General features: G+C 52.1%; 7 protein-coding genes across 70 annotated transcripts; 3 read left to right on the top strand and 4 right to left on the bottom strand.

Moving 5' to 3' along the window:
• Positions 1-10293: 10293 nt before the first annotated feature.
• On the bottom strand, positions 10294-30773 carry ZNF70 (zinc finger protein 70). 6 transcript variants are annotated; one of them, XR_008517643.2, is made up of 3 exons: positions 30605-30773; positions 22844-24833; positions 10294-10976 (listed from the first exon to the last, which is right to left on the bottom strand). XR_008517643.2 is itself a non-coding variant. In XM_024239808.3 (2 exons), exon 2 carries the CDS (start codon positions 24752-24754, stop codon positions 23414-23416), a length of 1341 nt encoding a protein of 446 aa, XP_024095576.3. In that variant the 5' UTR covers positions 24755-24833; positions 30605-30773; the 3' UTR covers positions 18612-23413. The 6 variants fall into 6 exon arrangements, 3 of the variants coding, with proteins under 3 accessions (XP_024095576.3, XP_024095574.3, XP_024095575.3); XR_008517640.2 differs by lacking the exons at positions 10294-10976; positions 30605-30773 and adding exons at positions 14525-14811; positions 30335-30598; XR_008517642.2 differs by lacking the exons at positions 10294-10976; positions 30605-30773 and adding exons at positions 14586-14811; positions 30335-30598 and having other exon boundaries at positions 23226-24833.
• A 1585-nt stretch (positions 30774-32358) lies between these two features.
• Positions 32359-34041, bottom strand: VPREB3 (V-set pre-B cell surrogate light chain 3). Its single transcript, XM_024240214.3, has 2 exons — positions 33934-34041; positions 32359-32812 (listed from the first exon to the last, which is right to left on the bottom strand). Exons 1-2 carry the CDS (start codon positions 33980-33982, stop codon positions 32490-32492), a joined length of 372 nt encoding a protein of 123 aa, XP_024095982.2. The 5' UTR covers positions 33983-34041; the 3' UTR covers positions 32359-32489.
• Positions 34042-42380: 8339 nt separating this feature from the next.
• On the top strand, positions 42381-45418 carry C23H22orf15 (chromosome 23 C22orf15 homolog). Of its 50 annotated transcripts, none has more exons than XM_063722990.1 (8): positions 42530-42890; positions 43126-43500; positions 43651-43737; positions 43803-43966; positions 44199-44273; positions 44353-44462; positions 44849-45014; positions 45278-45418. In XM_063722990.1, the coding sequence occupies exons 2-8, from the start codon at positions 43389-43391 to the stop codon at positions 45287-45289; spliced, it is 726 nt and encodes a 241-aa protein (XP_063579060.1). In that variant the 5' UTR covers positions 42530-42890; positions 43126-43388; the 3' UTR covers positions 45290-45418. The 50 variants fall into 50 exon arrangements, 49 of the variants coding, with proteins under 49 accessions (XP_054399183.2, XP_054399175.2, XP_054399177.2 ...); XM_054543180.2 differs by having other exon boundaries at positions 42533-42890; positions 43824-43966; XM_054543200.2 differs by lacking the exon at positions 44849-45014 and having other exon boundaries at positions 42518-42695; positions 43400-43500; positions 43824-43966.
• Positions 45391-48176, bottom strand: CHCHD10 (coiled-coil-helix-coiled-coil-helix domain containing 10). Its single transcript, XM_002830908.5, has 4 exons — positions 47395-48176; positions 46935-47154; positions 45683-45830; positions 45391-45581 (listed from the first exon to the last, which is right to left on the bottom strand). Exons 1-4 carry the CDS (start codon positions 47433-47435, stop codon positions 45562-45564), a joined length of 429 nt encoding a protein of 142 aa, XP_002830954.1. The 5' UTR covers positions 47436-48176; the 3' UTR covers positions 45391-45561.
• Positions 48177-52383: 4207 nt separating this feature from the next.
• On the top strand, positions 52384-63578 carry MMP11 (matrix metallopeptidase 11). The gene is made up of 8 exons (XM_024240215.3): positions 52384-52528; positions 58461-58690; positions 59639-59782; positions 59862-59995; positions 60139-60380; positions 60473-60689; positions 61498-61755; positions 62674-63578. Exons 1-8 carry the CDS (start codon positions 52421-52423, stop codon positions 62805-62807), a joined length of 1467 nt encoding a protein of 488 aa, XP_024095983.1. The 5' UTR covers positions 52384-52420; the 3' UTR covers positions 62808-63578.
• Positions 63579-66212: 2634 nt separating this feature from the next.
• Positions 66213-109088, top strand: SMARCB1 (SWI/SNF related, matrix associated, actin dependent regulator of chromatin, subfamily b, member 1). Of its 2 annotated transcripts, none has more exons than XM_024239816.2 (9): positions 66213-66538; positions 71037-71148; positions 72841-72970; positions 76493-76630; positions 78901-79028; positions 91206-91372; positions 99803-99993; positions 108160-108291; positions 108729-109088. In XM_024239816.2, the coding sequence occupies exons 1-9, from the start codon at positions 66446-66448 to the stop codon at positions 108766-108768; spliced, it is 1131 nt and encodes a 376-aa protein (XP_024095584.1). In that variant the 5' UTR covers positions 66213-66445; the 3' UTR covers positions 108769-109088. The 2 variants fall into 2 exon arrangements, with proteins under 2 accessions (XP_024095584.1, XP_024095583.1); XM_024239815.3 differs by having other exon boundaries at positions 71037-71175.
• Positions 109087-115523, bottom strand: DERL3 (derlin 3). 9 transcript variants are annotated; one of them, XM_024239829.2, is made up of 7 exons: positions 113443-115523; positions 113259-113324; positions 113112-113185; positions 112902-112995; positions 112206-112401; positions 111603-111693; positions 109087-109489 (listed from the first exon to the last, which is right to left on the bottom strand). In XM_024239829.2, the coding sequence occupies exons 1-7, from the start codon at positions 113533-113535 to the stop codon at positions 109384-109386; spliced, it is 720 nt and encodes a 239-aa protein (XP_024095597.1). In that variant the 5' UTR covers positions 113536-115523; the 3' UTR covers positions 109087-109383. The 9 variants fall into 9 exon arrangements, with proteins under 9 accessions (XP_024095597.1, XP_054399143.1, XP_054399146.1 ...); XM_054543168.1 differs by having other exon boundaries at positions 109340-109489; positions 113259-113321; XM_024239830.2 differs by lacking the exon at positions 109087-109489 and adding an exon at positions 111272-111501.
• Positions 115524-116067: the final 544 nt, after the last annotated feature.

The following is a 116067-nucleotide window of genomic DNA, read 5'->3' as shown; positions in this document are numbered from 1 at the left end:
TGGGGTCAGCAGAAGGGATGTTAAGTTTTCACCTGTGAGTCTGATTCCCTCCAAGCCCCTCAGGAAGAAATTTAGAACAAAGAACTCCAGTCAGAGTTCAGTCCTCAGTTCACCCTTATCTGAGGTCGACGTGAAAGCTGTCACCATTTTTCATCTGGTTGAGCTCTGCGCTTCTGAAAAACAACTTAGGGACATTTGTCAAGATGTTATCTTTACTTTCTATAGGGGATCAAATATCTTGTGGCTCTAACCGACTTGGGTGGCTGTTGTTCTGAGCTATTATTACCTTTTTCTTGTTTTTTTTTTTTTTTTTTGAGACGGAGTCTTGCTCTGTTGCCCAGGCTGCAGAGCAATGGCCCAATCTAAGCCCACTGCACCCTCTGCCTCCCGAGTTCAAGCAATCCTCCTGCCTCAGCCTCCCGAGTAGCTGGGATTACAGGCATCCATCACCACACCCAGCTAATTTTTGTATTTTTAGTAGATATGGGGTTTCATCATGTTAGCCAGGCTGATCTCGAACTCCTGACCTCAGTTGATCTATCTGTCTCGACCTCCCAAAGTGCTGGGATTACAGGTGTGAGCCACTGAACCCAGCCAATTATTACCTTCTTCTTATCAAGTTGCTAATTTACTTCTCAAGATAGCTAGGTGCCCGGAATTTCCCTCGAAGGGTAATGTAGTTTGGGTATGTGCCCTCCAAATCTCATGTTGAGATGTGATTTCCAGCCAGGCACAGTGGCTCACACCTGTAATCTCAGCACTTTGGGAGGCTGAGGTGGGCAGATCACTTGAGGTCAGGAGTTCAAGACTAGCCTGGCAAATATAGTAAAACCTTCATTCTACTAAAAAAAAAAAAAAAAAAAAAAAAAAACAGGCCAGCTGTGGTGGCTCATGCCTGTAATCCCAGCACTTTGGGAGGCCAAGGCGGGCGGATCACGAGGTCAGGAGATCGAGACCATCCTGGCTAACACGGTGAAATTCTGTCTCTACTAAAAATACAAAAACTTAGCCAGGCGTGGTGGCAGGTGCCTGCAGTCCCAGCTACTTGGGAGGCTGACGCAGGAGAATGGCATGAACCTGGGAGGTGGAGCTTGCAGTGAGCTGAGATTGCGCCACTGCACCCCAGCCTGGGTGACAGAGCAAGACTCTGTCTCAAAAAAAAAAAAAAAAAAAAAAAATTAGCCGGGCGTGGTGGTATGCATCTGTAGTCCCAGCTACTCGGGAGGCTGAGGCAGGAAAATTGCTTGAACCTGGGAGGCAGAGGCTGCAGTGAGATGAGATCGCACCACTGCACTGCAGCCTAGGTGACAGAACAAGACTCTGTCTCAAAAAAAAAAAAAAGAGATGTCATTCCCGGTATTGGAGGTGAGGCCTGGTGGCAAGTGATGGGATCATGGGGGCAGATCCCTCACGGACAGTTTAGCAACGTCCCCTTGGTGATGAGTGAGCTCCCACTCGGGTAGTTCCCATGAGATCTGGTTGTTCATAAGAGTGCAGCACCTCCCTGTTCTCTCTCTCACTCCCTCTTTTGCCATGTGACATGCTGGATCCCTTTTTGCCTTTGTGAAAGGAAAATAAATCTTGGGACCCTCCTACCCTGACAAATCACTAAGCCAAAGGGAAAAGTCAAGCTGAGAGCTGCATCAGGAACAGGTAGGATAGGCTTGAGGGGGGCAGAGAGGGCTCTCCCCCCGCCCACTAGAAATGTCAGCAGATGGTTTGGCAATCATCACATTGCCTCTCTAAAAGGGATAAATTGGCCGGGCACAGCACCTTGTGAGGCCGAGGCGGGCGGATCACTTGACATTAGGAGATCGAGACCGGCCTGGCCGACATGATGAAACTCTGTCTCCACTAAAAATACAAAAATATTAGCTGGGCATGGTGGTGTGTGCCTGTAGTCCTAGTTGCTCAGGAGGCTGAGGCAGGAGAATTGCTTGAACCCAGTAGGTGAAGGTTACAGTGATATTGCACCACTGCACTCAAGCCTGGGTGACAGAGCCAGATTCCGTCTCAAAAAAAAAAAAAAAGTGACAAATTGGCAGCTGGCACCAGGAAAAGTCCATTGCCTGCTGGTCCACACCTGTTGCATTAAAGTATGAATTGAATGCAGGCACCAGGGAGAGGCAAAAAGGGGCTTCCGATAAAATGTCAGGTATTAGATGAGTGAGTCCAGGCATGTGCATCAGAGACAGAATGGGGGAGTATGACCTTCCGGGGGCACTCCACCAGAAAAGGGAAGAAAGCCTCAGATGGGTGTGCACACAAGTTTCTAAACACATTGCGGGGGCTCACCTGCCCGCTGTGGCAGCCCACCCTAAAGGAAAGAACATGGGAAAGAGGCCAGCCTATAAAGTCCTAGGGTCAAGGTTAAACACCGCACTTGAACTTGGTGCCCTCCTGGGTCTCTTCCAAGCGTACTTTCCTTTCCTTTCTTCCCTATTCTAAAGCCTTTTAAATAAACTTCCACTCCAGGGCTGAGCACGGTGGCTCATGCCTGTAATCCCAGCATTTTGAGAGGCCAAGGCAGGTGGATCACTTGAGGTCAGGAATTCAAGACCAGCCTGGGCAACATGGTGAAGCATCGTCTCTGCTAAAAATACAAAAATTAGCCAGGTCTGGTGGCACATGTCTATAGTCCCAACTACTAGGGAGACTGAGGTAGTAGAATCACTTGAACCCAGTGGTTGGAGGTTGCAGTGAGCTGAGACGGTGCCACTGCACTCCAGCCTAGGCAACAAAATTTTTTTATTTTTTTTTTTGAGACGGAGTTTCACTCTGTCCCCAGGCTGGAGTGCAGTGGCACAATCTCGGCTCACTGCAAGCTCCGCCTCCCGGGTTCACGCCATTCTCCTGCTTCAGCCTCCTGAGTAGCTAGGACTACAGGCGCCTGCCACCATGCCCGGCTAATTTTTTTTTTGCATTTTTAGTAGAGACGGGGTTTCACCGTGTTAGCCAGGATGGTCTCGATCTCCTGACCTCGTGATCCGCCCGCCTCGGCCTCCCAAAGTGTTGGGATTACAGGCGTGAGCCACCGCGCCCGGCCTAAAATTTTTTAAATATATAAGCAAACAAACTAACTTCCATTCCTGCTCTGAAACTTACTTCGGTCTCTTTTTCTGCCTTACACACCTCAGTTGAATTCTTTCTTGAGGAGGCAAAAATTGAGGTCACTGCAGACCCATACAGATTCACTGCCTGGAACACTGATACCTTCCATCAAAGCTGCCTCATATTTTATTCCTAAATAAGATAGCTACAAAGATTTTTTTTAAAAGCTACATATGCCAGGTGCGGTGGCTCACGCCTGTAATCCCAGCACTTTGAGAGGCTAAGGTGGGCGGATCACTTGAAGTCAGAAGTTCGAGACCAGGCTGGCCAACCTGGTGAGACCCCGTCTCTACTACAAAAACAAAAATTAGCCAGACATGGTGGTGTGTGCCTGTAATCCAAGCTACTAGGGAGGCTGAGAAAGGAGAATCGCTTGAACCCGGGAGGTGGAGGTTGCAGTGAGCCAAAATCATGCCTGGTTTTGTAATGTGTTTCCCGTCTTTATAACATTAGGGTCTGATGGACTTAGTCATCCCAGTTTCCAGGATCAGGGTAAGCAGAATACTTTCTTTTCTTTTTTTAATTATCTTTTTTTTGGCTGGGCGTAGTGGCTCATGCCTGAAATCTCAGCACTTTGGGAGGCTGAGGTGGGCAGACTGCTTGACCTCAGGAGTTCGAAACCAGTCTAGGCAACATAGCAAAACCCCATCTCTACAAAAAATACAAAAATTAGCCAGGCATGGTGGCACATACCTGTAGTCCCAGCTGCTCAGGGGGCTGATGCGGGAGGATCGCTCGAGCATGAGAGGTTGAGGCTGCAGTGAGCTGTCATCGCACCGCTGTACTCCAGCCTGGGGGACAGAGCGAGACCCTGTCTCAAAAAAAAAAAAAAAAAATGTGGGTAGTAGAGGAGAAATAACGTTTGAAGGCTGGGCGTGGTGGCTCATGCCTGTAATCCCAGCATTTTGGGAAGCTGAGGCGGAAGGATCACCTGAGGTCAGGAGTTCAAGACCAGCCTGGCCAACATGGCGAAACCCCAGCTCTACTAAAAATACGGAAAATTAGCCAGGCATGGCAGCATGCACCTGTAATCCCAGCTACTCGGGAGGCTGAGGCAGGGAAATCGCTTGAACCCCAGAGGCCGAGGTGACAGTGAACTGAGATTGCACCACTGCACTCCAGCCTGGATGACCGAGCAAGACTCTGTCTCAAAAAAAAAAAAAAAAGAAAGAAAGAAAGAAAGAGAAGAAAAGAAAAAGAGAAAAAAGAAATAATGTTGGATATGTATGGACCCAGAAGCTAACATGTGTAAAGTATTTCCAGTCATCAGAGAAGTACAATTGTAAGCATGCAATTCCATTCTTGTTGATACCTAGTCACAATGTCTCATCAGTCCTAACAGAATGGCCTCAATCATTTGGTATATGCAATCTCACACGTAGAGTTTTGTTTTGTTTTGTTTGCTTGTTTTAGAGACAGGGATGTGCTCTGGCACCCAGGCTGGAGTGCAGTGGCACAATCATAGCTCACCGCAGCCACTAACTCCCGGGCTCAAGCAACCCTCCTGCCACAGCCTCCTGAGAAGCTGGACACAGGCATGGGCTACCACACCCGGGTAACTTTTTTAACATAGAGTTTGCATTTTTATGATAATTTTGTGCAGTAGAAGTTATTACAATTTTTGTGTTTGTAGGGTACAAACCTGTACCAGTACTATAAACAATAATAATATCTTTTCATGAAGTCACAGCCCAATGTATCAGTTCACTTTTTTTTTTTTTTTGAGACAGAGTCCCACTTTGTCTCCCAGGCTAGAGTGCAATGGCGCAATCTCAGCTTACTGCAACCTCCGCCTCCTGGATTCAAGCGATTCTCCTGTCTCAGCCTCCCAAGTAGCTGGGATTACAGGCACATGACACCACACACAGCTAATTTTTGTATTTTTAGTAGAGACCATGTTTCACCACGTTGGCCAGGCTGGTCTCGAACTCCTGACCTCCAGTGATCTGCCTGCCTCAGCCTCCCAAAGTGCTGGGATTACAGGCATAAGCCACTGTGCCCAGTCTTCAGTTCACATCTTAGCACAAACCAGGAAGGCTATGTGGTTCTACAGCAAATAGACTAAAGAAATGCTTCAGTAATAAAACTCCCACATATATTCATCAATATATCAATGTGTGTTGAGAAAGAATAATTTGACTACATAATTATGTAGTTTAGTACCAATGTAGCAGCTTTTTGAGACAGGGTCTCACTCTGCTGCCCAGGCTGGAGTGCAATGGTACCATCATAGCTCACTGCAGCCTTGACCTCCTGGGCTCAAGTGACTCTCCTGCAGCAGCCACCAGAGCAGCTGGGACCACAAGTGCACACCATCATGCCTAGCTAATTTTTCTATTTTTAGTAGAGATGGGGTTTCACCATGTTGGCCAGGCTGGTCTCGAACTCCTGACCTCAAGTGATCCACCCGCTTCAGCCTCCCAAAGTGCTGGGATTACAGGCGTGGGCCACTGCACCCGACCTATTTTTGTTATTATTATTATTTTGTTTTTTTTGGAAACAGGGTCTCATTCTGTTTCCCAGGCTGCAGTACAGTGGCACCATCACGTCTCCCTGCAGCCTCGACCTTCCAGGCTCAAGTGATCCTCCCCTCTCAGCCTCCCAGGTAGCTGGGACCACAAGCATGTACCACCATGCTCTGCTCATTTTTAAAATTTTTGATGACATTTTGGTGTCTCACTATGTTGTTCAGGCTTGTCTCAAACTCTTTGGCTCAAATGATACTCCCACCTCGGCCCCCCAAAGTGCTGGGATTAAAGGCTTGAGCCACCATGCCCGGTCTCCTAGTGCACTTGAAATATAATTGAAACTCCTCACAATGGCCAACAAGGCTTTGTGTGACCCAGCCCCTGCTCAATTCTTACTCTCATTCACCGTTCTCCAAACATTCAAGCCACTTTCTGTTCCTCAAAAGCCCGTTCCTGCCTTTGAGACTTCGCACCTGTAGCTCCTACAATTTCTGCTTCTTTATCATTGAAGCCTCAACTCAAATGTCGCATCCTCAGTGAGCTCCCATCTGTCCACTTTTTAAATTATGATAACGAACCATGGAAGTTCAGCAAATATTTCTTTCTCCCTCTTTTTAGACACGAAGTGGAATTGCATGTCTTTGACCTTGTCATGTGAGGGGTGACCATGTGACTTTTTTGGTCCATAAAATGTAAAGAGCAATTTTTTCTTTTTTTGAGAGAGAGAGAGAGGGTCTCACTCTGTCACCCAGGCTGGAATGCAGTGGCACGGTCTCGGCTCACTGCAACCTCTGCCTCCCAGGCTCAAGTAATCCTCCCAACTCAGCCTCCCAAATAGCTAAGATTACAGGTGAACGACACTGCACTGGGGTAATTTTTTGTCCTTTTTGTAGATATGGGTTTTTGCCATGTTGACCAGGCTGCTCTCGAACTCCTGAGCTCAAGTGATCTGCCCACCTTGGCCTCCCAAAGTGCCTGGATTACAGGTGTGAGCCACCACACCCAGCCTTAAACAGCAAAAAAAAAAAAAATTTGAGGTGGAATCTCACTCTGTCACCCAGGCTGGAATGCAATAGCATGATCTTGGCTCACTGCAACCTCTGCCTCCCAGGTTCAAGCTATTCTCCAGCCTCAGTCTCCTGAGTAGCTGGGACTACAGGCGTATGCTGCCACATCCAGCTAATTTTTTTATTTTTAGCAGAGATGGGGTTTCACCACATTGGCCAAGCTGATCTTGAATTCCTGACCTCAGGTGATCCACTCACCTCGGCCTCTCAAAGTGCTGAGACTGCAGAAGTGAGCCACCGCGTCCAGCAGGCAGCAACATTTTTAAGAGCCAATGCCTGATTTTCTGCATCCCTTTTTCCTGTCTTGGTGATCACAGAAGCACATGTCGAAATTGAACACCTCTCAGCCAGGATCCCTGAGCAACTTATGGAAATCAAAGCCCCCTTTCCAACCAGTGATGGATGTGTAGGATGAATGAGAAATAAACCTTTATTGAGTCAAAAGACTGAGGTTTTGGAGTTGTTTGTTACTGCAGCTTAATTAGCCTGTCCTGAATGATACACTATGTGCCAGACCCTCATCTAGGGGCTCTACCCATATTATCTCATCTACTTCTCAAAACATCCGAATAAAGTAGCTTGTCCGCTTATAAAGGAATAGCTGAGGCTGAGGCTGGGTCATTTGTCTTTTTTCTCAAAAAGAGACTTGTTTGGCTCACGGTTCTGCAGGTTGTGCTAGAAGCATGGCCCCAGCATCTGCTTCTGCTGCAGGCTTGGAAGCTTCCACTCATGGCAGAGGCAAAGGAGAGCTGTGCGCAGATTACATGGCAAAGGAGGAAGCGAGAGAGCAGAGGTGCCAAGCTCTTCCAACAACCAGTTCTTACAGTGACTAAGAGTGACAATTGGCCAAGTGTGGTGGCTCACATCTGTAATCCCAGCACTTTGGGAGGCCGAGGCAGGGGGATCACTTGAGGTCAGGAGTTCGAGATCAGCCTGGCCAACATGGCAAAACTCCATCTCTACTAAAAATACAAAAATCAGCCAGGCGTGGTGGCAGGTGCCTGTAATCCCAGCTACTTGGGAGACTGAGGCAGAATTGCTTGAACCCGGGAGGTGGAGGTTGCAGTGAGCTGAGATCGCACCACTGCACTCCAGCCTGGGCCACAGAGCCAGACTCTCTCAAAAAATTCTGAAAAAGCTGGGCGCAGTGGCTCATGCCTATAATTTCAGCACTTTGGGGGGCCGAGGCGGGTGGATCACCTGAGGTCAGGAGTTCAAGACCAGGCTGATCAACATGGTGAAACCCTGTCTCTACTAAAAATACAAAAATTAGCTGGGCATGGTGGCGGGTGCCTGTAATTCCAGCTACTCGGGCGGCTGAGGCAGGAGAATCGCTTGAACCCCAGAGGTGGAGGTTGTGGTAAGCTGAGATCGCACCACTGCAGTCCAGCCTGTGCAACAAGAGTGAAACTTCGTCTCAAAAAAAGAAAAGAAAAGAAAAAGAAAGAAAGAAAGCATTTTGTAGTCAGGCTCTCACTATGTTGCCTAGGCTGGCTTTGAACTGCTGGCCTCGAACTGCTGGCCTCAAGCAGTTCAGCCTCCCAGCTCAGCCTCCCAAAGTGTTGAAATTATAGGCATGAGCCACCATGCCCAGCCTCAAAGACTTTCAAATTTATGTTTGAAGAAGGAATTGACAGAGTCACGGGTTTTATTATACACATATATTGCGAGAAAAGAGAACTGCCAATTTTCATACTCTGGGTATATATGAATGAAATGTATAGTTTTTATTTTTTTTACTTTATTTTATTTTATTTTATTTTTGAGATGGAGACTCGCTCCGTCACCAAGGCTGAAGTGCAATGGTGCCATCTCAGCTCACTGCAACCTCTGCCTCCTGGGTTGAAGCGATTCTCCTGCCTCAGCCTCCTGAGTAGCTGGGACTACAGGCGCCCGCCATCACACCTGGCTAATTTTTTGTATTTTTGGTGGAGACAGGGTTTCACTGTGTTAGCCTGGGTGGTCTCCATCTCCAGACCTCATGATCCGCCCTCCTCGGCCTCCCAAAGTGCTGGGATTACAGGTGTGAGCCACTGTGCCCAGCCAGATTTTTTTTAATAGAAATGGGGTGTTGCTACATTGACCAGGCTTGTCTCGAACTCCTGGCCTCAAGTGATCCTCCCGTCTCTGCCTCTCAAAGTGCTAGGATGACAGGTGTGAGCCACCGTGCTCGACCCATATATAAATAAATACAAGTGTTTATATCTTTATGTGTACAGAGATGTCATTTGATATTTTAATTGTTACTTTAATATTCTAATAGCAATATCGTGACAACAATTATCAAACACAACATCCAATTAGAATAACAGGCATTTCTGATCTCCCACCTCAGCCGCCTTTTGTGCGGTTTTTGAGGTTAAAGGTTTTTGGTTTTGAGTTTTTTTTTTGGCAAGACCTAAAAATAATGTCTGAATTCTGAGTGTCTTCAAAGACCCCTCCCCTTTGTACAAATACTGCCGAGGACAGTTGTTTTATTACTTAAAATAAACGTTATTGAAGTATAGTTTACATACAATACAATGCACTTATTTTAAGTGTATAGGTTTTTTTTGAGACAGGGTCTCACTTTAACTGTACAGTTTGATGAGGGCTTAGCACACGGATATATCTGAATACCCACTGCCACTATCAAGATATAGAACTTTCTGCTGGGTGCAGTGGCTCATGCCTGTAATCCCAACTTTGGGAGGCTGAATCGGGAGGATTGCTTGAGGCCAGGACTTCCAGGAGAGCCTGGGCAACATAGGAGATACCTGGCTACAATTTTTAAAAAAAATTAGCCAGGCATGGTGGCATGCACCTGTGGTCCCAGCTTCTCAGGAGGCTGAGGCAGGAGGATCACTTGAGCCAGGAGTTGGAGGCAACAGTGAGCTATGACCACAATACTGCACTTCAGCCTGGGTGACAGAGCAAGAAGCTGTCACACACACACAAAAAAATTAAAGCCAGGTGCAATGGCTCACACTTGTATTCCCAACACTTTGAGAAGTCAAGGTGGAAGCACTGTTTGATCCCAGGAGTTCCATACCAGCCTGGGCAATATAGTGCTATATCGTCTCTACAAAGAACATTTAAACATTTAGCCAAGCGTGTTGGTAAAGGCCTGTGGTCCCAGCTACTTGGGAGGCTGAGGTGGAAGGATCACCTAGGCCCAGGTCAGGAAGGCTGTTGTGAATTGAGGCAGCGCCACTGCACTCCAGCCTGAGCAACACAATGAGACCTTGTCTCAAAATAAAAACAAAAACAAATCAACAAAAAAGAACTTTCCCTAGGCCAGTGCGGCGGCTCATACCTGTAATCCCAGCACTTTGGGAGGCCAAGGCAGGCTGATCACCTGAGGTCAGGAGCTCAAGACCAGCCTGGACTACATGGTGAAACTCTGTCTCTGCTAAAAATATAAAAATCAGTTGGGTGTCGTGGTGCATGCCTGCAATCCCAGCTACTCAGAGGCTGAGGCAGGAGAATTGCTTGAACCTGGGAGGCAGAGGTTGCAGTGAGCCAAGATCGAGCCACTGCACTCCAGCCTGGGTGATAAAGTGAGATCCTGTCTCAAAAAAAAAAAAGAACTTTCTCATTACTCCAGGGAGTTCCTTCTAACCCCTCCCAGTCAATCCACCTTCCAGCCCTGACCCAGGCAACACTGATCTGCTCTGTGTCACTATGGATTAGATTTGGTGTTTCCAGAATTTCATATCAATAGAATTATATGGGGTGCTCTTTTAGATCTGGCTTCTTCCACACAGCATGTTTTTGAGATTATCCATTTTCTGCATGTTTTAGTATCTTGTTCCCAAGTATCACTTTTAGCAACAGAAAACAGAACAAATTTCGTGAGTATATCAATTACACACCTTATTCAGGCAAGATTCTTTGAATCAATTTTATGACATGAAATGATGTCTACCACTTTGCAGCTGCTGAAAAGAGACACATCCTCTTTCTTTCTTTCTTTCTTTTTATTTTTTGGAGATGGAGTTTCACTCTTGTTGCCCAGGCTAGAGTGCAATGGGACGATCTCGGCTCACCACAACCTCCACCTCCTGGATTCCCGGATTCAAGTGATTCTCCTGCCACAGCCTCCTGAGTAGCTGGGATTACAGGTGTGTGCCACCACGCCCAGATAATTTTTGCATTTTTAGTAGAGATGGGGTTTCACCATGTTGACAGGCTGGTCTCGAACTCCTGACCTCAGGTGATCCACACGCCTCAGCCTCCCAAAGTGCTGGGATTACAGGTGAGAACCACTGTGCCTAGGCTCTCTTTCTTGTCTCCCTGAAATTGCTTTTCTCTCACAACATTCTCAAGCTCAATATCAGTTTTCCATAAGCTGCAAAAAAAAAAAAAAAAAAAAAAAAAAAAATTAAGGCCAAGGAGCTCAAAACCTAACATATGAAAAGGGAAAAGGCAAGAAGGGAATTTTAAACAGGAGGAATGAAGGGCACATAATGTGTTTCTCAGTTCCACCTGATATAAATTCTTATCTGTAGCCTGGGCAGCATAGCAAGATCCCATCTCTACAAAAAAATACAAAAACTAGCCAGGAGTGCTGGTGCACACCTGTGGTCCCAGCTACTTAAGAGGTTGAGGCACAAGGATCTCGAGCCCAGATTGAGGCTGCGGTAAGCTGAGATCACACCACTGCACTCCAGCCTGGGTGACAGAGTGAGACCCTGTCTCTAAATAAATAAATTAGCATGTGTTCCACTCACCTTCTCACATCTCCCTTGATTAATCTTTGAAATTTAGCATAATCTGAAATTACCACTGAGCAGATATGGTGGCTCATGCCTGTAATCTCAGCACTTTGGGAGTCCAAGTCTGGAGGATCACTTAAGCCTAGGAGTTTGAGAGAAGCCTGGGCAACAGAGTAGGGCCCCATCTATAATAAAAATGTCGTTAAAGGTCAGGCGCAGTGGCTTATGCCTGTAATCCCAACATTTTGGGAGGCCAAGGCAGGCAGATCACGAGGTCAGGAGATCGAGACCATCCTGGGCAACATGGTGAAACCCCGTCCCTACTAAAATACAAAAAATTAACCAGGCGTTGTGGTGCGTGCCTGTAATCCCAGCTACTAGGGAGGCTGAGGCGGGGAATTTCTTGAACCCAGGAGGCAGAGGTTGCAGTAAGCTGAGATCGCACCACTGCACTCCAGCCTGGCAACAGAGTGAGACTGCGTCTCAAAAAAAAAAAAAAAAGTTGTTAAAATCAGCTGGGTGGCATGTGCACATAGTCCCAGCCACCTGGGAGGCTGAGGTAGGAGGATCGTTTGACCCCAGGTGTTTGAGGCTGCAGAGAGCTATGATCGCACCACTGCACTCTAGCCTGGGCACCAGAGTGAGACTCTCTCTCAAAATAAAAAGAAAAAAGAAACAAATTACTTTGTTTATTTCTCTGAATGCCTGTGGTCTGCAATTCTGCTGCCTTTGCCTCCTGAGTAGCTGGGACTACAGGTGTGCACCACCATGCCCAGCTGATTTTTGTATTTTCAGTAGAGACAAGGTTTCGCCATGTTGGCCAGGCTGGTCCCGAACTCCTGGGCTCAAGCAATCCTCCCATCTCAGCCTCCCAAAGTGCTGGGATTACACATGTGAGCAACTGGCGCCCAGCCGATACCTGAAGTTCCAGCTCATCCATATTAACTGCTGGAGTATGTTCCACGGTGTGGATTCACCACTATCCTTTTCCTGTTGAGCATTTAGGCTGTTTTCATTTTTCACTTGTTCAATCAATGCTGCCATGTACACTCCAGCAGTACACTGCAGTAGTGGCTCGTGTGAGATTTATCCAGGTGTGTCCTAGGGTTGGAGCTGCTGGGTTGCAGGGTCTGTTCATCTCCAAGGAGGTTGTCCACACCGGGGCTTTTACCTCCAGCTGCCTCACAAAAGAGACGCATCCAGTCACCAGGGCCTCCCTTGGCCCCATGCAGGTCCGGGTGTCCACCCCAATCAACAGTTTTGCCTATTTCTTGTCCACAAAAAGGTTTCAGTTATTTTGATCTTGGCTAGACCTTTTGGGGGTCTTTTTTTTTTTTTTTTCCCTTGAGATGTAGTTTCACTCTTGTAGCCCAGGCTGGAGTGCAATGGTGCAACCTTGGCTCACTGCAACCTCTGCATCCTGGGTTCAAGTGATTCCCTTGCCTCAGCCTCCCAAGTAGCTGGTATTACAGAGGCCCGCCACCACACTTGGCTAATTTTTTTGTATTTTTAGTAGAGATGGGGTTTCACAGCGTTGGTCAGGCTGGTCTCAAACTCCTGACCTCAGGTGATTCACCCACCTTGGCCTCCCAAAGTGCTGAGATTACAGGCATGAGTCAGCGTGCTCAGCCTATTATTACTGTAATAATATTTGTCATGCTGATCTATGACCGGTGATCCTTGATGTTACTATTGTATCGGTGCAAAAGTAATTGTGGGTTTTGCCATTAAAAGTAATGGCACTAGGCTGGGCCCTGCTCAGTAGCTTATTTGGTAAGCCGGTGGGTCCTGAAAGTTTGCTTTTTTTGTTGTTGTTGTTGGATATGAAGTCTCATTGTCACTAGGCTGGAGTGCAGTGGCGCAATCTGGGCTCACTGCAACCTCCACCTCCCGGGTTCAAGCAATTCTTCTGCCTCAGCCTCCTGAGTAGCTGGGACTACAGGTGTGTGCCACCACGCCCAGCTAATTTTTTTGTATTTTTATTAGAGACGGGGTTTCTCCATGTTGGTCAGGCTGGTCTCGAACTCCCGACCTCAGGTGATCCGCCTGCCTAGGCATCGCAAAGTGCTAGGATTACAGGTGTCAGCCACCACGACCAGCCAAAAGTTTGCATTTGTAGCAAGTTCCTGGGCGATAATTATGATGGCCAAGAATGACAGTCTGAGAATGACTGCTCTGGAAGATTTTATCTGTGACCCAGAGCTTTGACCCTTTTGGGGATTTGGTGTGTCACGTCCTCACTGCTGGAGTTTGCTTCTTTAGTTAACAAAATCTGTCATTGCTCCCAAATCACTTGGTAGGGGTTATTCATTCTTCCTTGAATTGAGCTTCTTTATCTTTGCTGTTAATAAAATGTAAGTTTCAAACATTTCTTTTTTCTTTTAGGGACAGGGTCTTGCTCTGTTACCCAGGCTGGAGTGCAGTGGTGCCATCACAGCTCACTGCAGCCTCCCACTGCTGGGTGTGGTGGTGGGCGCCTATAGTCCCAGCTACACAGGAGGCTGAGGCAGGAGAATCGCTTGAACCTGGGAGACGGAGGTTGCAGTGAGCTGAGATAGCGCCACTGCACTCCAGCCTGGGCAACAGAGTGAGACTCTGTCTCAAAAAAAAAAAAAAAAAGAGAAAGGAAGGAAGGAAGAAAGGAAGGAAGGAAGGAAACAGAAAAGAAATGAAGCCTGACTTCAAGAAGTTCCAACATAGCATGGAGGAGGAGTGCAGGGAGCACGAGGGCATGTTGTGAGGGGCGTCTCTGTTGGGAACTCAGGGAAGATGTTCTTGATCTGATTAATTATTCAACCAAAATGACAGGCTGGATTCTAGGCACTGGGAGTACCCTGAAGGGGCTTCTAGTAAACCCGTCCTCTGCATTGGGTCTTGGAAGATAGGGGGAATTTGCCCAAGGAAGAAGGGGAGAAGAACATTGCAGGCAGAGGGAGAAGTCTGGACAAAAAGAGTGACTGGCCTGTTTGAAGAACAGGAAGTCATCCAAGTGGCTATAACTATAACAAAAGGTAGGGAGGAGACGTGGAAAGAGTTTGGGGGAAGGCTGTGAAGAGCTTTGAATGTCAAGAGAGGGAGTTTGATCTTGGTCCTTTAGATCATAGGGAGCCCCAGTCGATTTTAAAATCAGAGGAGCCAAATTTATTTTATTTTATTTTTATTTATTTATTTTTTTTGAGACAGAGTTTCGCTCTTATTGCCCAGGCTGGAGTGCAATGGCTCAATCTCGGACCACTGCAACCTCCGCCTCCTGGGTTCAAGCAATTCTCCTACCTCAGTCTCCCAAGTAGCTGGGATTACAGGCATGCGCCACCACGCCCAGCTAATTTTGTATTTTTAGTAGAGATGGGGTTTCTCAATGTTTGTCAGGCTGGTCTCGAACTCCTGACCTCAGGTGATCCACTCCCCTCGGCCTCCTGAAGTGCTGGGATTACAGGTGTGAGCCACTGCTCCCGGCCAAAACCCCATCTTAAAAAAGAAAGAAAGGCAGGAAGAAAGATAAATCTAGCTATAGTATTGAGCTATATGGGATGGAACAGAGGGAGAAAAAGAGACCAATGGCTGGAATGTGTTGTAGTTTGAAGATTTTTAGCCCTGGCTCAACTTAAGAATGGAATTACTTGGAGTTCCCAGAATGCATCCGACTGTTTCAAGCCTTCCTAAATGCTCTTCCCTGTGCCTGGGATGCCCTTCCCTCAGTGTCGGTCTTGCTACCTCCCATTCATTCATCAGTATTCTAGCCAAACATCATCAATGTCAGGTAGACTCCCAGTTGATCCAGGTGTCCAACTCTGGACTCCCATGTGATCCTGAGTAGTACGGGCATTTAGCGATCTTTTCCTGATTTGGGAGCACTGTAGTAGTGCCTTCTGGGCCTTCTCCACCACCCAGGTGGTAAGCTCCTTGCAAGCAAAGCTTCGTCTGACACATTTTAGTGCCCTGACTCCCAGCCCTCTCCTGTCTTCCCCAACAGAAGCCCTAGAACTGGGCTGCAGCTGACCACTGGAAAGACAGGAAAGACTGTGAGACCAACTGTATGCCGTGTGGTCCTGAAAAATGTGAAAATGGAGTGGCAAGTCCTGAGAGCCACCAGCTAGTGTCTGAGGCCTGGCATCCCTTTCTGGGAGGCCTCGTGTGAAAGCCAGTGGCATTCTGCAGATGTGAGGTCATACTTCTGAATATGCAGCAAAATACTGGGGCCAAACGCTTTGACAAATGAATTGAGGCTAGAAAGAGAGTTGGAGAAGTGGTTTGACAGGAGGGCTGTAACCACAATACCTAACATGGGTAAGTCACCAGGTGGCAGGCTCTGAGCTAAAATTCATCTCATTGCATCTTCATGACAGTACTGTTTATAGATAAAGAAACAGAAGCTGGCCGGGCATGGTGGCTCATGCCTGTAATCCCAGCAGTTTGGGAGGCCGAGGCGGGCGGATCACCTGAAGTAGGGAGTTTGAGACCAGCCTGACCAACACGGAGAAACCCCGTCTCTAATAAAAATACAAAATAAGCCGAGCATGATGGCGCATGCCTATAACCCCAGCTACTCGGGAGGCTGAGGCAAGAGAATCACTTGAACCCGGGAGGCAGAGGTTGTGGTGAGCCGAGATCTTGCCATTGCACTCCAGCCTGGGCAACAAGAGCAAAACTCTGTCTCCAAAAAAACAAAGAAAAAAAGGAAAAAAAAAACCCAGAAGCTGCAAAGGGTTAGGGGTTAGAGGACATGCACACAGGCACCCAGGTAGAAGGGGACACTCAGTCTGGCTGCCCAGATGACAGAAGAGAGATTGTCAGTCCAGGTATCTTTGCAGCAAATAGCAAGCTTGCAAGCTTCGTATGTGTGGAGGCCACGCTGTAGGTACGGGGAAGGGAACTCAGGAAGAGGAGAAAGACAGGAAAGCAGCATAAAGGCTTGCAAAAAATTAAAAACAAATAAAAAGCAGATGAGTCAAAAGAGTCTGCAGCTGAGTCCCTGACAGTCGACACTGAAATGGACATGAGCCTTTATCTTGAGGAAGCATCCCTGGCATTAAAGACTCATAGGAGGCCCGGGTGCAGTGGCTCATGTCTGTAATCCCAGCACTTTGGGAGGCTGAGGCTGGTGGATCACCTGAGGTCAGGAGATCGAGACCGGCCTGGTGAACATGGGGAAACCATGCCTCTACTAAAAATACAAAATTAGCAGGGCATGGTGGCGCATGCCTGTTATCCCAGCTACTTGAGAGGCCGAGGCAAGAGAATTGCTTGAACCTGGGAGGTGGAAGTTGCAGTGAGCCGAGATCACGCCACTGCACCCTAGCCTGGCAACAGAGTGAGACTCCGTTCCCCCCCCAAAAAAAAAAATTAGCCACGTGCGATGGCATGTGCCTGTAATCTCAGCTACTCTGGAGGCTGAGGCAGGAGAATCGCTTGATCCCGGTTGCAGTGAGCCGAGATCGCACCACTGCACTCCAGCCTGGGCTACAGAGTGAGACTTCATCTCAAAAAAAAAAAAAAAAAAAGAAATACTTCAAAACACTAATAGTGTAATAATCAACTGCACCTCATAGTTTGCTAAGCATGTTTGCTTTCCTTATACCGCTGAGGCCCCCAAGGCTGTGAGTGTCATCATTCCCCCATGTTATAGCTGAGGACCCTGAAGTCAGAGGCTGTAACTTGAGGAATGGGCTCAGGGCAGATCCTGGCACTGAACCCAAATATGACAAGAAGAGAGACAGGTGGGCCCAATGGCAGACCTCTAGTCTATCCAGAAATGACACTCCACATATGGTTAATAACTCCTAGAGATGGGAGTGAGGGGTGAGCATGGCTTTTTGAGGTTAAATTAGTTAATATATATTAAAATATTAAAATGAAAATAAATTATGCCTTGCTCAATAGTATTAATGATAGAACTTCTTGTACAAAAATAAATTACAGAAAGAACCAGAAAACAAACTCTAACAACTTGTTATGTACAGATGTATAGCAAAATATATACACAAATTTAAAAAATAAAATGCTGAGCTAAACTCTACCATGCAAATTCAAGAAAAGCAGGGGGCTTCAATTATAGTATTTGGAAAAGACAAGTTTAAGCTAGAAATATTAAAAGAGGCAAAGAGGGTACTTAGCATAGTTTTTCTTTTCTTTTTTTTTTTTTTTTTTTTGAGATGGAGTCTTGCTCTGTCACCCAGGCTGGAGTGCAGTGGCACAATCTCTGCTCACTGCAACCTCCGCCTCCCAGGTTCAAGTGATTCTTCTGCCCCAGCCTCCCAAGTAGCTGGGATTACAGGCGCACACCACCATGCCCAGCTAATTTTTTGTATTTTTAGTAGAGATGGGGTTTCACCATTATGGCCAAGCTCCTTTCAAACTCCTGACCTCAAGTGATCCGCCCACCTTGGCCTCCCAAAGTGCTAGGATTACAGGCGTGAGCCACTGTGCCCGGCCGAGTTTTTCAATATATCACTATTAAATATATATGCCCCAAACATGATACTTATTTATTGATAATTCATACCCTGCCTATTTCTCAAAAATGACTTGAGAAAAACTGCACAACATAGCGACAATACACATACAGAAATTAAAAGTGAAACAGGAATACATAAAGATATAACACACAAAAATCAAACTATGATTAGATCAGGTAAATGAGTGTTCTGAACTGCTTTGGTGTCACAGAGGCATTTAAAAATATAGTAAATACTACAGATCCTTGTCCCAGCAAAATTCCTTCATGCACATACCCAGCTTTGTTCGATCCCTAGGGGTCTGCAACTCCTAAACCCCTACATACTAAAGACTCCTAGGCAGGCCATGGACCCCCGGATTAAGAACTCTAAAGTAAATGAAAGTCAGAGAAAATATGGATTTGAATAAAATAATGAAAAAATTGAGTTAACAAATAGAACTGGTAAAATAAAAACATATTTTGAGATTACACAAATGCTTTTATAAAAACTGATAATATATTCAGGCCCAAAGAAGTCCTATGGACACTTAGAAATGTTGACACCACAGTACAATAAGAAATAAGCAGCAATACCCTAAGCATTCATCACTTAGAAATATTTTTTTATATATATATTTTTTGAGACAGAGTCTAGCTCTTTCGCCCAGGCTGGAGTGCAGTGGCGCCACCTTGGCTCACTGCAAGCTCTGCCTCCCGGGTTCACACCATTCTCCTGCCTCAGCCTCCCAAGTAGCTGGGACTACAGGCGCCTGCCACCACGCACGGCTAATTTTTTGTATTTTTAATAGAGACAGGGTTTCACCATGTTAGCCAGGATGGTTTCGATCTCCTAACCTCATGATCTGCCCGCCTCGGCCTCCCAAAGTGCTGGGATTACAGGCGTAAGCCACCGCGCCCGGTTATTTTTTGCTTTTGTCGTTGTTGTTATTGTTTTCCCCGAGACGGAGTCTTGCTCTGTCACCCACGCTGAAGGGTAGTGGCACAATCTCGGCTCACTGCAACCTCCGCCTCCCGGGTTCAAGCAATTCTCCTACCTCAGCCTCCCGTGTAGCTGGGATTACAGGCACCCGCCACTGCGCCCAGCTAATTTTTGTATTTTTAGTAGAGACAGGTTTTCACCACGTTGGCCAGGCTGGTCTTAAACTCCTGACCTCGTGATCCACCCACCTCGGCCTTCCAAAGTGCTGGGATTACAGGTGTGAGTCACCACGCCTGGCCCACTTAGAAATATTTTTAAATAACACTTGAGCAAAAGGAAATTCTTAATACTACAACAAAAAACACCATGTCAAAACTTACAGAGTGCAGACAAAGCTGTCACTCTAAGAAGAAGAAGAAATAAAAAAAGGCCGGGCGCGGTGGCTCACGCCTATAATCCCAGCACTTTGGGAGGCCGAGGCGGGCAGATCACGAGGTCAGGAGATTGAGACTATCCTGGCTAACATAGTGAAACCCCGTCTCTACTAAAAACACAAAAAATTAGCCGGGCATGGTGGCAGGTGCCTGTAGTCCCAGCTACTCAGGAGGCTGAGGCAGGAGAATGGCGTGAACCGGAGAGGCGGGGGCTTGTAGTGAGCCGAGATCGCGCCACTGCACTCCAGCCTGGGCGACACAACGAGACTCAGTTAAAAAAAAAAATAGACCAAAGTATCTACATTTACTAGAAATATTTAAAATATGATTAATTATATCTAAGTAATCTTAGAATTACAAAGTAAAAAAACCAAACAAAAAGGAGAGAGAACACATATATGCTGACAAAACAATGAGATTAGCAAATAAAAGCAAGAGTTGGAGTTTTGTACTACTCAACAACATCTAAGTAAACCACTGCCATAAAAAGAAAAAAAAAGGCCGGGCACAGTGGCTCACGACTGTAATCCCAGCACTTTGGGAGGCCGAGGCAGACGGATCACGAGGTCAGGACATCGAGACCATCCTGGCTAACACGGTGAAACCCTGTCTCTACTTAAAATACAAAAAATTAGCCGGGCGTGGTGGCGGGCGCCTGTAGTCCCAGCTACTCGGGAGGCTGAGGCAGGAGAATGGCCTGAACCTGGGAGGTGGAGCTTGCAGTAAGCCGAGATCGCCCCACTGCACTCCAGCCTGGGTGACAAAGCAAGACTCCATCTCAAAAAAAGAAAAAAGAAAAAAGAAAAAAAAAGGTAAGACAACAAAAACAAAGAATAACTAAATTAAAAGATAACTGATTAAAATATTGCCAGGGATGATGTTTCATAACTTTACACTGTTTGAGAATCTAAATAGAATGAGAAAGTTTAAAAAAAAAATCTAATAAGCTGGCTGGGCACATGGCTCACGCCTGTAATCCCAACACTTCAGGAGGCCAAGGCAGGCAGATCAGGAGGTCAGGAGTTCGAGACCAGCCTGACGAACATGGTGAAATCCCATCTCTACTAAAAATACAAAAGTTAGCCAGGCGTGGTGGCGCATGCCTGTAATCCCAGCTACTCAGGAGGCTGAGGCAGGAGAATCACTTGAACCCAGGAGGCAGAGGTTGCAGCGAGCCAAGATTGCACCACTGCACTCCAGCCTGGGCGACAGTGAGACTCTGTCTCAAAAAAAAAAAAAAAAACCTAATACAACAAGGAAAGAATTTGAACGGAGGGAATGAGGCGGTGGTCATACTTCCAAAAAAGAACCTGGTCTTATCATGTTTATCTGTTAACCCTTGGGAGAGAGGGGGGATCTTCATTCTCCACGTTACACGAAAATTAGAAAAAGAGAGGGAGGGAGAGGAGGAGAAAGTGCACATTTCAAAATGCAAGAACAGCACAGAATTATGAGCTAGGAGTGATGCTGGAGTGAGCAGGGGCGGTCTGATCTCCATGTGGCTTGCTCAGAGTGGGTAAACCAGATTGGCTGAAACGAGGGTTTACGTGCAGAAAAGCTCCTGAAAGTTGGTTTTAAGGAGAGTGGTGACTTGTGCAAAATGATGCTTTAAAAATCAATTCGGCTGGGATGTGCAGGAAGGATGGGGAGGGAGAGACCAAAGATAGGTAACAGACATTTGCCAGATGATAACGGTGGGGAAGAGGGGCAGGTGCAAAGAGGAGGTAGATCTTTCAGGGACCCCTGCTTGATGCCACCTGCTGTCCCAACTGCATCCTAGCATTCTCTCTTCACTCTTGATAGAGACAGGCCTGAAATGACAGGCCACTTGCAGGCAATGCCCAGGGCACCACCCAGTCAGTCCAACTGGTCACACAGAGGGTTCTGGTGGACAATGGAGTGCTGGTTAAATGTTAAATGTTTCACACACGTAGCAAAGACAGGGGCTGGACAGAGGCATGGCTGGAACTCCCACAATGACCTCTCCAGTCCATCATATCTGTCATTTGGAAATCTCTGGCCTATCAAGACCCACTTAGTAACAATTATGGCTTTCCCATGTTTATTCATCAAAACTAGGCATAATGGCCATGCTGAGCTTCTGATCAGCTGAAATAGCCAGTGTTACCATGATGAGTTCATGTTAGCCCAGCCATAAATGTTTAGGAAACTTCAAAACAGCCTAGACTGCCTCCTTCCCCACTAGCTCCGAGGAGTCCAAGGGAAGCCAGGACTAAAGAGATCCCCGAAGCCCCGGACAAACACTTTCCAAGCGCCCAGCTGACCATCAGCCTGAGCCCATCCCTGAGGCTCCGGGTGCGGGGAGCGGGGCGTGAGGGCACTGACACAGGATGGCCTTCAAGCCCTGCTCAGCCAAAGCCAGCAGGCTGACATTGGAAGCTGTCGAGGGATGCACAAAAACTCAGCATGGGCCAGGTGCGGAGGCTCATGCCTGTAATCCTGGCACTTTGGGAGGCCAAGGCGGGCAGATCACGAGGTCAGGAGATCGAGACCATCCTGGCCAACATGGTGAAACCTCGTCTCTACTAAAAATACAAAAAATTAGCCGGGCATGGTGGCACGCACCTGTAGTCCCAGCTACTCAGGAGGCTGAGGCAGGGGAATCGCTTGAACCCGGGAGGCAGAGCTTGCAGTGAGCCAAGATCACGCCACTGCATTCCAGCCTGGCGACAGAGCAACACTCCATCTTAAAAAAAAAAAAAAAAAAAAAAAAATGCCCAGCACAGGGCCCACAGCCTGGCTGCACACTAGGAAGTTATAATCACCTGGGGAGCTTTAAAACATGCCACCACTGGAGCTGACTGAACTGGTCCAGGCGGGACACAAGCAATGGTACTGTTTAAACAAGCCCCACGTAAACTCCTAGTTGGCAGGCGGGGGAGACAGACAGAATGTGGAAGTGCAGAATGACACTGCTGCTACAGGAGGCTCAGGGTGGCATCCAAGAGGAAGTGTCCTTGTGTGGGACACTGCATCCGCAGGCATACACAGCCCAGGCTGCAAGGGGCGGAGGGAGGGAAAGCCCTGTTCAATGAGAGGTCCCACTGCTCAGAAACCAGATGGGAACATCTCTCCAGTCCGCGTAAATGCACAGGGGTGGGGCAGGGGTCACTCTGGGTCTCTGTCCTCAGTCACCATGACTGCTCACAGTTGCCAAAGCACTTTCACAGTGGCTGTGTTCTGAATGACAGCCTGGCACCAACCCTTAGAGGCACGTGGCCAGTTCCCATTACCCCAACTCTTGGATGGGGAAATGGAGCCTGGGGAAGTTACAGGACTTGTTCAAGCTCACGCAGGTAGGAGGCGGTGGAACTTCTGATTAGAACACGGCCTCCTCCAACAAGTCACCCAGCTTCCCAGGTCCCCTGACACTGGGGCAGGAGGGCTGCATCATTGCCAGACCAGACCAGACCCAGGCCCTGCTGATGTCCAAGGCACACTGTGGTCTTGGGGACACTATATCTCAGGGAGGGGTTATTCCTGGAGGGCAGTCATGTCCAGTGTCCAGGCTGAGTCACAGCCGGGTGTCAAACATCCTCTGGCCAACAGGATCAAATCTCTATCCTCCTGTAACAGAGCTGTCTGAGGGAAACTGCCCTAGGGCTAAGGAGAGGGTTAAGAGTCCACGCCCAGGGGCTCACCACCCTCACCCCCAATCTCAAGACCTACCCTCCAGACCTGCCTTTACTCTGCAGACCTGTTTTGGTTGTCCCCACCAATGCCCAACCCAATGAGAAAATTCCACTTTGCTGCTGACACATCTACTTTTGAATTCATTTTTCTTCTACTGCTTCGGACTGTGAGTGTGGTTTCTGTCTTCTAAAAGTGCCAGACTGCAGCCTGATTTAAAGAGTTCATCTGATATTTTCCTGGGTTTAATTCAACTTTCTCCCTCTTGGCATTTATTCTTCTAGATTCTGGGAAAAGTGAAGACAGGGCAAAATGAAATCCTGTAGGCTTGGGAGTCAAATGCAAGAAGGAGAAACTGAAGGCCAGCTATCTTTTCCGGCTGCCCTCCCTATCACCCCACCTTCCCTTCCATGCAGAAAACCTGCTGAGAGCTGGCGTGCTTGGCCAGGGGCCACGTGGGGCCTTCCTGTTAGTGGGATGTTCAAGAGCGCTTAGGTGGGAAGGTTTCCATTCAGCATCAGGGAGGTAGGTGAGGTCTTGGAGACCACGCGATGTGGAATAAGGGCTCTATCTGGCACAGGCTTTCAAGCTTTGTGCGGGCTCCTCTTTCTATAGCTTCTCCCCAGAATGAATCTTCTGATGGCGAATCAGGTGCGAGCTCCCCCGGAAGGACTTGCCGCACAGATTGCACACGTAGGGCTTCTCTCTGGTGTGGGTTTTATAGTGCTCGATGAGGGCTGACCGGTGCCGGAAGGCTTTGCCACACTCGCAGGTGTAGGGCTTCTTGCCGGTGTGGATTCTCTGGTGCTGGATCAGCGCAGAGCTGTGGCAAAAGGCCTTGCCACACTGACAGCACTCGTAGGGCTTCTCACCGGTGTGGATGCGCTGGTGCTCAATGAGGGAGGAGCTCTGGCTGAAGGCCTTCCCGCACTTCTGGCATTTGTACGGCTTCTCGCCGGTGTGGGTCTTGCGGTGCTCAATGAGGTTGGAGCTCTGGCTGAAGGCCTTCCCACACTCATCGCATTTGTATGGTTTCTTCCCAGTGTGGATCCGCTGGTGTCGGATGAGGTGTGACCTGTGACAAAAGGCTTTCCCACAGAGATCACACTCGTGAGGTTTCTTTAGGGTATGGATCTTCCGATGCTGGCTCAGGCCTGAGCTCTGGTTGAAGGATTTCCCACATTCCTTACACTGATAAGGTCTCTCTCCTGTATGAATTCTCTCATGTTTTCTGAGGCTGGAGCTCCGGCTGAAATCTTTCCCGCATTCCCTGCACTCGTAGGGCCTCTTTCCGGTGTGGATCTTTTGGTGTTGCGTGAGGGCTGAGCTCTGGCGGAAGGCCTTCCCACACTCCCGGCACTCGTAGGGCTTCTCCCCGGTGTGGATGATCTGGTGCCTGAGCAGGTGGGAGCTCTGGCTGAAGGCCTTCCCGCACTCACAGCACTCATAGGGCTTCTCCCCAGTGTGGATCACCAGGTGTCGGAGCAGGTGCGAGCTCTGGCTGAAGGCCTTCCCACACTCTCGACACGCGTAGGGCTTGGCTGGTTGTGGGGTTCTGTGAGGTGCGTTAGGTCCTGAGTCCCCTCTGTCTGTTTCTGCACAATCGCATGGACTGGGCTCTTCACTGTGGATTATCTGACACATGCTGAGGTCAGATTTCTGGAGGAAGGTTTGTCCAAAGAGCTCATCATCCTGGGGTCTGGTTCCTGGGGGGATACTTTGATGCTGAACAGGGCTTGAGCACAAACTGAAATTCCCCTCGTAATCATCATGTTCTTCGTCCTGCTCACCAAGAGGGATCTCCTTGTAGATCACAGCCATTTGCTCCAAACCTCTTTCCTGAAGAAAAGGGTCCCCCAGGTCCTCCCCTGGGAAAAGTCCTTGTTGTGACTCTAAGCTGTTCTCAAATGCAAAGGTCTCACCAAACTTGGTTGCTGGGGGAAACTCCATTGTGAATCTGCTACCATCCCCAATGGTTGTATTTCTTTAAAAATGTTCTTCTTTGGGCCACACTTACTGTTCTCACAATCTGAAAAGAAAACAGGGAACTCTGTCAAGTCAGCAAGTCAAGCCGCTCATATGTGCCTGCTTCCTGTCCTAGAATCTATGGTAGAAACAACAAAATACGCATAAGACACAATCTTGCCCTTAAGATGATCCCAAATGAGTCAGAGGCAAGTTTTGCTTACCGGAGACAATTGAAGGCAGACAGACAGACACAATCAAGTGCCACATCATGGTGTCTAGACTCTACGGGCTGAAGGTGTTCAGAAAGGTGAGCTAAAACAGGAAGTGGGGGCTGGGTGCGGTGGCTCACACCTATAATCCTAGCACTTTGGGAGGCCAAGGCAGGCAGATCACTTGAGGTCAGGAGTTCAAAACCAGCCTGGTCACATGGTAAAACCCCGTCTCCACTAAAAATACAAAACAATTAGCCAGGTGTGGTGGTGGGTGCCTGTAATCCCAGCTACTAGGGAGGCTGAGGCAGGAGACTCGCTTGAACCTGGGAGGCAGAGATTGCAGTGAGCGGAGATCACCCCACTGCACTCCAACATGGGCAACAAAGTGAGACTCTGTCTCAGACAACAACAACAACAGCAACAACAACCAGGAAGTGTGGCCATTGCAGAAAAGTAGCAAGACTCCAGCTACTGGGTGACATTGGGGGCAGGTTTTGCTGGGAAAGAGAAAGAGAGCTCTTCCCTCTACCCTAGGTCAGCCGCACTCCCTCCAGCCAGGTGCCCCAACCTGGGAGTCAGCATAGCCGCTCTTATTCTCAACCTACCGGTCTCCTCTTATCTACTTCCTGAGGCTGCATGGGCAGCGTCTCTGTCTCTCAGTCCTCACTGCCACTCTGCAGCTCAGGCTTCAGTGCTACCTCCTGGGATCTTTTCAGGGCTGGCCTCCAAACTAGCTGCTGACCTCCAGCTTCCTCCTCTCCCTCCGGTGCATGCCCTACACTAACAATAGAGTCAAATATCCAAAACATAAGCCTGATTATGGTGGTTCCTTTTTTTTTTTTTTTTTTTTTTTGAGTTGGAGTTTCACTCTTTCACCCAGGCTGGAGTGCAGTGGCACGATCTTGGCTCACTGCAACCTCTACCTTCCAACTTCAAGTGATTCTCCGGCCTCGGCCTCCCGAGTAGCTGGGATTACAGGCGCCCGCCACCATTCTTGGCTAATTTTTGTATTTTTAGTAGAGACCAGGTTTCACCATGTTGGCCAGGCTGGTCTCAAACTTCTGACCTCAAGTGATCTGCCTGCCTCGGCCTCCCAAAGTGCTGGGATTACAGGCATGAGCCACCATGCCTGGCCTGGTGGTTCCCTTCTTAGGATCTTGTGACAGCTCAACTCCTTCACACCTGGCCCTTCCAATCCACCTCCTGCCTGTCTGCCCCATACACCTCTTCTTTTTTATTTGAGATAGGCTCTTGCCCGTTGCCCAGGCTGGAGTATAGCGGTGTGATCTTGGCTCACTGCAACCTCTGCCTCCCAGGCTCTAGTGATCCTCCCACCTCAGCCTCCTGGGACTGCAAGTGTACGCCACCACACTCTGCTAATTTTTTTAATTATTTCTTTTTGTACAGATGAGGTCACACTGTATTGCCCAGGCTGGTCCCCCCAACACTTCTAATTTTCCAGCTCAATGACTAATTTGCACTGCTGTTGTCTGGTCCTAACAGGTAAGGACCATTCTCAGACTGCCACTTGCTCATCCTTCAGGACTCGTCCAAATGTCCCTTTTTCTCTGCACCCTCAGGTTCTTGACCATCTCAGGCCCCCACCGTTAGCTTGAAAATTCCCTAAGGGCAAATACTGTGCTCCTTCATTTCAGATTCCCCAGCCCCCAGCACAAAAGCACAATCCCAATGTACACAGTTGTTGAATAAATTATCAAATGGAGGAAAAGCCATTTGTTTTTGTGCTAGAACTGTCACTTTTTTTGGTCAAAGAACACTTTAGTCAAATAAGTCAACTGTCTAGGACAGGGGTCCCCAACCCCCAGGGTGGGGGACAGGCACCAGTCTGTGGCCTGTTAGGAACCAGGCCGCATAGCAGGAGGTGAGCGGAAGGTGAGCGAGCATTATAGCCTGAGCTCTGCCTCCTGTCAGATGAGCAGTGGCATTAGATTCTCATAGGAACTGGAACCCTATTGTAAACTGTGCATACGAGGGATTTGGTTGTGCACTCCTTATGAGAATCTAACACCTGATGATCTGAGGTGGAACAGTTTCATCTCAAAACCATCCCCCATGTTCCCCACCCATTCATGGAAAAATTGTCTTCCGCAAAACTGGTCCCTGATGCCAAAAAGGTTGGGGATCACTGGTCTAGGAGATATAAATAAATAAAACAGACAAGGCCGGGCGCGGTGGCTCACACCTGTAATCCCAGCACTTTGGGAGGCTGAGGCGGGTGGATCATGAGGTCACGAGATTGAGACCATCCTGGCTAACACAGTGAAACCCCGTCTCTACTAGAAATACAAAAAAATTAGCCGGGCGTGGTGGCAGGTGCCTGAAGTCCCAGCTACTCGGGAGGCTGAGGCAGGAGAATGGCGTGAACTCAGGAGGCAGAGCTTGCGAGATCACGCCACTGCACTCCTGCCTGGGCAACAGAGTGAGGCTCCGTCTCAAAAAAAAAAAAAATAAATAAAAATAAAAATAAAAATAAATAGACAAAAGCAGAGCTGCTCCAGTTGAAGGAGGGTGTGTTAGCAGGGACAAGGAAGGAAGCTAGAACAGCCCACTCAGCACTCCCCCTCCCAGATGTGGCCCCTGAGGAAGCCCCAAAGAGCCCTATTCAGAAACTTCTGTGCTAGATAAAGGCAAAGTCTTCAGGTGACACAATAATGATAGCAACAGCTCATATTCACTGAGCACCTACTCTGTGCTAGGCAGTAATAGGTCCTTCAAGCCACCTCATTTAATCTTCACAACTCTATACAAAGGCACGATTATCCTTATACTGAATCTAGAGAGTAACTGCCTCAAAAAAAAAATACTAAATTAATCAGAATAGTCATAACAGAACTCATTTCTACTTGGAAAAAAAAATTTTTTTGAGACAGGGTCTCACTCTGTTACCCAGGCTGGAGGGCAGGAGTAGAATCACAGCTCACTGCAGCCTTGACCTCTCCGGCTCAACTGATCCTCCAACCTCAGCCTCTCAAGTAGCTGGGACTACAGGGGCATATCAACACATCCAGCTAATTTTTTAATTTTTCTGTAGAGATGAGATAATATTATGTTGCCCAGGCTGGTCTTGAACTCCTGGGCTCAAGCAATCCTCCCACCTCTGCCCCCCAAAGTGCTAGATTACAGGCATGAGCCACCATGCCCAGCAGAAATGATTTTTTTTTTTTTTTTTTTTGAGGTGGAGTGTCACTCTTGTTGCCCAGCCTGGAGTGCAATGGCGCAATCTCGGCTCACTGCAACCTCCGCCTCCTGGGTTCAAGCAATTCTCCTGCCTCAGCCTCCTGAATAGCTGGGATTACAGGCACCCGCCACCAGGCCCGGATAATTTTTGTATTTTTAGTAGAGATGGGGTTTCACCATGTTGGCCAGGCTGGTCTCGAACTCCTGACCTCAGGTGTTCCGCCCACCTTGGCATCCCAAAGTGCTGGGATTACAGGCGTGAGCCACCACGCCCAGCCCAGAAATGATTTTTTAAAATGATTTTTCAGCCAATAGAAAGACTGGATATAAAAAAAAAAAAAAAAGAGCACTGAACTAAAGTATTTTCTGTTTCCAGAATGGAGTGCAGTGGTGTGATTACAGCTCACTGGAACCTCTGGCTCCTGGGCTCAAGTGATTCTCCTATCTCAGCCTCTTAAGTAGCTAGGATACCATCCTGACTAACACGGTGAAACCCTGTCTCTATTAAAAATACAAAAAAGGCCGGACGCGGTGGCTCACGCCTGTAATCCCAGCACTTTGGGAGGCCGAGGTGGGTGGATCATGAGGTCAGGAGTTCAAGACCAGCCTAGCCAAGATGGTGAAACCCCGTCTCTACTAAAAATACAAAAATTACAGCGCGCCTGTAATCCCAGCTACTCCGGGAGGCTGAGGCAGGAGAATCGCTTGAACCTGGGGGGCGGAGGTTGCAGTAAGCCGAGATCGCGCCACTGCACTCCAGCCTGGGTAACAGAGCGAGACTCCATCTCAAAAAAAAAAAAAAAAAATTAGCCGGCCGTGGTGGCGGGTACCTGTAGTCCCCCCAGCTACTTGGGAGGCTGAGCCAGGAGAATGGCGTGAACCCAGGAGGTGGAGCTTGCAGTGAGCCGAGATCGCGCCACTGCACTCCAGCCTGGGCGACATGACGAGACTCCATCTCAAAAAAAAAAAAAAAAAAAAAAAAAAAAAAAAAAGTAGCTGGGACTACAAGCACTACAGGCACGTGCCACACCTGGCTAATTTTTGTATTTTTTTGTAGAGACAGGTTTTCGCCATGTTGTGCAGGCTGGTCTCGAATTTCTGAGCTCATGCGATCCACCCATTTTGGCCTCCGAAAGTGCTGGTATTATAGGCATAAGCCCCCTCGCCCAGCCCTAAAGTGTTTTCAAAAATTCTTTGATTACTTCAACTCCTCTCACCCTTCCCCTCCTCTTCAGCAACCCATAATCTCCAACCCTTCCAACTCTCTCACTCAATTTGTGCTTTTCGACCTCATGAAATCCAAGCCATTTTTACTGTAGTTCTCCTTTTCCAGTTCCACCCCTTCTCCATCCAGCTTAGACTCTCTATACTATGCGCATCACTTCAACTCTCACGCTCTAGCACGATGCTGCTCACCTCCTCGTCCGGCTGCAACTAGCCGCTAAGTCCCAGTCTTCTCGGCCAGTTCCTCCTAAGTTGTTAAATGTTGCCAAGAAAAATCATACAACTATGTATGGCACCACGACAAATTTCGAGTTTCCGATTTCAGCTGGGACCTCAGCTCTGGCATCCTATGACCTCCTTATTGCCAATTCCTCTCTTCTCAGTCTTCACCTTCCCACCCCATCTGGCACTGCTCTCCAATACCTCCTTCTCAAAACCCTTCATTTCAGAGGTTGCAAATTGGCAGCCTGAAGATCCTGCTATGTTATGTTTGGCTCTCGAAGAGTTTGGCTTTTCCTGTTCATTTTCCTTAGTTGCCAATATTTAAAACTCAGTAGGTTTCTGGCTTTCTCTTGAAAAACGAAGATGTGACAATATTCCTTCACCCGCCCACATTGCCCACCTGGGTGCATGAAAGCTTTGAGCTACCCCCCAACCCCATCCCCACCCCTCGCTTGGTTCCCAATTTTCATGCTTTCCAAGTTCTCTTTCTTGATATCTTTACATTGCAACTCTTCCTCTGCCCACCCGTTAAGTCCTGGTGTTCTCAAACTTCCCTCCGTAGAGGTTTTCCATTCCCACTATATAGCCCCTACACGCTGAAGTCTCCACTCAGGATAAAAAGTTGGCAACCCTTTATCTGTCTCCCACAACATGATAAGTGTTTTTGGACCGAATATGCAAAGGTCTGGAACTCCATGCTTCCCACCTCTGTCGGGGCCTTCTCCGGGTCCTCCTGCATCTGTCATCCCATCCTCCAGAGAGTCCCTAGGGCCTGGGCACCCTGCAAACCCTTAGTGCAGTCAAGGTTTCCTGGCTGGGGGCCCAAGAGTGGCCGCGGACCCGCACACGCTGCCCAGGCGGCGACGTGGCGCCCCTATAGGCTTCCCCGCGACTGGGGACACACACACCCAGGACCACCGGAGGGACAGGTGGTCAGGCGGACTCGGGTCACACCGGCGGACGCGGGGCCACTCACCTGGGCCGGGGCGGGGCAGCTCACCTGGGCCGGGGCGGGGCCGCAGGCGGGCGGGGCGGGGCCGCACCTGAGCTGCTCCAACCCGCGGCCGACGCGGCCGACGCTGCCTCGCTCCGCAGCAGCTGCTGACGCGGAGCCCGCGGCCGCCCGAGCACCCAGAGCCCCGCCCCCGGCCCGCGGGCACTTCCGGGACTACTCTAGGCCGCGCGGAGGTCCCGGCGTCTCGGTGGTCCCACCGCTCCGGTTGTCGTCGCGCGTAGCCGCCCGGGCCCCGGGACACAAGGACCCGAATCAGGAGAGTCTCTCCAGTCGGCATGGTGACTCTGGCCGTCCTCGAAGCGCGTGCTGGACGTGGGGGAAACAGAGATGGGCAGGCGTTGGCAGGAGAGCAGAGGAGGAAACAGGTCCGGACGGGCGGGCCGACCTCGAGCCGCCGGCACTCGGGGCATCTGCGCTGGTGCTGGGTGCAAGCCAGAAGCCACTGAGGCAGCTGGGGTCTTCAGGGAAAGGAGAGTGGAGCCCCAGAGCTGTCGACCCTGTCACTCTACACAGGCACCGGGGTCCTGTTAGGATCCCCCTCCCCCAACCTGCTTCAAGGGTAGCCCTGTTCCTGTCTGCCCTTCCCGCCCCCACAGAAATAGAGATGAGAAGGGGCAGGCGAAGAACTAGGAGTGTCTGCGAGACCATCCCAGGACCCTGAGCCCCCCAACTCTCTGCATCCCAGGGCTGAATTCGACATGAAGCGCCTCCTCTCAGGCGCACCGGGAGGGAAGAGGAATGTGTTCTTGAAATCACCGCCCCCCTGGCCGGGCGCGGTGGCTCACGCCTTTAATCCCAGCATTTTGGGAGGCCGAGGCGGGTGGATCACGAGGTCAGGAGTTCGAGACTCAGCCTGATCAACATGGTGAAACCCTGTTTCTACTAAAAATTATCCGGGAGTGGTGACACGCGCCTGTAATTCCAGCTACTGAGGCAGGAGAATCGTTTGACCCTGAGAGGCAGAGGTTGCAGTGAGCCAAGATAGTGCCATTGCACTCCAGCCTGGGTGACAGAGCGAGACTCCATCTCAAAAAAAAAGAAAAGAAATCTCCGCCCCCTCCTTGCTGCTGATGGCAAGACTGGCCCCTCCACCCAGTGTTCTGCCCATGACCCCCCCCAACCCCCAGCTCAGGTGCAGCTGCCCAGCTTGTGGGAGAGCTTCCCTCCGCAGACCTCGGCCCAATCACAGGACATCAGGAGAACACACCGTCCCTGGGAAAAGGGATTCTGCCCCAGCCATCTGCCCACCTGCCTTCAGCACCCTCAGCCGTGGCGCTCGAGTGCCCCCCATGCTACCCACACACACCTGCCTTCCTGCCCCATTAATGCTCTGTCGGGCCTTGGGCACAGACTCCAAGGGGTAGGCAGTGGCTGCTCCTCCCCAAGCCAACAGCCTGAGCTCCATGGGGACCCTAGAGCCGTAACCCTTGGACCATGACCAGCCATGCAGAGTTGGGGGCGGCAAGGGCTGGTTCCTTTTTCTCCCTCCGGCTCCTCAGGTCACAGGAAGGTCAGGCTACCAGTTTGAGCCCCCAGGGGGCTGGGGGGGAGTCTGGGCCATGCCCCAAGAGTCTCAGGTGCTTCCTCTTTGACAACAGTCCCCAGAATCCCCATTCCCCCGCACACTGCACCCCACCCGAGGAGTGGGTCTTCGACTCCCCGACCCACCACAGTCACTTTTTTCAGCCAGGATCTCATGACCCTCACAATAGCTGTTGTTGACATGTTGAATATTATTAACCCATTTTACAGAGGGGAAGCAAGGCTCAGAGAAAGTTTAAAAGGGACCCAAGGTCAGGGGCAGAAATGGGAGGCAGAGGGGAGGCACTCATCTCACACCCCACCCCTAGGGACCAAAGCCGTAGCCAACAGAGCAGTAGTAATCTGCGTCATCTTCAGGCTGCACGGGACTAATGGTGAGGACACAGGCATTGTGGGCCTCATCCTTGGCTGCCGAGAATCGATCAGGGATGTCAGCAGGCCGGTGGTGATCCTCCTCCGAGCGGTAGTAGAGGAGATATCGAGGGGCACTGCCTGCCCGCTGCTGGTACCAGGACACACCGTAGTCCCTGATGGTGACGTGCTGGGGGCTGAGCGTGCAGGAGAGTTGAGCCACTTGGCCTGGGAAGACCAGCAGTGCATCCGGCTGGGCCAGGACTGTCTGGGAGACTGAGAGACACAAACCCACTCAGCCTGAGCCCCTTCCCTCCCACCCCTGTCCTGTGAAGGTTTGGTTGGACTCCATGGAGACCCCCAGTCCCAAAGGGCTCATAGTCCAGTGCTATGGGATTAGCAATGAACGGGGTGCAGGAGGCCTGCTTCTGTGTGACTTAGGGTGCCCTATCTGGACCTCCATCGCCCTTTGTGAGCGAGGGGTTTGGAGTTAGCCCCCAAGTCCCCATTAGTGCCATATCCTCAAGGATCTGTGTTCAGTTAAAGGCCCAGAGCTCCGAAGGTTGGACTAGCCGCCTCTAGGTCCCTCTGCTACCCACCCACATTTCTCTGCAGAACTGCACCCCCCTCCCCCACTTCCCTGCCCACTTCACTTCAGCTCTTCCAAACCCTGAATACAGACTAACCACCCCCAGGAACCTCCTGGGCTGTCCCACACATCAACTCAGCCTCAGGCAACTGGCTGCAGGGACCCTCTCAGGGAGGTTAGATTGCCTCAGGCCCTGTGGGGTAGGGACCAGCCCACAATAGCTTCCCCTGTGAAAAACTAAGAAGGAGACCCAAAGTCAGAGTCTGGGGCTCTAGTGATCTGGTCATTCATGAATGAGAAAACCAAGGCCTACACAGGGAAGTGATTTGCCCCAGGTCAAGGGCAGAGCTGCCTGAAGCCAGGTCACCTCGCTACCTGAATACCCCTCCCAGACAGGTGCAGTGGCTCACGCCTGTAATCCTAGCACTTTGGGAGGCTGAGGTGGGTAGATCACCTGAGGTCAGGAGTTTGAGACCAGCCCGACCAACGTGGAGAAACCCTGTCTCTACTAAAAATACAAAATTAGCCGGGCGTCGTGGCGCATGCCTGTAATCCCAGCTACTCAGGACGCTGAGGCAGGAGAATCGCTTGAACCCGGGAGGCAGAGGTGCAGTGAGCCGAGATTGTGCCATTGCACTCCATCGTGGGCAACAAGAGGAAAACTCCGTCTCAAAAAAAAAAAAATAATAATACCCCTCCCAGGACCTGCCCTACTGTCCCCATAGATTTGCCTCCTTGCAGGGGCCTTCTGGGGCCAGTACAGTTCCCCACCCCACACCCAGGTGACTGAGGCCCAGGGAAGATTCACCTGACAGGAAGGTCCCCATCAGAAGGAAGCTGAGGCACCAGCAGGCCATGGCCAGAGGCAGGGAGGTAGGCAAGAAGTTCTGCAAGGCTATATGCTCCAGGTGCTTTGGGGCACAGGGCTGGGAAGGCCACTGGACCACAACACAGCATGCAAATCAGCCTATTGACTGAGGAAGGAGGGGAGGTGACTGGAGCCCAATGGCCAAGCCTTTTCTTCCCAAATGTCAGGGTCCTGGCACCACAAGGCCTTCCAAGAACAGGAGCCCAGAGGTCCTCATGTGCAGTTATAGCAGGTAGAAATCTACTTTTTTATTGAGGTACAACTAGCATACAGTAAAGTGCATAAATCTTATGTATATAGCTTGATGATTTTATGTATATGTATGTATGCCCACACGGATGCGTGCACGCGCACGCGCGTGCGCGCGCGCACACACACACACACACACACACACACACACACACAGGAACACACAGACCCCTGCAACCTCCACCCAGATCAGGATTTAGAAAATCTCGGCTGAGGGCGGTGGCTTACACCTGTAATCCCAGCACTTTGGGAGGCCGAGGCGGGTGGATCACTTGAGGTCAGGAGTTCGAGACCAGCTTGGCCAACATGGTGAAACCCCATCTTTTTTGTACTAAAAATACAAAAATTAGCTTGGCATGGTGGTGCACACCTGTAGTCCGAACTACTGGAGAGGCTGAGGCAGGAAAATTGCTTGAACCCGGGAGGTGGAGGTTGCAGCAAGCCAAGATTGCTCCACTGCACTTCAGCCTGGGCGACAGAGTGAGACTCCATCTCAAAAAAAAAAAAAAAAAAAAAAAAGAACACCTCCATCTCCCCTGAGGGCCCCTCAGTTAATAATGACATGCACCCTCAAGGGAATCATCATTCTGACTTCTATCACCTTAGATTAGTTTGTGCCTGCTCTAGAACTTCAACTATAAGTGGAATGATAGTGTGCCCTCTTCTGTGTCTGCTTCTTTTGTTGAACATGATGGGAGTGATCCATGTGTGTGCAGCAATATTTCATTCATGCCCATAGCTGTGTGTAATCCATTGTGTGAATGCACCGTAATCAGGTTTTCCATTCTCCTATTGTCAGACATTTGGATGCTCTCCAGTCTTTGGCCATTACAAATAAAACTTCTGTGAATGTCTCTGTCAATGTCTTTTGGTGTATTGGTGCACTCATTTGTGCTGGAGAGACACCCAGGAATGGAGCTGCCAGGCGGCAAGGAAAGAATACATTTAGCTTTACTAGGTCTGCCAGGGTTCCCGATGTGTTTGTAACAATCTGGTCTTCCACCAGCAGAGTAAGAGTTTACAGTGACTTCGCATCCTCACCAGCACTTGACATTATCACAACCTTTAATTTGCCAGGATTCCAAGTAGCTGAGGTGGTTTTGTACTTGGGTTTGAATCCCAGCTCCTGCTTTTCTTCACTGCATGACTTCAGCCAAGTTACTTCCCCCCACTGTGCCTCGGTTTTCTCATCTGGAACATGAAGTTAAGCATAATACCAGCCTGAGGATTGTGAAAATGCAAAGATGGGACCTATTTGCTCAGTGCTGGCCACAGGGGGTGGATTAACCATGTCATTTATTTTCTGTATTCCAATGCTGTGTAATCTGGGGCCTTGTTGACCATTGAGGGACTAACCCTCCCAGGGTTACCCAGTCCCTATAGATAGTAAATAACTCTTTTTTTTTTTTTTTTTTTCTGAGACGGAGTCTCACTCTGTCGCCCAGGCTGGAGTGCAGTGGCGCGATCTTGGCTCGCTGCAAGCTCTGCCTCCTGGGTTCACGCCATTCTCCTGCCTCAGCCTCCTGAGTAGCTGGGACTATAGGCGCCTGCCATTGCGCCCGGCAAATTTTTTATATTTTTAGTAGAGATGGGGTTTCACCATGTTAGCCAGGATGGTCTCGATCTCCTGACCTTGTGATCCGCCCGCCTTGGCCTCCCAAAGTGCTGGGATTACAGGTGTGAGCCACCGCGCCCAGCCGATAGTAAATAACTCTTTTTCTTTTTCTTTTTTTTTTTGAGACAGAGTCTCACTCTGTCACCCAGGCTGGAGTGCAGTGGTGCGATCTTGGCTCACTGCAAGCTCTGCCTCCCGGGTTGACGCCATTCTCCTGCCTTAGCCTCCCGAGTAGCTGGGACGATAGGTGCCTGCCACCATGCCTGGCTAATTTTTTGTATTTTTTAGTAGAGACGGGGTTTCACCATGTTAGCCAGGATGGTCTCAATCTCCTGACCTTGTGATCCGTCCACCTCGGCCTCCCAAAGTGCTGGGATTACAGGTGTGAGCCACTGTGCCCGGCCAACTGTTTTTCTTTTTTATGAGACAGAGTCTCGTTCTGTCCCCCAGGCTGGAGTGCAATAGCACCATCTCCACTCACTGCAACTTCCGCCTCCCGGGTTCAAGCGATTTTCCTGCCTCAGCCTCCCAAGTACCTGGGATTACAGGCATGCACCACCAGGCCCAGCTAATTCTTTTTGTATTTTTAGTAGAGATGGGATTTCACCATGTTGGCCAAGCTGATTTCGGTCTCCTGACGTCAAATGATCCACCTACTTCGGGCTTTCAAAGTGCTGGGATTACAAGCATGAGCCACCTCACCCAGCCATGATAGTAAATAACTTCTGAAAGCATGCTTTTCAAATGCAAGTCAACTAATCCCAACCCCCTCAACTCCCTCCTTAATCTGCTTTTATACTCCACCTGCCCTAATCTCTCCAGGGCCACGCACCAGACAACTAGGGACAGCCCGTGCCCCAGAATCCACTTTAATTATTCAGTCCTAAGCCTGCCCAGCATTGGAAACCACAATAGAGGCCCTTGCCCACAGTTCCTCCCTCTCCCTCTGCCTGCTCATCACCTGTGGTGCTTCCTGTGTTGCCCACCTTGGTGTACTCCCTGTTTTAGGAGAACTTTGAGTAACAAGCTGTCTTTTCTTTTTGTTTTCTTTTTTTTTTTTTTTTTGAGACGGAGTTTCGCTGTTTGTTGCCCAGGCTGGAGTGCAATGGTGCAATCTCAGCTCACTGCAACCTCCGCCTCCCAGGTTCAAGTGATTCTCCTGCCTCAGCCTCCCAAGTAGCTGGGATTACAGGCATGCACCGCCACGCTCGACTAATTTTTTTGTATTTTTTTTTTTAGTAGAGACAGGGTTTCACCATGTTGGTTGGTTTCACCATGTTGGTCAGGCTGGTCTCGATCTCCTGACCTCATGATCCGCTCGCCTTTGCCTCACAAAGTGCTGGGATTAAAGGCGTGAGTCACTGCGCCCGGCCACAAACTATGTTTTCAATGGCACTTCCCCCCTGCCCCTCCCCTCCCCTCCCCTTCCCTTTCTTTTCTTTTCGTTTTTCTTGAGACAGAGTCTCGCTCTGTTGCCCAGGCTGGAGTGCAGTGGTGCGATGCTCAGCTCACAACTTCTGCCTCCTGGGTTCAAGCGATTCTCTTGCCTCAGCCTCCCGCGTACCTGGGACTACAGGCACGCATCGCCATGCCCAGCTAATTTTTGTATTTTTAGTATATTTTGTATTTTTGTATATTTAGGAGACGGAGTTTCACTATGTTGACCTCGTGATCTGCCTGCCTCGCTCTCCCAAAGTGCTGGGATTACAGGCGTGAGCCACCGTGACCCGCCTTCTTTTTCTTTTTTCTTTTTTTTTTTTTTTTTTTGAGACGGAGTCTCGCTTTTTCTTTTTTCTTTGAGACAAGGTCTCATTCTGTCACCCAAGCTGAAGTACAGCGGCCTGATCATAGTTCACTGCAGCCGTGAACTCCTGGGCTCAAGCAGTCCTCCTGCCTTAGCCTCCCGAATAGCTAGGACTGCAAGTGCATGCCACCATGCCTGGCTAATTCTTTTGTTTTTGTTTAATTGATGTACTTATTTTGAGACAGAGTCTTGCTCTGTTATCCAGGCTGGAGTAGAGTGGTGTGATCATAGCTCATTTGCAGCCTCGAACTTCTGTGCTCAAGTGATGCTCCCACCTCAGGCTCTCGAGAAGCTAGGACTACAGGTGTGAGCCACCATGCCCAGCTAATTCTTTAAATTTTTTTTTTTTTTTTTTTGTAGAGACAGGGTCTTACTATGTTGCCCAGGCTGGTCTTGAATTCCCAGCCTCAAACGATCCTCCTGCTTCAGCCTCCCAAAGTGCTAGGATAACAGATATAAGCCACTGTGCCTCACAAGAGTGCACCATTTTAATCAGTTTTGTGATTATTCAGGTAAGGTAAGGCTAACATCAGAAAATAATTGTAACACCGGGCATGGTGTCTCACGCCTGTTATCCTAGCACTTTGAGATGCCAAGGCAGGAAAATCGTTTGAGGCCAGCAGTTTGAGACCAGCCTGAACAACGGAGCAAGACCCTGTCTCTACAAAAATTTTTTTTTAATTGGCCAGGCATGGTGGCTCACATCTGTAGTTTTAGCTACTCGGGAGCCTGAGGTGGGAGGATCACTTGAGCACAGGAGTTTGAGGCTGCAGTGAGCCATGTTTGTGCCACTGCACTCCAGCCTGGATGACAGAGTGAGACTCTGTCTCAAAAATAATAATAAGGCTGGGCGCAGTGGCTCATGCCTATAATCTCAGCACTTTGGGAGGCGGACGCATGGGGATCACTTGAGCTCAGGAATTTGAGACCAGCCTGGTCAACAGGGTGAAACCTTGTATCTACGAAAAATACAAAAAATTAGCCAGGCGTGGTGGTGTGCGCCTCTAATCACAGCTACTAGGGAGGCTGAGGCGGAAGAATCACTTGAACCTGGGAGGCTGCAGTGAGCTGAGATCGTGCTACTGCACTACAACCTGGGCGACAGAATGAGACTCTGTCTCAAAACAAAACAAAACAAAAACAAACAAACGAAAAACATGGGCGGGGCTAGGTGGCCCATGCCTGTAATCCCAGCACTTTGGGAGGCTGAGGTGGGCAGATCACAAGGTAAGGAGTTCGAAACCAGCCTGGCCAATATGGTGAAACCCTGTCTCTACTAAAAATACAAACAAAATTAGCTGGGCATGGTAGCGGGCGCCTGTAATCCCAGCTACTCAGGAGGTTGAGGCAGGAGAATCACTTGAACCTGGGAGGCGGAGGTTGCAGTGAGCCAAGATCGTGCCATTGCACTCCAGCCTGGCCGACAAGAATGAGACTCTGTCTCAAAAAAGAAAAAAAAAAAAACATGGCGCACTTTTTCCCGGGACAGAACCATATCTGGGAATCCACATCCCACAGAACACAGCTCAGGAGACTATAAGTGTGGGAGCCTCCAGTGCCTGAAGCCAGAATCTGGAAGGAAAGGCCACTCCAGGCCTGGAGCCTCAGCTCTGGTAGTCACCATCTGCCATCCAAGGATCTCCTCTTCAGTGCCACCAAGGAGGGAATCAAGAGACTGTATCTTGACTGTCATGAAGATACCCTGAGGAGGTGTCAAGAATGGAGTGGGACCTGGGAAGGGGCTATATAGCCTCCCCAAGGGAATTCTGGAGGCTGTGAGTTTAAAAAAGGGCACTGATTTTTGTCTTTTTTTTAAGTCAGGTTCTCACCATGTCACGCAGGCTGACGCGTAGTGGTGTGATTTTAATTAATTTCTGCCTTGAACTGGGCTCAAGTGATCTTGAGTGAGCCACCACGCCCAGCTAATGTTTTTATTTTTACAGAGATGAGGCCTTGCTATGTTGCCCCGGCTGGGCAGATCTCAGCTTCCAATGATCTGCCTGCCTCGGCCTCCCAAGGTGTTGGGATTACAGGGATTACAGGCATGAGCCACTGCGTCCGGCCATCCCATGTTTAAATAAGCTTGGGAAGTGCTGCCTGTTTCTGCAATACTGACTGGAGTGCTTGCTACATCACAGTGCTGAGCACAGAAACAGCTCTTTAAAATTTATCACACTTAATCGTCACCACAGCCCTGCTAAGTCATGGGTCATACCCCCCTTTTACAGATGGAAACACCAAGGCAGTCCAAAGGAAAGTGTTTATCCAGAGCCAGAGCCTGACAATGGCAGGCTTCATGGAAGACTCAGATTTCCTCCACCCTCACTGTCCAGAACTCTGCCTGCAAAAGGCAGGACACAGCTGAATCCTGGGGGCTGGGAGCACTTCTAAAACCTTGGGGATAAGGGAGCTGGGGAAAGGGAGGTGTTGCTCCAGGCATCCACCTGGTGCCCTGGCTGGAGAGGTCTGGTGGGGGTCATGGGGTGAGGGCAGGAGACAGAAGTGGAGAGACAGAGACAGAGGGGAGGCAGTAAGCAGGAAGGAAAGAGAAAGGATAATGAAAAGAGACATGGAGAAAAAAAGTCAAAGAAAGGATGAACATGGAGAGGCAAAAAAACAATGTGAGGCCGGGATCTGTGTCTTGCACCTGTAATTCCAGCACTTTGGGAGGCCAAGGTAAGAGGATTGCTTGACTCCAGGAGTTCAAGACCAGTCTAGGCAACATAGTGAGACTCTGTCTCTACAAAATTAAAAAGAAAAAAATTTCAACAGGCATGGTGGCGTGCATCTATAGTCCCAGCTACTCAGGAGGCTGAAGTGGGAGGATTGCTTGAGCCCGGGAGGCCGAAGTTGCAGTGAGCTGTGATTGTGCCACTGCACTGCAGCCTGGGCAACAGAGTAAAACCCTGTTTCAAAAAAAGAGAGAACAGAAAAGAAAGAAAAGAAGAAAGGAAGGAGGGAAAAGAAAGAAAAAGAGAGAAAGAAAAAGGAAGGAAGGAAGGAAGGAAGGGCGAAAGAGCGAAAGAGCGAGAAAGCAAGCCAGCCAGCCAGGCGCAGTGGCTCACGCCTGTAATCCCAGCACTTTGGGAGACCGAGGGGGGCGGATCACCTGAGGTTGGGAGTTTGAGACCAGCCTGGCCAACATGGAGAAACCCTGTCTCTACTAAAAATAAAAAATTAGCCAGATGTGGTGGCACATGCCTGTAATCCCAGCTACTTGGGAGGCTGGGGCAGGAGAATCGCTTGAACCCAGAAGGCGGAGATTGCGGTGAGCCGTGATTGCACCATTGTACTCCAGCCTGGGCAACAAGAGCAAAACTCTGTCAAAAAAAGAAAGGAAGGAAGGAAGGGAAGGAGGGAGGAAGAGAAAGAGAAAGGCGAGGGGAGGGGAGGGGAGAGGAGAGGAGGGGAGAGAGAATGTGAAACCTAGACAGAAAGAAAAGGAAGACAGACAGGAGGGGAATAAGAAGGGGAGAGACTGGGAGAAGCAGACAAATACAAAAGACATGAAATAGCCAGGCACGGTGGCTCATTCCTATAATCCCAGCACTTTGAGAGGCCGAGGCAGGTGGATCACCTGAGGTCAGGAGTTCGAGACCAGCCTGGCCTTCCTCGTCTCTACTAAAAATACAAAAAATTAGCCAGGGGTGGTGGCTGGCGCCTGTAATACCAGCTACTCCGGAGGTTGAGGCAGGAGAATCGCTTGAACCCGAGAGGAGGAGGTTGCAGTGAGCTGAGATTGCGCCACTGCACTCCAGCATGGCTGACAGAGCTAGACTCATTCTCAAAAAATAAATAAATAAATAGGTCAGGCTTGGTGGCTCAGCACTTTGGGAGGCCAAGGTGGGCGGATCATTTGAGGTCAGGAGTTCGAGACCAACCTGACCAATATGGTGAAACTCCATCTCTATCAAAAATGCAAAAAAAGGCTGGGCGCAGTGGCTCACGCCTGTAATCCTGTAATCCCAGCACTTTGGGAGGCCGAGGCGGGCGGATCACGAGGTCAGGGGATCGAGACCATCCTGGCTAATATGGTGAAACCCCGTCTCTACTAAAAATACAAAAAAATTAGCTGGGCATGGTGGCGGGCAACTGTAGTCCCAGCTACTTGGGAGGCTGAGGCAGGCGAATGGCGGGAAACCGGGAGGCGGAGCTTGCAGTGAGCTGAGATCACACCACTGCACTCCAGCCTGGGCGAGACAGCGAGACTCCGTCTCAAAAAAATAAATAAATAACTAGCCAGGTGTAGTGGTGCACACCTGTAGTCCCAGTTACTCGGGAGGCTGAGGCAGGAGAATCGCTTGAACTCGGGAGGCAGAGGTTGCAGTGAGTGGAGATCGTACCACTGCATTCTAGCCTGGGTGACAGAGGGAGACTCCATCTCAAAAAATAAAAATAAAAAAACCTCACCAATAATAATAATTATTATTAATAAACATAAATAAATAAATAAAAGACAGGAAATGACGGTGAGAACCGGTGTGAGGGACTAGCTAGTGGCGAGTGCTTACAAGGAGGTGCTTGTGACCTGCTATGGACCTGGAAGCGACTGGGGCTGAGTACAAAGGGGGCAAAGGAATTTGGGGGTGATGGAAATGTTCTGTATCTTGACTGTGGTGGTGGTTATGAGAGTTGGCAAAACTTTAAAACACCAGAAAGGGTGAACTTCGCAACTGCAATCCCAGCACCTGTGGGGGGGTGGGGCAGGAGAATTGCTTGAGCCAAGTTCGAGACCAGCCTGGGCAACATAGGGAGACTATCTCTAAAAAAAAATCAATCCCAATGATGGCATTCCCCTCCTCAGGGAATGCCAGCCCCCACTTCTTCTGCCACCCCTCCCCCATGGACCCCGTTAACGGATACAGGGAGGAAGGCATTTCCTGCCTAGATGTCTCCGCCCCCACTGCCATGGAGACCAGCTTGGAAGCTTAGGGGAGCTGCTGTGGCCCAGGGCTCAGTGGGGAGGAAGAGGAGGCCAGGAGTCTTGGACTAGCTGCAAGGTTTGAGCTAGGCTGAAGCAGCAGAACCACAGAGGTGACTGAGCAGGGGCCCGGCCCTGGGACCCAGCCATCCACACGCACACATCCACTTCTCCCTCCAGAGCCCGGCCCTGAAGCAGGTCTCTGCTCCAGGCCTTTCCTTAGTTGGGGAATCGAGAGTTGGGGGATCAAAGCCCCCCCACATCTCCCTCCCCCGCTGCAGCTATGTTTATCAAGGTGATGTTTGGGGGTAAGTGGGGTCCCCAGTCGTGGCAGGCGGATGGGGGATGAGCACACTCAGAGGCGTGCTTCCTTCCGCTCTTGCGGAGGGTGGGGAGGCAATGGCGGGAAAGAGGGAGGTGGTGCAGATGGCGGGGGTCGGGGAAGCGGCTCTGTGAGGAGGCAAAGCCAGCACCTGGAGCGAGACCCTTAAAGGGAAAACCCGAGCTGAGTCCTGCTCATTCACGAGGGCTCCTCTCGGCCAGAGACCGCCGCATTACCCTGGAGCAGGTTTTTAAACCGCACAATCTCTTCGCCATTCAATCCGTGATCCTCAAGCTTCAGCGTGCATCAAGACACCTGAAACTCTAGCCACAGTTGCAGGTTCCCCGTCCCTCTGGCTGGAGGCAGAGGGACGGCCCTGTGCGGTAGCGGAAGGGAAGAGGGGAGCCGATGGGTGCGGAGGGCGGGGACTGGCTGGGTCCCATGGGGGCGGGGCCCGGGAGGAGGCTGGGCTGGCCTGCACTTCATGTTTTGCAGGACTCAAAAGACCAACACTTGGGAGTCACCACACATGGGAGAAAAGTCACCACACATGGGAGATGGATGGAGGGTTCTCCAAGGCAGTTTAAGCAACAGATGTAGGAGCTGTTATGCTTGGGGCACAGTCCTAGCCCCATAGGCCCAGTCGCAGCTCTGGAAAAGGGAGAGATGGGAGGGAGAGACAGAGGACCCCAGATTTGGAGGAAGGTAAGAGATCCCACATGCTCACCTTTGCCCCTCCCCCACAGCTGGCTGCTCCGTGCTGGTGAACACCTCTTGCAGGCTGGTGAACCTCACCGCCCACCTGAGGCAGAAAGCAGGGTTGCCCCCAGATGGTGAGGAGACAGGAAGGAGAAGGAGGGGCTGAGGGGTCCCAGGCAGGGGTGCCAGCCCTGCCCAGCCTCTTTCCATGTCCTCCCAGTGACCATTGCTCTCCTGGCTGAGGACGGCAACCTAGTGAGCCTGGAGGAGGACCTGAAGGAAGGGGCTTCCCGGGCCCAAACCATGGGCAACTCCCTGCTGAAGGAGCGAGCCATATATGTCCTCGTTCGGATCATCAGTAAGGTGGCCCAAGGTTCTCTCCCCTGCAGCTATGAATGTAAGAGGGGGGCATAGCAGACCATAGACTACCCAAGGCCCTGTTCAGCCTCCCACCTCGGCTGGGGACCTAGCCCCAATCCATCCCTACCCAATGCTCTGCCCCCAGCCTGGACTAGCAAACAGTTCCAGAGTGAGAGGCAGAGTAGGGACCATTAGGCCAGTCGGGTGTCCTTCATCCTCTCTCCACATGCCACAGAGGGAGAGGACATGGCCTCTACCCGCTATGAGTCCCTACTGGAGAACCTGGATGACCATTACCCAGAGCTGGCAGGTGAGTGTCAGGGTACAGCCCAGGGGGAGGGCACACCTTCTCCCTAACCCCTACCAACAGGACTTCCCGGGCCTTCCAGAGGAACTGTGCAGGCTGTCAGGCCTCTCCTCTGCAGGCCACAACTGGAGGAAGCGTGTGGGCACTCGGCGTGGCCGCCATGAGCAAAGCCCCACTTCAAGGCCCAGAAAGGTGAGCTCCTTGCCACCCAGGAGTTGCTAGCTGGGACCGGGAGCCAGGTACAGAGGAGATTTGGACATCCAGAGGGACACCCAGAGTGGGACCCCTTCCTGCAGGACAGACACATATGATGAGAGGCAGACCCTCAGCACCAACTCCACGCACATATACCCCCAGATGGAACACACTGTACCCTGAGACAGGTCCCCACCACCCCACTGGAGTGCCAGCGCACTAAGGGCCAGAATGTCCTCAGGCTTCACAGATGTGGCATAGGGGCTGGCACACAGTAGGAGCTCAGTGCACAACTGCTGGATGAACTCAACGAAGGCGGCAGCATGGTGTGTGATGGCACGGCCCACACTGGGTTTGAAGGGCTTGTTCTTCCATTCTGGCAGGCCCAGGGACCTGGCACACTACTGCCAACTAGCCAAGTTGGACTCAGACCCAAGGAGGTTAGCCATGACTTCTGCCTTGTGTGATCAGGTGCAAACAGACAACCCAGCAGGACTCCTCTTGCAGAATCTGGAATTGCTGAGAAGTTGCATCAGCAAGAGGGGCAAGGTCAGACAGGATTTGAGGCCGCTGGGGACACCTAAGCTATGGGTGCAGAGAATGGGATGCAGAGGCAAAGACAAGAAGGGTAGAGGTGGCAGGTATCCCTGATAAGGGGGAGACCATGGGTTCATCCTGGGATTCCACCCTCAGAGTCAGATGCCCTTGGGATCACCTACTAATGCCTCTCCACCACACTCTGGACTGCCCAAGGCATCTGTCCTGTGCTACTCACAGTGCAGATTGCAACAGGGCTCCTCCTCCCCACCCAGGGCCCTGATTAAGGGGATGGATTGCACACTGTAGTGAGACATCCATCCTGACCCCACCTCATCAGCCAGGGAGCTCCCTGAAGACAGGCCATCGAGAGAGGCACACAACAGGCTGTGGTCTAAAATAAACTTTTAATTGCACATTTGTGTCGGGTTATCTGTGGGGTGAGAAACCTCCTCACTTTCAATCCCAGCCATCCAGGTACAATCTGGTGTTGTGGTCTGGCTGTTGGCGAGGGGTAGAGGTGGGTGCAGGACTGGCCCCGGAGTCTGCACTGACCTCTTCAGGGCAGGGAGCTCAGACCTGGGAAGGGAGGGGCAGCACAGGCTGGTGGTCAGCCTGCAGGTGCAAGAGGAGGGTCAGCCTCTCCCCCTCCCCGCCTGGGTTGGGGTCCACTCACTCACCATGGTAGTACTTGCACTGCTTCAGGGCCTCGCTGAAGCCCTCACACAGGGACAGGTCACTCTGAGTGGTCGAACAGTCCAGGAACTGCCTGATCTCGTAGGCGCAGGGCCCCATCTGCAGGGGCTGGGGAGCAGCGGGGGTGGGGGCCTGGGGGTACAGTGCAAGAGGCTGCAGGATCAGCTTGGAGTTGGCACCTGGAGGTGCGTTTCAAAGCTGGGGCCACCTGCCCCTCCCCACATCCCCAGCCTGGGTGTCCCAAGGGTCCTAGGCAGGCTGAGTGATCCAGCAGCAGAGGCGGCTACAGACAGCATGTTTCTGCTGCCTTTTTTTTTTTCTTTTTTTTTTGAGATGGAGTCTCGCTCTGTCACCTAGAGTAGAGTGCAGCGGTGCAGTCTCAGCTCACTGCAACCTCTGCCTCCTGGGTTCAAGTGGTTGTCCTGCCTCAGCCTCCCAAGTAGCTAGGGCTACAGGCGCCGGCCACCATGCCCAACAAATTTTTGTATTTTTAGTAGAAAGGGGGGTTTCACTATGTTGGCCAGACTGGTATCGAACTTCTGAACTCATGATCCACCCGCCTTGGCCTCCCAAAGTGCTGTGATTACAGGCATGAGCCAGTGCGCCCCGCCTCTGCTGCCTTCTAATGGGCACTTTGGGCGGGCGCAGGGGAGGGAGGAGAAAGCTCTAGGAAAGCCCAGTACTCTGCTTGTACTCTCAGAGTATGAGCCCCACCCCTACAAGTTCCAGCACCTTCCTGGCTCAGCTACACTAATCCTCATGACCCCTGACCTAGCCACAAAGCCACATTTGGCTTAGGGCAGGTGGGGTCCCTAGCAGGGGAAAGGTCACCAGGGAAGTGGCTCCCCTTCGCCCTTGGGCCCAGCGGCCACAGTGCCCAGACCTGGGTGTGGGGAGAACAGGGGCTCAGGAAATCCAACATCCCTCCCCTTTGCTAGGGTGAGGTGACCTTGGGCGAGTCTGTGAGCCCTCAGGGCCTGGGTTTCCCATCTTTAAAGGGCTGGTTGGTGCCTCTCCCTGGGAGCTTAGGGACCTTGGCCTCAAGGGAGGGGCCGGGAAGCCTGCCTCTAAGTGACAGTGAACTCAAGACCAGTGGACTAGGACCCTTCCCGGGCAAAGCGTCCTGGGCTGAAGCAATGGTGAATACACGCGGACACTCCTCACTGGACACTTGGGCAGCTCCCTGTGTGGCCTCGAGATAGTCCTGCCTCAGTTTCTCTTGGACCCGCTGCTCACCTGCTGGACAGCAGGCTGGGAGGGCTCCGAGCTCCCCCCGCTGAAGGCTCCGGTCAGGGCGCTGCCCATGACGTGTCCCACAGCCGAGCCCACGGCTACCCCTGCGGCCGTGGTCGCCATCTGAGCCATGAGTCCCGGCTGGCCCGAAGGGGCGGGCGCTGGGGCGGCTGCCGAGGGTGGTGGGTGCGCGGGCGGGTGGGCAGAGGGCGCGGCGGGGCGGCTGCGGGGGTGGGAGGAAGCAGGGTTAATCCTGGCCAGACCGCAGGCTGGGGGGCTGCAGCTCCTGGAAACGACCCCCGGAGAGATGGACGACCCCTGTCTCCACACGTGGGTGCTGCACCCCCGCCCCTCCCCCCGCCAAGATGGCGCAGCAGCAGCCAAGGTCACTCTGCGGACGCCCTTGGGGGAGTGCCCACGCTTCCCTAACCCCCTCCCCACAGGGCCCTTGTCTCCTTCACACCTGGCTGGCCGGGAGGCCGCGCTGCGGCTTCCCCGAGGCATGATGGCGGCAGTGGGACCCGGGCGACCTTAGAGACGGCGGCAGCGGTGCTGTCGCGGGGACAAATGCCGCAGCGCTTGTCACAGCCGGCGCAAAAAAGGCGGGGCCCCGGGCGGGGCCTCGGAGACACGCCCCCAGCGGGAGGCGGCACTGCCCCCAAGCCTGTCCCCCTTCTCCCGTCCTCCGGACCTCTCCTTTCCAGCAGCTCCGGGTCTCGGCTGGAAATGGGACCCTGCTCCCTCCCTTGCCCCTGGCAGGCTGTGCGGGTTCTGGGGACACAGGCCAGTGTCGCAAAGCGCCGAGGGCTTAAGGAGGGCGACAGTTCCTTCTGTTAGGACCACCGCAGAGGGCAGGGAGCGGAGTTGGGGGTTGTTGCGAGCCCTGGAGGGGAGAGGAGACGGGGAGGCGACGGAATGGGCTCCAGGCCGGACTCCGCTCTCTGACCCCTCCCGGACTCGGCTGTCTGTCCTCTCCCTCCAGACAGGGTCTGCTGACCACCGCGTGGCCTCGGGGTCTCGGGTGGCCTAGGGCAGTGAAGCGCGGCCCTGGGGAAGGCCTGGAGCAACCCATCCCCAGAACTCCCACGAGGGGGCGTCCCAACCCGTCTTCGACTGTCTTGGCCAAAATGCGCTGCCATCGCCGGCAGCCTTACGCAGCGCCCGCGGGGGATATGAGGCCCCCCGCGCGGCCCTGAACCCCACTGGATTCTCCGGGCCGGTCCCCCCCGCAACCTAGTCCCTGGATCCGCGGGTGCAACCCCCTTCACTAACGGCCTTTACGCGACATCCGAGCAGCGTGTCTATCCCAAAGGCCTAGGAGCATTTGCCCGGCTCGGTCAAATCTAGCGCAAGTTTGAAGCCTGCGGCCTCGCAATTTTAGCAGCTTCGTTCCAGGCCAGGTGAGCTGGAGCGCGGATTTAGAACGCTTTCCTGCTCTTCGGGAACTTGAGGTTTTAATTTTAATTTTAATTTTTTTTTGACATGGAGCCTTGCTCTGTCGCCCAGGTTGGCGTGCAGTGGCGATCTCGGCTCACTGCAACCTCCACCTCCCGGATTCAAGCAACTCTCCTGCCTCAGCCTCCTAAGTCGCTGGGACTACAGACTCATGCCACCACACCCGGCTAATTTTTGTATTTTTAGTAGAGACGGGGTTTCACCATGTTGGCCAAACTGGTCTCGAACTCCTGAGCACATGATCCTCCCACCTCAGCCTCCCAAAGTGCTGGGATTACAGGCATGAGCCATCGCGCCTGGCTGAGCTTGAGGTTTTTATGGTCTTTTCTGGGTGACTTTGCAGTGGTCATATTATTACTCCTAGGTGGGGGAAGGTAGGGACTGTCCCTCATCACTGCTGTGCCCGCAGAGGACTCCTGGCACCGGGATTGTCGCCGGGGTGCAACCACCAAGAAGAAAAGCACCCAGAAGTGGGGGTGTGGGTCACCAAGTAAGACAGGAGGCCCCTCCATAAGGAAGGAGCAGGTCAAGGGGCAAGGGGAGCGGTGACTGGGGCGTTTGGCCCTGCCTGGCATGCTCACTTCTGTGTGTGCACAGCTGTCCCCAGCCATGCATGCTCTCCGTGGAAGTCAGGTGCAGCCCTGTGTTCTCTCACACTGCAGTCCTTTCAGACAGCCTGTGAACCCACCCCGTCTTCAGTTTCTCCTCTCTGAAGGGGGGTGACCACCCACCTTGAGGGTGGCCTCCCAGTGAGGTGAGCACACCAAGGGTGGGCCATTCTTTCCTGGCAGACTCACCAGGCCTGGTCCAGCCGCTACCCCCTTGCTCATGCAGTGCATGCCACCTGGTTCCTGTTTGCCAAACCAAACAAACTGCACACTTCTCATGGTGGTCCCCGGGCCTAAACTGCAGAGAGTTGTTACTTCAGTTCCCATGGCTGATGGACTGCAGGTTCCACAAGGCATGGCCTTGGACCTCGGAGGCACCCAAGACCACTTAAGTGGGTTACACAAATGAAAATGAGGCTGAAAGGATGACACTGAAGCAGGCATTGAAATGCCAACTTTTTTTTTTTTTTTTTTTTTTGAGACGGAGTCTTGCTCTGTCGCTCAGGCTGGAGTGCAGTGGTACGATCTCCACTCACTGCAACTTCCGCCTCCTGGGTTCAAGCGATTCTCTTGCCTCAGTCTCCCGAGTATCTGGGACCCCAGGCGCATGCCACCATGCCCTGCTAATTATTTGTTTTTTGTTGTTTTTTTGTTTTTGTTTTTGTTTTTTTTAAACAGAGTCTCACTCTGTTGCCAGGCTGGAGTGTGGTGGTGTGATCTCGGCTTACTGCAACCTCCACCTCCCAGGTTCAAGTGATTCTCCTGCTTCAGCTTCCCAAGTAGCTGCGACTACAGGAGCGTGCCACCATGCCCAGCTAATTTTTTTTTTGTATTTTTAGTAGAGACGGGGTTTCACCATGTTGGCCAGGATGGTCTCTCGTGATCCGCCTGCCTCAGCCTCCCAAATTGCTGGGATTACAGGCATGAGCCACCACGCCCGGCCTGAAATGCCTACTTTTTAAAAATGAGTCACTTTAGCGGGGAACAGTGGCTCATGTCTATATCCCAGAACTTTGTGAGGCCGAGGCAGGCAGATTGCTTGAGTCCAGGAGTTCGAGACCAGCCTGGCCAACATGGTGAAACCCTGTCTCTACGAAAAATACAAAAATTAGCAGAGCATAGTGATGCACACCTGTAGTCCCAGCTACTTGGGAGGCTGAGGCAGGAGGATTGTTTGAGCCTGGAAGGCGGAGATTGCAGTGAGCCAAGATCACACCATTGAGCAAGACCCTGTCTCAAAATAATAAAAATAAATAAAAGTGAGTGACTTTAAAGAAAAGATTGCCTTTCAGGCGCGGTGGCTTATGCCTGTAATCCCAGCACTTTGGGAGGACGAGGTGGGTGGATCACCTGAGGTCAGGAGTTCAAGACCAGCCTGGCCAACATGGTGAAACCCCGTCTCTACTAAAAATATAAAAAATTAGCCGGGCGTGGTGGCGGGCGCCTGTAGTCCCAGCTACTCAGGAGACTGAGGCAGGAGAATGGCGTGAACCCGGGAGGCGGAGCTTGCAGTGAGCCGAGATCGCGTCACTGCCCTCCAGCTGGGCAAGAGAGAGAGACTCCGTCTCAAAAAAAAAAAAAAAAAAAAAAGAAAAGATTACGAACAGTGTAGGTTGTAAAAATCACTGCTTGTAAAAATCACTGCTGTCTTACTTCTCCTCGCCCTCTAGGAGTCTCTGTGGAGTCTTCTTGAATAAGCTGTGAAACATTTCCCCACCCGCTTCCCTTTCTTGGCCCAGGCTTCCTGACCACAGCCTCAACTTTGAGCAGCTCAGAGCCCTGCCTGCTGGGATGGGAGCCACTGCCTGGATCGTGGCTCTACAGGGCCACCCATGATGGAACAGGTCGCCTGGTGAGGTGGTGAGGCCCTTCATCACTTCAAGGGGTGTACAGCAGGACTGGGTAGCCCCGAAAATCAGGGATGAGACTGAAGGATCCCTTCCAGAATGTGGACACACCCCCTCCTTTGAGTCTCACCTCCTTTCTTTCTTTTTTGTTTTTTGAGATGGAGTCTCGCTCTGTCGCCCAGGCTGGAGTGCAATGGCACAGTCTCGGCTCACTGCAACCTCTGCCTCCCGGGTTCAAGTGATTCTCCTGCCTCAGCCTCCTGAGTAGCTGGGCTTACAGGCATGTGCCACCACACCTGGCTAATTTTTGTATTTTTACTAGAGGCAGGGTTTCACCATGTTGGTCAGGCTGGTCTCCAACTCCCGACCTCGTGATCCACCTGCCTCGGCCTCCCAAAGTGCTGGGATTACAGGCATGAGCCACTGTGCCAGGCCTCTCACCTCCTTTCTTTCAAGTCTGAGGTGGCTAGCCTGGAGGGGTCCCCAGGGGCTTGCTGGGGACACCCTGAGGGCCCAGTACTCCACTCAGACACCTCCCACAGCCTTCTGACAGCACCCTCCCCACAGCTGACCAGCTAGAGGACCTCCTGACCCCTCCACTTGTCTGCTGGTATGGAAAAGCCTGGACCCTCCCTCTTGGAGCCTCAGTTTCCCTATCTGTAAACTTCGGTCTCTCCCAAGCTGAAGGACTGGCCAGTCCCTGCCATATGCCTCACTTTCCCCTGGGACACATTTTAATATCCCTTTCCTGGCCAGGTGCAATGGCTTCCCCATGTAATCCCAGCACTTTGGGAGGCCAAGGTGGGCAGATCACTTGAGGTCAGGAGTTCGAGACCAGCCTGGCCAACATGGTGAAACCCCATCTCTACTAAAAATACAAAAATTAGCCAGGCATGGTGGCGCGTGTCTGTGGTCCCAGCTACTTGGGAGGCTGAGGTAGGAGAATCGTTTGAACCTGGGAGGCGGAGGTTGCAGTGAGTGGAGATCACACCACTGCACTCCTGCCTGGGAGACAGAGTGAGACTGTGTCTCGAAAAATAAATAAATAAATAAATAAAATAATATCCCTTTCCTCACAGGGGCTATTGTGTCATCTTCTAGAAGGATCCGTTGAGGCTCTGAGGGGTGGGGGAACTTGCTTGTGGGTAGGACCACCTGTCACAAGTTAGCAGAGGTCAGAGGTCAGGCCACCAAGGAGACCCAGTGGGATGCGCCTTCCAAAGGTGGGGGTACGGATGGGACCCATGAAACCCGACTCTTCTCGGACTCTAGCCAAGTCTAAGACTTTGGACGGCCACCACCCAGCGGAGAAACTGAGACCCAGAGCGGCACGGGTTGGTCAGGGTCACCCAGCACCAGACAGGGACTTTGCCAGCCCCGGGGCAGGACCCTGTCTCTGGCTGTCGACCCCGCTGGGCCGTCCCCTCCCCGTTCACCTCCCCCACCCGGGCCGCGGCGGCTAGGAGAGTTCAGAACAAAAGGCGGCGGGGGGCGGGGCCGGGGCGGGCCGGGGGTGGGGCGGAAGCTATAAGGGGCGGCGGCCCGGCGCGGCCCAGCAAGCCCAGCAGCCCCGGGGCGGATGGCTCCGGCCGCCTGGCTCCACAGCGCGGCCCCGCGCGCCCTCCTGCTCCCGATGCTGCTGCTGCTGCTCCAGCCGCCGCCGCTGCTGGCCCGGGCTCTGCCGCCGGTGAGTGCCCGCCACTCGCCGGCCGCTCCTCGCTGAGGGGGCGCCGGGCACGCGGGCTGGGCCCAGCGGCAGATCCGGACCCAAAGGGGCGCCCCGGGTGGCCTCCTGCGCCCGGTACCCGAAACGCTTTCTGGTTCCCTCTAGGCGTGATAGACAGCGAGCTTGCAGTCCCTGGGGGTGTGAAGGGGAGCCGGCGCCGGCATCGTTCGGGCTGGTGGGACGGGACTCCACGCTGGACTCACGCTTGCTCCCAGCGTGGGGACCTGCCTCTCGCGCTCCAGCCGCGGGTGCTGGAGTGTGCGTGGAAGGAAGTAGCAGTGGGAGTGGTTACAGGGCCCCCTATTCATCGCAGGGACAAAGCCGAGCAGATCCTAGGCAGGTGTCAGCCTGCAGGTGTGTGGCCGCAGTTAGTACACCTCCAGGTGTGCGGTGGGCTGGAGGATAAAGGGAGAGCTGGGGAGGGCAGCTCTGTGCTGCGGGAAGTGGGGTCTGAGCCTGGAGATGTCCCCTGCGGGCACCTGCCGGCAGCAGTTTTGGGAGGCTTGGAGCCAGGAGAACATGAGTATGAAATAGTATGAGTGCAGTGTGTGTGTGACTGAGAGGTGGCTGTCAGAAAGAAGCCAGGAAAGGAAAGGGAGAAAATGTGTGCTTAGGAGAGGAGAAGAAAGCCCAGGTAAGAGAGGACAGCAGAGTGAGGAGAGGAGGGACTGTCATGGAGTGTGTGTGACAGCTTGCATGTGTCCCAAAAGCTGCCCCTTCCCTGGGGCGCTTCCAGGCACCAGTCCCAGGGCCTGGGGCCAGAGCCTGGGCCACTCCACTCCACAGCGGAGGCGTTCAGACAGCTTGGGCAGTGAAGGGAGTAGGAGGGGGTGACAGGCAGAGTCTCAGGACTGGTCTGGTGAGGAGGGAGGCCTGGCCAGGCTGGGACCCTCTGTCCAGCCACTCTGGCTCTGCCCTGGGCAGCCTTGTCCTGTGCTGGCTATGGGAGCAGAAAGGGATGGGATGGGTGGGGTAGAGGGAATGGGGGGCATCTCAGTCTGGAGTCTTGCCTCCTTCCCAGCCCCTCTTGGTCCCTAGGACTTGGGACAGAGTCAGGAATCACTGTGGGTAGACATTGAACCCACAGGTCTGGAAACTGGAGAGATCTGGGTTTGAACCATGCGACCCTGGGTGAATCCTGCCATGCCTCAGAATCTCACCCACTCCATCGCTAATGGGGATGCGCGTGGGAGGGGGCAATGGTGTCTACTGCTGTGCCCACCGCTGAGCAATGAGGTGATGCCAGGCTCACTAGAAACACTGTCACCTGTAGCTGCCACTTTGACGCTTGTGCATGGTCAGTGCTGGAGCTGGGGGCCAGCTTGGGGTGGGGTCTGAGCTGGACTGTGGTCTGTCACTCTGCAAACACGCAGCGAACATTTGGGGTCACCTCTGATGTGTTTATCCCTCGGCTGCCTTCAGCAAGGCTGGGAGAGCTCTGTAAATATTTATCCAGCCCAGTTCCCAGCTTTCAGGGTTGACAGAAGCCCTGCAGTCCGATGGATGGGACGGAGCTACCGTCCCTCCTGGAGCCAGCAGCAGAGCGGTGAGAATAGGAAGATTAGGTGGAAACTTGAGGGAGAAGATATCCCTGCTTGCCAACTGGCTGTGCGAGTTGGGCAGGTTGCTTGACCTCTCTGAGCCTCAGAGGGGCGTGATGATAACTGCATGGTGATGCTCCCGTCTTCCTCCATAGCCTAACAAGTGCCTTCCTTGAAGTCTCGCCTCCCACTGACATCAGAAGGCATAGCTATGATTAATTATACCCACTAGACTGACTGCAGACTGAGGCCCAGAAAGGGGCACAATGAGCCCGGCCTTTCGCAGTGTTTCCTGGCACCCTGGCTTCCTCCCTTATCTCCCCTCTATCTGGTGCCTCCCGTTTTCTGGATTGCAAGTTGACCCTGGGCCGGGGTTGACTCCGAGTCTCTAAGCTCTGCCAGGACACTGGGTCAGCTGAGAAATTCCTTGAATGTGTCTGCAGCTGAGGTTTGGTGTCTGCCAGAGGAGGGTGGGGCTAAGTGAGCTAAGAACCCACCACAGGGCAGGCCAAGGGAGGCTACTGGCCAAGACAGAGGGAATGCACTGGAAGCAGAAATGCTTCTTGGAGAAAAGCCAAGAGCTGGGGAGACAGGGGGAAGCCCTGGAGGTGGGAGGCATGAGCCCCAGGTCTAGGCCCAGCTCTTGCATGACTTGCTGTGTGACCCCGGGCAAAGTCCTTGAGCTCTCTGGGCTCTGTCTCATCCTCTGGGAAATGGGGGAGCTGCTTGTTCCTCAAACTCCCCAGGGGTGTAGATGAGGCCAGTGGTGGCCTGTGTCTACCACCTCACCTCACTGAATCCCAAGAGTCCTGGGAAGGCCAAGCCCACCTGTCTCACAAGTAGCAAGCTGCTTCATGCCACGCCTTGTAGTTAGGGCATCTGGCCCCAGGCCAGAAAGGACTTGGAAAGATGAAGCGTGGGAGGACAGTGAGGCAGAGTGTGTGTCCTATCCCAGCCGTGGGGAAACTGAGGCCAAGAGCTCATGGGCTCTAAAAAAATCATGGGCTCTAAAAAACAACCTCAGTAGCTAGAGGCCTCATTTCTAGCATCTCCTGCTCACTCAGTTTCTAAGAATTTAATGAATGAGACATGGACAGGGAGAAGAGACCTTGATATGCGGGAGACCCTGCACAAGGTGCTTCTCTTTTCTAGGCCTGAAAGCTCCCTTCTAGCTGCGACTTCTGTTTTACCATTTAAAGCCTGGAGATTTTGTTGGGGAGCTAGAGGGGAGGTGGGTGATGGGAACTGTAGGGACTGGCAAGGGCAGATTCCCAAGCGTGGGAGGGGAGGGCCCACAGGGACAAGGAACAGGGCCAGGTAAGAGGTGCTTCTCTGTGCCAGAGGCTACAGCAGGCATTACAGAAGGATGTCACGTAGCCCTTTACTGTGGCATCATTCCCATTTGACAGATAGGAAAGTTGAGGCTAAGAGAGGAAGGTGACTTGTCTAGAGTCTCCATGTCATAGAATTAGGCCTTCTGAACCTCAGTGGCCGGCTCTTTTTGCGACACTAAGACTGTCATGATCCAGGCGTTTGGGCATGGACTGGGTGCCTCATGAGGGAAGGACAGGAAGGGACAGTGGAAGGGGTGGGGCATGCCTGTGGCTCTCCCTCCATGACTGTCTGCACCAGGACTCACTGGAGGGCAGAGGAGAGATTTCTGGCCATGGGCATAGACAGGGCTGGCAGGCTGGGCTCTGGGTTGTTTGGAGCTCCAGGGGACAGCACAGCTCTGCCCTTTCCAGGGAGGGTCTTCATACCCTTGCCAGGCTGGGGAAAGGAATCTGTTTCTCCTGTAGGTCAAGGGGGCAGTGTGACGAGGAGGAAGAGGCAGGCCCCTCTGGCAGCCCACATCCTCTATGGGAGGACTTGGATATGTAGCATCTCCACCTTCCTGGTGGATATTGGAAGCCCAACGAACCTGCCTGCAAAATGCCTGGGAAATAGCAGGCACTGAATAATTTGCAATTTCTTCTCTTCTGTCACCAAGGTGAGGCCAGCCTGGGTCCCTCCTTCAGGGGAAGGGTGACGCAACCCCTGCAGAACAGAGCAGAGGTAGCAGGGAGCTGGGTGGGCTGTGAGCACAGATAGTCCGCTGCCTGCCAGCTGTTATCTGATCAAGCTGCTTAACTCCTCTGGGGTCCATTTCCTCATCCTGGAAATGAGGGTGATGCTGGAGTTGGTGAGAGGTTCCATCAGGGGCTAACAGCAAGTCCGTGGAGCTGTTGCCAAGGTCCTAGCCTGCAACCAGTGATAAGTACTTATTAACAATAACCCCAGGCTGTGTGCGGTGGCTCATGCCTGTAATCCCAGTACTTTGGGAGGCCGAGGCGGGTGGAACATGAGGTCAGGAGTTCAAGACCAGCCTGGCCAACATGGAGAACCCTCATCTCTACTAAAAATACAAAAATTAGCCAGGCATGAGGCTGGGCGCGGTGGCTGACGCCTGTAATCCCAGCACTTTGGGAGGCCGAGGCGAGCGGATCACAAGGTCAGCAGATCGAGACCATCCTGGCTAACATGGTGAAACCCAGTCTCTACTAGAAATACAAAAAAATTAGCCGGGCATGGCAGCGTGCGCCTGTAGTGCCAGCTACTCGGGAGGCTGAGTCAGGAGCATGGCATGAACCCAGAAGGCGGAGGTTGTAGTCAGCCCAGATCATGCCACTGTACTCCAGCCTGGGTGACAGAGCGAGACTCCCTCTCAGAAAAAAAATAAAAAATAAAAAATAAATAACCAGGCATGGTGGCGGGCAGCTGTAACCCCAGCTACTCGGGAGGCTGAGGCAGAGAATTGCTTGAACCCAGGAGGTGGAGATTGTAGTGAGCCGAGATCGCGCCACTGCACTCCAGCTTGGGCAACAGAGCCAGACTGCATCTCAAAAAAACAAGACAAAACAAAATAAAAAACCAATAAGCCCAGAATCGGCCAGAACCCACAACCCAGTGAGACTGCGCTGTGCCAGGTAACCATGCAATAAGCAAACTCGGAAACGGGGGGAAGCTGCTTCAGGGCCTCATGCCCTTAGTAGTTCCATAGCCTCCGTGTTCAGAAGGCCCCCCTTCATGGTGGGGTGTTCTTGACGCCTCAGCTCTGGGATGAGGAGCAGGGAGCGTTGGGACACTGATCAGATCCCTGGGGTGTATGGAGCCTGGGAGAGCTGCCAAAGGCTGAGGGTGAGGTGGGGCCTGAGTGGCTGAGCTCCTGCCCCAAATATGGCTGTGAGGAGGCTGCAGTTGCCCAGACCAGACAGGTGCTGAGTCTCTCAGCAAGCAGCACAGCTCCATCCCTCTCCTTCAGTGCAGGAAGGAGACTTGGCTTCTGTGCGGTGTCCAGAGCCAGGCCTTAGCCTTAGGCCTGGGCTGCCAGGGTCCTGGCCTGGCCTTGCCATGCCCTTGCTGGGTGACTTTGCAGGGTCTCCAACCTCTCTGAGCTTCTGCTTTTCTCATGCACAAGAACTGTAACTTCTGCCCTGGAGACTTATAGACAGGTAGCAGGATGTAGCTTAGGTCTGAATCGCCATCTGTGGTCCTGGGGCTTTGGCGAGTGGGGCTGGGCACCTGGTAATTAACTGTCCCCACCCTCCCCGCTTGAAGAAGGCAGGCAGATCACAGATCAGCTCCCACTGTACTCCTAGCCCTGGTGGGGTGTGACCAAAACCACCTCTGCTAGAAGCCAGGCCTCAGTGGCCAGGTGCCTTCCCGGGTGCTGGGCCTGTGCTAGGTGTTGTACATGCCTCACCTTGTCCAGTCCACAAATCAGTGTCACCCCCAGCAGTCAGGTTACACTGACTGAGGCCACACTGCAGGGCTACAGCTGCTCTACACTGGGGAGGAGGTGGGGGAAATCCTGGGCAGGAGAGAGGGCAGAGCCTGCTCATATGACAGGGACAGCAGCATGGGGGGTGACCCAGGTGTGTCTGAACTTAGTGGACACAGGAAGAAAGGGAGTTGGAAGCGAGTTTCTGTGGGGAGCAGGAGGAGGTTGCCTGGTGTTCCCTCGGAGGAAGCTTTTTGGGGTCCATTCCTGGAGTGTATGGCTCATAGCCAGTCCCAGTGTGCCCCTACCCCCAGACCTCATTGGCCTAAGTAGCTGGAGTAGGTGACAGGCAGCCCAGGGCCCTCCATGATGTGGGGGACAGCTTGATGCCTTGGAACAAGGTGCCAAGAAACCAGAGAGCCAGCCAGATGCCAAAGGGCCCTGCCATGTGCCGGTGCCCTTTCCCTCTCCGTTTGCCCAGCCACACAGTGGGCCGGGGTTGCACGTGGGTTTGCTGACAGGCCATACCTCTAACTGTGGGCCATGTGGACCTTAGGCTTGACCAGACCCTCATGTCATCTCTCCTGCCTAGGACGCCCACCACCTCCATGCTGAGTGGAGGGGGCCACAGCCCTGGCATGCAGCCCTGCCCAGTAGCCCGGTGCCTGCCCCTGCCACGCAGGAGGCCCCCCGGCCTGCCAGCAGCCTCAGGCCTCCCCGCTGTGGTGTGCCCGACCCACCTGATGGGCTGAGTGCCCGCAACCGACAGAAGAGGTTCGTGCTTTCTGGCGGGCGCTGGGAGAAGACGGACCTCACTTACAGGTAGGGGCCTGGGAGCAGGACACTAGGATGCCACCTGTGTGTCCGTGGGTAAGCCAGCCGCCCTCACAGCTGCTGCTTGAGACACAGGCCGGGGTAGATCTTCATGTCTAACAGACCTGTGTGTCCACTGAACCCCAGGGAGGCCATCTATGGGCAAACACCCTGAAACCCCAATTTAGACACACACACATATGGAGACCCTCCCTCAGCAGAGGGGCAGAGCCTCTGTCATCATGCAAAGAGTCCCAGCACATGCCTGCGGATGGGTGTTCAGTCACTCAGGCAGCCTTTACTAGAGACCTGTGAGGACAAGCCTCTGGGACTCCACGGTGAATGAGGCAGACACAGCCCCATCCTCTGTGTCAGTCTGAGGTGGGTGTCAGCCATGTCATTGTCCAACTCTACCATCACAACTTGGGCTTCGAGCAGGTGGAGACCGTGGTAAGCGGGGAGAGGCAATAGTGGGCATCTCACTGGGTGACTTGGGAGGACCCTGGGCAGGTGATAGGGAAGCTGGGGCTCACACATCCTGCGGGTGGGGACCCAGCCTGGGAATGAAGAATGGGCTGGTGTCACACAGCATTGGAGCTGAGACTGGGATCTTCAGAATTTCCTAGGTGGGGGCCTGGGAACCAACAGGGGCTCAAGGAACTAAGGTCTGCCCACAGTGAGTGGCACTGTCAGGTCTAGGATGGGGGTCCCGGGACCCCTGGTCCTGGTTCTTTCCACTGAATGCAGACACTTGTATTTGCCTAAGTATGAACAAACCACATACACATGTGCCCGTGTGGCCAGGGAGACCAGTGCGCTGAAGCTGAGGCCTAGAGCACACCTGGCCTGTGTCCTGAGTGTTCACACACCCACCAAGCATCCAGGGGCAACTCCTGGTGCCTCAGCCATCAGGGGCTGTCCCTTCCCTGAGGCCCAGGCCCCTCCATCTCCCTCCAGGATCCTTCGGTTCCCATGGCAGCTGGTGCAGGAGCAGGTGCAGCAGATGATGGCAGAGGCCCTAAAGGTATGGAGCGATGTGACGCCACTCACCTTCACTGAGGTGCACGAGGGCCGTGCTGACATCATGATCGACTTCGCCAGGTGAATGGGCGGCCTGGGACCCCTCCGGGAATAGCCTCACCTGCCAGCAGCCACTGACCCCGCCCCCACCCATCTGTAGGTACTGGCATGGGGACGACCTGCCGTTTGATGGGCCTGGGGGCATCCTGGCCCATGCCTTCTTCCCTAAGACTCACCGAGAAGGGGATGTCCACTTCGACTATGATGAGACCTGGACTATCGGGGATGACCAGGGTATGGGCTGGGGACCCATTTTCCAGATGGGGCAACTGAAGATCATAAAGAATGGGGACTCACCAAGGTCACTGAGCTGGGGTCTGGAGCTGGATGTCCTGGGCAGGAGGTTCGGGGGTTGCTGAGCCACCTCCCTTTTCTAGGAACAGACCTGCTGCAGGTGGCAGCCCATGAATTTGGCCACGTGCTGGGGCTGCAGCACACAACAGCAGCCAAGGCCCTGATGTCCGCTTTCTACACCTTTCGCTACCCACTGAGTCTCAGCCCAGATGACCGCAGGGGCATTCAACACCTATATGGCCAGCCCTGGCCCACTGTCACCTCCAGGACCCCAGCCCTGGGCCCCCAGGCTGGGATAGACACCAATGAGATTGCACCGCTGGAGGTGAGGCCCTGCCCGCCAGTTCCCCCACTCCTCTGCTGGCCACTGTGACTGCAGCATATGCCCTCAGCATGTGTCCCTCTCTCCCACCACAGCCGGACGCCCCACCAGATGCCTGTGAGGCCTCGTTTGACGCGGTCTCCACCATCCGAGGCGAGCTCTTTTTCTTCAAAGCGGGCTTTGTGTGGCGCCTGCGTGGGGGCCAGCTGCAGCCCGGCTACCCAGCATTGGCCTCTCGCCACTGGCAGGGACTGCCTAGCCCTGTGGACGCTGCCTTCGAGGATGCCCAGGGCCACATTTGGTTCTTCCAAGGTGAGTGGGGGTTGGGGATCTGCTCAAGAGACTTCCCAGAGCCAGGAATGTTATGGCCAAGGGGAGGAACAGACAGACGGATCCTCAGGGACACAGTGGATAGGGAGAGTTGCCCCAAAGCCTGGGGGCCAAGGGAGACAGAGTGTGGTTTGCTCCTCAGGCACAGGTAGGAGGCTCCCGGAGGTGGCTCTTGAGATAGGAGCAGCGTGGAAGGGATTGCACGGTGGGGCCACGTGTTGGTGCGTTCAACCCTCAGCCACCCCATGGGGCGGGGTTCTAGAGATGAGGCCTCTGGGGCTCCGAGGCAGTGAAGTGACTCACTGAGAGTGCAGCTGGGAAGAGGCAGGGCAGGGAATTGATCCAGGTCTGTCATCCTAGAGCTGGGATTTCCACCTTCAACTGGCAGAGATGAGAGCCTGGAGCATTGCAGATGCCAGGGACTTCACAAATGAAGGCACCGCATGGGAAACCTGCGTGGGTTCCAGGGCAGCCCAGCCTGCAGGGGCCCAGGGAGTGGCATTTGTCATGGCCAAATGCCAGTGGAAGGAGCAGGCGCCCAGGCAGCCCTCCACTGATGAGAGTAACCTCACCCATGCGCTAGTTTACAGAGCATTCACTGCCCCAGCTTACCCCAGGCCTCCCGCTTCCCTCTGCGAGTGGGGCGCTGAGCAGGCATTATTGGCCTGCATATTTTACTAATAAGGAAACTGAGGCTGGGAGAGTCTGTGGTGGGGGTCAAGCAGGTCCACAGTGGCGGGGCATGGCAGTGATGGCTGGGCAGGTCCTTGCAGCCTTCCCTCTCCGGCAGGTGCTCAGTACTGGGTGTACGACGGTGAAAAGCCAGTCCTGGGCCCCGCACCCCTCACCGAGCTGGGCCTGGTGAGGTTCCCGGTCCATGCCGCCTTGGTCTGGGGTCCCGAGAAGAACAAGATCTACTTCTTCCGAGGCAGGGACTACTGGCGTTTCCACCCCAGCACCCGGCGTGTAGACAGTCCCGTGCCCCGCAGGGCCACTGACTGGCGAGGGGTGCCCTCTGAGATCGACGCTGCTTTCCAGGATGCTGATGGTGCGTTGGGGGTGAGGCAGCTGGTGGGAGGTGGGCACAGCAGCCGCTTCTCCCACCTGGTGGTGGCTGGGCTCCCACATGACTGCCACAGGCAGTGTGGCTCTTCATCACAGGTCCTTTGTCCAGTGCCATCTGCCCTCCTCTCGGTGGCCGGCTAGTGCTACATTCTATGTTGCAGATGAGGAGACTGAGGGTCAGAGAAGTGCAAGGTCTTACCCTGGTTGCTCAGCCACAGCCAGTAGAACAATAAACTGCTGTACACTGAGGGCGAACAATGCTCTAAGCTCCTTACTGGTCTCATCCAGTTCTCAGAACAGCCCTCTGAAGTGACACCTGTTGTGAACCCAGTTTCCAGAGGAGCAGAGGCTCGGGCAATGAGGCCCCTAACCTGGACTACCCTGGTGGTCCCTGCTCCTAACCACTGACCCACCCAGCCTCCCACAACCACAGAGGGCTAGAGCCAGTCCAGTGCTCCCTCCCCTGCTAGGCTCCTCTTCTGTGCTCTTTCTCCCACATCAGGACCCACTGGGACAGCTATCCTAGGGTAGCCTCCAGCTCCAGGACTCCAGGATGCCTGTCAATAGCCTGGCTAATGGATGCGGGAGAGAGTGATGTGGAGGGTGGTGTGGGCAATGGGACTTGCTTTCCTGAGAGGTGGGACTCAGGCCTCTGAGGCTCTGGGTACCTGTCAGGCTGGGTATTAGCCCAGCCCAGATTCCAGGGCAGGCAGAAGGGCTCCCTAGAGGGAAGAGAGGTTCTGAAAGGCTGGCCCTGGATCCTGCAGGACTTGAGGAACTCAGCAGTGGCCAAGGGCTGCCCACCCATCCCTCTCTTAGTGCCAATCCCTGGGCACAGCCTGACAGGCAGGAGTAGGGCCCAGTGTCCACTCGCCCAGGCTTGACCACCTTCTCTTCTCAGGCTATGCCTACTTCCTGCGTGGCCGCCTCTACTGGAAGTTTGACCCTGTGAAGGTGAAGGCTCTGGAAGGCTTCCCCCGTCTCGTGGGTCCCGACTTCTTCGGCTGTGCCGAGCCTGCCAACACTTTCCTCTGACCGTGGCTTGGATGCCCTCAGGGGTGCTGACCCCTGCGAGGCCACGGATATCAGGCTAGAGACCCATGGCCATCTTTGTGGTTGTGGGCACCAGGCATGGGACTGAGCCCATGTCTCCTCAGGGGGATGGGGTGGGGTACAACCACCATGACAACTGCAGGGAGGGCCACGCAGGTCGTGGTCACCTGCCAGCGACTGTCTCAGACTGGGCAGGGAGGCTTTGGCATGACTTAAGAGGAAGGGCAGTCTTGGGCCAGCTATGCAGGTCCTGGCAAACCTGGCTGCCCTGTCTCCATACCTGTCCCTCAGGGTAGCACCATGGCAGGGCTGGGGGAACTGGAGTGTCCTTGCTCTATCCCTGTTGTGAGGTTCCTTCCAGGGGCTGGCACTGAAGCAAGGGTGCTGGGGCCCTGTGGCCATCAGCCCTGGCTGAGCAACCGGGCTGTAGGGCAGGGCCACTTCCTGAGGTCAGGTCTTGGTAGGTGCCTGCATCTGTCTGCCGTCTGGCTGACAATCCTGGAAATCTGTTCTCCAGAATCCAGGCCAAAAAGTTCACAGTCAACTGGGGAGGGGTATTCTTCATGCAGGAGACCCCGGGCCCTGGAGGCTGCAACATACCTCAATCCTGTCCCAGGCCGGATCCTCCTGAAGCCCTTTTCACAGCACTACTATCCTCCAAAGCCATTGTAAATGTGTGTACAGTGTGTATAAAGCTTCTTCTTTTTTTTTTTTTTTAAACTGAGGATTGTCATTAAACACAGTTGTTTTCTACCTGCCTGCTTGGTCTCCTTTTGTGAATGTTCAGCCAGGATGGGGAGGCCTGGCCACTGTCCAGCCCTATCCTGAGAGCCAGGGTCGAAGTCTACCACCCCCAAGCCTCTGGCCATTGGGGCTGGGCACAGTGCTCAGGGCTCCTTCTGCTCCATTTCTACATCACATTTTGTTACAGTGGCTTCTTAACTGGCTCCCCACTTTCCTACTTGTCTCCTCTGTTCATCCTCCAGAGTGGTGGTTTATCTGCTCACGCCACAGCCCAGCCTTCCATACATAGGTGTGGTTTCTGCATCCATAGGCTCAACTAACCTCGGGTAGAAAAAAAAATGTTTAAAAAAAGGATGCGGCCGGGTGCAGTGGCTTGTGCCTGTAATCCCAGTTCTTTGGAAGGCCAAGGTGTGTGGATCACCTGAGGTCAGGAGTTCGAGACCAGTCTGGCCAACATGGTGAAACCCCATCTCTACTAAAAATACAAAAAGTAGCTGGGTGTGGTGGCAGGAGCCTGTAATCCCAGCTACTTGGGAGGCTGAGGCAGGAGAATTGCTTGAACCTGGAGGCGGAGGTTACAGTGAGCCGAGATAGTGCCATTGCGCTCCAGCCTGGGTGACAAGAGCAAAACTCCATCTCAAAAAATAATTAATAAATAAATAGGCTGGGTGCGGTGGCTCATGCTTGTAATCCCAGCACTTTGGGAGGCTGAGGCGAGCGGATCACGAGGTCGGGAGATCGAGACCATCCTGACTAACACCGTGAAGCCCCGTCTCTACTAAAAATACAAAAAATTAGCCAGGCGTGGTGGCGGGCGCCTGTAGTCCCAGCTACTCGGGAGGCTGAGGCAGGAGAATGGTGTGAACCCAGGAGGCGGTGCTTGCAGTGAGCCAAGATCGTGCCACTGCACTCCAGCCTGGGCGACAGAGCAAGACTCTGTCTCAATAAAATAAATAAATAAATAAATAAATAAATAAATAAAGGATGGTTACCTCTGTACTGAACATGTACAGACTTTTTTGTCATTGTTCCCTAAACAATAGTATAGCAACTATTTATATAACATTTGCTTTGTATTAGGTAATATAAGGAATCTAGAGGTGATTTAAGGTATACAGGAAAATGTGTGTAGGTTATATACAAGTATGACACCATCTTATATAATGGACTTGAGCATCTGTGGACTTTATTATCTGCAGGGGGTCCTGGAACCAATTCCCATGGATACTGAGGGATGACTGTACTTTGGTTTCCCACCACTGTGAGTATACAGAACAAAGCAACTTCAGTCACTGCCCTTCCCAACTCTCCAGTGTCTCCTTGCCCTACCTTCCAGCCCCATGTGTGTCTTCGTAATAGCATAGTTGCATTTTTTTTTTTTTTAAGAGAGGCAGGGTCTCCATTTGTTGCCCAGGCTGCAGTGCAGTGGTGCAATCAGCTCACTATAACCTTGAACTCCTGGGCTCAAGGGATCTTCCCCTCTCCACTTCCCAAGTAGCTAGGGCTACAGGTGCACACCACCATGCTACACCCAGCTTATTTATTTTAAAATTTTTGTAGAGACAGGGTCTTGCTGTCTTGTCCAGTCTGGTCTCAAACTCCTGGCTTCAAGTGATCCTCCCTGCCTTGGCCTCCTAAAGAGTTGGGATTACAAGGCTGGGCGCAATGGCTCACGCCTGTAATCCCAGCACTTTGGGAGGCCGAGGCGGGCGGATCACGAGGTCAGGAGATCCAGACCATCCTGGCTAACACCGTGAAACCCCGTCTCTACTAAAAATACAAAAAGTTAGCCGGGCGTGGTTGCGGGCGCCTGTAGTCCCAGCTACCTGGGAGGCTGAGGCAGGAGACTCCAGCCTGGGCGACAGAGCGAGACTCCGTCTCAAAAAAAAAAAAGAGTTGGGATTACAGGCATGAGCCGCTGAGCCCAGTCACAGCTGCAATTTCATTAGGCTGAACTGTGTGAAATCATCAGTAGTGGGCTTCTGTTTTACTCCCTGCATTATTCAATCAGATAGATGATTGCTTTGAGACTTTCATTAGTTTCACTAGCTTCGCGCTGTAAGAGCCAAGAGGCAGAGCCACAGGGCTGGGCTGCCTGGTTTCGCTCCCCACTGCAGGGCTCGGTTAAGCAGAGTGTAGAGCTAAGAGAGGAATGGAGAAGGTGGAAGGTGTCCCTCCCTTCCAGCGCTCATCTGATGCACCAGCCAAACCAAACACCACCTGGGCCTTTGAACATTGCCAAGCCTCATCCGCTGTTGTCATTTTACCCACTTCTACAGCTGCAGGGACAGCCGTAGGCCCGGAACTGGGATATCTCTTCCTAGGGGCCCGCCTATCTGCTCAGCTGCACTGCGTTTTAGGGGTGGGGAAGATAAGGCACGAGCTTGGGGTCCCAAAGCATGCCCAGACCACCCAGGCTTCCACCCAGGTCCTCCTCCTTCAGGTCTCACTTCGTTTCTTCTCCCCTGGGCTCAGTTCCAGTCCTGGCTGTAAGACTGGGAAAGCCACTGCTTGAGTCAGGACCTCAGTGGCTATTTTTGTCCGTGAGACGTCCTCTACACCACGACTTGCGAGGTAGCCTAGGCGAAAGAGAAATTAGTCGTGGCTCCTTTAAGGGGTCCGCGGAGGCGCGCCCGGCCTTTTGTTTGAGCGGCGGCGCGCGCGTCAGCGCCAACGCCTGCGCCTGCGCACTGAGGGCGGCCTGGTCGTCGACTGCGGCGGCGGCGGCTGAGGAGCCCGGCTGAGGCGCCGGTACCCGGCCCGGTCCGCATTTCGCCTTCCGGCTTCGGTTTCCCTCGGCCCAGCACGCCCCGGCCCCGCCCCAGCCCTCTTGATCCCTCGCAGCCCGGCTCCGGCCGCCCGCCTCTGCCGCCGCAATGATGATGATGGCGCTGAGCAAGACCTTCGGGCAGAAGCCCGTGAAGTTCCAGCTGGAGGACGACGGCGAGTTCTACATGATCGGCTCCGAGGTAGCCCGCGGCGCGTCCTCGCCCTCCCCGGGCTCGGCCCCGCGGGAGCCCCGGGGCGGGCCCATGCGCCGAGAGCGCGCGTCTCCATTCATCGGGGCGGGGGGCGCGCGCGCGCGCGCGCGCTCGGGGCTGTGGGGCGTGACCTAGAGGGCGTGTCGGGTGTGGCCCCCGCCCCCTCATCGACCTGGGATTTCATTACTCATTTCGCCTAGGTCCGCCGCATTCAGTGCTGCCAGGATTTTGGCGCCGCGAGGGGCCCCAGTGGTTCCGCGCTGGGTTGGTTTCCAACCAGACGCAAAGAAACGGGATATTGAGTTAGCCCCTGCGACGCTTGGGGGACCGCACTGCTGCCTTTGACCCTTTTTAGATGTCGTAAATTCACGTGAACCCCTCCCCGTATTGCTACTTGTGGGAACCTGAAATGGCAGGCTGGAAACCCTGGACTTAGTGAGGGCTCATCCCCATTGTGTTTGTTGCCTCTTAGGTGGGCAGTGGAGGTCTTTTGACCTTTGTTTACCAGTGAAGAAACAGATTGGAGGAAGATGTTTGCTTTTGGGTGAATAAGGGCCCCATGCCTAAGCTAGATCTTTCAGCAGTTCTGAAGCAATTGACACTTTCCATATCTGTGAACTGATTCTGAATTATTCCAGGGGAAAGAGCCTAAAGATGTTTAACCCTTAACTAGAGTAGCTGCATTTTGTTGCATCAACTGGATGACTGATTTCAGGAAAACCCTACTGGCCTTTGAATGGGTGTTTGTTCCAAGTATATTAGGTTCTTGTTTTTTGTTTTTTATAGAGACAGGGTCTGGCTATGTTGCCTAGGCAGGTCTCTAACTCCTGGGCTCAAGCAGTCTGCCCGCCTTGGTCTCCCAAAGTGCTAGGATTACAGGCATGAGCCACCACGCCCGGCTATATATTAGGTTTTTACAGATTGTCTCAAACTAGCCTTTTTTGCTCCAAAGGCAGCCCCCAGCTAGTATATGTTACCTTTTTTAAAAAATTACGGATATACAGTTCAGATGTACAGATGTCAAGCAGTAGAATCTCATGTAAGGAAGTAAGTGCCAATCCTGGAGAATTAAAGCTGTCATGAAATGCCAAGAGTTTCTTCTCCTTATAGCAGTTTTTAGTATCATATTCCAGCATTTTATTCATACTTTATTTTGTTTTATTTTTATTTTTGAAAAAAGGTCTCACTTTGTGCAGTGGTGTGATCTCAGCTTACTGCAGCCTTGACCTCCTGGGCTCAAGTGATCCTCCTGCTTCAGCCTCCCAAGTAGCTGGGACTACAGGTGTGCACCACCATGCCCGACTAATTTTTGTATTTTTTGTAGAGACAGGGTTTTGCCATATTGCCCAGGCTGGTCTTGAACTCCTAGGCTCAAGTGATCCTTGCACCTCAGCCTCTCAAAGTACTGGAATGACAGGTGTGAGCTACTGCACTCACACTCAGCGCATTCATGCTTTTTAAACTTGCGGGTTTTTTCCTTCACAATTGAGCATAGCATGAATGAATGAAGCCTCAAGATGGTCACACTGAGTCCCATGGATGAGACTAAGGTCAATAGCATCAGAACTTTAGTGTTAGCATTTTCCACCATTTTTTTTTTTCTGGACGAGGTTTGACTCTGTCACCCAGACTGGAGTGTAGTGGTGCAATCTCGGCTCACTGCAACCTCTGCCTCCCGGGCTCAAGCCATCCTCCCACCTCAGTCTCCCAAGTAGCTGGGACTACACACACACACCACCACACCCGGCTAATTTTTATATTTTTAGTAAAGATGGGGTTTTACCATATTGTCCAGGCTGGTCTTAAACTTGTGAGCTCAAGTGATATGCCCGCCTCGGCCTCCCAAAGTGCTGGGATTATAGGCGTGAGCCACTGTGCCTGGCCTCCACCAATTTTTATAAAACAAAAAATATAGGATTCAATAAAATTTTCACGTTGTCACTTAAATTACAACTGTTCAAAGATGCCAGTGCTGGAGAGGTAGAGCCAGTGCCTGTCCATCTGCCACAGTTCAGAATGGTCCTCGTTGGCCAGCAGGCACCTGCCTAACTGCAGAACGCAAAAGGTGTTGAATTTCAGCCTGTGATACTAGGCGAGTTGTTTACCTGATCTAATGGGTGTAAAAGTAATCAGTTTGGCTCTGAGTAGGTGACACTTCAAAAGAAAGCTTTCATTTATTAGTTGGAGCAAATTGAGAAGCTGTGTGTGGCCAAGTGGGAAGAACCTTGGGAGGCCTGGTTCCAGCCCTGCTCTGCCTTGCTGTCGCGTTTCTCATGTGTATAATGTGATGCTTAGACTAGATGGTCTCCAGGATCTTCCCCAAAACACATTTTAGTTTCTAGAAAGCTAATTACAATCTTGTCTTTCAGCCCCTTCACTCCTGGGCCTCCCAGTAAGAATAATCTTCCTGAGACGCAGGCTGTAAGAGACTCAGATGGAGAGGCAGTTTGTTCTTTTGGGCCTGACTTAATCATCAGACCTTCAGAGTTTAGGGAAGGGTTCAATGTCAGAGCTCTATTGAAATTCAGTACCTCCAGTGACAGTAGTGGATGGACTGTCTCAGCCCACTGCCCTGTGGAAAACAGGCACTGTATTCAGAGAGGTGGGCCAGCCATAGCAACATACCCAGTGCCTCCATGCGCCATCTGTGGAGCTGTCTTGGGAAGGCATCTGCATTTACTATGAGTGTGTGTCACTGTTCTGCCATTAACAGACAGCTGTATTTACCAAGCCAGAATCATGGAGCTTTGAGGACCCTAACGGATCCCCAAGTCCAGCACCTTCATTTTATATTCAGGAAACCTGGGTCCCAAGAGGGCGAAGGCTGGTTCAGAGAAAAGCCAGGAAGGCAAGCCCAGTTTCCTAAGTTCTGAAGGGGCTTTGGGGGGCATCTAGGAGACTCAGAGCCCTGCAGGGCCTGCAAGGTAGTCATAGCGGGGAGTATTGTCAATTTCTTTTAAAAAACCTAATGGAAACTCTACATTTACCATGATACTGGATGATACTGACACACAAGCCAAATAACATAGAGGGGTCTGTGCCCTCTATGTGGAAAGCAAGTGACTTGCTGTGTCTGCTCTTCTCTCAGTGTTCAGTAGCCCTGGTTGTTGATTACAGTCACTGCTGAAAATGGAGAAACATTTTATTTAATACTATGCCTGGGTCTGATACCTATAATCCCAGCACTTTGGGAGGCCCAGGCAGGAGAATCACTTGAACCCAGGAGTTTAAGACCAGCCTGGGCAACATAGTGAGACTCTTGTCTCTACAGATTTTTATTTTTATTTTTTTAAATTAGGCTGGGTATGTGGCTCACACCCATAATCCCAGCACTTTGGGAGGCCGAGGTGGGCAGATCGCTTGAGCCCAGGAGTTTGAGACCAGCCTGCGCAACATGGTGAAACTCCGTCTCTACAAAAAATCCAAAAATTAGCCGGTTGTGGTGGCAAGCAACTATAGTCCCAGCTACTCAGGAGGCTGAGGCAGAAGGATCGCTTGAGCCGAGGAGTTCAAGGCTGCAGTGAGCTATGATCGCACCACTGCAATCGAGCCTGGGTGACAGAGCGAGACCCTGTCTCAAAAATAATAATAAAAATTAAAAATAAATTTAAAAATTCAAAATATATACTATGTTGGGTAGATAAAATGGGAAACATAATAGAAGTGGTCCTTCATGGGGGTGAAGTTCAGAGTTGCTGAGCATTTGGCAGATGAGTAAAGAGACCCAGAAAATGGGAAGTGATCCCAGGTTACAGATGGAGCCAGCACCTGGCACCCAGTCTATTGGCCATCCCCTGCAATGTGACTCTGAAGTGATCATACTTGAATAGTCAATGAGACAATAGGGTACCCTCATAAAAACTTTAGGTCTAGATTTATTTTCCTTAAGGAAGTCACACTTTCAGTATTTGGTACAAGCAAACTGAAGCCATTGTTTGAGTCAGTGATGATTTATATAGCAGTCTGGTGATTGCCTTGTAAACCTTTTGGAAAATTCCTTTGGTATCCCTGGTTTGGGTTTTGTTACTAAACAAAGCAACACAGGCCATGGGGGAAATTATCTGGCATCTGTCTAAAATTAAAAGACCTTTTTGGTGTTTATTACATGGTAAAAATATCAAAGTCTTGTCCTTAAGATAAAAGAAGGTCAAGGAGGCCTTGCATTTCTGGAAAGTGCCAGAGATCCTTAGTCCAAAATCAAAATCACCACGAACTTCTTGCTAAGCTCTGGGTGCCTCCCACTCAGGCATCTGCCCAGGCCTTTTGAAGCTTGGTTCTGTTGTCAGGATGCACACATGCAGGCCAGATGTGCACTGCTGGTGAACCCTTCATATCAGCAGAATGTGTTTTAATGCTGCCGAAAGCATGGCGCCTGGGGGCCACCTCGAGGCCTGTTTGTCTGTTGCTTGATGCAGTCTGCGCCAGGACCCTCCCCTTCCCTGTGGTGCTGCGACCCTTATAATGAGCCTTCTTGCTTTACTCATAGGTGGGAAACTACCTCCGTATGTTCCGAGGTTCTCTGTACAAGAGATACCCCTCACTCTGGAGGCGACTAGCCACTGTGGAAGAGAGGAAGAAAATAGTTGCATCGTCACATGGTAAAAAAACAAAACCTAACACTAAGGGTGCGTCTTCACGAGGGTTTGTAAACCTGTTTCAAAACCACTCGCTTATGTCATGAAGATAAAACGTTTTCACTCCAGAGTGTCTTCACTGCAGCCTTGGCCTTAGTTGGGCAGGGAGCATCCCAGGGGTGGGCCGCCCTGTGAGCACTCCAGGCGAGGAAGTGGCTCCAGGGAGCCATTGGTGGTCCACCGTCAGGTATTTCCAGTGGGGCCATTGGGTACGTGAGTGGGCCGGGGCCAGGACACTAGCAGGTGCTGTGAAGACATGTTGGTCTCAAAACGTTTTAGGAATGCTGCGATGCTCTGCCATCTGCCGTGGGTGTGTCACCATAATCATCTTCCATGCAGCCCAAGTGGCGGGTGGTGGTCCCAGCTCCCACTCCCCTCTGGGGCTTTCACCGCTTGCTTCCCAGAGCACATCCATCCCATAGCACTTCATCCTGGCAGCCAGTGTGCTAGAGCCCATGTGCATGTCCCTGCTCCTGGTGGCCTGCGTGTGCCTGGGGCTTGCTAGGTACACTAGTGAAACTAGTGGGCTTTGGGTCATGGCAGCTCTGTGCAGGGTGAAAGGGTGCTCTTCAGACACTCTGGGGGCTCTGCGGGAGACACTCCCATGGAGACATTTGGGTTTGGACACAGCATGTCCTTTGGCAGGTGGCGAAACTGCTTCCCATGTGGCAATGGCACCTTGTAGAGAGCTGCCCTAGGCCTGGGTGTGTCTGTGAGCACGTGTGCGATGCTTCGTAGTCTGCCCTGTTTGTTTGTGTCTGTAGGTGCTGCTGTGGTTTTGTCCACTGCGGGAAAGTAGTGGTTCTTTTAATGCAGGAGCCAGAGCTTCTTTTTGATCTGCTGCTATGACATTTCCACTCACTTGCTTAAAACAGTTTCCTTTTTGTTCCCCCTCCTCCCCTAGCAGAGCATCAGTCACTAACACAGCGAGTCCCCAGCTTTGCTTCCCCCTCCGCAAGTCCCTGGGCTAAGTCTTGGGAGATACCTTCCCCATAAGTGATTGATTTCTCCAGGAGAAGCCAGACTGGGCCCACAGACAGGTAGCTCTTGACGCAGATTCCCCGGAAGAGCTAGGGGTCGAGCTGCCTAGAATCTGTCCTGCTTCCCAGGCAGCACGTGTGGACCGGCTCGGGGATAGAAATTCGTGTTTGGTGTGAAGCAGCTCTTTCCAACTCTCTGGGCTCTTGTTTTAAAAGAAAAGTATTCTTCATCTTCCATTCCATCTCCCCACCTTGCATCGTGTTGTGGATTGTGGTGGTGTCAGACCTCTTCCCACTGGGGTGTTACTCTGGGAGCTTTCTTTTCCCCTGAGTGAGGACCAAGAGAACATGTTCTGGGGTCGAGTGTCCCCACTGGTCGTGCTGTATTGTAGTTGCTGATGCTGCCCTGAGCACTTCCCTCTGCCCCGAGCCAGTGCTCCTGGGGCCGATTAGTCCAAATCAGTCCCATTGGAGGCTCTACCCAGCAGGACTTGTAAGTAAAGCACTCAGTCCAGATTGCCCTTTTGGAAGAGGCCAGCATTCGGCAGTAGTAAGTTTGACACCTGGCTTTTCCCACCTCCCGCATGCGAGGACCTTGATGTGCTGCATCCACTTGGCTGGCTGCTGTGTGCCACCGCCACCAGCAGAGTGACCCAGTGATGTCTGTCTGTTACAGATCACGGATACACGACTCTAGCCACCAGTGTGACCCTGTTAAAAGCCTCGGAAGTGGAAGAGATTCTGGATGGCAACGATGAGAAGTACAAGGCTGTATCCATCAGCACAGAGCCCCCCACCTACCTCAGGTAATGTGTTCCTGGCCAGGGCATCTCTGGGGACACCTGTGGGGTCTTTTCTCAGACTCAAGAACTGGTTGGGTTGAAGTTAAATTGAAACACTTTTTTTTTTTTTTGAGATGGAATCTTGTTCTTGTCGCCCAGGCTGGAGTGCAGTGGCGCGATCTCGGCTCACTGCAACCTCTGCCTCCCAGGTTCAAGTGATTCTCCTGCCTCAACCTCTCGAGTAGCTGGGATTACAGGTGCCTGCCACCACACCTGGCTAATTTTTTTTTTCTTTGAGACAGTTTCACTCTCGTTGCCCAGGATGGAGTGCAATGGCGTGATCTCAGCTCACTGCAACGTCTGCCTCCTGGGTTCAAGTGATTCTCCTGCCTCAGCCTCCCAAGTAGCTGGAATTACAGGCATGCGCCACCACGCCCAGCTAATTTTGTATTTTTGGTAGAGACGAGTCTCTCCATGTTGGTCAGGCTGGTCTCGAACCCCGACCTCAGGTGATCCGCCCGCCTTGGCCTCCCAGAGTGCTGGGATTACAGGCGTGAGCCACCGGGCCCGGTCCTAATTTTTGTATTGAAACACTTTTTAACAGTTCCCTCTGTTTTTATACATTTTCTTAGCCAGGTTTCTAAGTTTCTTCTGTATCATTGGAATTTCTAAGAAACGTAAGCCAAGTCCTGGATTCTGGAGAACAGTTACAAATGCTTGGAAAGTGGGACTCACAGGGCACAGTGATTGTGTTTGTAATCCCAGCACTTTGGGAGGCCGAGGCATTGCTTGAGGCCAGGAGTTTAAGACCAGCCTGGGGCAACACAGCAAGACGTCATTTCTTAAAAAAAACAAATAAGTGGGACCAATTTGTCAGAAAAATCAGTGGCTCACATAAACTTACAAAAGAAACAACAATAGATTTGAATGTATAAAAACTTAGAACCTGGCTGGGTGCGGTGGCTCACACCTGTAACCCCAGCAGTTTGGGAGGCCGAGGTGGGCGGATCACCTGAGGTCGGGAGTTAGAGACCAGCCTCACCCACATGGAGAAACCCCATCTCTACTAAAAATACAAAATTAGCCAGGTGTGGTGGCGCATGCCTGTAATCCCAGCTACTCGGGAACCTGAGGCAGGAGAATTGCTTGAACCCGGGAGGTGGAGATTGCAGTAAGCTGAGATCGCACCATTGCACTCCAGACTGGGCAACAAAAGTGAAACTCCATCTCAAAAAAAACAAAAACAAAACAAAACTTAGAACCTTTAGAAGAGTATTTATGGTAACAATTAAAAAACCGAGTAATTGGGAAGTTACGATGTTGTATCTAGAATCTATACATCCAGATTTATACAACAAACTTGGATACCCCAACAAATAGGTAAAAGATGGTCCATACCTTGAAGTACAAGGGAGTAAACAAACATGGAAAGAATTTGCCCTCATGTGTAATTTCAAAAATTCCAAGCATAAGACTGGGCATGGTGGCTTATGCCTGTAATCTCAGCACTTTGGGAAGTCAAGGCAGGAGGATCGCTTGAGCCCAGGATTTGACTGTGTTGCCCAGGAGACCAGCCTGAGCAACATAGTGAGACGTTATCTCTACTGAAAGTTAAAAAAATTAGCTGAGTGTGGTGATCACACCACTGTCCTCTAGCCTGGGTAACAGAACGACACTCTTTGTCTTTAAAAAAAAATAAAAAACAGGCCGGGCACGGTGGCTCACGCCTGTAATCCCAGCACTTTGGGAGGCCGAGGCAGGCGGATGACCTGAGGTCAGGAGTTCGAGACCAGCCTGACCAACATGGTGAAGCCTCATCTCTACTAAACATAGAAAGTTAGCCGGGCATGCTGGTGCATGCTTGTAATCCCAGCTACTCGGGAAGGCTGAGGCAGGAGAATCACTTGAACCCGGGAGGCGGAAGTTGCCGTGAGTCGAGATTGCGCCATTGCTCTCCAGCCTGGGCAACGAGAGTGAAACTCTGTCTCAAAAGAATAAAATAAAATTAAATAAAAAATAAATAAATAAAAAATAAAAATAAAAATTCCAAGCATAAAACAAAAAACTGGCAATGTAAGGAATTGGGGAAGGTGTGATAGAGCTGCGCTCATGTGTGCTGGAGGTGCTTTTTTTTTTTTTTGAGACAGAGTTTTCACTCTTGTTGCCCAGGCTGGAGTGCGGTGGCATGATCTCGGCTCACTGCAACCTCCGCCTCTTGGATTCAAGCGATTCCCTTGCCTCAGCCTCTGGAGTAGCTGGGATTACAGGAATGCACCACTATGCCTGGCTAATTTTTTTGTATTTTTATTAGAGACGGGGTTTCACCATTTTGCCCAGGCTGGTCTCGAGCTCCTGACCTCAGGTAATCCTCCCGCCTTGGCCTCCCAAAGTGCTGGGATTACAGGTGTAAGCCACTGCGCCTGGCCTTTTTTTTTTTTTTTTTTTTGAGATGGAGTTTCGCTCTGTCACCCAGGCTAGAGTGAAGTGGCGGGATCTCAGCTCACTGCCACCTCCGCCTCCCGGGTTCAAGTCATTCTCCTTCCTCAGCCTCCCAAGTAGCTGGGATTATAGGCACCAGGCACCACACCTAGCTAATTTTTCGTAGTTTTAGTAGAGACAGGGTTTCACCATGTTGGCCAGGCTGGTCTTGATCTCCTGACCTCAGGTGATCCATCCGCCTTGGCCTCCCAAAGTGCTGGGATTACAGACGTGAGCCACTGCACCTGGCCTGGTTTCGAACTCTTGACCTCAGGTGGTCTGCCCATCTTGACCTTCCAAAGTGCTAGAGCTACAGGCATGAGCCACTGCACCTGGTGCTTTTGGTAAAAGCAACCTGGAATTTGGGAGAAAAGATCAAACTCTTCATGGGACATGGGTTATTTAAATTACCTTGGATGTCACCTCTGGAAGGTATTTATCAACCCGTCTTCTCAACTTCTACTGCTCTGGAAGCTCAGAGGCCAGAGGCCTTGCCTAGTCCATCTCAGGATGGCCAGTATGTCTAAAATGACAGCCTGATCACGTCTCTTCCTTCAAAACCCTGGGGACTCCTACCAGCCACCTGCTGAGTAAAGTCATCTCACGGAGCATGTGAGACCTGTGATCGGTCGCCTCCCTGGGGGCCTCCTCCCTGGACTGCCCCTCAGTCTCTCCTCCTTGCTGCTGCCCATGCCCCTCCCTGCAGTGAACCCTGACTCAGTGTCTAAGGCTCTGCTCTATTGTCCACTCCTCTGGGAAGTCTCTCCCTTGTACCACTTCCCCACATCCAGAAAGTGCTTCTGTGGAGCCATGCCTGGCTCATAGTGCAGTACACCATGGCCGTGCTGTGTCTGGTGCCCCTCCATACCCTTGTCCTTGCTCAGGTGCCTCTAGCATCTGATGACAGCCTGGGGAGCAGGCTCCTGCAAAATCAGGTGCACAGACAACTCCCAAGGGAGCCTCGAGCCTGACAGAGGTATAGTGGGCATCCCCAGAGCATTAGTTGATTCCTGGTGGGCAGGATCAGGCTCCTAAACTGACTAGGGGGTCTTTCTTGTATCTCCCCAGGGAACAGAAGGCCAAGAGGAACAGCCAGTGGGTACCCACCCTGCCCAACAGCTCCCACCACCTGGATGCCGTGCCGTGCTCCACGACCATCAACAGGAACCGCATGGGCCGGGACAAGAAGAGAACCTTCCCCCTTTGGTGCGGATGCATCGCCGCGCTCACCCTCCGTGCTGATTCCGCCTTAGTTCTCCAGCACGTTTCAGTTCCTTCCTCCCCAGAAAAACACTCTGTTTTGACCTTGGGCTCCCCACAGCGCCACAGTACCTCCTCCCCTTTGAACCGCTGTGTTTCCCTGACTTCCAGGACATTGTCCGTAGCCTCCTTGGCTCTGTCTGCTGTCACCTTGCCATGTCCTCCTCACCTCGCTGGCCCCTCAAGTGGAATTACTCGGGGCGTGGTCCTTGGGCCCTTTCTCTGCCCTCAGTTTCACAGGAGTGGGCCACAGCCAGTGTGATGGTTCAGATGCCATCCACGTGACTCCTACTGCGCCACCACTTCCCAGAGGCTGCTGGAATAAACCACCACAAACTGGTGGCTGCGAGCAGAGCACATTTCTTCCCTCACAGTTCTGGGGCCCGGGAGCCTGGATTTAGTTTCACTAGACCAGACTCACGTGCGGACAGGGCCATGCTCCCTCCGGAGGCCATCGGGGCGATTTGGTCCTTGCTTCTTCCAGCTTTGGGGGCTGCCTCATTCCAGTCTCAGCCTCTGTAGTCACGTGGCCTTCTCTGCATGAAACTGCCCTGTCTCTGTCTTAAAGGGACACTTGGTGATGTAATTTAGGGCCCTTCTGGTTAATCTTTTAGGATCTTTCACTTAATCGCATCTTCAAAGTCTCCTTTTTTGGCCATATGAGGTGACAGTCACAGGTTTTGGGGATTAAGTTGTAGATGTCTTCGGGGTCTGTTTTTCACCTCTGTGGCCCAGACTTCCTCAGCTGCCCTCACCCCCTCAGCCTCATGCAGCCTGAAGACTTCTCCATCTCGGCGCGTGGAGATCCAGCCCTCTCCTTGCTCAGGCTGTAGGTTTCTTTCCCAAGGCCTGCCTTTTCCTCACACAGCAAGTCCAGTCTCTCCAGGTTCTCACCTGGGACTGCCTCAGACAGCCCCCCACCGCTCTCCCTGGGATCTCTAGCAGCCCCTGCCTCCCCTTCCTGCTGCCTTCTCATCTCTGCAGCTGGTGTGGCCTCTGCTCCAGGCAGATCATGTCACCTCTCCACCAGGCAGATCATGTCACCTCTCCACGCAGAATCCTCCAGACTCCCCATCACCCTTGGAGCAGAAGCAGGAGTTCTCACTGGAGTGCCAGGCCCAACCTGGCCTGGTGCTGCCGCCGCTGCACTCTGCCCCACTCACCCTGCCTCAGGCCTGAGAATGTCCTCATTGCTGTCAGACCTCCCAGAGCTCCTGCCCTGCAGTTGCCTCTGCTGAGGTTTAGCCCCGTTCCCCCTCCTCCCCTCTTTCCTTTCTTCCTTCCTTCCTTCTATCATTCCTCCTTACCTCCCTCCCATCCTACCCCCTCCTCCCCTCCCTCCCATCCTACCCCCTCCTCCTTTTCCTTCTATCTTCCTTCCCTCTATCTCTTCTTCCCATCCCTAGTTGACTGTCCCCTTTTCCCTTAGAGTGGCCACCCCTTTTCTGCAGCATCCCTGCCCCTTTCCCTGTCTGTTTCCCAACGCATTCATGCCTGGCACTCAGCTCATTTTTCTCTGTCTTCCATCTGCCTCCCAAGGTCACTGGGGGCCTTTCTCAGCCCTCTCCATGCTCCCAGATGCCCTTAGGTGTCCTCTGTCCTCCAGCTCCATCTCACCAACCTGCCTGCCAGACTCTTCCCTCTTTATCTTCCCAGAGTACTCAACTCCATTGCTTGGAATCCTCCTGGGACTCCCTCAGGGCAGTGGCCAGTTTGCATAGCCTGAAGGGAGAACTGTGGGTGCTTCTACACCCGCTAGCTTTGCAGCATCCCTGACCACTGCTTCCCACGGAATCTGTGCTCTGTGGTCTGTTTGTGCATCCTCAGCAGTTTCTCCATTCACCTGCCTTGGCCTTGCTGGAATATTTCCTCTTCTAGAAATGCCCTTCTCCTTTCCCACAGCCTTCCGTGAAAGTCCTGCCAAATTTCAGGCTTAAATATCCCTTCACAGGACATCTGGGTGTTGTTCCAACACTGCCCAGGTCGATTCTATTGCAGACAGACTGGTGCTTGTTATTTATGGCCCCAACTGTCCCCATTAGACCATGGCCCTGGGACCCCTGCTGGCCTCGTCTGCTGCCTCAACTGTTAGCTGACAAGTGGCCATCTTCCCCAGACGGGTCTGCAGAGGCCTGCTGTGCAGAGAGAGAGGCTGAAAATTTGCATACCTAGGGCTCCGGCCCCCTCGCTGACTGTTGCTTCCATTTCACTTTCAGCTTTGATGACCATGACCCAGCTGTGATCCATGAGAACGCATCTCAGCCCGAGGTGCTGGTCCCCATCCGGCTGGACATGGAGATCGATGGGCAGAAGCTGCGAGACGCCTTCACCTGGAACATGAATGGTACAAGGCAGTCGGGCTTGGCTGGGCCTGGCCCCAACCCCTGTGTGTTATGTGGGAACAGTCCCCTTTCCTGCCAGCTGCCTGTCTGGCAGATTCTGGACCTGACACGTAGGACATTGGGGCATAGTTGTGGAGGGTGTGGGCTCTGGGTTCAGTCCTGGTTCTGTTGCTCCTCACTGTGGGTTGGGCCTGTGAACTTCGGACTCCTTTCACCATACTGAGGTTGGGTGGCCCAAGGGGCCTGGCATGGGAGGTGGCTGATCTGCATAGCATGGATGATGATGACAATGCCAGTCAGACCTAGTTCAGCCCCCGAGTCCTGCACACACCTGCCTTGGGTCCTGTCCGCCACCCTGCTTCTGCTGTGTGAGGCTGCATGTGTGCCCCGTGCCTCTCTCCTCCCCTAACTGGTCATCTCTTTAGACATCCTCACTCTGTAAGTCCTGGGTCAGATGCCATCTCTTCTGGCTCTTCCTGGGCTTCCAAAGCCTGAACAGAACTCGGTCTTTGTGCAAATGTAGACAGAAAGGTTAGAAGGATATGCATCCCGAGTGTCTAGACTGCTTATCCCATCTGGGAGGGCGGATCGTGCATGCATTTATTGTTTTCTCTATTTTTAAGTCTGTTAGAATGTATTTTTATTTTATTTTATTATTACTGTTTTTTTAGATCTTGTTGCATACCAGTTTTTTTTACTTAGTGTCTGTATCCTGCTGAATTTTTATAATGAACATACTATTTATATTCAGACAAAATGCAGTGAATATCATCTTTATTTTATTTTACCTATTTTTTTTTTTTTTTAAGAGACAGAGTCTCACTCTTGCCCAGGCTGGAGTACAGTGATACTCTCATAGCTAACTGTAATCTTGAACTGCCTGGGCTCAAGCAATCCTCCTGCCACAGCCTCCCAAATAGCTAGGAATACAGGTTTGCGCCACTGTGCCCAGTGTTATCATTTTTAAAGGAGTAAATGTTTAAAATCATCAGAATCTCACCACCTGAATAATGTTTTCAGTTTTACCTTTTCTGTCAATTCCACATGCAAGCATATTTAACATAGTTGTCACTATAGAGCAAGTATCGTTTTATTTTTCTTCACTTATCACAAGTATCTTTCTGGTTTCTCTTTTTTTTGCGAGGGGAGATGGAGTCTCACTCTGTCACCCAGGCTGGAGTGCGGTGGCGCGATCTCAGCTCGCTGCAACCTCCGCCTCCTAAGTTCAAGCGATTCTCGTGCCTCAGCCTCCTGAGTAGCTGGAACTACAGGTGCGTGCCACCATGCCTGGCTAATTTTTATATTTTTAGTAGAGATAGGGTTTCACCATGTTAGCCAGGCTGGTCTTGAACTGACCTCAGGTGATCCGCCTGCCATGGCCTCCCACACTGCTGGGATTACAGGCGTGAGCCACTGCACCCAGCCTCTTTCTGATTTCTTTAATCTTCAAACAGTGCAGCATTTTCTCCTGGGTCAAGGCGCCTTTGTTTGCTAAAACTCCCCCTGCTGTAGACGGCTCCACAGCAGATAACATAGTTGCAGCATTTTTCTCTCAGAAGGGATTTCCTAAGGGAGGAGAGTATGAGTGGTTGTTGATATGTGGCTGCCTTGAGCTTTCTGGAAGGATTAGGCTGCTTCCTTTGGTCATCCCCAGGCACTCAGCATGGTAGGCCTGAGTGCTAGGCCTACCACTTGCTCACACCAGTGCCAAGCCTGAGTCCAAAGGCCTCTGCTCAGCCCTGAGAAGAAGGCCTGAGAGCCATGTACTGGGTGCTTGTCTCCTAGGTCCCACAGGTCAGCTGGTGAGGGAGGACGCCAGTGGGAGGAGACATGGGTGAGGGAGGACACTGGCAAGAGACTCCAGGAGGTTGTATTGAGTGTAGATGGGGACAGGTACAGTTTACTGGTCATGCCCCAGAACAGGGACAGGACAGCCCATGGGGACCAGGCCACCAGTGCTGCACAACGCCTGTTATCGCTGCCAAGCTCCGCGCTTATCTCTGCTGGCCCACATCATAGTTATTTGTTAATTCTTTTCTCTCCCTCTCCATTTCAACCCTTTAAGGTCAGGGGCCTTGTTTTTCATTGCCGTTTTTCTTCTTTTTTTTGAGATGGAGTTTCACTCTTGTTGCCCAGGCTGGTGTGCAATGGCGTGATCTGAGCTCACCACAACTTCCGCCTCCCAGGTTCAGGTGATTCTCCTGCCTCAGCCTCCCGAGTAGCTGGGATTACAGGCATGCGCCACCATGCCTGGCTAATTTTGTATTTTTAGTAGAGACGGGATTTCACCATATTGGTCAAGCTGGTCTCAAACTCCTGACCTCAGGTGATCCGCCCTCCTTGGCCTCCCAAAGTGCTGGGATTACAGGTATGAGCCACCGTGTCCGGCTGCTGTTTCCCTTAACATAGAATCTAGCCCAGCATAGGAACTTAGTTGTTCAAATTGGATCAGTCCATGCTCTGTCTCGTTACCTTTCTTTGGGCAACACATAGAAAGTTCTGGTTTGTTTATACCCCCGCCCTGTTCTAGAAAGGATGCAAGGAAGCTTACCATAAGTACACTGGGCCCAAATGACTAAAGCAAATGAAAACAGAGTAGTTAGGAAAAACTGGATAAAGAGGAAATGTTCAAGTTGAAGAGGGAGCTCGTACTCAGGTTTTATTTGATGAACATTGCCGGGAGTTGGGTGTGGCTCTGGGCCTTTTTAGAACCAGGCAGAATGAGACGTGAAGATCATTTGCATACTCAGTGTGGTCAAGGTTAGCAGCAGCCTGTGGCTCTGAAGAAGTAGAATCACACGTGGTCCTGGAATCTGAGATTTCCTATAGCCCTCAGGAAGAGGGCACAGTATAGTAAGGAAGACCAGGATCGTCCATGAACTCCACAGTGAGTTTCACTGGGCTGTTCCTCCTAGGTGTCCTCATGTAAAATATGATGCCCACTGAAAGTAATTTAGAACAAAGTCTTAACCAGTGGAGAACCAAAATAGTGTTGTTCTGCGAACTCTTCCTCAGCTCTGGGTGGTATTTGGCATTTGTAAGAGCTGTGATTCTTAATTGGTGGCTAGAAGGCCATGCCAAAATTGTTATTGATTTGCTTTGAAATTTCAAATCATCTTAAAGGTGGGCATGAGAGTCTTTATCACAGAGGGATTAAATATGTGAAGTAGCATTACTTGAGTAGCATGAATGAAGTGTATGTTCAGGCCACCTTCAGAATCAGGATTGGCCAGGCGTGGTGGCTCACGCCTGTAATCCCAGCACTTTGGGAGGGTGAGGTGGGAGGATCATTTGAGGCCAGGAGTTTGAGACCAGCCTGGCCATTATGGCGAAACCCCATGTCTACTAAAAATATAAAAATTAGTCGGGTGTGGTGACACACCTGTGGTCCCAGCAACCTGGGAGGCTGAGGCACAAGAATTGCTTGAACCTGGGAGGCAGAGGTTGCAGTTAGCTGAGATTGTGGCATTGCACTTCAACCTGGGCGACAGAGTGAGACTCTATCTCAAAAAAAAATTTTTTTAAATAAAAATAAAGGAATCAGGATTTTTCTCAGGTTTCTGGTAGGTGTTGTGATGAGTTTGAGGTTATTTTCTCTGAAAAGGACTTGAAGTAGTGCTTCTCTGAATCACTGTTGATGTATGGTGTTACCTGCCTTAACAGCCTGCTGAGGGAGGGAAGTATTAAAATCCTCCAGAAAAGATGAGTTGCCTAACCAGAACACATGTGGACATAGATGCCATCGTCACCCAGAAGGGGAACAAGGGAATCCCCTCAGGAAGAGGTTTGGAATCTGTCTTGGCACACAGGCAAAGGAGTGATTAGGGCCCTGAGTGTCTACATTTGGCTACAGAAGGCAAGTTTTTAGAGATTTATATCCACATGCTTGTTTTGGACTCTAAAAAATTAAATGAGGCTGAGCACAGTTGCTCACGCCTGAGGCTGAGGCGGGCAGATCACTTTACCCCGGGAGTTCAAGACCAGCCTGGGTGACATGGTGAAACCGCATTTCTACAAAAATTCACCAGATGTGGTAGCATGTGCCTGTGATCTCAGCTACTTGGGAGGCTGAGGTGGGAGGATAGCTTGAGCGCGGGAGGTTGAGGCTTCAGTGAGCCGTGATTGAGCCACTGCACTCCAGCCTGGGCAACAGAGTGAGACCCTGTCTCAAAAACATTTTTTTTAAAGTTAAAAAAGAAAATCAAATGATAGATTCAGGAAGCCAAGTGAAGCCCAACATGATTAACCAAAAGCAATCCATGCAAAGACACATAATAATTAAACTTCTGGAAACTCAACACAAAGAAAAAAATCTTGAGAGCAATCAGAGAAAAAGGACAACTTACCTGTAGGGAAAAGACAATAAGAATGATGGTAGATTTCTTTTTTTTTTTTTTGAGATGGAGTCTTGCTCTGTCACCCAGGCTGGAGTGCAGTGGCATGATCTCCGCTCACTGCAAGCTCCGCCTCCTGGGTTCACGCCATTCTCCTCCCTCAGTCTCCCGAGTAGCTGGGACTACAGGCACCCACCACCACACCCGGCTAATTTTTTGTATTTTTTTTTTTTTTTTGAGACGGAGTCTCTGTCGCTCAGGCTGGAGTGCAGTGGTGCGATCTTGGCTCACTGCAAGCTCCGCCTCCCAGGTTCATGCCATTCTCCTGCCTCAGCCTCCTGAGTAGCTAGGACTACGGGCGCCCACCACCACGCCTGGCTAAGTTTTTGTATTTTTTTTTTTTTTTTTTTGAGACGGGGTCTCTCTCTGTCGCCCACTCTGGAGTGCAGTGGCGCGATTTCGGCTCACTGCAAGCTCCGCTTCCCGGGTTCATGCCATTTTGCCTCAGCCTCCCGAGCAGCTGGGACTACAGGCACCCGCCGCCATGCCCAGCTAATTTTTTGTATTTTTTAGTAGAGACGGGGTTTCGCCGTGTTAGCCAGGATGGTCTCGATCTCCTGACCTCGTGATCCGTCCACCTCGGCCTCCCAAAGTGTTGGGATTACAGGCGTGAGCCACTGCGCCCAGCCAATTTTTTGTATTTTTTAGTAGAGACGGGGTTTCACCGTGTTAGCCAGGATGGTCTCGATCTCCTGACCTCGTGATCCGCCCACCTCGGCCTCCCAAAGTGCTGGGATTACAGGCGTGAGCCACCGCGCCCGGCCGAATGATGGTAGATTTCTCATGAGAAACTGGAGGCTAGAGGAAGTGGCATGATACTTTTCAAGCACTGAAAGAAAAGAACTGTTAATCTAGAATCCTGTACCCAGTGACAATATTGTTCAGGAATGAACGATATTGGACATTCTTAGATGAAAGAAAACTAAGTGCTGGGCGGGGTGGCTCATGCCTGTAATCCCAGCACTTTGGGAGGCCGAGGCGGGCGGATCACGAGGTCAGGAATTGGAGACCAGCCTGACCAACATGGTGAAACCCCATCTCTGCTAAAAATACAAAAACAATTAGCCGGGCGTGGTGGCACATGCCTATAATCCCAGCTACTTGGGAGGCTGAGGCAGGAGAATCACTTGAACCTGGGAGGCAGAGGTTGCAGTGAGCAGAGATCACGCCATTGCACTCCAGCCTGGGTGACAGAGCGAGACTCCAACTCAAAAAAAAAGAAAACTATCCCCTGCAGACCTTCCCTAAAAGAGTGGCTAAAAGAAAGGAAATGATTGCCGGCGTGGTGGCTCCCACCTGTAATCCCAGCACTTTGAGAGGCCGAGGCAGGTGGATCACAAGGTCGGGAGTTTGAGACCAGCCTGACCAATATGGTGAAACCCCGTCTCTACTAAAAATACAAAAACAATTAGCCAGGCATGGTGGCGCACGCCTGTAGTCCCAGCTACTTGGGAGGCTGAGGCAGAAGAGTCACTTGAACCTGGGAGGTGGAGGCTGCAGTGAGCCAAGATCATGCCACTGCAATCCAGCCTGGGCAACAGAGCAAGACTGTCTCAAAAAAAAGAAAGGAAATGATTAAAGAAGAAACGTTGGGACATCAGGAAGGAAGAAAAGAAGGCATGATAAGCAAAAATGTAGATAAATAAAATAGACTTTCCTCGCCTCTTGGGTTTAACAAATTGTTTGACAGTTGAAGTAAAAATTGTAACAGTATCTGATATGGTTCTAAATGTATGTAGAAAGATTTAAGGCTGGGCACGGTGGCTTATGCCTGTAATCCCAGCATTTTGGGAGGCCGAGGCAGGCGGATCACCTGAGGTCAGGAGTTCAAGACCAGTCTGGTTAACATGGCAAAACCCTGTCTCTACTAAAAATACAAAAATTAGCTGGGTGTGGTGGCGGGCGCCTGTAATCCCAGCTACTCGGGAACAGGAAGCTGAGGCAGGGAGAATTGCTTGAACCCGGGAGGTTGAGGTTGTGTCGAGCTGAGATGACACCATTGCACTCCAGCCTGGGCGACAGAGCGAGACTGTGTCTCAGAAAAAAAAAAAAAAAAAAAAAAAAAAAAGATGGATAAAGATAAAACGTTAATCAAAGGAAAGCAGGAGTGACAATGTTAGTATCTGTAACGCAGACTTCAAAGAAAATGACCACAGACAGAGAAGGACATTAAATAATGATAAAAAGATAGGTTTACCAAGAAGACATAGCAATGCTAAATATGTATGCAGCAAACGACAGAGCTGGAAAATATGTGAAACAGTATCAGATAGAACTGAAAGGAGAAATAAACAAATTCACAGTCATTGGAGACCTCAGCATTCCTCTCTCAACAACCGATGGAACTGGATGGAAAATCAGCAAAAAAATGATGTAAGATCAAAAACACTATCGACCAACAGAATCTGATTAGCATTTATAGAACACTCCAGCACAGCCGCATGCACATTCTTTTCAAGTGCCTGTGCAACATATACCATATAATCCGTATAATGGATCATAAAACAAGTTTCAACAAATTTAAAAGAATTGAAACCATACAGAGTGTGTTCTCCAACCACAATTGACTCAAATACTTGTAAGCTAAATAACAGACTTCTAAATAATCTGTGGTTCAAAGAAGAAGTCTGTAGGGAAATTTAAAAACATACACAGACCTAAATGAAAATGCAGCATATCAGAATTTGTGGATAAAGCTAAACAGTGCAATGCAGATTATCTGTAGCACCAGTGCGTACATTAGAAAACAGGAAAAGCTTTCCTCAAGTCGATAATCTAAGCTCTAATCTCAAGAACCAAGAGAAACAAAACCAAAGGAAGCAGAAGGAAGGACATTTGAAGAGCAGAAATCAATGACATTGAAAACAAATCGAACAATAGAGAAAATTAATGAAACCTAGCTGGTTCTTTGAAAAATTAATAAAACTGGCAATCTCTAGCAAGGCTGACAAAAAGAACATAAATTATCAATATCAGGAATGAAATGGGATGTCACCACAGACCCTGCAGATATCAAAAGGAATACTGCAAACAATTCTATATCTATAAGTTTGACAGCTTACACAAAATGGATTAATTTCTTGCAAAACACAAAGTACCACAACTCATCCAATATCAAATAGATAATTTGAATTGCCCTGTAACTATTAAGGAAACAGAATTTGTAATTTAAAAACCCCAAAAAAATGGCCAGGCACGGTGGCTCTTACCTGTAATCCCAGCTCTTTGGGAGGCTGAGGTGGGAGGATTACTTCAGGCCAGGAGTTCAAGACCAGCCTGGGCTACATAGCAGGATCCAATCTCTAATTAAATTTTAATATAAAACATTATTTTTAAAAAGGAAAACAATTCTCCCCCCCAAAAAAATCTCTGGGCCCATATGATTTCACTGGAGAATTCTATCAAATGTTGACGAATGAATTAACACCAATTCTACACAATCTCTTCCAGAAAATGGAAGAGGAAAACGTACTTCCTAATCAATTTTATAAAGCTCGTATTACCTAGATACCAAACCTAAAGACAGTACCAAAAAAAGAAAAATACAGACCAATATCCTTTATGACTAAAGATGCAAAATCCTTAGCAAAATATTGGGAAATAGAATTCAGCAATATATAGAAATAACTATATACTGTGACCAAGTGGGATTTATTGCAGGGATGGAAGGTTGGGTCAATATTTGAAGCTCAATCAATGTAATCCACCGTATTAACACACTAATGAAGAAAAATCACAGGATCAGATCAGTTGATACAGAAAAAGCATTTTGTAGAACTCAACACCTGATGATAAAAATGCTCAGAAAAATAATAGCAGGAAACTTCCTCCATTTAATAAAGAGCATCTATTTATTAAAAAAAGTCCTGTTGCTTGTTTTTTTTTTTTTTTTTTTAGACAGAGTATTGCTCTGTCACCTAGGCTGGAGTGCAGTGGCATGATCTCAGCTCACTGCAAGCTCTGCCTCCTGGATTCACGCCATTCTCCTGCCTCAGCCTCCCTGGTAGCTGGGACTGCAGGTGCCCTGCCACCACGCCCAGCTAACTTTTTGTATTTTTACTAGAGACGGGGCTTCTCAGTGTTAGCCAGGAATGTCTCGATCTCCTGACCATGTGATCCACCTGCCTCGGCCTCCCAAAGTACTGGGATTATAGGCATGAGCCACAGAGCCTGGCCTCCTGTTGCTAACATTTAATAGTGAAAGGTTGCATGCTTTCTGCCAGAGACCAAGAACAAGCCAAATATGTCTGCTGTCACTATTATTATTCAACATAGTGTTGGAAGTTCTAGCTAATCCAGTAAGCCAAGAAAAGGAACTAAAAGGCATGTAGATTGGAAAGGAAGAAATAAAATCCTATTTGCAGATGACATGATTGTCCATGTAGAAAATCCCAAGAGATCTACAGAAAACTTGGAGAACTAATAACTGAGTTCCCCAAGGTCACAAGTTACAAGGGATACAAGGTAAACATACAGAAATCCATTTTATTTCTATATACCATTAATGAGTACCTAGACACAAATTAAAAATACATTACCATTTATCATCACTCAATAAAAAACGGAATACTTAGGTATAAATCTAACAAAACATGTACAGGACTTATATACCAAAAACTATAAAACACTGACAAAAGTAATTAAAGAAGACCTAAATAAGTAGACATATCATATTCATGGATTAAAAGACTCCAGATGATGTTAGTTTTCCCCAAATCGATATACAGATTTAATGCAGTTTCTGTGAAAATCCCAGCAAGATTTTTTTTGTAGATAAGATTGTTCTAAGATTTATATGGAAAGGCAAAGAAACTAAAATAGCTAAAGCAATTTATTTATTATTATTATTATTATTTTTGAGATGGAGTTTTGCTCTTTTGCCCAGGCTGGAGTGCAGTGGCATGATCTCTGCTCACTGTAACCTCCACCTTCCGGTTTCAAGCGTTTCTCCTGCCTCAGCCTCCTGAGTAGGTGGGATTACAGGTGCCCGCCACCATGCCCAGCTAATTTTTGTATTTTTAGTAGAGACAGAGTTTTACCATGTTGGCCAGGTTGGTCTCAAACTCCTGAGCTCAGGCAGTCCACCTGTCTCAGCCTCCCAAAGTGCTGGGATTACAGGCGTGAGCACCACACCCGGCCAGCAATTTTGAAGAACAGTAAAGTGGGGGTAATCATTCTACCCAATCTCAAGGCTTACTATATAGCTACGATAATCAAGGCTGTGTGGTATTGGTGGAGTGACATACCGTGATGGAACAGAATTGAGAATCCACAAACAGACCCACACAAACGTGCCCTCCTGATTTTTACAAAGATGCAAATGTGATTCAATGGAGGAAAGACAGCTCATTCCACAAAATTGCGCTGGAGCAATTAGACAATCATAGGCAAGTAGGCTGGCACAGCGGCTTACATGTGTAATCCTAGCACTTTGGGAGGCTGAGATGGGCGGATCACCTGAGATCACGAGTTCGAGACCAGCCTGACCAAGATGGAGAAACCCCCGTTTCTACTAAAAATACACAATTAGCTGGGCGTGGTGGCGCATGCCTGTAACTCCAGCTACTCGGGCAGCTGAGGCAGGAGAATCGCTTGAACCTGGAAGGTGGAGGTTGCTGTGAGCCGAGATCGCGCTGTTGCACTCCATCCTGGGCAACAAGAGTGAAACTCTGTCCCAAAAAAGCAACAGCAACAAAAAAGGCCGGGCACACTGGCTCACACCTGTAATCCCAGCACTTTGGGAGGCTGAGGCGGGTGGATCACCTGAGGTCAGGAGTTTAAGACCAGCTTGACCAACATGGAGAAACCTCGTCTCTACTAAAAATACAAAATTAGCCGGGCGTGGTGGCGCATGCCTGTAATTCCAGCTATTTGGGAGGCTGAGTCAGGAGAATTGCTTGAACCCAGGAGGCCGAGGTTGCTGTGATCCAAGATCACACCATTGTGCTCCAGCCTGGGCAACAAGAGCAAAACTCTGTCTCAAGAAAAGAAAAGGCAAAAGACACGAAGAGAAACTTCACTAAAGAAGTTATACAGGTGGCAAATAAACATTGAAAAGCTTTTCCACATTGTTAGCCTTAGGGAAATGCAGATTAAAATTACACTGTTATTCCACATCTTTAAAAAGTGGTGACAGCATCAGATGCTGGCAAGGATGTGGAGGAACTGGGTCACTCGCAAGCTGCTGATGGGAATGTAAAGTGGCAGGAAAACTGCCCTAGAAAACAGCTGGGCAATTTCTGTTAAAAACTAAACATGTGGCCAGGCACGGTGGCTCACACCTGTAATCCCAGCACTTTGGGAGGCCGAGGCAGGCAGATCACGAGGTGAGGAGATCGAGACCATCCTGGTTAACATGGTGAAACCCTGTCTCTTCTAAAAATACAAAAAATTAGCTGGGCGTGGTGGTGGGCGCCTGTAGGCCCAGCTACTCGGGAGGCTGAGGCAGGAGAATGGCGTGAACCCAGGAGGCGGAGCTTGCAGTGAGCCGAGATCGCGCCACTGCACTCCAGCCTGGGCGACAGAGCCAGACTCCATCTCAAAAAAAAAAAAAAACTAAACATGCAACCAGTGTACCTGAGCATTTATCCTGGAGAAATGAAGACATGTTTACACAATAGCCTACACATGGATGTTCATAGCAGCTTTATTTATAATAGCGGGAAACTGGAAATGATCTAGATAGCCTTCAGTGAGTGAATAGTTAAAGTGAGGCCCCTTCATACCACAGAATGTCACTTGGCAGTAAAAGGAAGTGACAACCTGGATGAATCACTGGATACAGATACAGTCCTGTATCTTGACTTTTTTGGAGGAAACTGGGCGCAGTGTGCATGGAATTTCTCTGTGTTGTTTCTTGCATCCGCACATGAATCTACAATTCCTTAAAAATAAAAAGTTTAATTTTAAAATGCTCTGGGCAGTGTATTCACTGGGTGTTTACCCTGTGCACCCGAGGTTCCTGCTGTTGCTGCCCCGTGGGCTGTTAGGATGCTGGTCTCCAGCGTGTCTTTAGGGCAGGGAGGAAGTAGTGGGGCTGTGGTCTGTTAGGCTGACCTGCTTCTTGATGATGGAATCCTACTGTCTGCTCTGAGGGAATTTTTCTTGGCTTTTTCAGCTTATCCCTGCAAGGCGTCTTGTCAGTAAGGTCTGGGTGGAGCAGGGAGAGAATGTTGACTGAGAGGACCTCGCTGAGGTCTGGCTGGCCACAGAGGGTCCCTATGAGCTCCCATCTGGTACAATTCCTTTTCCAGGATCCGGGATCTGTAGGGACCTCCACGCTTGTGACCTTGTTGAGGCCCTCCTGCTGCTACTGCAGTCACAGGCCTGGAAATCGCTGTGACTTGGCACAGTGTGTTTTGCTCACATGAGACCTGGTATTGGGCCAGCCTCTGTGCCACCACGTCTGCCACCAGTTCAGCAGAGGGGAGTAGAGAGATGGCACGCAAGCTTTGATGTGCCTTTGCTGGCCTTGCCCGGATCATCTCATTAGTTGGGATAATCTCATGCGCCCACCCAGCTATGAGTGGAATGGGGGGAGTGTTTATGGCCATGACCACCCCCAGGGCATGGGGCAGGAGTTCTGTGCAGGATGAGGGCTGGGGGCCTGCTAGTCATGTGTTTCCTCCTTCCACTCCCAGTTTCCAGGAAGGCCACCCTCAGTGCCCTAGTTGTCCTCTCCTGCATCTGGAGATGTTTGGCTTCAAAGAAGAAGGGGTGAGGGAGGCCGGTCCATGCCCAAGCATGGTGCAATCTATTGGCATCCCTTCCCTCTCCTGATTTCAGAGAAGTTGATGACGCCTGAGATGTTTTCAGAAATCCTCTGTGACGACCTGGATTTGAACCCGCTGACATTTGTGCCAGCCATCGCCTCCGCCATCAGACAGCAAATCGAGTCCTACCCCACGGACAGCATCCTGGAGGACCAGTCAGACCAGCGCGTCATCATCAAGGTAGGTGACTTCTCACCCAGCACTGGAGCCTTCCTGGCCCTCAGGGTGGGTGTCATCATGGAGCACTGAGGGTACACCAAGGCCTCAGCAGAAGCCCATCTTTGGGTTCCATGTCATCTGGAAAGTCATAACACCTGGCTTTGCTCCCTGCAGTACCCCAGGAAGGGCATAGGCTGAGTTCTCATAGTAAAGTGTTACATTCCGGACACATTCGGGGGTGCCTCTGAGGCACTGCCGGGCTCTGAGCAAAGCCCAGAGGTCTGGAGGAGGTGAAGGCAGCTGATTGGCTGGGCCAGGCTGAGTGCTCCAGGGTGGCCTAGTAACCCAGTAAGATGCTGCCTTAGCGGCCATATTACAGGTGAAGAGGTGGGCACGTGGAGAGCTGAGATCACCTGCGGAAGTTGCAAACTGGCCAGTTGAGAAATGGTGAGGCTGGCGATTGGGCGCAGGCCTGCACCCTGCGGAGCCTATAGCATAATCATTGCTGTGCTGAGCCGCCACTGCCAGACTATGCCTTGAGGGTGAGGGGAGCTTTGAAAATAGGAAGATATGAGAAGTAGGTGAAATTGGCACATGTGATGACCCTAAAAAGGTCAGTGGTTTGGTTAGATCTGATGCTGTGCCTTTGGCTTCCATTTTAGGAAAACATTGATGTATAAAAATAAGAGCCATGTTACAAAGGGTTCCTGAAAATAGTCTTTGGGGTGGAGGAGCCTCAGGAGGGATGCCTCCTGTGACCGAGGGACGCCTCTGCCCTGTGCGCCAGATGGAGCCTGGGCCCACTTCTTCTCACTGTGGTTCTCCGTGGCACTTTACAAATATTTTGGAAAATAACGTGGGGGAATCACCAGCAACTTCCTCTGTGGTCCCCCAAGTAGCGAACAACTAAATATCTTATCTTATTTAGTTAGTTAAGACAGTCTCACTGTATCGCCCAGGCTGGAGTGCAGTGGCACGATCTGACTCACTGCAACCTCCACCTCCCGGGTTCAAGCAATTCTCCTGTCTCAGCCTCCTGAGTAGCTAGGATTACAGATGCCCGCCACTATGCCAGGCTAATTTTTGTATTTGCAGTAGAGACAGGGTTTCACCATATTTGTCAGTCTGGTCTCAAACTCCTGACGTCAGGTGATCCACCCACCTCAGCCTCCCAAAGTGCTGGGATTACAGGCATGAGCCCCCGCACCTGGCCTAAATACTTTGGTGTGTGTGTGTGTGTGTGTGTGTGTGTGTGTGTGTGTGTGTGTGTGTGTGTGTGTGTGTGTGTGTGTGTGTGTGTGTGTGTGTGTGTGTGTGTGTGTGTGTGTGTGTGTGTGTGTGTGTGTGTGTGTGTGTGTGTGTGTGTGTGTGTGTGTGTGTGTGTGTGTGTGTGTGTGTGTGTGTGTGTGTGTGTGTGTGTGTGTGTGTGTGACGTAGTCTCACTCTATTGCCCAGGCTGGAGTGCAGTGGTGCGATCTCAGCTCACGGCAAGCTCCGCCACCTGGGTTCACACCATTCTCCTACCTCAGCCTCCCAAGTAGCTGGGACTACAGGCGCTTGCTACCACGCCTGGCTAATGTTTTGTATTTTTTTTTTTAGCAGAGACTGGGTGTCACCGTGTTAGCCAGGATGGTCTCAATCTCCTGACCTCGTGATCCGCCCACCTCGGCCTCCCAGAGTGCTGGGATTACAGGCATGAGCCACTGCACCTGGCCAATACTTTGTTTTCTTGATTAATGTTTTAAAATTGTGGTAACATTCTTAACATAAAATTTACCATTTTAACCACTTAAGTGTAAATTCAGTGGCAGTATATTCACATCTATGGCTGTGTAATTATCACCACCATCCATCTCCAGAATTCTATCATCATGTAAAACTGAAACTGTCCATCAAACACTAACTCCCCTTTCCCCCTCTCCCAACCCCTGGCAAGCACCATTCTGCTTTCTGTCTCTACGAATTTGACTACTCGAGGTGTCTCATTTACATTCCATAAGGGAATCATGCAGTATTTGTCCTTTTGTGACTGGCTTATTTCACTTAGCAGAATGTCTTCAAGGTTCATTTATGTTGCACCATGTCAGAATTTCCTTCCCTTTTTAAAATGTATTTATTTTTAGACAGGGTCTTACTCTGTTGCCCAGGCTGGAGTGCAGTGGCACAATTATGGCTCACTGCAACCTCTGCTTCCTGGGCTCAAGTGATCCTCCCAGTGCAGCCTCCTGAGTAGCTGGGAAGCTAGGACTACCGGCACACTCCACCACACCCGACTAATTTTTTGTATTTTTTTGTAGAGATGGGGTTTCGCCATGTTGCCTAGGCTGGTCTCAAACTCCTGAGCTCAAGCCATCTGCCCACCTGAGCCTTCCAAAGTGCTGGGATTACAGGCGTGAGCCACTGCGCCCAGCCTCCTTTCTTATTAAGGCTAAATAATATTCTGTTGTATGGATCTATCACATTTTTATTTATTCATCTCTAAATAGACAGACACTTGGGTTGCTTCCACATTTTGGCTATTGTGAATAATGCTGCTATGAACCTGGATGTGCAGATATCTGTTGGTGTCCCTGTTTTCATTTATTCATTCATTTAGATGGAGTCTCACTCTGTTGCTCAGGCTGGAGTGCAGTGGCACGATCTTGGCTCATGGCACTCCTGCCTCCCAGGTTCAAGCAATCTCCTGCTTCAGCTTCCTGAGTAGCTGGGATTACTGGCGCCCACCACCATGCCCAGCTAATTTTTTTGGATTTTTAATAGAGACGGGGTTTCACCATGTTGGCCAGCCTGGTCTCAAACTCCGCCTCAGTCTCCCGAACTCAAATGATCTGCCCACCTCGGCCTCTTAAAGTGCTGGGATTATAGGCGTGAGCCCCTGTGTCTGGCCCCTGCTTTCATTTCTTTTGGGTGTATACCTAGAAATGGAATTCCTGGATCATACAGTAATTCTGTGTTTAGTTTTTTGAGGAACCACTATACTGCCTTTCTCAGTGGCTGCACACTTTTATATTCCTACCAGCAATGCACGAGGGTTCCAATTTCTCCACATCCTCACTGACACTTGTTAGTTTTTCTTTTCTTTTTTTTAGACAGAGTCTCACTCTGTTACCCAGGCTGGAGTGCAGTGGCATGATCTTGGCTCGCTGCAACTTCCACTTCCTGGATTCAAGCGATTTTCCTGCTTCAGCCTCTGGAGGAGGAGCTGGGACTACAGGCGCATGCCACCACGCCTGGCTAAATTTTGTATTTTTAGTAGAGACAGGGTCTCATCATATTGACCAGGCTGGTCTCGAACTCCCGACCACAGGTGAATCGCCTGCCTTGGCCTCCCAGAGGATTACAGGTGTGAGCTGCTGTGCCTGGCCAGTTTGCCAGTATTTTTTTGAGGATTTTTGCATCAACATTCATAAGGGGTGTTGGTCTGTAGTTTTCCTTTCTTGTAGTATTTTTTGTCTGACTTAGGTATCAGGGCAATGAGTTAAAGAATAGTTTGAGAAGGATTGGTGTTAGCTCCTATTTAAATGTTTGGTAGATGGCTGGGTGCAGTGGCTCAAGCCTGTAATCCCAGCACTTTGGGAGACCGAGGTGGGCGGATCACCTGAGGTCGGGAGATAGAGACCACCTGACCAACATGGTGAAACCCGGTCTCTACTAAAAATACAAAAATTAGCCGGGTATGGTGGCACACGCCTGTAATCCCAGCTACTGAGGAGGCTGAGGCAAGAGAATTGCTTGAGCCCAGGAGGCGGAGGTTGCAGTGAGCCGAGATGGTGCCACTGCAGTCCAGCCTGGCAGACAGCGAGACTCTGACTCAGTCAGTCAATCAGTGTTTGGTAGAATTCACCAATGAAGCCATCAGGTCTAAGGCTTTTCTTTGTCAGGAAGGTTTTGTTATTGATTCAGTCTCTTTACTTGTTAATACCTTTTTGAGAGGAATACAAATTTGTTTCCCATAACCTGTTTCAGTTTCACATTATGGCCAGCTAGGAGAAAAAGAAGGGACAATGGTAGGAGAGAAGTGGGGTGGGGATGGGAGCGGCAGCAAGCACCTGGCCTGTGTCCTGCATACGGTCTGCTGGCTCTGGAGGGCAGCCCTGAGGGCTCCACTCTGTGCTTCTCTTTGTTTTGTAAACATGTTGAGGATGAGGCCATGTGGGCTAACCCACCCAGCCACGTGGTTCCAAATGACTGGGAATGGCCACACACAGGGTCCTCATGAAGCCCGACTGGCAGCTTCCCTTACGTTTTTCTCAAAATTGAGCCCATTTTCATTGTTGTTGTCTTGACGGGGCCTGTGGAGGAGCCATACAGGAAGTTGCCCAGCAACTGTAATCCTCCTGGGGCTGTCCCCTGCCCCACCAGAAGAGGCTTCCCCAGTGACCCTCTGACTTACCTGTGATTCCCACCTACGGGATGGTGGCAGCTGGCAGGTTGAGAGACCATCCCCAGCCAGGTGTCCTGCTCTGCCCTTTGGGTCAGACCAGATGTCACAGGGTGGACACAGCTGGCTCAGGGAAGCCTGTGTTATGTGGGACAGACTGCATTTTTCAGGCCAGAGGCCTCCTGGGCACCGTGACCCTGGGAACAGTGTCCTGTCTTGCCCGTGAGGAATAGAAGGTCACACCCAGGGTTTCCCATCTATAACTCGGACTCAGAAGAGCTGTGTATTTCTTTCTTCCTTCCTTCCTTTTTTTTCATGGCTCACCGTAGCCTTGACCTCCTGGGCTCACGTTATCCTCCCATCTTGGCCTCCTGAGTAGTTGGAACTACAAGCATGTACCACCACGCCTGGCTAATTTTAAAATTTTCTGTAGGAAATGGAGTCTCGGCCAGGCACCGTGGCTCATGCCTGTAATCCTAAGACTTTGGAGAGCTGAGGTGGGCAGATTACCTGAGCTCAGGAGTTCGATACCAGCCTGGGCAACATGGTGAAACCCTGTCTCTACTAAAAATATAAAAAATTAGCTGAGTGTGGTGGCACGTGCCTGTAATCCCAGCTACTCTGGAGGCTGAGGCATGAGAATTGCTTGAACCTGGGAGGTGGAGGTTGCAGTGAGCCAAGATTGCACCACTGCACTCCAGCTTGGGCGACAGGCTCTTCCCATCCCACTGACTCTGTCTCAAAAAAAAAAAAAAAAAAGAGAGAAAATGGAGTCTCACTATGTTGCCCAGGCTGGTCTCGAACTCCTGGGCTCAAGCAACCCTTCCACCTTGGCCTCCCAAACTGCTGGGATTACAGACATGAACCACTGTGCCTGGCCAGAGCTGGGTGTTTCTGTAAGGACATTCTTCTTTGTCTTGATCCTGGAACATGACTGAAGGAAAACAAGAATCTTTGGAGCCATGGCACGTGAGGACCATCTCCTCAGAAAGAGTGCCTTAGGTTGGAGCAGCATCTTCCAGGTATTCTTGGCAATGCTGGGACCAAAGCCCAGGGCACCTGGCCCAGGTCAGCTTTGCCCAGTTCCAGCGGGGGTTGAGGGGCAGGGGAGGAAGCTGGGGACATGGTGCTGCTGAAATTTGAGCCATCACACCCTGTGGCACTGTCCAGGCCCAGTCCAGAGAGTGCATGGGGTGAGATGTGAGTCAGGGCTGGGGAGGTGGGCAGGGGCCTGGCCCTGCTGTGTACCTGCTTGGGAGTCCTGGCCCTTTCTTAGCTCTGTGAGTCCACCTGGAGTCCAGCGCTCCTCACTACCCCACCAAGGCCACTGCCAGATGGCTCCCTTCCTCCCTCCCCGCCTTCCAGTAGAGGTCTCAGCATGGCAGCTCAGCCCGTGTCTCTTGTCTGCCCAAAATACCGCAGAAGCTTCCCACATCCCTCTGTGGAAGTCAAGCCCTTCCAAAGGCCTCAGGGCCCTAACTGCTCTCTGCTACAGTCCCTCGCCACCCTCATCTCTTCCCTTTTCCCCTCACTGGGCAGATCTGGGTGCCAGACCTTGGCTCCTCCGTCTTTTACATCACTGCGTCCCCCACCTGGGACTGTTCTCCCCCAGGGAGCCACATTCCTGCTCCCTGGGCACATTCACTTCTTCCTAAAGGCCACCTTCCTAGAAGCCTTCCTGGCCTCCTGACTTCCGAGGCCAGCCTGGACTTTCTCCCCCTCCCTCCCTTTCCTCCCTGGCACTCCCGTGCTGTCTGGCACACCACATGCTCACTTAACCTACTTAGTGTCTGTCAGTGTCCCCACCAGCATGGCTTTTTTTTTTTTTTTTTTTTTTTTGACACAGATTCTCGCTGTGTTGTCCAGGCTGGACTCAAACACCTGAGCTCCAGTGATCTTCCCACCTCAGCCTCCCAAGTAACTGAGACTACAGATGTGCACCACCTCACCTTTCTCAGAGCAGCCTTTTGAATGTTTGTCTCTCTTGTGCCTCTCCTTGGTAGACACGCAGTCTAGACTTTAGAATAAATGAATGTGTTAGTGACTGAATAGCAGGGGACAGGCAACTCCATCCATGAGCCCTGGGCAGGGAGGGCTTGCTGGGTGGGAGCCATGTGCCCATGGTCCTATGGGGTCCTGTTGGGTGGTTCCATGGGCTGTCTGCTGCTGCATGCTCTTTTTGGACCCAGCACCCACGTGGTTTGCTTGGCATTAGATTCCAGTTGGGAAGGGCCAGCGCCTCTGATTCCATTCATCATCAGGCATGGGCATATGTGGAGATAGCAAAGGACGTGGGGACCCGACTGCAGCCCCCATTGCCTGGCTGCATGCCGTGTACAGGACGCTGCAGCTCTGCCCCTTGGCTTCCTCCCTCTGCATGAGGATTCCTTCATTCCCAGAACAAATACACCCTGCCTGTGCTAGGATTCCTGGAGGCAAATGATTCAGATTGTTTCAGACAGTCCTAAGTGCTGTGAAGAAAATAGGAGAGGTGCCAGCATGGTGGCCCGCACATACAGTCCCAGCTACTCAGGAGACTGTCAGGGTAGGATCTTTTGAGGCCAGCCTGGGCCAACACGGAGAGGCAGCAGGGAGGCCTGCGGGGAGCAGAAGGCTCAGCCACAGGGTCTTTTATCTGCCCCAAACACTTGATATATTGCCTGGGCCTTGTAGAGACCTTGTCTCTACAAAATATTAGCCAGACGTGGTAGTGCATGTCCGTAGTCCCAGCTACTCAGGAGGCTTGAGGCGGAAGGGTCTCTTGAGCCCAGGAGTTCAAGGTTATAGTGAGTCATGATCATGCCATTGCACTCCAGCCTGAGTGACAGAGTGACATCCTGTCTCCAAAGGGGGAGAAAATGGAGAGAAGAGTGTGGAAAGGGGCTGATGGGAAGGGGAGCTCTCAGGAGCTGGCACTTTAGCTTAGACCAGGATGCTGAGAAGAGGCTGGTCCTGCCAGGTGAGGGGAAGACCATTCTAGCAAGTGGGTGGTGATGTGCAGGGCTTAGAGGCACAGGGCTTTATGAACATGATCGGGGATTGGGGTGCCCTCATCTCTAAAAGGAGGCAGAAGTCCCTGGAAGGGCTGGGCTCCGAGGCAGTGGTAAGTTCTCCCTGCAGCTGCCCACCCTGATCCTTGACTTAAAAGCTAAGGGCCAACAATGAATGGGCAGGTGCACTGTGGCCTGCTTGCCCCATGGAGCACTGGACAGCAGCGAGGGATGACCCCAGCCCCACACTCTAGTGGGAGGAGTCTTGCAAGCATGACACAGAGTGAATGAAACTGGACCCCGAAGTGTCCATCCTATTCAGAACAGCCACACCTATTCAAGTGGTGAGAAGTCAAAATGGTGCCTCCCCAGGTGGGACGGGCGTAGGTGGGAGCTCCTGGCGTACAGTCTGTGTTCTCTCCGGCTGGGTGCTGGCTTTCCAGGTGTCCACTGGTGAAAAACCCCTGACAGCACACCCGGGGCCTGGGCCCTCTGGCTGTGAGTCATGCACTGCAGGGAGTCCTCTGGGGAGTGGGTGGAGCTGGCCCAGCACTGTGCTCCCCGCAGGCTTCCCTGTCCCCTCACCGTGTTGGCCCAGAGTGGGGTGCATCTGTGAACACGCTAGGCAGGGTTTTCTGAGAGGGGCAAGCTCTGTAAAGGGCATAGACATTGGCTTAAGACAGGGCTTAGGGATGCCTTAGCTGAGCCCTGCCTGGCCGGAGTAGTCACGTAAGACCAATGGCAGCAGGAGCGAAGGGCAGAAAGGAAGGTCCCCGCCAGCACAGGGCATGGGGGGATGGGATGAAGATAAGGTGGGACTCAGGTGCCCCCAGGGTCACTTCAGGGCCTCTCGAGGGTGACTGTGCTGGGCCCTGAGCCAGATCCCCTCATGGCAGACAGGAGGGTTGTGGGGTCAGCCTTGTTTGGGGGATGGGGAACTGGAAGGACAAGGACCACCTGCAGTTCTCAGCTGGTGGACCCTGGTGGGCAGGGTGCACCCCAGGCCTGGCAGGGCCCTGCTCCTCATGGCCTCCCTGGGCCACAAAAGCTCTAATTTGTATCCTTTGGTGGTTGTCTTAGCTGAACATCCATGTGGGAAACATTTCCCTGGTGGACCAGTTTGAGTGGGACATGTCAGAGAAGGAGAACTCGCCGGAGAAGTTTGCCCTGAAGCTGTGCTCGGAGCTGGGGTTGGGCGGGGAGTTTGTCACCACCATCGCATACAGCATCCGGGGACAGCTGAGCTGGCATCAGAAGACCTACGCCTTCAGGTAGGATCGCGCACGAGTCTCCCTCCCTCATCTCCCTGCAAAACTGTTTTGAGAAAAAGACTTCTCTATGTGAGCAGTGATACCTTAGAGGCTTTCTCAAGCTTCGCAGCACGATCTGGCTGGGGTCTGTGTGTTTGCTCCGTCCTCCTCCTGCCCTGTGTATCTCACCAGGGCTCCGCTGTGCCAGGTAGGGTTAGAAGCACCTAACACAATAGCTGGCAAAGACTTGGAGCTCTGTCAGGGTGAACCTCAAGTCCTTACCTCCACGGAGACCTGGGCCTGCCCCCCGCCGTCCACCATTCAGTCATCCTGCCCCACACCCTGTCTCTCTGCTCTTGCCCAGACTGTTATTTTGGTCAGGGTGACCCCTGCCCAGGGTTCTTCATCTGTTGAACTTGAATTCTGTCTTAAACACAAAGGCCCACCCAGCTTTTGAGAGTCAGGGGTCCCTAGCAGCTCCTTCTTACTGTAGTATCTCTGCCTTTGGTCAGTCAGAGAGCATTTGATGAGTACCACGCTGGGCTGGACCCCATCCTGGCTGCCCTGGAAGATAGAGACAGGTCACCTTGATCCCTGCCTGCAGCATTTGGGCTGGCTGAGATGGTGGAGGTGTGAACAGAATATTCCAGTCCAGTGTCCTCTGTGGTAGGGATGGGGATGGACCCGGGAGAGGCCCTCCTGTTCCTGGCAGGAGGTAGGACTCAGAGTTAAAAGTGAGGTCAAGGCCCAGTGCGGTGGTTCACACCTGCAGTCCTAGCACTTCAGGGAGCTGAGGTGGATCACCAGAACCCAGTAGTTCAAGACCAGCCTGGGGAAAAGCATGGTGAGACCCCATCTCTACAAAAAATACCAGAATGAGCCGGGCATGTTGGTACATGCCTGTAGTTTCAGCTACTCAGGAAGCTGAGGTGGGAGGATTGCTTGAGCTCAAGAGGTCAAGGCTGCAGTGAGCTAAGATCATGCCACTGCACTCCAGCCTGGGTGACAGAGCGAGACCCTGTCTCCAAAAAAAAAAAAAAAAAAAATAGTGAGGTTGAGCTCTACCGGCTCAGCAGGACTCTAGGACTGGGAAGCCCCGTGGTTCCCAACCCTGTCCTCTGTGTTGGGATGGGGTGGGGGTGCAGCAAGCATCCCTACATCAAAACAGGATGTTCGGATTTAGTCTGCTCATCAGACTATCATCATCCACATCTGCAGTCATCACTCAGGGATGACAGCTTAAAATGCTACATGAGGAGCAGATAGGAAGGTCTGTTTTGCAAAGCCATGACAATTAATGGAGCTCGTTAGGTTTGTGTCTAACTTGTTTTCCCAGACATCCCAAGAGACAGCTTTCTATGACTTCCCATAAATCTGAGCAAGGAAGAAGGAATGAGAGCCACCCACGGGGCTCAAGGGCCCCGGGCCTGGGAAACAGCTGAGTCCCTGCCTGAGCGCCGTGGTGCTGAGATCCTGTGACCTGCCCCCCAGCAGTCCTGCCAGTCACATGGTTCTGCTTCACAGACAGGGCAGCCCAGAGAGGAGGCTGGGGGGCTGGTGTACGATGCCTTCCTGTTCCCGTGGGGTGTTGCCTGGGAGTGCAGCTGTAGCGTGCATTCACCCTGCACGGAGCCAAGCCCTATGGCCGGAGAGCCAGTCAAGGGTGGCCTCCCTCCACCAGAGTTGACTGTGAGGCCCCGGGAGGCAGTGATGTTGCGCGCATCAACACTGAGCACCTCCTCCCCCAGAGGCTGATCCAGTCAGAACCCTCATTCTGGGCTTGCAGGTACAGGTGGTAGACTGGCTGCCCCCAGCATCCAGCCCCTATGGTGTTGACCTTCACCCAGTCCTGCAGCCGCTGCCAGTGCCAACAGTCCAGGGTCAGGAACTGAAGTCCCCAGGGCCTCTTGACAGGTCCTTGCAGCATCCTTTCTTTCAGCCACCATGGCACCATCCCTCCTGCTCTGACCCAAAGGTGACCTGAGCCTAAATTCCTTGCCAAGTTCCGGGCCCTCTACAGTTTGCAGAGTGGCTCCAGAGCAGACCCCCTGGGGAGTCCCTGGTGGTGGCAGGTCAGGACTTAGAGGCAGAGGTGGACCCCTTCTTTATCTCATTGACCACTTAATGCATTCCAGTTGCGGGGCCTGGGGGCATCACAGACCCCCCACCCCCTGCTGTCTCTTATGCTGAGTGTGCAGGTTTCAAATCTTTAGGGTTAAAGGCAAGGCCATCCCGCTGGGACCAAGGTGAGCACACATCCCTATCACAGCAGCCAGATGGAGAGGCGGCCTTCCTGGGGACCTGGGAAGTGTCCTGAGTGGGCTTTTAGCATCAGGAGGGCTGCGTGTGTCTTCCCAGTCCCCACACTGGAAGACAGCCGCAAGGACAGGACAGGGCCTTAGGGTTGGGCTGTCATCCCTGACTCCAACCCACGTTCCCCCCGCTGCACCACCCCACCCCATGGGATCTTAGGAGGGACTTCGTTTAACTCTGTCCCCAGGGAGACCAGTGTCAGTCCTGCCTGGCCCTGCCTGGGGAAAGGAAGCTGGGCCGCTGAGTCCCCAGGTCCAGGGGCCAGTCAGCCCACAGAGAGCTAGACCAGGAGTCCTGGCCTGGTCTCTGCCACACAGAAAGCTTGGCAACTGCTGTGTCACATGACTTTTTTTTTTTTTTTTTTGAGATGGGGTCTCTCTCTGTCGCCCAGGCTGGAGTGCAGTGGCGTGATCTCAGCTCACTGCAAGCTCCGCCTCCCGGGTTCACGCCATTCTCCTGCCTCAGCCTCCTGAGTAGATGGGACTACAGATGCCTGCCACCACGCCCAGCTAATTTTTGTGTTTTTAGTAGAGACGGGGTTTCACCGTATTAGCCAGGATGGTCTGGATCTCCTGACCTTGTGATCCACCCATCTCGGCCTCCCAACATGTTGGGATTACAGGCGTGAGCCACCGCGCTCGGCCACATGACTTCTTAAGAAGGGTTTTCAGGCTAGGCATGGTGGCTCACGCCTGTAATCCCAGCACTTTGGGAGGCCAAGGTGGGCGGATCACCTGAGGTCAGGAGTTAGAGACAGGCCAACATGGCAAAACCCCGTCTCCACTAGAAGTAGAAAAATTAGCCAGGTGTGGTGGTGGGCATCTGTAATCCCAGCTACTCGGGAGGCTGAGGCAGGAGAATTGCTTGAACCACGAGGCGGAGATTGCAGTGAGCTGAGATTGCGCCATTGTGCTCTAGCCTGGGCGACAGAGCTAGACTCCATCTCAAAAAAAAAAGGGTTTTCAGCTCTGGGCCTAGGTCATTCCATAATGGAAGCACTCGCTGATTCCCCAAGAGCCAGTCCCTCCATCTCTCCCAGCCAGAGCTCAGTGCCTGGCTTCCATACCCTCCTCGGCAGTGAGGACATTGATTGGATCCATGGTACAGTGGGGCAAGCTGCCGGCCACAGGACATGTGTGCGCAAGGCCACTATGCCCACACCTCAGGGGAACCAGGGCAGAGAACAGCCTGCTCCCTTTGGCAGTGGGACAGACAGGAGACAAGCATGAAGGGGAAACGGGCATGTGACAAACTGGTCAGAAGCCCTAGGCTCCTAGAGGACAGACTGGGACCACAGTGACACAGACGTCCTAGAGCCAGTGGACTGGCATGAAGGGCCAGCGAAAGGAGGGAGACAGGGCTCAAGGGGAAGGAGGCTGGGCTAGTCAGAGCCTCTGAGGAGAGCTGATCCTGCAAAGTTACTGGCACCTCCCCTGGGCCAGCCCTGTGTTCCTGGCCAGGGACTGGAGGAGACACTGCCCTGTCTGTCAGAGGAGACAGATTCATGTGCATGGCCATCAGTGTGCCATGGCCACAGAAAGCACCGGAGGCTGTGGGCATGAGGAAGGGCAGTGGGGGGCATAGAACCTGGGGTGAGGATGGCCAGGGCAGGTGCTGATGGGGGACTGCAGCAGGAAGGACCGAGAGGAGGCCAGGGACAGGCAGGTGTTTGAGAAGGAAGGTGGGCCCTGTGGATCAGGCCCTGTCTGCCCCAGGGGTCTCTACACACCAGCAGTCCTACATGTACAGGGTTGGGATGAAGAGAGACTAAGGGTCAGGGAGCTTGGTAGCTGGGCCTGCTTGAGGGACAGAGAGACAGTGTCCCTCTGATGGCACAGCATCGGGAATTAGGCTGGGGGACTTCAGGGACATGTTGGGCTGGTTGAGTGTGAGCCTCAGAGGTTCCTTCCGAAGCTCTGCCCACCAGCCCTGGCCTGATGTCAGGTTTTATTTGTTTTTTTAACAGCTTTATTGTGATACAATTCATAAACCATACAATTCACACATTTAAAGTGAATAGTGCAGCAGTTTTTGATATATGCAGAGAGCTGTATAACTATCACCACTGTCAATTTTAGGACTTTTTCATCACCCCGCTGCAGGCAGTCCCATTCCTCCCTGCTGTCTCTCAGCCCTAGGCGTCTACTCATCCACTTTCTATCTGTAGATTTGCCTGTTCCAGGTACTTCATAGAAATGGAGCCATCCAATATGTGGTCTTTTATGACTGGCTTCTTAGCATAATGTTTTCAAGGATTATCCATGTTGTAGCATCTTTTATCAGGACTTCATTCTTTTTTATGATTGAATATTATCTCATTGCATGGATATACCACATTTTATTCATTCATCAGCAGATTGACTTTTGGGTTGTTTCCATTTTTCGGCTATTGTGAGTACTGCTGCTGAGAACATTTGTGTATGAGTTTTTGTGTGAACATCTGTTTTCAATTTTCTTGGATATATACCCAGGAGTAGAATTGCTGGGTCACGTGACAACTCAGTGGTTAGCATTTTGAAGAATTTCTAGACTGTTTTCCAAAGTGGCTGTACCATTTTGCATTCCCACCAGAAGTGTGCGATTCCCGTTTCTCTGAATCCTGCTGGCATTTGCTGTTCTCTTTTTGATCATAGCCGTCTGAGGAGGTGTGAAGTAATTGTGGTTTTGATTTGCATTTTTCTAATGACTGATGATATTGAGCATCTTTGCATGTATTTCTGGCCATTTGTGTATCTTTGGAGAAAATGCTTTGCTAGTTTCTTAATTGGGTTTTTTTTTTTATTGTTGAGTTGTAATTGTTCTTTATATATTCTACATAGAAATCCCTCATCAGATACATGATTTGAAGATATTTTCTCTCATTTGGGGGATTGCCTTTTCACTTTCTTGATAGTGTTCTTTGAAGCACAAAAGTTTTCATTTTGATGTAGTCCAATTTATCTTTTTTTTTTTTTTTTTGAGACAGAGTCTCGCTGTGTCACCAGGCTGGAGTGTAGTGCTGTGATCTTGGCTCACTGCATCCTCCGCCTCCTGAGTTCAAGTGATTCTCCTGCCTCAGCCTCCCAAGTAGCTGGGACTACAGGCACCTGCCACCACACCCAGCTAATTTTTTATTTTTAGTAGAGACGGGGTTTCACCATGTTGGCCAGGATGGTCTCCATCTCTTGACCTCATAATCCGCTCGCCTCGGCCTCCCAAAGTGCTAGGATTACAGGTGTGAGCCACTGCACCCGGCCGGTAATTTATGTATTTTTTTAGTTTGTTGCTAGTGCTTTTGGTTTCATATCTAAGAATCCATTGTCAATCCAGAGTCCTGTTGCCCCAGCACCATGTTGAAAACTGCTCTTCCTCCATTGAGTGGACTTGGCACCCTTGTAAAAATCATTTGAGGCTCCTGGCGGCCTCGGAGGTGTGAATTGCAAACATAAGGGTGACACCAAGTTTTGGCATCTCCCCTTCCTGCTCGAGTGGCTGTGGACAGGTCGTTTTCCCTTGAAGTCTATATTTTGTCATTTGTAACGTGGGGATAATACTTGTGTGTTGCATCATATGAGGTCATGAAAGTGAGATCACATTGAAAGTAAACCTCAAGATACTCGACTGGCATCAGTCCTGGCTCCCTCTGTCACCTCAGACATGAGCATCCCCTGCCTGGGTATCTTTGTCCCCACCTGGACACTTTGGGTGGTAGGAAGGTCTGGGGTCCCTGGCGGCTTCGAAGCCCATGAACCAGAATTCCCTGGAAGGAGTGGGGAAGCAGGGTGGCTCCCAGGGTCCCCAGCACCCTTTGGAACTCAGGACAGCATCTCCCTGCCCACATGCCCCCAAAACCCAAGGCAGGCTAGTGCTGGCTCTCGGCCCGTTCTTACATGGTTGGTGCGAGCATTTCTTACTTTAGAACAAACCCACTGGAGTGGAATCTTCCCAGCATCAAGGAGAGGTAAACAAAGGAGCCTCTGGGATCCACTCGCCAGCTCTTGTTTAAGAGGAAAACATGTTTTGCTTCCCTCGGTGTGGGCTTGGTGCCTTTCATGTCTGCCTTCCAAGGAAGGCTGCTGGGAGCCCTCACGGCGAGGAATGATGTTTGGGGTCTGAGGCTGGGGCGGTCCCTAGACTGCTAAACCACCTGGTGCTGGCCAGGGACCAGCTGTCAGGAGCTGCTGAGGATGGGTCAGCCCCAGAGGGTGGGGGTGCCGACACTGCCTCTGGCCCTGCCTCTGCGTCACCAGTATGAGCTCGAGCTTCTGGGACTCATGAGCATGGACCTGGTGGGCTGAGCTTCAGCTGTGAGGGGTCAGGCCTGCTGCAGGGAGAGCCAGCCGCAGCCAGTGCCCTGCGCTGTGCCCTGTGTGCCCACAGTCCCTGAGACCCCAGGCTGAGGAGAGCAGCACTGAGCCCAACCTGGAACGAGCTCATGGCTACCAGAGCTGGGTGTGCACTCACTGGTGTGGATGTGTGGAGCCGGGACTCGCTCTGCAAGCAAGCTGTTCCCACACCCTTGAGCACCGGCTACAGGGAGGCTGTGAGAAGATCCCTGGCCCCTAGGAAGCTCCCTCAGTGGAGATGTTTTGGCTTCTTTAATAACAGTCATCCTTCAAAAGCCCTTCACAGCAATAAATGTTTCCATATTCCAGATGAGGTTTGCAGGGACCTGTCCTCTCTATCAGTGTCCGCCTGGTGCCTCCCGAGTCCGGACTGCCCTTGCTCCTGCCAGAGCTCATGGTGTTTTTCAGGGCCGCAGGCTGGCAGGGTGTCCATCTCCCAGGGGACTGAGCCTAGGGAGAGCCAAGTGGAGGTGCCCAAGTGGAGGAGAAAGGAAAGGACCACGGAGAGGGGAGGGGAAGTGGGAGAGTCACGGTTAGGACTTCACGCTGAGGCCTTCTGCCAAGCCAGGGGTCTGGTGTCACTCAACTGTGAAACACTGTCAGCACCCAGAGCTGCTCTCTCAGAGGTGGGAGTGATGGGAGCCACTGCATGTGGGAGGCACACGGGCCCTGTGGCATCCACAGCTGTGATCTCCTTAGCGTCCTGTCACAGACTTGCAAATCAAAGCCCAGAGAGGCGGCAGCCAGCCACCCTACCACCTCCCCAGCACTCCTGTGCCCACCCCATGCCTGTGTAGCCTCTGCCCTTGTTGTCCCCCTCCTCTGCTGTGTCCTTTTGGCAACAGTAAGGTAACTCAGGGCAGAGTTGGGTGGTCCTTGTGAGACCCAGGGCAGAGTGTGGTCCAGGGATATGGCTTCAGTCCAGCTCCCTGTCAGCCAGCTGTCTGATCCTAAGCACAGACCAGCCTCTCAAGGGTTTTACTTGGCCAGGAGGTGGGCTGAGGGGCAAGTGTGTGGAACATGCAGGAACAGGCTGTGCAGTGGCCCTCAGTAGTGGGGGGCTGGGGACTTCTGGGAGACTCCTTTGCTCCCATTCGCCATCCATCCCCTTTCCCTGATCAGTGGGCCCTAGCTCTGGACACTGGGTGGAGCAGACAGTCCTCCTGCTCCTATGGGTTCCACCTCCTGACTGGCACTGTGGCACTGTGGCATCAGCATGGTCCAGCCCATGCTGTCCTGTCAAGGAGGACGACCTCCACAGCCAGTGGCCCCCTCCTCCATCTCAGAGACAGAGAGATGCTGGGCACAAAAGGCCTGTTGAAAGTTCACTTTGAAGGGAAAGCCCATGGGGTCATGGTGACAACACTGTTGTTCTGGAGAGGCCCTGGCGCCTCCAGCAGCTCCCTTGAGGTTCAGATGACTGGAGCATCCGCTGGGTGCCAACAGTGCTGCTGGGAGGAGCAGGGCACAGACAGGGGCCAGAGCTTTCTGAGGACTCTCCATCTATAGCTGGAAAAGTCATTCTTCTCACTGCCTCCCCTCCTCGTAGCGAGAACCCTCTGCCCACAGTGGAGATTGCCATCCGGAACACGGGCGATGCAGACCAGTGGTGCCCACTGCTGGAGACTCTGACAGACGCTGAGATGGAGAAGAAGATCCGCGACCAGGACAGGAACACGAGGTACCCCTGGCCCTGTGGTCCTGGGCTCTGCCCACAGGCAGCTGGCTTTCCAGGCAGGGGCAGGGCCATTGCCTTTCCTAGTCTCCCATGGTCTCTGGGAGAGCGTACCTCTAGTGCTGCTAGAGGCAGGCAAGCTTCTGGGTGATGAGGCCCCATCCAAACCCCCGGGTATATTTCCCTGCATGGAACAAACATAATTCCTCAGGCTGAGGGTCTGACCACAGCCCAGATCCAGGTTTTGGAGTCCCTGGAGTGATGAACAAGGCCTGAGTGGCAGACAGGCGAGGCTGAGAGAAGGCTGGGTCTGACTCTGCTGGGGGCCCACATCCTGCCTCTGTTCCCACCCCCACACCTGGCTGCCCTGTAGAGCCTTGGGAAGGGCAGCGCCCAGGCTGGGAGCTGGCCCCGACTCATTGCCCTCCCCACTCCTCTTCCAGGCGGATGAGGCGTCTTGCCAACACGGCCCCGGCCTGGTAACCAGCCCATCAGCACGTGGCTCCCACGGAGCATCTCAGAAGATTGGGCCGCCTCTCCTCCATCTGGCAAGGACAGAGGCGAGGGGACAGCCCAGTGCCATCCTGAGGATCGGGGTGGGGGTGGAGTGGGGGCTTCCAGGTGGCCCTTCCTGGCACACATTCCATTTGTTGAGCCCCAGTCCTGCCCCCCACCCTCCCTACCCCTCCCCAGTCTCTGGGGTCAGGAAGAAACCTTATTTTAGGTTGTGTTTTGTTTTTGTATAGGAGCCCCAGGCAGGGCTAGTAACAGTTTTTAAATAAAAGGCAACAGGTCATGTTCAATTTCTTCAAAGTTTTAGCATAAAAATAATGAGAGCCAGGAAAGGGGCCGGGGCCTGGGGGGACGAAGGTGGTATGTGAACAAGGTTGGCACACAGGCCTCACCCTCCTCTGCCTCAGATTCCCAGGTGGGCAGGTGGGGGTGAATGGGGCTCCTGGTAGCACCTCAGCTCCTCTCAGCTCCCCTCAGCCTGTTCTCCTTCCAGACCCAGAGAGCTGAGAAGAGTGGCTGTGAGGCTCAGGGCAGAGGCTTTCTGCCTTTCACGAACAGCCCTAACCCTGCTCCCCTTGCTTGGCCTCAGGAAGGTGCCGTGAGCTCTCCTGCTGTCCCTGGGCCACCCTGGCTCTGCTGTGTCCAGATGGTCCGGCTACTGCCAGCTGGGGCCTTGCTGCTCTGAAGTCCCCTGCGGAGGGCCCAGTCCTGTGTGGGCACTGCTGGGCTCTCGCCAGCCTGGGTGCAGGAGGGCTGTTCTAGCTCCAGTGGCACCCATAGCCAGGTCAACTGGGGCCCTTTCCCACACCAGCAGGCACTGTGACCTGGGCCAGCTCCTGCCTCACAGGCCAGCTGTGAGGAATATGGGAATAGCCCTCCTGGCCTGGTGCCAGCTCTTGGGGTTGACACAGTACAGGGAGGAGACACAGCCAAGGGTCCCTTCCCTTCCCAAGGAGTTCATGTCCCCTCTGTTCTCATCTGTAATAGGGAGGTGTCCCCACTCTTTAGAATGGACACAGGATCTGGGAGGGCAGCAAACTGGCTCGCAGCTCTAGCCTTACTGAAGAGAATGGGCACAGATCCCAGCATAGACTGCTGCCACCCTCAGCTGTTGGCAGGACCCTTGCTGCCAGGGCAGGGCTAGGGTCAGAGGCTGCTGTGCTCCCTGGAAGTGGGGTAGGGCCCCACGTGGGGCAGAGGCAGAGCTCTGATTAGGGATTGGGGTTCTTGGTCGCTGAGATGTGAGGGGGGGCTCCCTTGAGCACGTGTTAGCATGGGACTCTTCCCAGGGAGTTTGCACTCAGGGCCTCTGCCCTCCATCAGAGAGTGGAACTCCCCAGAGCCCCACGCACAGCAAGGGAACAGCTGGGCCTTACTGGAAGGCCTTGAACAAAGGGGAAGATTCCCAGCCCAGCTGTTCTTAGACATGAACAGGTTTCATTGCTGAGGTGTTTGTTCTGTCCATGAGGTAGGAACCTCGGCAATGAAAGGGTGAGGCAGCCCTGTGTCTCCATAACTGGGGGGATGGAAGGAACCGTGGCTGCCTCACCCCACAGGTCGGGCAGGGCCACCTGGCTGGGAGGTGCCGGGGAGGCTGGGCCCTCACTCCTGACCGCCAGCTCACACCGCCGCAAAGCCATCTCCACAAGGTCTGGCTACAACATGGAGGGCAGACTCAACAGAGAACAGTGTTGTTACCATGAAAATGACAACCTGTCTTTGGAGGAGGCCCCGTGCCACCTGAGCATACAGAAATAAACCACAACATGGACAGGCCTAGAGCAACAAGGAAAGCTGCCAGCTCAGAAGAGAAAAGTGAGCCACAAGGGTCAGATAAGGCTCGCACAGGTCCTCAGCTAAAAAGGGCAGGAACAGAACCTTCCAGAAGTCCCTGCCTCACCCAGTCTCAGGACTCTGCTAAGGTGAAAACTTAGGCTCTGAGGTCATAGAAAGGGCAGAAGACCCAGTCCTGGCCCTCTTCTGCACCTGACTCCATGGGGCTTTGGCGTCACTAGATGAAAAATGAGGCATACGCCCACCTGTCAGGGTGGCTGATGAGGGACAGGAGAGGCTAGATTGGCATCAGCCTGAAGGCACCACTGGCAGGAACATCTGTAGGCTGGTTTGGCACAACCTAGGAGAGGCCTGTCCTGGCCCCAGCAGCCGAAATCTGGTGAACTTCCCCGCTGACTGGCAGGGAGCAGAGGCCTATGGTGGGCAGGACTTGCCCAAGGCCCTGGTGGGGCCAGGATGAGAACCCTGAGCCTGTCACCTGTGAGCTCAAAAGCTCTGCCGGGCAACCTGTGAGCTCAAAGCTCTGCCGGGCAACCATGGGCAGTTTCTTTGCCCTCTATGGGCACCCCTATCCTACCACCTGCAGTTGGGCTGAGAGGCCACAGTGAGTGAGGACGGGGCAGGCATAGAAGGATGTGGCTGGGTGAGATGGGGAAGCCAGTGCTGTGGGCCAAAAGACTGCAGCTCATTCTGTTTATTTGGGTGGGCCCTTGCATGGGCCCAGCCTTTAGGACGGGTTTTTTTCTGCCCCACGTAGGGGTCACAGGTAGGATGGAAGCTGCCAGAAGCCTCTTAGACCTGGCCCTGGGTAGGGGTCACTGCTGCGGGGGTGGCAGATGGGGTCCTGGCTGTTCCTCAGGGAGGGGCAGGTAATTGGGGTCTTCTGCAGGGGCATCCAGGAGCAGCTTTCTGTGGGGAGGGGCCCGTGTTGAGCACAGACCAACACAGGTCCCCATCGGTGGGGATCCTTCTGAGGGCGGGGAGAGGGAGGGAGGACTCTCAACACTCACAGGAAGCCAGGGGTCAGCAGGAGCCTCTTGCCTCCAGGCTGGTTGGGGAAGACGTCCTCCAGGAAGTAGTAGATGTGGCCCACGGCAATCCCTGTGACACAGCCACGGACTGTGGGGTCACCCTCCACAGCCCAGAGTCCTAGACCAGCAGAGCCTGCCCCAGGCCCCCATCCACAGCCTGGTGGCCCTGCAGGCCCCACAGCATGAGTACCCCAAAGTCTTGTACAGAGTGCCAGCCCAGGGCAGGCCAGGGTTAGCCCTAAAGGACAAGCTTAAAGGGCCCAGAAGCAGGCAGCACCCGGGGGGGGAGGGCCTGAGAATAGTGGAGGAGTGGGAGCCATGGGGCAGGAACCCTGACCCGCCCATCCCCACTCCCATCAGGACCGTGCAAGCATCAGTAGATCTGTCCTGAAGATGCAAATTATGCGGCCGGCTGGCTTGAGGGGCTGTAAGAGCACAGCAACTGGGAGGGCAGGAAGATGGGGATGGAGCCAGATGTGAGGAGAGCTCCAGCAAGGATGGGAGAGGGGCCCCAGGGCATAAGCAGCGTGTCCTGAGGGGAGTGGCCAGCCTGGGGCGGACTAGATGTACCGGGAGGCTCACCCAGCAGGTCCACGAGGATGGAGTTGCCCAGCAGCAGCGAGAAGCCCATGAGCGCCCAAGGCAGGAACGGTGCCTGGAAAGTGAGCAGGCCGAAGAAGTTGACCCTCACCCGAGGGCTGCGACGGCTCCACACGTACACCAGCATGGCCATGAGGGCCTGGCCCAGGAAGAACAGGCTGCCCAGGAGTCCCAGCAGCTGGGCCAGAGTCAAGGTGCTCCGGTGCAGGCCTCAGCCCAAGCCCAGGGCCCCTCTGACTTCCCAAGACCCTGGAATTCTTCCCGTCCTCATCTCCCCTATGTGCTATTCCCTCATCAAGATGAGCCAGTCCAATAAAGGCGACACACTCCACGGGCTTCAGGTCCCACGAAATCTGCCCTGCACACCTACAGCCTCATCCCAGGGCCCAACCACTGCCTGTCCCTGCCCCAGTTTCTCCCGACTACTCGCATTCAGGGCTCAGCTAGTGGCCCTGACACCCCACCTGGCTCTTTCGTGCATGGCTTTGTATTTTGCATACAGCACTGAAGATCTAGCCCTGGCCCCTGCAGCTGAGCACAAAGTGGGCCCTCAACACATACTAAGCTGGAGAGAGCGACTGTGTCCCTTCCTGGCATGGCTGTGTTGGCCCTAGGACCAACACAGGCCGGACCCCGAGGCGCCCTAGCCCGAGGTTCCAGAGCCTGCGGGAAGGATACGGTCATAAGGACGCCCCCGAAGAGAAACATGAAGACGAAGTCGGCCGTGCGGCCGCGGAAGGAGCCCTCTTCCAGCATGCGGCAGTAGCGGAACCTACGGCGTCGGTATAGGAAGTGCCACCAGCCGGGGCCTCAGTTTCCCCGTCCCGGCCTCTCCCGGCCCGGCGGGCCTGCCCTCCACCCAGCCCATGTCCGCAGGGCGCAGGATACACGAAGAGCATGTTGAAGAAGAAGCTGAATCCCAGGGGCCCGAAGAAGAGGAAGTTGGTGACGAGCCTCCAGACCTACGGGGGACAGGCGGTCAGGTGCGGGGTGGGCGGGCCGGGCCCACAGGTGCGCGGCGCGGGGCGGCCTCACCTGGAACTTCCGGAACACAAGGTGCGGGTTGAAGTAGAGTTGAAAGGGGCTGAGGAGCTCCAGCTGCTGTGGAACCAGGGGCCAGTCAAGAGCTGCCCGGGAGCCACGCCGTAACCATGGCGACCCTCACCCCTCCCGCCAGAGGCTGTAACCAAGGCGACGTCCGGTCCGCCCGGCCGCTTACCACCGCGGCGGTGGTGAGGACGCAGGCTGCGGTGTAAGCCCGCGTCACCGCCGGCACCTGCAGGAACTCGGCCGCTAGTCCCTGCCACGCCATTGAACCTTCTCATGCACGCGTGGCCCAGCCAGCAACGCGCTCTTTAACCCGCCTCCCAGCCCCGCCTTCGGCCAATCCGCATCCGAGGCGCTGCGCGCCCCAGGCTGGAAAGAGAGCCCCTGAGCCCGGCAGCCAATGGAAGGAGGAAGAGGGAAATTAGGGGCGGAAAGGGAGAGTGGGCGGGTAGAGGCTGGTGGCCAATGGGCAGGCGCCAAGGTTGAGCACGTGGCGGTTGTTGTGGCTGCGGTGGTGGCGCGGGAGAACGTGTGGCCAATGAGGAACTGGTCATTTCGCGGCTTTCTAGGAGAGGACCAGTACCGTGGACCCACGACACCACGGGGGCGGGGCTAAGATCGTATGGGTTAGAGGAGCGAAGACCCGAGCAGGGGAGGCAAAACTGGAAAGGGCGGGGCGCGTGGGCGGCGCGCGGAGTGTGGCGGCTCTAACGGTGCTGGCTCACTAACTGACGACCTAGCCACAACGTTGTCCTCGCTGCCAGCCCGAGACAGGCCCACCTAACCCACAGCAGGGAGGCTGTCGGGAACGTGTCCAAACCTCCCCAAATGTCCAGGGCCCCAATCAAATGTGCCGGCTGCTGTCGGGGCTCTTCCCGGGGGCCCACGGAAGGAGAGGCAGGACTGGGGGATTGAGTCCAGGTGGGGCGCGAGGGTTGAGAGGCGCACCAGAGCAAGTGGACAGGCAGGAGAGGGCCTCAATATTTTGGTGGAAAATAGAAACCAACCTACCCACCTACCTTCCTTCCTTCCTTCCCTCCCTCCCTTCCCTCCCTCCCTTCCTTCCCTCCCTCCCTCCCCTTCCTTCCTTCCTTCCACCGTTTATTAAACAACTGTTTGCCTGTCACTGTTCTAGATGTTGGGGATATAGCATGCAATAAAAGACACTGTCTTTTAGAGTCCAGAGCAGTCAATACAACAAGCTAGTGCTGACACTTGATGAGAATATTGCCAAGTGAGGGGTGGGGCCACGTGGGCGTCTGCAGTGCTAGGTGGGGTGACCTGGGATGCCTCTGGGAAGATGTGAAGGTTGTCACTTTACAAGCATCCCTGTGTCCATTAGGATGGTAACTGTGAAAAGCAAAACAGTAAAACAAGTGTTGGCGAGGATATGGGGAAATTGGAACCCTTGGGCACCGTTGGTGGGAATATAAAATGGTGCATCCGCTGTGAAAAACAATATGATCATGACTCAAAAAATTAAAAATAGAATTATCGTATGATCCAGCAATGCTGCTTGTGGGTACATATTCAAAAGAATCAAAAGCAGGGACTTGAACAGATGTTCATACACTCATGTTCATGGCCCCATTATTCACAATGGTTCACATCAGTTCACCCACCGATGAGACAGACGAAATGTGGTGTCTACATGCAATGCAATACCATTCAACCTTAAAGGAATGAAATTCTGATACATGATGCAGCATGGATGACCCTTGAAGACATTACGCCCAGTAACACAAACCAGTCACAAGGCTGGGCGCAGTGGCTCACACCTGTAATCCCAGCACTTTGGGAGGCCGAGGCGGGTGGATCACCTGAGGTCGGGAGTTCGAGACCAGCCTGGTCAACACGGTGAAACCTCGTCTCTACTAAAAATACAAAAATTAGCTGGGCGTGGTGGCGCGCACCTGTAATCCTGGCTATTCGGGAGGCTGAGGCAGGAGAATCGCTTGAATCTGGGAGATGCAGGTTGCGGTGAGCCAAGATTACACCACTGCACTCCAGCCTGGGCAACAGAGTGAGACTCTGTCTCAAAAAAAAAAAAAAAAAAAAACCAGTCACAAAACGACAAATACTGTATGGTTCCACTTATATGAGAGGTGGATCAGGGAGTTATTGTTTAATGAGTGCAGTTTCAGTTTGGGAAAATGAAAAAGTTCTGGAGATGGATGGTGGGGATGGTTGCATAAGGATGTTTAATACCACTGAACTGAACACTTGAAAATAGTTTGGACAAATTTTATGTTGTATGTTAATAAAAAAAAAAAAAAAACCCCTCTGTGTTTTCTGTCAGGGTAGTGGACTGCCAGGGGAATCTGTGAGCAGGGGAGGCCTTAAGGGACAGTGATTACTTGAGGGGTGGGGGGTGGAACCTGGAGGACAAGGAGGGGTGGGATATGGGTTTGCCTACAGAAGGGACAGGGCTGAGAGGGGAGTCCAAGTGGATTCAGAGGCCTGAGCCGCAGAGTGGATGGATGGTGGTGGTCTTTGTTGAGATTGAGGGCTCGTGGGGAGAAGGTGAGGGGGACAGAGGGTCCTGTTCTGGCCTCATTGAATTTGAGGCATCTATGTGACATCACTTGGAAAAATCTGAGTGTGGTGTTGGGGTGGGGGTTGGAGCAGACAGTCCAAATGTGGGTGCCGTCATCCAGTAGTAGATCAATGGTATTTGTAGCTTTGGGGGTGTGTGAGATGCTCAAGGGGCAAGGGTTGACGGAGAAAAGAAGCCAGGCCTGGGTAGCCTGATCTGCAGTAGCCAGGGAGGGAAGGCAGCCCCAGCTGGGGAGGCCGA

This window comes from Pongo abelii, chromosome 23 (assembly GCF_028885655.2).
Source record: "Pongo abelii isolate AG06213 chromosome 23, NHGRI_mPonAbe1-v2.0_pri, whole genome shotgun sequence".
Taxonomy (NCBI): domain Eukaryota; kingdom Metazoa; phylum Chordata; class Mammalia; order Primates; family Hominidae; genus Pongo; species Pongo abelii.
The sequence above is the reverse complement of the archived record's forward strand: the minus strand, read 5'-3'. Positions and strand labels throughout refer to the sequence as shown.

Coding starts and splice junctions, on each gene's coding strand:
- ZNF70 (XM_024239808.3), bottom strand. CDS start 24,754: ATGGAGTTTCCCCCAGCAACCAAGTTTGGTGAGACCTTTGCATTTGAG.
- MMP11 (XM_024240215.3), top strand. CDS start 52,421: ATGGCTCCGGCCGCCTGGCTCCACAGCGCGGCCCCGCGCGCCCTCCTG. Junction 52,529..58,460: donor TGGCCCGGGCTCTGCCGCCG/GTGAGTGCCCGC, acceptor TCTCCTGCCTAG/GACGCCCACCACCTCCATGC. Junction 60,690..61,497: donor CCACATTTGGTTCTTCCAAG/GTGAGTGGGGGT, acceptor CCTCTCCGGCAG/GTGCTCAGTACTGGGTGTAC.
- DERL3 (XM_054543166.1), bottom strand. CDS start 113,548: ATGAGAAGGTTCAATGGCGTGGCAGGGACTAGCGGCCGAGTTCCTGCA. Junction 113,186..113,258: donor TTGTGTTCCGGAAGTTCCAG/GTGAGGCCGCCC, acceptor TGTCCCCCGTAG/GTCTGGAGGCTCGTCACCAA. Junction 112,402..113,111: donor TTCTTCAACATGCTCTTCGT/GTATCCTGCGCC, acceptor ACTCTGGCCCAG/CTGCTGGGACTCCTGGGCAG.
- C23H22orf15 (XM_063722983.1), top strand. CDS start 43,389: ATGTTTTGCAGGACTCAAAAGACCAACACTTGGGAGTCACCACACATG. Junction 43,738..43,802: donor AGCAGGGTTGCCCCCAGATG/GTGAGGAGACAG, acceptor AGCCCTGCCCAG/CCTCTTTCCATGTCCTCCCA. Junction 44,463..44,848: donor CCACTTCAAGGCCCAGAAAG/GTGAGCTCCTTG, acceptor CCATTCTGGCAG/GCCCAGGGACCTGGCACACT.
- CHCHD10 (XM_002830908.5), bottom strand. CDS start 47,435: ATGCCTCGGGGAAGCCGCAGCGCGGCCTCCCGGCCAGCCAG. Junction 45,831..46,934: donor CCCAGCCTGCTGTCCAGCAG/GTGAGCAGCGGG, acceptor CTGTACCCCCAG/GCCCCCACCCCCGCTGCTCC. Junction 45,582..45,682: donor GCAGTGCAAGTACTACCATG/GTGAGTGAGTGG, acceptor CTCCCTTCCCAG/GTCTGAGCTCCCTGCCCTGA.
- SMARCB1 (XM_024239815.3), top strand. CDS start 66,446: ATGATGATGATGGCGCTGAGCAAGACCTTCGGGCAGAAGCCCGTGAAG. Junction 71,176..72,840: donor AACAAAACCTAACACTAAGG/GTGCGTCTTCAC, acceptor TGTCTGTTACAG/ATCACGGATACACGACTCTA. Junction 108,292..108,728: donor GACCAGGACAGGAACACGAG/GTACCCCTGGCC, acceptor CTCCTCTTCCAG/GCGGATGAGGCGTCTTGCCA.
- VPREB3 (XM_024240214.3), bottom strand. CDS start 33,982: ATGGCCTGCTGGTGCCTCAGCTTCCTTCTGATGGGGACCTTCCTGTCA. Junction 32,813..33,933: donor GATGGGGACCTTCCTGTCAG/GTGAATCTTCCC, acceptor TGTGTCTCTCAG/TCTCCCAGACAGTCCTGGCC.